Source organism: Salvia splendens, chromosome 13, assembly GCF_004379255.2.
Source record: "Salvia splendens isolate huo1 chromosome 13, SspV2, whole genome shotgun sequence".
In the NCBI taxonomy this organism is placed as follows: Eukaryota; Viridiplantae; Streptophyta; class Magnoliopsida; order Lamiales; family Lamiaceae; genus Salvia; species Salvia splendens.
In genome coordinates, this window is record NC_056044.1 from 28295655 (window position 1) to 28420936 (window position 125282).

Here is a 125282-nt window from a genome sequence, read left to right on the forward strand (position 1 = left end):
CGGGTAGTGTGTGATCTGGTATGCATTTTTTTTGGGGTGGAAAAAGGGTCAAAAATTCGCTTATCACAAATTTGGTTCTCTGCTTCCCACAGACGGCGCCAGTGATGAATCCGCAAATTTCTGATGTTAGTGAATGCAGGAAAATACAGATCACGACACAAAGAATTTACGTGGTTCGATTTACTGAAGTAAATCTACGTCCACGGGAAGAAAAGAGGGCAGAGTTGTATTGCTTGATCTGTTTTCTACAGCTTACAAATACAAACTTGCTATATGGTGTTTTATCTCTAGAGAGCTTAACCCTTTTCTATCTGATCTAAGTTCTATTTATACATTGAACTAAGATCGTGGCTTGCATCACCACTAATGATGGTTGTGGATGTCGTGGAGGTCATGGAGGTCTTGCATGTAGCGTAGGTCATGGCCTACGATCGTGGCCTGAGCTGACACCACGTGGTAGTGGGTGTGTTGGAAGTTGTGGAAATCCTGTATGGGTCCACTAACTCCTTGTTCGGTCGAATACTGAGACCGAACTGCTTTGGTTGCCGATCTGAGAGTAGAGCTTGATGCCGACCTGAGAGCAGAGCTTGATTGGTTGGCTTTTACCGAGCTGTAGGCTGAGGCCGAACTCTTACTGAGACCGAACTGCTTTGGTTGCCGATCTGAGAGTAGAGCTTGATGCCGACCTGAGAGCAGGGCTTGATTGGTTGGCTTTTACCGAGCTGTAGGCTGGGGCCGAACTCTTTGGTAATGCCGAACTCATACTCTTCCTTGGGCTTCGGGCTGATGGGCCGTCATTGCTGTTGGGCTTGTTTAGTACGCACCCCATCACTATCCATGATAGGAATTGAAAAAAATAATGGAAAAGAGAAATATATTGAAAGATACTAATTCTTATATAGTTTCAATGAACAATGAGCAGATTTTTGACAAATTTTGAACTGTTTTTTTCGTACATAATTTAGAAGTGTTTTTACATACCACTAAAAAAAGTTCAGAACCGACTTTGCTTGTAGGAATTTAATTACGTGTCGAATTTCTTAAAATACGACAATATTGTATAGACAACAACTCAACACGTAGATCAATAAAATTATAAAACAATACGAAGTATAGTAATTATGTTATTATGTCAATTAGTTATATAGTATCTGTTATGTTACTTGTATTTCTTTTTGGGATAGAGTTTAAGAATAGTGTGTTAAATGGATGGTAGATAAAGTAAGAAAGTGAGTTAGTTTTTATCAAAAATAGAAATAACTCAATTATTTTAGAACTTTTCAAAATAAAAAAAAATGACTCTATTAATATAGAAAGGATTCTCTTTCACTTTGAGTGGAAAAGATTTAATCTGAACATGATCGAATAAAAGCTGCCAACAACTGTATATATATTTCCTAAATTCATATAGCACCTGCAATTTTGGCACAACTTTTTCCATGTCTCACTTAAATTTTTTTTCTATATTCCTAACAAGCCCAGTAGCCCACAATAGTACTCCAACAAGCCCAAATTCATATTCATATGTAATAAAAAAGAGAGGGTGGTGGAATGTGGGACCCCTCCTCCTCAATACCATTTCTAGAACATACCATTTCTATCTCAATACAGAGCAATCCAGAATCCACTCGAAACCGACGAATTTCTCATATCATTACTATAAATTCTCCTCCTCCTCCTCCTCCTCCTCCTCCTCCTCCTTTATTTCTCCTCATCAAATCTCACAAGCTTTCATCAATTTGATTAGCAAGGTAAAATGTCTCTGATTCCGAGCTTCTTCGGCAGCCGCCGCAGCAACGTCTTCGACCCATTCTCCCTAGACATATGGGACCCCTTCGAGGGCTTCCCTCTCTCCACCAACATATGGAAACCACTGACTGGAAGGCCCATCTCTTCAAAGTCGATGTTCCCGGACTGAAGAAGGAGGAAGTTAAGGTTAAGGTTGAGGATGGCGGCATTCTGCAGATCAGCGGAGAGAGGAGCAAGGAAAAGAATGACAAGTGGCACCGCGTTGAGAGGAGCAGTGGCAAGTTCGTGCGCCGGTTTAGGCTGCCGGAGAATGCGAAGGTGGAGCAGGTGAAGGCGGCGATGGAGAATGGGGTGCTGAAGGAGGAAGTGAAGAAGCCTGAAGTTAAGGCCATTGATATCTCTGGTTAAGTGAATAGTTAATTTGTTCTTGATTTTCGGTTTGTAAAGATTGTTGGTTGTTGTATTTCGTTTTTCATTTCTTAATTTCTGGACAGTCATGTTGTTGTAATGAAATATGTCTAAAGTTTTTATAATGCACATTTAAACTTAATACGTTCACAATTTATTTATTTTTATCATTTTTCAAACTTGTACAATTGTACTAATATAATTTGGAAATTAGTTATATATTATTTGAAACTTTACTTATTCTTTAACATGAATGAAATGTGTTTGCATTTAAGCGATATATCCTAAAAAAAGATTCATTTACCTATGTGGCCTATGGAATTTGTAAGCCCATATTTGTCTTGAAATTTATTTCCAACTTTAAAATACACAATTTAACTGTATTTTATAATACTACATTAGAGGAATATTTAATTTTATTTATATTGATTTTGTTATTAACTATACTGTTTCCATGTTAATTTACTTATATTATATTTTATCATTAAAAATAAATTTAAAATTTGTAATAGAATCATGAATAGTTTTAAATTTGATCTAAAGATAATTATGCCAGATATTCAACAGAAATTATTCTTTTTCTAAATTTGCAAATATAAATTTCAGACAATTAATATCAAATTATTGCATAAAGATAGTGAATAAATTATCCATTGATTTTAAATTAATCAATATTATAAAAAATACCTATAAATGTAATCTATATATTCAATTAACATACATTTATCCATTTACACAAATAAACTAACTTGACAATATGACAAAATAAGTAAATAACAAACAAATTTATACTACTCAGTAGGAGTATCTTTTAGCCGTAAATATATTTATTTAGTATTGTAATTAGTTTATTATACTCCTTAACTTTTAATAATTTCGAATCTAGCCCCTTCAAACCCTAAAACCCTCTCATCAAAAGGCAATTGTAGAACACCTTTTCCCTGTTATTGCGGGTAGCAGCAAAGGGTTTATTTAGGGTTTAAGCAAAGGTACAAAATTGCTGTTGGAAATTCCGAATTATCAACTTTTGATCTTTTTTCTTCTGAATTTCAACAGCAATGGGAGCAGAGAAAGGAAAGAAGCAGAGATCGGAAGAGGTGGAGGAAGAAAGGAATGGAGCGGACGTCGTCGACGTAGAGCTCGTTCAGACTATTGAAAAGCTTCAGTCAATTCAAGACGATCTTGATAAAGTATTTCTTCTTTCTTTGATGTTACTAAGTTGCAAATTTTTATTTTGCTGTTCAAATTTTGTTTGTTCATGTCTAAAAGCTATTTTTATTCTAGGGGTTAAGAACTTACATTCATCTGCCTATAATTGTTTGAGAATACAAATATTTTTGACAGTTGAATGTTATAGGCGAAGCCTTATATAATTGGATGAGTTGATTAGTTATTTTCAAAATATTGGATGATTAAAATTAGCTTTGAACCTGCATTTTCTCTGTATGTGTTTTTTTCACAAATATATGTTGTCGTAAACATTTAGCTAGGTTTACAAAGTAAATTTATGGATGAACCTTTTGTTCTGTATTTAGATAGGATGCAAATTTGTCTAGTGCACTTTATTGTTTACACCGTTGTCGTGATCAAAGTTGAATAGTGGGGTGGGGTCTTTGGTAGGGAAGGTTTTACACTTTCATAATTGATCTTAGACTTGTTACAATTTCGATACAAATAATAATAGTGAATGATATGAGCGGGATGAGAAGTTAGTTAAACAAGGTCTTTTATGTTATTCCACTTTCAGATCAATGAAGAAGCAAGTGAAAAAGTACTGGAGCTGGAGCAGCAGTACAATGTGATCCGGAAGCCTGTCTATGATAAGCGGAATGATGTCATCAAGTCGATTCCTGATTTCTGGCTAACTGCAGTAAGTAATTATAAGTTTTAGACTTTTAGTATTAACGAATTATCTTTTAACTTTTTTGTAGTACTAGCAGTCTACTAAGCATTGCCAATGCTTATAAGTATTACTTTCCTTCTGATTATAGCATTAATATCGTGCAGTTTATGAGTCATCCTGCCCTCTCTGAGCTCTTGACTGAGGAAGACCAAAAGGTTCCATACTACCTCTACCTTTGCTTTGCAGAAGAATAAGATCAGCACTCTGTCTATATATGAATTCTCCTCTTCATGAATAATGTTACATTTTGTAAATTGTGAACTCTCTGAAAGTTCCTCTCAGTTTTAAGCCCTTAATCTGTCAACACAAAATTGTTCTTGCGACTCAAAAGGAACTTATTCTTGCGACTTCTAAAATTTTTCATTCACAACCTTTACTATAAGATATTCCAATGCATAAGTTTCGTTAAGGACATTAGCTATATTTAATACAAATATTTGGTATGATTTTTCTCATTATTATGATCTTCTATCTGACAGATTTTCAAGTATCTGGATAATCTTGAAGTGGAAGATTTCAAAGATGTGAAATCTGGTTACTCCATCACTTTCGTGAGTATTTATTTTATTCCCACCTTATAAGAGAGGTTGATGTCATAAAACGCCGAGTTCTAAAATATATATCTTCTCAGATGTTCAAACCCAATCCACATTTTGAAGATGCTAAGCTCACAAAGACCTTCAGTTTCCTCGAGGAGGGAGTAACAAAGATCACTGCAACTAATATAAAATGGAAAGAAGGCATGGTGAGTTTTACACAATGGTTGTTTGAGGTGAATGTGTTTCTTTATAGTGTGTTTAAATTCACTCTCCATGTCTGAATTTTGAAGGGCATTCCTAATGGTGTTTCTGAGGAGAAGAAAGGGAACAAGCGATCTCTTGCTGATGAAAGGTTTGTTTCCCTCCCTCTCTCTCTCTCATGCAAACAATACACGGTAAACTAGCGTGGTCTCTATTGTCACATATTTGTTTAGTATAATTTGCACTTGACATGTAGGCCAAGGCTTGCAATAATTACCTTACTTCTATCGGAAGGTTCTTAGCTGTCCCAGTTTGGCTCATTGCACGTGTTATCTCAATAATGATACTGATACATACACTCTTCTTTTCAATAAGTTGCACTTCTACTTTAGCCCTTGGTTTAACCACTGTTGGTTATATAAGCAATTGTCTGGCCTTATCTCTAACTGATGTTATTGAGGCAAAGAGTTCTTACTTCACTTCTATGTAATGCAGCTTCTTTTCCTGGTTTACTGAGTCTGAGTTTAAGGGTGACATGTATGAAATTAATGATGAGGTACACTCTGCCCCAGCATGATTTATGTTTAAATCAGTACATCCACTTGAAATTCTTCTTAAAGCTGATACTTTTTTACTTTGTCTTTCTTAATAGGTGGCAGATATAATCAAGGATGAATTGTGGTCCAATCCCCTTACATTTTTTAATAATGTAAGCATTGTGATTTATTATCTGTTTTTTCTTATTTTCTATATGTATTAGTAGTATAATTTCAGTTTACTATGAAGTTGAAATGTGGACTATAATTGTTTGATTTGTATATAAATATCTTGTTACTCAATGTAGCTTATTCTATTTTATGCAGGAGGCTGAAGAGGATATGGACGAAGATGACGAGGTAAATGCATTCACTACTTAACACTTAACTAATGTTGTGACAGAATAGAGCAATTGTGTAATCGAGGTAAACAGAAACGTAAAGAAGACACAGATTTACGTGGTTCACCAATGTTGTTGGCTACGTCCACGGGCAGGAAACGGAGAACAGATTTTATTCAGAGTGTTTTCGGATTATGACTACAGATTTCAGATTACAGAATTATGTGCTCTACACCAATATAAATAGACACACATGAGACAGACTGAGCCTAGGAAACATAATCCTATCCCAATTAGGAAACATAATCCTATACAGATTCAAGGCATACTAACAACTAGCTTAGTTTAAAATGCAATGTGAGGCAGCAGTGCCTCTTGATGATGTTGCTTTAACAAAAAAATTTCCGCTAACTGCCATCTGTTTGGTTACTGCTTTGGTCAGGGATTACCTTTCATTCTAGTTTTTGATCTTCACATGTTCAGTATGAACTCTTGTAGAACTGCTTTGCTAATTTTAAAAGAATATCGAGGCACATGGGTAGAATTTGCTGTCCTCAGACTTGATATTCATTCTTTACTGAGTTGGTAGTTTTTATCTTAAAAGTATATATAATCGTCTAATTATGTAGTAAAAATTAAGAGTGATTTGGTAAAATTCCTCTCCATCAATCTCAGTATTTTATTCCTTTTCTGCCTGGAACTATTATTGAGATAAAGTATAGATATGTTCTGCAGTCTTTACTGCTTACTGCTGCTCTATGATTAAACGAGATTGAACTTGGTTGTGAATTTGGAGTGATAAGGAAGCGATTGCAAGTGATACTTATATAGTGTAGTTGAGAAATCTGAAATACCCATCTCTTTTTCTTTATCCATTTTTCGTCGGCATTAGGGTCATATTCTACATTAAGAATCTTTGATCAAACAAAATGATGTAGTTACTGTACACTCTTGGTGGACGGATGGCGTATGAAAAACACATCATTTACAGATTATCGAGTAGTTTCATATAATCGATCTATTCCTCATTCTAGAACAATCTTTGACATTCTTGCAGGGCAGTGATGATGGTTCTGGAGATGATGATGATGACGACGAGGAAGATGCTGAAGCCTGAGACAGTGGGCGAAGCAACTCAAATTTTTCCAAAAACTTAAGTTCGTGGGTTTTTTACTTGTTTCTATAATAGTTTCGTGAAAAGGCTTATAGTTTCCCAAGTATGTGATAGGTAGCAGAAATTCGACTTTGACACCATACTAACCTTTGGTATCTTGTGAGTCCATCCTCATATAAGGTCGAAGTTATTTATGCTGTTTTAGATCGTTAACTAAGGATGTAACCTTATGAATGGTGGATTTAGTTTCACTCTAATGACATTGTGAAAATATAGCAAGTTTTTTTTAGTGTAATCTTTCTGCTGAGCTGTCTTTGTATGCTGATGAATTTTTACAGCCTTATCTTTTAGCTTAAAAAAATCGATTTCACAAACAGGAGCTGCATTCATTAATTATTTTTATGAAAAATTAAACTTTTTTGTCGTTGCAGTTGTCTTTTCGATGTCGGAAGAGATTCATATTATAATAGTACTCCATAAACCAACATGATTAGAGAGAGGAAATAACTCATGAATTTGTAACTAAAGTGTCTCAACGATAGAGAGAGGAGAGAAAGGGAGAGATGAGTATTGTGGAAGTAGATCTTTCTCCGTTGTTGAATAATGGGGACGAGGAGGGGAAGAAGAAGGCCAAAGAAGTGATCAAGGAGGCCTGCTCCGAGTGCGGCTTCTTCCAGATCAGAAACCACGGCGTGCCCCTTGACCTCATCAACCAGGCCATCCAACTCTCTAGAACCTTCTTCGCCCTCTCTGACCAAGAGAAGCTCCAATACAGCCCCAGATCCGCTGCCCCTCTCCCGGCTGGTTACAGCAAGCAGCCCGCCCATTCGCCTGATAAAAACGAGTACCTCTTAATGTTCCAGCCTCTGTCCGGCGCCAACGTCTTGCCTCCTCATTTCAGGTACCTCCAATCAAACATATTGGAATCTTGTCTGATCCAATCCAATATGAGTGACAAAAGATTTAATTTTGTAAATTTGTATTTTACACCTATAAGATTAATTAGCAGAGTATTATATTCATTTTATTCTTAATGGATTCTCACAAATGAGAAATAGTTAATTCTACTTAGTCACTTAATATTAAGATGAGTAATTAATTGTTAATTAATCCCACATTGAAAAATGAGCTTTCGTTAAACGATAATTATATAAAAAAAGTGTCGGGTTGTGAATCCCACACGCATCACCAGTCTCCTGTCTTATGGTCTTAGCCTTGAATCTTGACAATTGGTCTTTTTAATCGAGCATGTTATTAGGGAAACATTCCCGGACAATGATGTCTAAATACATCACGTTAGTAAGTGAGACTCTTGTAATTGCATTACACCCAGCAAGTTTAAAACAAACCTATCAATCAATTTTCGATTAACGCAGGGACGTTGCAGAGGAGCTCTTCCTGCAGCTCAGGGAGATCGGGCGGCTAATCGAGCAGATCGTGAACGATTGCTTGGGTCTGCCGCCGGATTTCCTCAAGGAATACAATCTCGACCGGAGCTGGGATTTCATGGTGGCACTCCGCTACTTTCCTGCGACGGAGAACGACAACAACGGCCTCCTCCAGCACGAAGACGGAAACGTGGTGACACTGGTGATCCAGGACGAAGTCGGAGGGCTTGAAGTTAAAAAAGAGGGGCAGTGGATCCCGGTTGTTCCTGCTCAAGGCAACATCGTTGTCAACTTAGGCGACGTCGTTCAGGTAACTAATCGGATTTAATTCCATTTTTTATTGATTGATGCAGAAATGCATTTATCTTATTAAATTACCAATTCAGTTGTACGTTTCTGCATCATTGATCCGATCCGATGATAGGTGTTGAGCAACAACAAGTTCAAGAGTGGCACGCACAGAGTTGTGAGATTGGGAGAGAGATGTAGGCACTCTTTTGCGTTTTTCTATACGATAGAGGGGGATAAGTGGGTGGCGCCGCTGCCGGAGCTGACAGAGGAGGCGGCGAAGTATAGGGGGTTTGTGTACAAGGAGTATCAAGCGATGAGGATGAGGAACAAGACTCATCCGCCTGCGAGGCCTGAAGATGCAATCACCATTTCTCACTATGCCATTTCTGATTAAAATTGAGCGACTGAGCTAATAATTCTCAGATGTTGCTTCCCTGTTCATTGTTGTTGTTGTTGTTTTATGTATTGTATTTTTAATCTATTTTAATTTGTGTCTTAAATAAAAAATTATAAAAAAAATAGTGATATAAGTTGGTGGCTAATTTTGAGCCCACGCTCTTTTAAGTTTTAACCTCTCCGCACTAATTAGTTATCTTTAGTTTCAGTTAGTTACTTAACTAGCTAGTATATCCAAAAAATACTATATAGTCAGCTAGACTTATAGGAGTGATAACTAAACTATTCTACTTAGTGATTCAATAACTTAGTGATTCAATAACTAAATTTCATGATTAAAATGACTCATTAACCCCTTTTAAAATATCCTAAAATTTTGAATTTAATTTATTACAGAGTCCTTTCTTATATACTTTTAAATCAATTCAAGGTATTTTATTGAGCTTTCGTTTAAGATGCAAAGATACAATGAATATATTTTAGATTAAAAAGGAACATGAAAAAAGAACCGTTATAAAAATCATCCCCCTGAATCTTTATTTCTAAAAGAATTAATTGTTACTTCCTTTTGGTTTACTTATTAATTAGTCTAATTTTGTACGTAATTGGTTATAATTTTATGCTTTTTTTTCTCAATTCCAGAGGTTCGCTGTAAAATAGTACAACTATGGAGCAGTACTTTATAAATTTTCCAATTAGATCAATTTCTAATCAACTGCTAATTTTAAATTCCCTCTTTAATAAATTACTTGATTTGGGTCTTGTATTTACTATATTATTTCATAAATAAAATCTGGCACACGATATTTATTAATTGCAAAATGAATAAAGATGCGATGTATTTTTTGTAAGATTCTAACAATTAGCTTCGCTTTATTCAAACACCAGGCAATCCAGTTTTGTACATCTGTTCTGTCTTCACACACTTAATAATATTCTGGATTTTATTGACGTGTTTAATTTGACTCAATATATATTGCACCTTTCCTATTGAAATTATTTCTGCTTGTGTCGTCTGAGTTATACTATATCAATGGGTAGCTCTGGAATTACAAGCCTCATAAATCTGCTTATTACTAATATCGACGTGCTTGCTTGGTACCATCATCTCCCTTTCTCCTCCACCAAATTTACGTTTTTCCTTTTTTTCTCCATTTGTTTTTTTGGTGTGATTCAGGTTTTTTTAAGGATAAATTAATTTTCTTTAATATTTTTTTGTTATGGTTATGCAGGCCTGTGGTTTCTCTGGTGTATCCTCTGTAAGCTTTCTTCTTTATTGTAATTAATTAATTTATTTATGTGGTTGAATATGATGCTTCACATGAATTTGTACTCAGTTGTTATAGTTTGAAGATTGTTTGAGTTGTTGATTAATTATGGAGTTTGAGCAGGTATGCGTCGATTAGGGAAATTGAGATGAAGACGGGAGATGATGTTCAGCAATGGCTAACTTATTGGGTTCTTTACTCTATGATCAGTTTTTTGGAGGACACTTTTGTCACACTTGTTGAATGGTAATTTCATACGTTTTATTGTTCCTACAATTTGGTTATTTTGAATAAACTCATGTTGATAGTGTTAATTTGTAATGCATGGTAGGTTGACGTTTTGGCCATATGCAAAGCTAATGTTGAGCTGCTGGTTGGTGTACTGCAATGGAGCTGCCTATGTCTACCAACACTATGTAAGGCCTTGCGTTGTTATAATTCCTCCTCCTCCTCCTCCTCCTCCGGAGCCAGTTCAGGTCTCGAAAATCCCAAGAAGGAAACGCGGTTCCAGCAAGCTCGCCTATTTCACTCAAAATGGATTGGAAAAGATGATGCATAAGGAAAAGGTATGTAGTATATCTCAGTTTTGGTCTTCAAGTTTGGCTTGCCTCCCAATTTGTTTGATGTTTTTGTCCTTTTCCGGCCAGCTGAGGAAAGCACCAAGATGATTACATGCACTGATCTATGGTAGGAGAGGAGGACTCTGATGTAGCTGCTCACTTGTTCATACTAATTCACAAGGCTCCGGTTTATTAATCTTATTGTGTAAAGTCTTTATTCTTATTTGGAAAAGAGTAAAGGCCAAAATTGGTCCTGAACATGTAGCTATTTTACGATTTTGGTCCTAAACATTATCTTTTGGATTTTTTGGTCCTGCACATATGGATATTTGATCATTTTGGTCCTGCACATATGGAAATTTGATCATTTTGGTCCTCCGTCAACATTTTCGTTAAAAACTAACTGTCAACATTATCTTTTGGATTTTTTGGTCCTGCACATATGGATATTTGATCATTTTGGTCCTGCACATATGGAATTTTGATCATTTTGGTCCTCCGTTAACATTTTCGTTAAAAACTAACGGTCAACGGCCGATTTTTGACTAAAACAATGGGTTGGGTCGGGTCGTGTTTGGGTCGGGTTTGGGTTACACGTTAAGAAAAAAAATAATTATTTTTTATTAATTAAAAAATTATTAAACTTTAATTTTTAGTTATTTTTGTTGATTAAAAATATTATAACGACTAAAACATGATGTTATTATACGATTTAAACATGATATTACACGATAAAATAAAAAATTACCAAATTAAAATAATCATTTTTTAATCAAAACAATAAAATTAAAGTATACTAATATTAAATCTATATAATAAAATTAAATAATTAAAAAATTATTTTTAATAAAATCTAAGCATAATATTTTCTTCAAATTCATGAAAAAATTAATTAAAAAATACTATACTTTAATTTTATTAATTAAAAAATATTAATTAATTTTTTAAGAATATTATGCTTAGATTTTAACGAAAATATTATGCTTAGATTTTAAGAAAATATTATTTTTTTCTTAACGTGTAACCCAAACCCGACCCAAACACGACCCGACCCAACCCATTGTTTTAGTCAAAAATCGGCCGTTGACCGTTAGTTTTTAACGAAAATATTGACGGAGGACCAAAATGATCAAAATTCCATATGTGCAGGACCAAAATGATCAAATGTCCATATGTGCAGGACCAAAAAATCCAAAAGATAATGTTGACCGTTAGTTTTTAACGGAAATATTGACAGAGGACCAAAATGATCAAATGTCCATATGTGCAGGACCAAAAAATCCAAAAGATAATGTTTAGGACCAAAATCGTAAAATGGCTATATGTTCAGGACCAATTTTGGCCTTTACTCTTTGGAAAATTATATGATGCATCAAATCTGAAATAGTAGGGAATGTTGCTGAGTGGGTGCTAGTTTTGATGTTGGATTAAAACTGAAATGCCGGATTCAAACTTGATGTTGGATCAAATTTGAGTAAATAGTAAATGTAACATTCATGGATAATACTCCTAACAAATTAATGCTAGATTAAAACTGGTCAAACTTGAAGTTAGATCAAATCTGATACAGTAGTAAATATATCATCAAGATACTAATAGATTTAAAACTGATTAAACTTGATGTTGGATCAAATCTAAAACAATAGTAAATGTGACATCGTGGATAGTAGTAATGTACTATTACATACATTAAAATCGGATTAAATGTAAAATTTGATCATATGTGGATGAGTGTTTAAAGAATTAAGATGCCATGAAAAGTGGTACTCTCTCGGTCCGATTTCTAGTAGTGCAGCCTGGCATGGCCCCTGCCATCGGGGAAAGAGTGCGGTATGGGGCCGTGCCTGGGACAGTGTGGAGGGGTGCGGTCTGGTGCCATACGACGCGAGGCTCCCTAGCTGCTCCACCACATGTTTTTAAATCACACAGTACTTAAATTATATTTTAAATTATTTATTTAATAATTTGTTGATTGATTTTTTTTATTATTATTGAAGTTTAGAAAATAAAATTACGTTTAAGGATTTTAGTTATGTAATTTTAAGTTTTGTTTCATTTGAGTTTTACATATATAGAAAATTTGAAGTATTTTAGTTATGCAATTTTAAGTTTAAGAAAAATATGCATTTTTCTATATTAAAATATCCGCCAATAAAAAGATAGATTTACCTTTTTTATTGGGTAAATAGCTATTTAAATCTCCAAGTTTGGTCAAAATCTGGTCTATTCCACAAAGTTTGAAATCCTCTAACTAAATCACGAAATTTCATTTTTTCTAGTTTAGCCTATGAATCGATCTTTAGGTGGAATCTTTGCATCTCTACATTGAAATCCATTTTAAAATAGAGTGATGCTAAATGGCCATAATGTGGCCGGCCATAAAAAGTTAATTTAGTCCATTTACATGTATAAAAAAATTAGAATTACCGATATAAACTTATATGTGTGTGAATGGACTTGTGAGTTGATACTTATCTTTGAATTCCATTACGTAAAACACATTAATATCACGAATTACTGTATACGTTGAGCAACAATCAAGAAATGACAGTAGTAATAAGTTGAGCAAAAACTACGAAAGAGCAACACTAACATGTTGAGCAACATATAATGAAAATGATATAAAAGTAAAATCAAGTAGTATTAAACTAAAAATTTGAAAAAAAATCAATTTTTTTTTTGTTATTTAATTAATTTATGGCTGGCCATAATGTGGCCGCATAGCATTATTCTTTAAAATATCAATCCAACTTTAAAATCAAGCTTACACTTTGGATTATACTTGCATCTTTTTCGTGATTTAAATCTCAATCCACGTCAACAAAGATTTCACATAAAATTCAACCCATGGGATAAACTAGTTGAAACTTCGTGATTTAATTAGCGGATTTCAAAATTTGTGAGATAAACTAGTTTTTAACTAAACTTGGTGATTTGAATGCCTATTTACCCTTTTTTTTATTCGCAAAAATAGACCTCACAATTTACTAAATTATTACGTTCATATATTCTACTAGTATAATACTATAAAATAGAACTATTTTACCCGTTTTTTAGGTTAAACAAGTATAATATGTGAATCAGGATAGTAGGAATTCATAAATTATTAATGGAAATAAAATAATGAAATAAGGGAAAATTAGGGAGTTGAGCGTCTTCACAACCACGGCCAATCGCCGCCGCATCCTATCGCCGAATTTCAATTTCTGTGCACCAGCAAGATGAGCGCAAATGATCCTCAATCCATGGTAATCCAAGCACAAAATCTCCAGACTTTCCCCCAATTCCCTCGCCCCTTTTCTAAGCTTGATATCTGAATTTATCTCTCGATGAGCAGGAAAAGGTGTACGATCATAGATTCCAGCGAACCGATCAATGGATGCCGGTTTACTCATGGCTGGAATCACTCGACACAGATGAGTTGATTAAGTCCAAAGACGTCGTCGATTGGCTCACGGCCAACCCTGAAATCAGAGACGACTTGTACGCTAGGCATTCGCGCTACCATTTGATGCACTACATTAAAAAGTGTCATGTCAAAATCCTCAAGCGCAAGGAAAAACAGGTTTTTTTTCCTTCATTTGTTCTTAAAATTTACAGTTTGCTGGAAGTATAAATGTATAATGCTGTAAATGATGCGATATGAGTTTCATGGCTGATCAAATAGAGGGGATTGGGGAGATGATATTGCCTAGGATATTTATAATTTGGTTAAGTAAGTAGCTAAATTAGAAGAGAACTTAAGGCAAATAAAATTAATCAGAAGATAGTCATTCCTTTGTGGAGTATTATAGTTCCATTGTGGATTAATAAGTTTTATCATCTTTTAGAGGTTTTATTGTATTGTCCATGATTTGCATGGAAGTTCCTATGTTTCTATATTGAGTTAGTTATTACTTGTGAGAGACTTGTTATTTTGGTTTATCACCTGCGCTTCGATATTGCTCTAGGATATATAGGTAAAAGAAATAAAGGCTCTGAACTGAAGTTCGGTTAATGGAGAAATTTTATGGCATGGCTTAGCTGAATATTATTGAATCTACCAAAACAGTTTGTTTCAAATTTGATGAAAATGTAAAGTTAGGCCTTACTTAATGAACTTTGGTTCTTCTTGGCTGATTTTTTTTAAAGACTATGCTTTGGGCTGTATACTGTATAGTATGTCGCAGTAACGATTTTTGTTAGTGCAGACTAACTTCATAGGGTACCAGTTCCAGCTAAATGTTTGGAAAAGTTCATAACAAAGTGATTCCGCAATGTTAGTGGAGTACTGTTGCAATGTACAGTTCTTATAGAAGAAGTATCTTGTATTTTCACATCAGTTGCTGGTTACGTTACTTCAGATGATTATTGGCCAACTCTTTACATCTCTGCTATCTTAATCCTAATTTATGTTTTCATTTGATTTTGTCATGAGATTTACTCATACAATCGTATGAATCTATAAGCAACAATACATCTGGAAGTACAAAGATAAACCCTTAATTCACCTTTTCTTTTAATATGCAGGGACTTATTATTGCTAAACTACCTCCCTCAAACGTTGATCAGAATTCTGAATTCAAAGCACCTTCTTCACCACATTTTACTGGTAATTTTACTTGCTTTAAGTCCAAAAAACAAAACAGGTCCTGGATTTATGAATTGATTTGTGTAGGTTGCGTTCATTTAGGTAGTTCTCTCATTATCGCTATAGTATCATATTAGTAGAATTTACTTAGTTAAAGCATGACAAAACCATATGAGTACTCTTATGTAATAGTATTAGAACTTTTTGAAACTCCTGGTGCACTACTTCCCATCCATTTCAATTACCGGTGAAATAGTCAGGACCTACATCTTCTGCTGCTTAATGCATTTTTTCTGAGTTGATATGTGATAGTAATACATAACCACCAATTTTGTTGAATTGTTTACTCTTCATCTACTTGGCTTTGTACTATATATGTAGACTTGAATGTCTTAATGCGTTATCTATCATCTTTGTTTTTTGTTGTTCAGGTTCCAACTCCAATTATTGTTATGTTTATCAATAAATCTTCAAACGGGCAAGGGTACAGTTTGTTGTTGTAACTGTTTTGTTTGTTAATTAAAAGAAAGAAATATTTCAACCAGTAACTTACAACTCAGTTGCATTTTATCATTTATAAAATGTGCGCTCAATCATTTTACATATTCATAGTTGAAATAACATAAAGTTTAACAGGCAATAACTTAAGCAATATTCCTAAAGACAGCGAGCTATATAAAGCAAAACGCAGTGAGGCTCTCCGCAAGTATGAGATGTAAGTAAATCACTGAGGTGTTTACTTGGATATGGAGCATAATATCATTTCTGTTACTAACGATGTACATGTCTATCTGATTCAGTTTAGTTGAGCTGGAGAAACAACTGATACCACTCTTTGGTAAACAAGAAAAGCAGTAAGCATCTCACAACCTCGGCTTTCTGATTCTTATCTTGCTAATGACGAACGCCCATCTGTTTACCTGCAAAACCAATGCTGTTTCTGTTAATTTATAGTTTAGATTTTCAACAATTTTGATGCAGTTAGTGTATGATTACAAATTCACTGTGTGTACAGGCTTGTAACTCTAAGTAGAGGCTGCTACAAGATTAAGTATGCTAAACTATTTTCTGAATATACAAAATCCCATAAAATCTGTGTATGTTAATGCCTTGACTTATATCTTCCTTCTTTTTTGGTGATGTTTATTCATTTATAACTTGTAAGGGTGTGGTCTCCACCACCATTCATAAACGTATTAATTGCTTATTATTGCATATTTATTGCTGAAGATTTGAGTGGATTCTATCACTGGGAGGCCCTCTCATCTCCATTTGTCCTACATTCAATCCGCCTGCAACTTAATCAATTAATTGTTTGAAGAAAGTAAAAAGCAAAAAAAAGAGAAATTAAATTGTGAAGACAGAAAAAGCTCGTTGTAACTAAATCTTTTATTCCTGCATAAATGTAACTTTTCCCTTGTTTTCAACGTTTAACCGAAAAGAGAAATAAAATACTACCAGCTTTGATCAAAAGCTTTATATTTAATTAGGTATACATAATTTGCTCAAAGACTCAAATCACCAGGGACATCAATTTGTACAAATTCATATTGTTTCGACTTTAATTCAACTTTGGTTCATGAGATTAAATCTAACAACTTAATCTTAGATGGATAATCATATGACAATGAGTCATACTTTGGTTCATGAGATTAAATCTAGCAATTTAATCTTAGATGAATAATCATATGACAATGAGTCATACCAATCATATGATAATTTGGTTCTCATAATTTATTCTCCAATCCACTGTTTTCTAGTTTCGTTTTTATTCTAGTGGGTAAAATTAAATACTCCTATGGAGTACTATTTTTCAAGAGCTTGGTTCAACTGGATCCTTGGACTAATTTTCTAATATTGTGATAAGAAATATGGGTAGTGATAAATGCACATAAATTACACTATATATAGTAGTACATGATTGGACTTTTCAACTATTTTACATTAAGTACTCGGTCATGAATATTAGTTAATTAAAAATGAATTAATGCGTTACATTTTTACCATCTGCCATTAATTCAGGAAAAAAATTAGTAGTATTTATTAAATTAAAATGTGTAGTTTTAGAAAAAACAATTATTCATTGTATATATGACTAATTATCTCTAAATCAAACTTGTAAATTTATCATAAATTTTTTAAACCTTACAATTTTGAATAACATCTTTCAAAATACTATAATAGGAATAATTTAGAGAGCAAATAGTAGAAATAATAATAAAATTGACCTAATTCAATTAAAATATATGCGTATTATGTACGTTTATCTTTATTCTATATATCAACATGAAATATTACATGAGTACATCCATTAAACCTCAACAACATTAATCTTTGTTCTCGAAAAATATAGCACCACACACTCCAGGATCTTGTATTACAAATTGCTTCTTCAAAAATACTCTAGCATTAAGAATACAAGTCCATATATGAATATGTTTTGTAATATAGAAAATTATTAAAGCCGTAGAAGTCTAGTAATGATGTCTGCATCAGCTGCATTGATATCTCCAGAGGCCAAACATTGAGAAAGTTGATCACTTAGATCATCCACCTCCCTCTGCAGTTTCTTTATGTAATTGCATGTCCTTTTCAAAATCTTCGCTGCCGATCTCTGAAAATTCACCAAATCATAAACCAAATACATGCATGCATATATATTTATAGTTAAAAAAGTTTAATTTGATTAACTTACCTTTTTATTACATGTTGAGTTTGAGTGATGTTGCAAGGATGCATGTAGTCTGAAGATGAGGTGGTTGATCTCGTCTTCGGTGAATCTCGAAGCTCTTGCAGATCGTCGGCTTGACATCACTCTTTCTCACACACAACACTCAGTAAGGGAGTGAGTGTTTATGTTGAAGTTTGAAGGAGAAAAAGAGCTTCTTGAAAAGGAAACGAGTTAAGTGTTGGTTAGTTAGAAAAGAAGGCTATCAGCAGAAAATTTAATACCACTAGGGCCCCATCTATCTAACCCTTTCACAATGATTAATTGCATCTATTTTTAGGCCCTTCGCGACAATGAATTTATTATTTTAAATCGTCCAACCAAAATCCTCAATTATAAAAAGGAAAAATTGCAAAATAAATCACAAAAGATGGTGAAATTCAGATGAGTACCATACTTTTCAAGTTAAGAGTAATTTTCGCAATTATCCCATCCATTTCATTTCAAGCATGATGTGGTGGCTGATTTTATACACGAAATGTTATGACTATGTTAGGAACGATTATTAGGCAGGATGAAGTGTTTAAAATTGGCTGCTAAATCTTTGCGTATTTCACCGGAAATTAGACACATGGGATAGTTGCGAAAATTGCAAACTTCGTGATTTATACATAATTCAGTTTTTAAAAAATGTGAGATAGACCATAATTGACCATCTTTCATGATGTATTTAACAATCTACCCTTCTAAAAAGGCCATATCAATTGTGGGATTGCCTTTTTGTGTAACTTCAAAAACACACTATGATTTGACTAGATGTGTCAAAATTAAATTAAATAAAAACCATAAGATAATCTGGGTTTAGCAGAAGAGATGTCTAATTGCCACCAGAAAGATACCATGTTTCTCATTTTCATAACATGATGTATTAGGCTGTTGCTGGGAATAATTTTGTCTGAGAACTGAATTTCTGGAGATCAGGTTGGCTCTTATTACTAGATTATTAATTCTCTAGAGAGTGATACGTTATTAAAGTTTGAATTTTGTATACCAAATTATAAGAGCTTATTTTAAGTTTGGTTATCTTCCAATCAAGGGCCGACCGATTCCTATGAATAGAATAATTTACTTTGATCATCAATCATTTGGATTTTTGTGATCACTATAGTGAAACACATAAGGACAAAATAGTATATATGATAAATCACTATATATATTTTTTCTTTGTATATATATGCGGTATGTAAGTATAAAGGTAGGGGGAATGCACTCAATTATTTCTTGGACTTTCCTGTTTTCTTGATTTCTAGTTTTCTACAATTTTGGTGACGTTTATAAAAAAAGTTACTGTAAAAATCCAATTTTAAAATATGGTAAGCTTGCAAGCTGCGTAAATGAGAAGGAATGTCAGTGGTGTTGTCAAATGTATGCAAAATGTTGATTGCATTACAAGTGAAAATGGTTTTTATCCAAAATAGAATTTGTATTGTTTGTGATGGAACATTACTATAGAAGTTGACATAGCATAGATATGATAATAGAGCATGGGAACTAGAGTATAATATGCAGATAAAATGATGTAGCTTTGTCTTGTGAAAGAGAGCATCAAGTACAATGACATATCAACAACACAATTTTGTCTGGCAGAATCATATGATTATAAATTAAATATAATACTACTCTAATATGCATTACAAAAATCTAACCCTAAAACATGAAAAATTTCTGTAAATCCAAGGGCGACCATGGCATTTTTGATCGACCCTACCCTCAGAGAGTTTAGGGTTGGCCGGCTCTCCCGCCCCTGATTGTGCCATTACTATTTCCCCATGTTCGGATTTGTTTTAAATTTATTTTTGCGTATGCTAATTTGTTCTCAATTATCCTCATGTCACAGTAATATCTTCATAAGGAGGGATGCAAGAAGTGCTCAAATAAACATTTTGGACAAAATAACATTTATAATTATAGCATCACTAAGATCCATCGATGGGGATTTAAACTTGTAACTAGTTAACTATCCCCAACTGGAAAACTTAAATTCAGTAAAGATATAGTAGCTAAAAAAACTAGAGCATTTGCAAAAGTAGTGGATTTGGACAAACCTTTCAACTGCTGAACACTCTGGTCTTCATAATCTTTTCTACCTCACCAACAGTTAACTGCATAATCCCATTTTCTCTTAACCATCTTTCATCAACCATCAAAGTACTCTTTAACTCTTTCTTTGCTGTTTTTAACAACTTCAAGCCATTACTTGTCTTGGGAAAGAAGCCTTGAGGTCTCAAACACCATGATTCAAAAACGCCAAACAGAACTGTCAAGTCGTTAGATAGCCTCTGAACTCCCCCATCATGAAACTTCACATTGCCCACTAGTATGCTATAGAAAATTGATCTATCTATACCAGCAGCCAAACTTCTCCACAGCCTTGTAAAATCCGTTTTGTTCAACCCTTCTTCCAGGAGAAACAGTTTTCCCTGCAAATAATCCATAGCTTCCATGAAAGATCGTGAGAGCGCCGAGGTTTCTTCACTCTTTTCTTGCCATTGTCTTTTGTTCTTTATATACTCTCGGCAAAGTGCATCAAAACCCCGTAAGACAACAGTGGACAGCTTCTCTATCCATTCCATTTTGAATTCTTCCAGCTTTTTGATTTCTTCACGAAAAATACCTCTCTCAGTAGCATCCAAATCACCTGCTGTTTCACTGCACCCAGATTGTTTTGTTTCCATTTCCAGAAAGAATACATCCTCACAGAAATCTTCTAAAGTGGACTGAAAAAAGCTCCCTGCACTAACAGACTTGGCAACCTTAATTAGAGCAGTGTCATCTGTCAGCGCAGTCAGCCCCTCAGCTTCTTGACACCTTTGCCACAGGCAATCCAAATACTTGTGTATTATAGGTGCACCTGCCAATTTGAGAAATCTTGACCTCAATGAGAAGCTAGGCACTGATCGACAACGGTCAATGACAGAAGATAGGCTTCGGAAAACAGCACTTGCTATCCCAGGAGATTTGCTCTCTTCTTGACCAGGTAGAAGAGTTACATTTTCACCTTCCTTTATCCAATTCCTGTCATCTTCCAATTCAATGTGTAGTTTATCAAGTGTGTCACGAAGCTCAATTTGAGCCCACAACTCAAGCCAGTCAGGTCTATCACAAAATACAACCAATGAAGACATCTTCTGCATATTGTCTTCTTCTTCTAGAGAAAGAAGGATTCCTGAATTTGCTGCCAAAGACTGAACTCGTTTATCAAATGCGATCATCAAGTCTACAAGATGTAGCCATGATACCCTAGCCTGTGTTTGGATAGCAGTTTCACTCTCTTCTTCAAGCTTCTTGATGTACAAGGGAAATATTTCTTTTGCCAGGTGCGTCGATAGGGAAAATACCATTGCTGAGATCCATTCTTCTCTACAACTGTAACCAGAAAGCATAGCTTCATCTACCAGCGGTTGCAATAAATCATCCATAGAATCAACATAGTCGCGAGTGATCTTATATGCAAGCGCAAATATATAATCTGGCTTCTCAATCCACTTTGAGAAGTGGCGTTGAGATGCAATAGATAAAGGATTCACAAGTTCCTCAATAACCCAAAGGGGTTGGTGAAGAGCAACATCCTTATTATGCCCCTCAAGTTGGCGAGATTTTCTTTTTCTCTGCAATTCCTGGAGGCCGCACAATGCGAGAAAACTCTCACAGTACTGGAGTTTCAATTCTCCTTGCATTGTAAAAAGTGGATTTTTCACATTAGATGAGCCTTTAGAATTTGTACTGGATGAACTTAAGGGTGGTGGCCACCCAAGAGAAGCAAGAAGGGCTCGATGATCAGCAATAGCCTGGGGCCTTAGAATGGCCAATGCTCTATCAATTCTATGATCAACTGCTGAAACTAGCCGAATCCATTGAGGATGTGTCTTTATAACTGAGCTGAGAACATCTTCTGTTAATTTAAGAGCCCTTAGAGCACCTGCACGCATATCCTACAAAGCAGAGGTAAACAGCAAAAAAAACAAAACCTTATGTTAGGTAGACTTCTTTTCAGTCTTTACCCACACAATAATCATTACTTATTTGAACATATAGTTTAAATACTTATCCCCAGATTGTACCATCTTTTTGCTAACTAATGCACAAATTGACAAGAATGAAAAAGGCAACACCAATGCACGTTTACAACATTATTCTGTAGCCTAAATATATAAAAAGTTTTGAACATCTCATGCTGTGAAAGTGTTTCCTGAAAGTGAATACCTTGTGATACCATATTCATGAACATCTCAATGAGAAGAAAGAACTGCTAAATGGAAGGACACGGTATGAGCTAAACAATCTAGTTTTTTACCATGGTTTGACAAACGTGGAAATGGTGTAAGTTAAAGATAAATCGTTAAACATTTCCAATAAGTCATATGATACTATGATAGTTGGTTGATACTATGATTAATGCACAAACTCTTCATTTTGATAAATTGATAGTCTACTACACTGCAGGATGATATTCAGTTATTTTACCTCTAACTAAACTGAGAAGATAACTGCACACAAACAAATAGTTGATTTCAAATCTAATGTAAAATATGATAAGATTTTGGTATTTCAAATATTCACAGAAATTTGTAGCATACAGTTCCAGTGAGAGTACTAACTTCTAGATCTTTCATCGATGGATGCCTCCGCAACGTTCTATTCATAGTGGATGATACAGCATCTTCAATATCACCAACCAAAGTATCAAGCTTCAATGCTGTCTCTGAAAGTACGAAAGAGAGTGATTACAAGAGCAACACATAAGAAAAGCAGGACCAAGAAAATAAAACCATAATTTTGTTTATTTTGTCTTCTACTAGATAGTTTGATACTGGAGCTGCCGACATTCTGGCACAATCTCATTCATACTACTGTATGGAATAATGGAATTACATCATAGTATAATATTTCACAGGCACACAACTATCTTTTTTTCGCCAATAACATAAAATCAGTACCTTTCATGTGTTTCAGGAACATCCTTGCTGTGTATTTATAATATGGATTCTAAGAAGAAAAGAAAGTTCTACCAACATGCAGATAACAAAAAGGGGTGTGGCATAACTCTTGCAATAGAATCAATATCATACTCTTCAAGCCATGGCCTAGTACAGAATTATGAACAAGACGAAGTGAGATTAAGCAAACATTCAGCCCGTGATTGATACTCAACTCCACCTTGAAGTGATCTACAAATCTGTATTTATCAGCTAGTCACATTAACAGAAACATAGTGATCAGGATATATGTGCATACATGTGTCAGGGGCTCAAAATGTGATCTTAGCTCTTCTAAGATTCCCAACACTTACTCAAACAAGTAGAAACAAAGATCAAAGGTTGGAGATTGAAACAACTAACAACATAGTAAAAGTACTAAAACTCAAATTAGTAATAGTAATAGCTTTCTCAACATGCTTGGTTATCATTGTATGTTCTTCCAATTGTTTTCTAAATTGCTTAAATCCTTCAAAACATTCTAATCTAAACCAAAACAAAAGTAGCAAATTATCCCCAATACATAACACTTCCTCATAAATTCGTTCTTAATTTCATAAAAAGAGCTCCCTACATACAATGGTAAACTGGAATGGGGGCTAACCTGCATAATTTCTCACAGTTTCAACTCTTGCCACTTCCTTGGCCAATGCTTGTAACTCTTCACCCATCCCTCTCCGCGATTCCCCATCTATAAACACGAGGAAAAAGTAATTAGCTTTCAAACAGCATTCGGAATTCAGAAACCCCAAAAATCCCCAAAGCTACAACCACCTGAGGACGGGTGAGTGGAGAGGCGGCGGAGATCATCCAGCTGAGCATGCACGTTGGAGAAGAGTGATCCGACCCGATTCGAGTAGGAAGAATGGCGGGTCAAGTGAGATTGGAGCTCGGTGTTGAGTTGGGAAAGTGTGCGATCAATTGCATCGGACTGGATTTGGAGCTCGGACAGCAAAGCCGGGGCTCCATCAAGGGCTTCTGTGGAGTTGAGTTTGGAATTGAGGAAGTAGAGAGCGTCGGAGGAGAGTGAGGCGGGCGGCGGTAAGGGTCGGGTCGGTCGATCATCCTTGGATCGGGCCATCCGTTTTGACGATCCGAATTGCAACGACAACTGAATTGGAAGATGGAAAGAATGTCGTCATTATTGCACTTTGGTCCCTGTTTAATTCACTACGATTTTTATCAATTTTCATTAACTTGCACTTGTTTTAATTATCATCCAAAGTAAACGTTTTATTGATTAGTAATTAGACATAAATTTAAAAATCGTATTGTTCGAATTCGATTTGTGACTATTACAACATGAGAAATGTTTAGAGACATAATGGCAATACCATAATGAGGTTAAAATAGTTATTTTAGATTGTTTTATGTTTTTATTTAAATATATGTTTTGTACATATACCATACTAGCCTTATGCATATAAAAACATTTATTTATATTTAAGAATTACTTGCTTAGGAAAGTTGTGTGTATTTATATGGATGGCTTGATTTAAGCAAATATATACTCTAATCATCTCACCACAATCTCCAATCTCTCATACCTAATAGGCTGCATCATTATATTAGCTTTAATTTTATACTCCACTATTTTGTTTAGGAAGTGTACATATATTTCAAAATTTTAAATACTCCAATGATGCTAAATTTTTGAATTATTCTTTCTAACTTCAATCACGATTTTTTTTTAAAAAAATTAATCTAATATGATGAATTTAAACTCTATTTAAATAATACATTATACAATTAAATTTTTTAAATTCTAAACTTATAGGTACTTAATAGATTTAATACTCAATCTTAATTTTATTATTATAAAACATGATTGAATCTAGAATTTATATTTATAAAATTAATAAATCAATTTAATTGCTTGAGTTCTTAGAGCATCAAAATAAAGATTTGAAATTTATACATACTTTATTTTATTAATGGACAAAATGTTAGGGAACAACAATTTAAATTTATATACTAGAATTAAATTGTTACATGGTGTCAAAATAATGTGTTTTAGCTATAGAAATTTAATAGTCATGTTTCACAACTAAGAAATTTCATTTTTTATTCACAACCCCTTCCTTTCATTAGATTATAACAAGTAAAAATTAAGTATATATACATACATATATATACTATTAGTATTTTAAAATTTTAAACATTATTAACAAAAAAAAATAATTGGGTGTGAATGACTATTCTATTTCGTTGGATGATAGAACTAAGAAAGTAAGTATATAGTCATTTTTATGATTCAGAATTTTAATAATTATTTAATACTAATAAAATAATTTGATGAGAATGACTATTACTATTTCGTTGGATAATAACAATTATATATATATATACACTAACAATGACCTAAAAATGGTCTACGTATGATTTTGTTCTGTGTTTCTGTATTTAAATCTAGTTTGCATAAACCAAAACCCTATATATGGAGATAATCCAAACAAGTATGTGTTTAAATCTAGAAATTCAACCTAAATCTTGGCCCTAGGATTAGATTATCTAATGGTCAATACTATTACTATTTCGTTGGATGATAACAATTAGAGATTAAGTGCATATATACATGTAGTCATTTTTATGACTTAGAATTTAATAATTATTTAATACTACTAATGAAATTATTTGATGTGAATACTATTACTATTTCTGTGGATGATAACAATTAGAAATGGAGTGCATATATACATGTAGTCGTTTTTATGACTTAGAATTTTAATAATTATTTAATACTACTAATAAAATTATTTGATGTGAATACTGTTACTATTTCGTTGGATGATAACAATTAGAAATGAAGTGCAAATATACATGTAATCGTTTTTATGACTTCGAATTTTAATAGTAATTATTTAATACTACTAATAAAATTATTTCATGTGAATACCATTACTATTTCGTTGGAAGATAACAATTAGAAATGAAGTGCATATATACATGTAGTTATTTTTATGACTTCGAATTTTAATAATTATTTAATACTACTAATAAAATTATTTGATGTGAATACTATTATTATTTCGTTGGATGATAATAATTAGAAATGAAGTGCATATATACATGTAGTCGTTTTTATGACTTCGAATTTTAATAATTATATTAAAATAATACCTCAATAATTTGAAGCTAATACTATTACTATTTCGTTGGATGATAATATTTAAAAATTAAGTATACCTATACATGTAGCCGTTTTTATGACTAATAATTTTAATAATTTTTTAGTACTACTAATAAATAATTTGATGCTAACTATTACTATTTCGTTGGATGATAACAATTAAAAATTAAATATATATATATATACATATGTAGGGGAGCGTTATTCTCCTATTCATCCCTTAGATCCTTTATTCTTCTTAATATGAGCCGTTAGATCTCATTCATCAACGGTCCAGATGATCTGCATTATTACACTATAATGGTGCATTATTAGTCGGTGTGCATTATTCAACTGAAAATCTGCATTATTACACTATAATGGTGCATTATTAGTTGGTGTGCATTATTCAACTGAAAATCTGTATTATTAAATGACACGTAGCACCAATCTAACCGTCGGATGACAAAATCGTGGGGCTGAGATTAAAAAGAACAAAGAACAAAAGATACAAAAAGGAAATGAATACATCCCTACATATGTATATAGTATTTTTTATAATCTAACTTTAATGATTATTTAATAATAAAATAATTGGATGTGAATAAATATTTTTATTCCATAGGATGATAATATTAAGAAATTAAGTACTCCTACATGACTATTAGATGATTGAATTCAAATGTTTTTATATAATGCAAATTTGTAGAAAGTTAATTTATAATGTGGAGTATCTTACTAAATTATTGGCAAGCGCTTAGAATCAGAAAATATTGGCAATTGCAATCTCTTTATTTTTTGATTGAGTATATTAAGATAAAGGAGTGTAATTTGATATTAGTTGACTTTTGATAGTAATTTGATTGATGTACATTTAGTAATTTGATATGAATGGCCTTTTCTTTTGTGATTAATTGATATATTTAGTTATTATTTAATTTAAAATAAGGGTATATTAGTCAATATTATAAGTTGGCTTATGGCAAAATGGCATAGGGGTATTATGGCTTGGAGAAATTATGTCTTTAAATCATTGCTCTTGGAACATTTACCACTTTACTTGGTAAACGCCATTAATGTCAAGTGGAAGTGATTTGGAATCCTTTCTTATTTTGACTGAACACATTAAATTTTTATTTTCTATTCACTCTGTCCCATAAGATCATACACTCTTAGTTAGACATCGATTTTAATGTACAATTAATAAAGTAAGAAAGATAGAAAAAAAAGAAATTAAAATATTGGTAGTAGAAAATGAGTTTTCACTTCATTAGTGAAGACATTTTTCAAAATTAAAAAGTGCATAATCTGATGGGACAGACTAAAAAGGAAAGAGAGCATACTTTTATAAGACGAATGAAATATTTATTTTTGGGGCATATAAATAAATTTATAGTAATTAGAACATAAGAAGTCACCTGCATAATGTCAAGTAGTTTACAAAACCATCACATAATTATGACATTACAATGCCTTCAAAATATTAAAAGGCTATCATATCAAAATTTTATTTAATAATTTCAATAAAACCAAAATATACAATATTATGATACTTCCTCCGTCCTAAGGAAGATGATCCTTCTTTGAGCAGCACGAGATTTTATGCAATTTTATTTTGTGTGTTAGGTAGAGATAAAGTAAGAGGAAATGAATAAAATAGAGATAAAATAATTTTCTATTATTAGTAATAGATTATTTTGAGTGGAACAAATAAAAAAGGAAAGTGAGTTAATTTATTTATCTAAAACTAATTTGTTATACTTCGTGTTTTTATCTTGCCACGTGAACAAATTGTGTGACCCGGATTACGAACTCAAGAAAGAAATATTATATCGATATCATTATCTCCAAACGAGGTTGAAAAATACATCCATACATGCAGGATTGAATTCAAGCCTTCTAGCTTACAAGAGTGTTGTACTCCTCAACTTATGCTCAAATTGGCTTAGAAGAGTTTTTGTACTCCTCAACTATCCTCAAATTGGAACTTTATACTTCCTCGTCTAAGTGATTGAATTTCTTTTGGGCACAGGATTTAAGAAAATTAGTAATATTTATTGAGTTAAAGTGCAGTGAACAAAAGTATGAGAAAAAAAAGTAAGAAATATAAAGACGAAATAAAGTAAGAGAGATGAAATAAATTAACAGAGAGAAAATATTTTGTTATTTTTGCTAAAAAAGGAAATCAATTACTTGTAGTGAGACAATCCAAAATGGAAAATTGATGGACGGCGGGAGTACTCAAATTGAAGTGAGAAACAAACATTTCGAAGCATGCAAAGGAATATGGTATCATATATATATATATATAATATATAGTCTTGGTCTTCGTTCAAAAGCCACCACAATTATCCAATTTTGACTGGGTCAAGGACCACTCTTACTTACTGCAATAAGTTGAGTCCAAGCTTGCACTTAACACTCGAAGAAATTAATGATGGTTATAAATAGCAAAATAGATAATAAAAGAAAATCTTCCACATTTTCTCTATCAAAAAGAATGTAAATAGCCCACAAAATTCGTTCTTCATCACCATCATCATGCTCCTTCTATCTTGATCTGAAATCTAATCTCTCCTCAATTAAACAGATCAAAGATAAGAAGGTGCGACGAAATGTTAAAAAATACAACGATGAAATCAATGTTATAAATTAAATAATTTTGTTCTCGTCGTATATATATATACATATTTCATGGGGAATTGCTTTCATAGAAGTAGGATGTACGTTTTGACAACTCTTGATTTTAGAAGAGGCTGTCAAGAATGTATACACAGGCCAAAACATGATGGTGTTGAACGTGATCATAATGCTCATATTCATCGACCTCCACCTTCAGGTAATATATATACAAGGATGGTTTTGATTTTATTTCAATAGTTTGCTCTCATGTTTCTCAATTTTATTGCAAGATTTTTGTTTGATTTTACGTTTATCAATTAGTTTCGCTTTATCTGTTTACTTTCCTTGTTTTGTCATGAAAAAGATCAAAACATAGTTATAGAATGCATATCATCTCAAGCAAAATCCGAATCAGGTTGGAGTTTTTCCAGCGATGGATTCATGTATATATATGGACCGTTTGATAAAGAAAATGAGATAAAGCAAAATATGACACGAACACACAAGTAAGATAATTCTGGGTTATCTGCCCTAGCAAACGGATCCATAGAGTAATAACTTACATATATAGTAGAAGATTTCAAAATTCAAAATAACTAAATTATTTTCTTAGATGTAATATTTACTTAAAAATTTAGCTTATTTCCACTTGATAGACTATCTTTTTTGAGACAATGTTATGCCTGTATATGTTTAATTATCAGAAAAAATGAAAATGATGTCAGCTTCTGCAACGAATGAGAGACGAAGCCATCCATTGCCGACCCCAAACCATTCACCACAGATAGGCCTACACGATGAGAGCAAGACAAGTTCGTTGCCACTGCCGAAGCCAGAAAACCCTATACAAGACGAAGAAGCAAGCTGGGCAATTACAGCTTGTATTCTGCCATTGCCAACTTCAGAGTCTGAGATTCTATCAGCCCCGAATCTGAAGTCATTTTCAATGGATCAGCTGAGTCGAGCTACCTCAAATTTTTGTGAGGATAGCTTGCTCGGAGAAGGCGGATTTGGCTGCGTGTTTAAAGGCTGGTTGGATGAGAAAACCCTAAATGCTTCAAACCCTAGTTCAGGCTTACCGGTCGCTATCAAGAGGCTCATCCATTCTGGCTTCCAAGGTCATAGAGAGTGGCTGGTTAGTTTTCCCTTTTATTTATTATCATGCCTCGTTTTTAGCTGGGATTCTGTATTATGATTGAATGTGTATTTTTATGCGGCTTGGGGCAGTCAGAAGTGAACTATCTAGGTCGACTTCACCATCCGAATCTAGTGAAACTCATCGGATATTGCTTAGAAGGCGTAGATCGGATTCTGGTGTATGAGTTCATGCCCGGAGGCTGCTTGGAGGATCTATTGTTCACCAGATCAAGTAAGTCTTCTTAATATAGCATTCATTTAATTAAACAGGTGACCAATTGAAAATGTATCATAATGTTCAATTTCACAATGCAGAAAATTGTCCAACTCTTTCATGGGTAAGAAGGGTTCGTGTGGCTGTAGGAGCAGCACGAGGGCTGTGTTTCCTACACGAGCTGCAATCACCGGTCATATATCGCGATTTTAAGGCTTCCAATGTTTTGCTAGATTCTGTAAGTAGTTAAGATTTAGTTATGGAAATAAATATTGTGCAATGGCTTACACTTTCTTTGTCCGCCATTAGGAGTCTCATTTCTTGGCGGCACGGGTTTTAAGAAATGTTGAGAAAATAATGTGGAAAAAAGTTAGTGGAATATGAGTCCTACTTGTATATACATTAGTTTTAAATGAAATATGAGTAGAATGGGTTAGTGGAATGTTGACCATATTACCATTTATAGTAAAAATGAACTGAGACTCCTATTTGAGGACGAACTAAAATGGAAAAACGGGACTCCTATTCGCGGATAGAGGAAGTATATGAATACAAACTTCTCCTTTCCGTCCACAATCAAACTTAGTAGTGGACGGACATGTATCTAACGTAAATTTGGTAAAGTAAGGTTTAAGTATTATTAGTCGAAGATGAATAAATAAGAGATCTAGAGAAGAAGTGGTGGCTCATGAACCAAAAATAGAAGAAAACTAATTTTTGTCAACGGATTAAAATGGAAAAAAAAACATGATCATTGGTTGTGCACGACAAAAGTATTATGTACTGAGGCAATTCTGATGGTGCAGGAGTTCAACGCAAAACTTTCAGATTTCGGACTGGCAAAAACTGGCCCCACTCAGTCTCAGACTCATGTAACCACCAGAGTAATGGGCACCGAAGGTTATTGTGATCCACACTATATTGCCACAGGTAAACTTGCATGTTTTCTAATCTTCAATAAGCTTATAATGCGTCTCACTTTGATTCGGTACATGTTTGAAGAATTGTAAAGGGAATGAACGGAAAACATTAGTGAAATGTGAGTCTGTTTACCAAAAATAGAAAAATAAAATGTAGTACAAACATTTAACAAAGACACCAAAGTAGACGAGTGTGACACGAGTAACTAAGTAGATCTCAACACCACCAACATTGATCGACATGATTATAGAAAGACACAACATAATATGTTATTTTATTATTTGTAGGAAAATTGACGGTAAAATGCGACGTATATAGCTTCGGAGTGGTGCTACTAGAGCTGCTAACGGGACGTCCGGCCATCGACGAGACAAAGTTTGAGGAGGAGAAGAATTTGGTAGAGTGGGCAAGGCGTCATATTAATGACAAGGGCAAATTGTTCAGAATAATGGACACAAGGTTAGAGGGCCAATATTGTAAGAGAAGTGTTTACATTGTTGCAAATATAGCGTTGCGATGTTTAAATCTCGAGCCCAAATATCGGCCGCCTATGACTTACATATTGGATATTCTTCAAAACCTTCCTTCCTATAAATCACAACATTAATTTTGTCTAATCATTCTTTAACTATCATTATACATTGCTTTTCCAGCCTTTAATTACGTACAACTTTCTTTTGTGTATATTCATTTCCAATTATGTAATAACTTTTATTTATGATTGCTTTTGAAAATCTTTTTTGATTCTCATAAAATCTAGGCTAAAGTCCCAAAATGGTCCTTAACATATTGCATTTTTTTTATTTTGGTCCAAAACATTATCTTTTGAATTATTCGTTCTCTCACATTTGGTCCATTTTGGACGGTTCCGTCAATTTTTTGACGATTTTAATTACTGGGTCACAAGTCCGTCACTAATCCGTCACTAACTGAGAGAAACAGATCCGTCACAAATCCGTCACTAATCCGTCACAAATCACCTAAAAACTTATTACTTGGATTTTATCGTCATATTTTGATTCGTTAAACCTTATAAACGTACGTAACATTTTGTATAATTCTAAGCTAGAAATCATCCAAAAATATTGGTAAATTTGCTAGAAACTCCGTAATATTTTTTTGATTGATCGATCAAAACATAAAACAATCAAAAGATCACGCAAATTCAAGTCAAATTCAAACCAAGAGCCAAATAAAACGAGTTTTGATTTTACAAAAACATCAAATTTAAAAATCACCTAACAATAACTCCAACCGCCATTAGTTTCATCACGCCTTGAAGCACAAAAACTGGTGGTGGTGGTGATGGAGCCGTGGTGCTCTGCCGTCTCCTTGTCGATCAGGCAGGGGATGTTGATCGGACCTTTCTGATAAAAAAACGTACTCCTCCGACGCCTTGAGCAGCTGCGTGAACAGTGGGTGGTTCACGTACATCACCGGCATCACAAACCGCTGCTGCTCGCCGCCCTGCCCCACCATCATCGCCAGATACCCCTTCGGAATGCTCCGCCGCCCGTGGTGGTGGTGGAAGTGAATGTGCGGCATGTTTTCGAGATTCAGTTTAACCAAATCGATGTGAAATTGATTCAATCTAACCAAATCGATGTGAAATTGATGCGCAAAATTAGATGCAGAGACGAATCGAAGGATGTTAGATAGAGAAAGGCCAGGGATCGGAGGCGGAGACGGCGAGTTTGAAGGTGGTTATGGCGGAATCGGTGAGAGATCTAGGGATGTTGCTCATGGTAGATGATTGCGCTTGAACAGAAACGCATGAATTGGATTGAGAATTTTAAGCTTCAATTTTGCTTATATAGATAGAGAGAGAGAGAGATTGAGTGGGGTTTGTTTCTGGTTTTGGATTCTGAGTTTATACGCCAAGAATCATGCTGTTGTTTCTCTCTCATTAGTGACGGATTAGTGACGAAGTAGTGACGGATCAGTTTCTCCCAGTTAGTGACGGATTAGTGACCCGGTAATTAAAACCGTCAAAAATTTGACGGAACCGTCCAAAATGGACTAAATGTGATCCGATTTCAAATGTGAGAGACTGAATAATTCAAAAGATAATGTTTTGGACCAAAATCAAAAAAACACAATAGGTTAAGGACCATTTTGGGACTTTAGTCTAAAATCTAATATAAATAATAAAGTACTCCCTCGGTTAACGGTTTAAAATTTCAATTTGGCACAAGTTATAAGATATACCTAGAAAGAATACAGAAATAGTTAGTAAAATGTCATATGTCCGCGAATAGGAGTCCCGTTTTTTCATTTTAGTCCGTCCGTGAATAGGAGTCTTGGTTCACTTTTACCATAAATGGTAATAGGGTCCCTTATTCCACTAACTCATTCCACTCACATTTCATTTAAAACTAATATACACAAGTGGAACCCCTATTCCACTAACTTTTCTTAACATTTCTTAAAATCTGTGCCGCCTATAAATGAGACTCTTAATGGCGGATGGAGGGAGTATTATTTTTATACCAATAGAAGGTGAATGTAATAAATTTGTGGAGTGTGGAGACCACTTATCTAATTAAAATGGAAAACCATAGTAATGAGATTTTAAATTGTGGACATCCCAAAATTAAAATGACATAATTTCATGGACGGAGGGAGTGTGATTTAGAATCCAAAACTATTCATTATTAATTCATTTTTATTTAAAATATAGTATTAATTTTTTAATTCATATCATCGCAAACAAATACTAAAAATTTTAAAAAAATCAGAAAATTCAATCTATTTAAATTTGATTTTCATAATTTAATTTTTTATAATTTGATTTACTTTTATCCAAAATAGCATACCCCATGAATATATTAATTAAAACATAAAATTTTAAAAATAAAGGTGTTACTATATGATTATATCATAAAACAGACCTTACGTCAAAAAAATATTTTTCTTTTTAATTTTATGAACCTTAACTTTATTTCAATTTTTTTTATCTACGACATTGCATATTTGTGTGACGTTGTCCTACAAAGATTTCGGTGTTGATGCATTCATTCATGGTACGAGTGAAACATGTTTCTCGAGTTGTGACGTAGAAGGAATAATAGATTGAGTTTTGATGCAACAAATGGATTTTACGAGTGAATCCAGTCAGATCAAATTTTGTATGATTACACAAAATTAAGCAAATTTGCAAGTTCAAGATAAATTAAGTTTGAGATGATAAATCAATTAACGTCAAAACTCTATTAATTTTTGTATGATAAACATTAGCATTTTTTTTTGTATCTTAGTACATTTCATTAATTTTTACATTGTTCTTTACCCATAATATTATTTCTTCAAGTCCTATCCAAAGCTTATAGTAGTACAAAAATATTTTTCATATATAGATTGCTACCAAAACACACAAATATTCAACATAACAGCACAATCACATAGTACTACTACTATGTTAACTAGCTGTAAACCTATAAACCATAACATGCAAATAACTCTCCCCCACATTCACAATCTGTGAAGGAAAATTAGGCTGATTAACAGAATCAGGATACCCTTGAGTCTCCAAGCACAATCCACTATACCTTCTATAAACAACCCCATTTTTCCCCACAGTATCACCCAACATATTACTTGTATAAAACTGCACCCCAATCTGATTAGTCCACAGCTCCATCTTCCTCCCCGACCCCTCATCGAGCACGACAGCCGCCTTCGTTAGATGCCTCCCTGCCCCTTCCCTGTCCAAGACATAGTTGATGTCATACCCTCCGGCCAACTCATCCAACCTGCTCCCTATCTCCCGATGCTGGAGGAAGTCGTAGGGCGTCCCCTTGACAGAGGAGATTGCGCCCGTTGGGATGAGTTTGTCATCCACGGGTGTGATCTTGGAAGCGAGGAGCTGGATCTTGTGAGACAGGATGTTGCCATTTGCATGGCCACCGAGATTCCAGTATGTGTGGGAGGCTAGATTGATTGGGGTTGGCTTGTTGAGTGGCTTGGCTTCCATCTTTATCGCGAGCTTGTTTGATCCTACGAAGAGGTATGTCACCATTACAGATACTTCACCAGGAAATCCTGTTTCAACATGTGATCAAATGTTAGCTTGGAAACTACATGTGTATGTTCTTTCCTTATCATCAAGTGTGTATTTAACTATTTATGTATGTATATACCTTGTTCACCGTCGTGGCTGTTGTAAGTTAGAGTTATGTGGCTGTTCTCTATGTGTTCTTGGACTGTCCACACCACATCACTGAATCCTATCTTACCACCTAATTCATGTTTCCAATGACAATTGCTTAAGTACTAATGAAACTGGGAGAGAATTTGAAATGTTTAGGAGGGGTTGGATCATACCATGGAGAGTGTTTCCATTGTCGTTATCTGGCAGTTTGTAGACTACGCCGTTGAGGGTGAATTGCGCGCCTGAGATTCTATTAGCAACGCGGCCGACAAGGGCACCAAAGTAGGTTGTATCATTCTGCACAAATTTGAACTTAACATACATGTAAAGAAATGCTCTGTTTCATCATGTAAATTCCAAAACAAGTTTGTTTTTTCAACTTTCAAGCATACATTCATGTTTTCAGAAGTGCAATTTCTGCAGAAGAACATCTTATCTGGATCTAGCTAATTTGGCCTAACAGTTCTAGATTTGAAGGATGTATGATCCGTCTGATCAGCTAGCACAAAATTGGGAAATAAAATGCAGGAAATTGACCGTTAAGATGTGTGTATTTGGCATCAAATCAGCTACATGATTGATGATTTACATATATATCTACATAAAACTCTGATAAATTCCAAAATTGAAGGGGTCAGACTTGCCTTGTAACCGTCTACGGATCCAAAACCGAGAACTATGTCATCCAACTTGCCTGAAAAACAACGAAAGCGTCACACACACTGACGCACATTTGTATGTGTAGAGAGAAACAGAGGCAGGAATGTTGGAGTTAGTTACCATTCCGATCGGGAACCACGACGGAGATGACGGTGGCGCCATAGTTAGTGATGTTGACAGAGAAATCGCCTCTCCGCAGTTGATACACACCGATTTCTGTAGCAGCTTCACAAACATTGCTTAGCGAGAACGCGATCATCATCACGCAAAAAAACAAAGCTGCTTTAGCCATTTCTGCAGGTTTAGAGGCACAAAAAATGAAATGAGAAAGAAAAATGTGATTTGAGGGGATAAACTGAAGGGGGTTATTATAGTAGTAGTACTCCCACGGTCCCAACTCCGTCTCAACTTTACTTCAATTATTTTTGTCAAAAATAATATTCTCTCCAATTAATTATCTATTTTTGTCATTTTTATCAGTTCCTCATTAATAGTTCATTTTCATTTTTTTTACTATAAATACTAAATATGTCACACATTTCACTCATATTTTATTCTATAAATAGCAAGTATATCCCCTAATAATTGTCCATTAACTTTTTCAATCCACTTATTTTTATATTTCTTAAAAATATGTGTACTGAAATCAAAATGGACAATTATTAAGGGACGAAAGAAGTATTTATTTTATCTCTATGTAATTTAAGAATTTATTGTATTTTAAATGTCGTATAAAAAAAATGCCATAAATAATTTGAGATGGAAGAGTATTATGGATAAGGATTAGTGTGCTTGCTTGTGTGTGTGTGTGTGTGAGGGAGAGAGAGATTTACTAGAATGATGAAAAAAGTCTTGTGTGGATCTTCTCGAAATAAATGGTAGCAATATCATAAGAAGACTCTGTGGGAAATAAATACAACCAATTTTGGAAATTTATGATTTACTTACATGATTTGGTTTTATCCAAAGTCCAAACCATTGCAACAGAAATTAATTCTCGTCAACAAACCACATCAATACAATCTGTCGATTCTCATTTAAATAATTTAGAGGTAAAGTTTTATAATTAACCTTTTTTTAGTACAGTACAAATTAATAACCTTTTTCCAGTATAAATTATTACTCCCTCATCCTACAAAATAACTGCCATAAATAAAATTTATTTTCTACTTTTAATACATTAATCTCATATCTAGTATATTCAATTATTTTATTAATGATATATTTTTTAATTACTAATAAATGTCTAATTTTTGAATAGATTTTAAGAAATTATTTGACTTAAAAGAATATGGTAAAAAAAAGTTAATGAATATGAACAAAATGGGTCAATGGAATGCAAGGTCTATTTGCCAAAAATAATAAAAATCAAATAAGACATTTATTAATAGGTGGACGAAAAAAGAAAAGAAAACATTTAATGACGAATAAGAATTTTTTATATATAAAATAAATATATATAAATAGTACCGATATTTCATTAATTTTTTCACCTAATCTTTTTTACCTTTTTTAAAATTTGCACCAACTATCAACTTTAAATAAGATTTTAAATCATGAACGAAGAAAATACTCTTAAGTATGTTATCATTTCCAACCATTTACATCAAACTCAAATCATTTTTGAGTGTATGTCTATACCAAAAGTAATTTTAATCCAATCATTTACGTCAAACTCAAACATAAATATATCCACCTAATTTTATACTTTATTCAATTATATCACATACTTATTTAGTTTACACATTAATTCCACGATATTTTATCAATAATTTAAATTAATAAATAATTTTTTATTAAATATACTTTATATTTAGAAAAATTACACCACTTGAAATTAAAATACACTTCACATGTTATACTAAAATTAAAACATAAATCATAACATATTTTAAAATATCACAACAACAAAAAACATAGCACAATACGTATATAAATTTGCAAAAATTCAATACTCGAAATTTGTGTATTGTTCCCACCAATGATCAACTAGCGCATTTCAACGTTCCGGATGGACATTTCTATTTCTTATAGCGTCATATCGAGTCAAATACTCTTGAAATCAAGCATATTCATTTATTATTATAATTTGTTGTTCATCTTTTAATTCATATAAATTAAACAATAATTGGCGGTAGGGATGTCAATCGGGCCGGGCCGTCGGGTTTCGGGCCAACCCTACTCGGGTTGCGGGTCAATTGAGTGCGGGCTAATCGGGTTGTGATTTCTTTCGGGTTATAAAAGCTCAGCCCTAACCCTAAAAGCTCGGGTTTCGGGCTAGCCCAGCGGGTTAATCGGGTTGCTACCGATAATATTAACGTGCGATCAATCCAACAAATAATGATTAAAATTACTAATATTCATACAATGTAAAACATTTAATTATGATATATTTGAGATATATGCTTAAACTCAATCATAAACAACATCAAATACTAATATTTGAGATATTTCGTAGAATTTTAATGCATGTTTTAGAAATTTAAATATTTTTTTATGAATTTGATGTTTTTAATTTATTTATCAATTATAATATTAATAAAAATTCAATATATAATTTGTACATTTAATATAAAATTGAAAGTTATTTTTTTAGTTAAAATTAATCAATAAAATGTTGAATTAGGAGTAAAAAAATAGAATAATAGAAATTTTATCGGGTTTTCGAGCCAGCCCGTCGAGTTTTCGGGTCTGGCCCTAATGGGTTGCGGGGTAATCGGGTTTTAATTTTATCGGGCTAGAAATTTCTAACCCTAACCCTATAAATTTGGCGGGCTATTCGGGTCAGCCCACGGGTTACGGGCTACATTGACATCCCTAATTGGCGGGTTTGCAATGTCTTTGGTGTTGTTCCATAGAAAAATCCAAAAATAAATTTGAGCTTGTTATATAATTGGAGATAATTTGTACATAAAAAAAGAATTTTGATATATAATTGAAGATGGTCTGGTACTCGTAAATCCCAACCAAACATTATAATTCAACTTACCATGGGCCATGGAGGGATAAAACGTGACAGGTAGATCATATACAATGTGCCCAACCTTTAACAAATTCAAGAAACAATCCAATTTACACTACCTCACCCTTACAACTTGTTAAATACTCTTTGATTTAGCATCTCATCAAATTATAGACTCAAGATTTAGCCAAAGTTCTTAGTCAAATTAATAGATATTGCATGTATAATATGTATCAAAATAAAAATTGTATAGGATATTTGTACTTGTGTAATGGAAATTATTCTTAATGGTGTACACATTTGGATAACGATTTATACTGCGCCGATCAGGAAAATAAATGATAAAATTTGGAAATTGTATGAAAGTTTCTCATTTATGATAAGAAAGCCTATCCCAATTCCATCTTCATACAATTCAGTATTCACACACTATGTGAAAGTTACAACTTGAATTTTCTTCCATTTGTTTATTAGTCGTTTGTTTGAATAGAAATGCTGCTTCCAGAAACAGCTTCTTTTAATCCAGAAATAATCTTGCTATTTAAAATTTCAGAGCAGAATTTTGATATTTCAACTATCATCCCTAGCTAGTCATAATATTTACGCAATAATATTAGTGTCTTTTTCAATATAGGATGCAAATAATTTTGAATGTTATATACTACGGTCACGTTTGTTTGTCAGAATTTTACATGGAAAAATAATACAATTTCTTAATTTTTTAAATTCCGGTGTTTGTTATTATTTTTTATCAAATTGGAAAAAAAATCAGAATTTTGATAATAAGAAAAGTAGTAGTACAACTTTTCTTGGGAATTATTTTTCCAGTTTTGTTGATTAAGCAGAGTAAGTATCAAACATAATTAACATTACGCTGTCAATAATATTCCAAATCTACCATTCAACATACAAATTACATGGATTTTATTTAGTTTTCTATGCAACTTACAACAAAATCACTTTTTGTGCCTAGACCTGAAGATATACTATTTACATGGCGTCAAATATTAATTAATTACATATGTAAATACACGATACAAGAATCCAACAGAAAGTCGACAGTGTGCCTAAAAAAATCGAAAACAGAATCAACTGTTGAAAGCTTTGAAGCAGCAATAGACAAACATCAGCTATTATGAGAGAGTGTTGAATGTTTGAGCCCCCCTTGCAACCTTTATAAAGACATCCTCTAACGTCGTATCTGCGAGGCCCCATGCTTGAACAGTGAACCTACTCTTCGCCTTCTCCACTGCCTCAAACACATCTGCTATTCTTATCTCTTGCTTTGGCAACTCGAACTTCTGTGTCCCCGAGATCTGGTATATCTTGTTAGCATTGGGGGAGAGGATTCGTACTAGGTTCTCGACTTCTTGCTCATGATCAGGGGATGTTGTCATTGTGAACACGTAAGATCCTCCATATCTAGCTTTGAGCTGCAGTTGGAAGATAAATGGATTTGGATATGTCAAAAGTAGCTTTGGATATGTAAAAACTAGCAATGTAATATTTGGTGGTGGGCAGAAAAGATACCTCTTTAGGGTTTCCTACACACTGCAGGCTTCCGTCCACAAAGATTCCAAGACGATCACATAAGTGCTCAGCCTCTTCCATCGAATGCGCTGAAATATTAGAAGGTTAAAACTGGCGTTTAAAAAGAGTTTAGTGGCTCATGGGGTTGGAGACACAAGAGAGAGCAAAGTAATTACTAGTAAGAATTATAGCTCTGTTTTGTTTGGCTCGTTTGACTACGTTCCACAACATGTTTCGTGAAGCAGGATCAAGTCCCGTACTTGGTTCATCCATGTACACTACCTGTTAAGAGTTTTAGAACAATTAGCAAACAAAGTTCGCGATATCTGAATCACAATGTCATAATAGAAAGGTAGGTGAGGATATGGTCATACTTTTGGATCTCCGATGAGTGAAATGGCAACGCTTAGCCTCCTCTTCATGCCTCCACTATATTTGCGTGCTTGTTTGTCTGCCACCCCACCATAAAATAAGTTTACACTCTTCAGAGATTCTTCCACAGCCTGTGTCGAAATATAGACCCATTAAATAAGCAACGCTATATTAGGTTCATACAAAGGCTCATTTATTTTTCTTATACATCTCTTGTCTGTCTTGAGGAAAATAACAAGTACTAACAGCTAAATGATTCAACACAGCAGCTCCCAGTCAGTGCTCGTCACTAGTCCTCTTACTATCAATGCGAATAACACGAAATGAACTTGGGGTGGTTGGGGGAGAAACATGCATGGGTGCATCCTGATCACTAATTGATGGAATACATGCATGTATGATAACTCGATTACTGAGATATGCTTATTGCAGATGATTAGAGTCGATGTGGTTTCCTGACATTTTTTTGCAGGAAATCATAGACTTACATTTAATAAGGAGTCTCCTTTGAGATTTTTAAGCCTTCCATAGAAAAGTAGATGCTCTCTTCCCGTTAAAGTTCCCCATAGTAAGCTGCAATCAGTTTTTAAAAAAATTGGATTCCGAAATTCAACCAAATATTGAATCCAAATGATAGCGAATCGATGCTTACTCATGCTGGGGACACACACCCATGCTAGTGTATATTCTGTTCATATCAGTCAATATATCTAATCCCTGAACATATGCACTTCCAGAAGTGGGCTTTGTGAGCCCAATCATCTGCAGAAACAACAATGTCAGTAACCAAATATCTTCACAAAATCCCATGTTAAATTGGGGGAAACAAGACTAGAACTCTGATTGACTGCAATATTGTAAACTGACCATATTAATAAATGAAGTTTTGCCTGCACCATTAGGACCGAGCATGCCAAAGCATTCCCCCTGCGACAAAGCAAGAGAAAGGTTTCTCACCGCAAATTTCTCTGGGTTTCCATCCCTGCCTGGGTAGATCTTTTTAAGATTATGGCTGATAATTGCATGAGTTGTACTTGATTCAAGTAGCAATTGTTCAACCTTCTCCCTCTGAAGTAATATCAACAAATTGAAACAGTGAAAATTCGATGAGTGAGACAAATTGCATCTAAAAATCTAATAATTGAATATCAGAATCCTTATAGCAGTGAAGATTTCTACTCTCTACAGGGACTATATATCAGTTTACCTCTTCCTCAACATCCTGTTTCTCAATCTGAACGAAAACTTTAGATCCTTGCCTTTGCAAGCTAGGTTTCCGGAAGGATGACGAGAGGTTCTTTTGGTGCCTCCGAAAGAAAAACAGGGGATCTCTTCCAGATGAAAAAACTTGATCCACATAATATGCAACACCAAGAACAATTAACCATTCCACAGCAATGATAATCATGACCTCACTCATCCCGTTTTTGCTATCATTCAAATCTTTCCATCGCATTCCATCAGTTCCCATGTAATTCCCAGCAAATGAATATTGTGAAAACTCGTATAATCCACGATAAAGGGCAAATCCTGGATATAATTCCATAGCGATTATTCCAGCTCCTGCGATATAAAGGAAGATGGATGCTCGTCTTATAAGATAAACAGATAATACATACGTAATAAACAATAATACTGTGCTGAAATGCAGAAGTTGAAAGATTTATCATTGACTAAATTTATTGTTCAGTTCCAGTTCAGAATTCAAAAGAAAAACTTCTGCCTAGCTTCTAACGATAGATTATAAGTCATTGTAACCTTACCTTTCACAATTTCAATTCAGATATCAGCTATATGGTTCTTAAATCTTACTAATAAAGAGAAGTGCGCCTTAAAGTCTTCATAATAATGAACATATTAAGTTCTATGTAATTTGAATGAAGCAGGGAATGCAAGATACTGGCTTCCTTCAATTTCCAGTAAAAACAGCATATTCTAGGAGAGAAATGAACCTATACTAGGCAGACATAATCTTTCTGAATATGCCACCTGAACAAATATATCTACTAGTGAAAGTTACCAATCAGACAAAAATGCCAAAATATGATCTACGAAAATACCCACACAAGATGCTTAATATGTTTGCTTACTTGGAAATGAAGAATCTTCAAGAAAGAACTGGAAGAGGAAGGCACCCAAGAGCCCAGTTCCAAATACCATCATATACCCCACAACTGGCAATTATAGGTTTAAGAATGTTTGAACCAATACGAATCATATAAAACTAACAAATAAATCAATTTAAATAATGACTAAAAAAAGTGCTCATTTAGTGGCACACCTGTAGCAGTCTTCGTGTTTGAGAATACATCAGCTACAAGAAAAGCTAGAGACACTTGCAAGTTTATGTAGAGGAAATAAAATACAAACTGGATGCTGTAATCATTTAGTGTGAAGAATTTTAAACCTGCAAGTCAAATATTCCAGTAATTAAAGAACTTCTATGGAATTGGTAAAGGACAAAACAATTGCAAGTAGTTCAGCAGTTGAAATAACTACCTACGCCTGATCCAAATACCACAAAGCATATCATGTACATTGTAGATATTGCAAGAAAATATGCATAAGATATCATCCAGTAAGGTCCATCACCAAGCCCATGCATCTTCATCATAATTTTCAATCTGAATTGTTTCTCGTAAATCAATGATGTCAGTATAACCTGAAAATACACACCACATATAAGTGTTATAATTGGCAACATTTGGTGCTGAACAAGTTGCCCATGTGTATAAAAAATCCGAGCCTCAGTAACTTTATTAATCAACATGAGTTCATAAATCATAGGTAATATGCCTACAGAAAAGAGTCAAAAGACATAGGAACTGTAGGAGTTCTAACTTAACTCCTAACATTAAACTGTAAAATCAGATTAGCTGATTGATATGCAGAGGGGCAATATTCTGAAACTTCATAAGAAGATCTTGAGTAAGACTCTTGTGGTATATAAGTTTGATTTCTGATTATCTGTATAATAAATAAGTCACATCCATCCCTATGCTAATATCTGTATCTTAAATTTAGTAATGACAATAATTACCTAAGATTCAAACCAAAAATGATAGTTCGTGATTAATTTAACATGTAGGAAAAAATTATTTTCTAGAATCCTACATTAGAGATATGAGAAGTAGTATCTTAAGCATTTAATTTAGAAGTTAGTGTATGGAAATGAAAACTGCACAAACTTTTTCCCCGAGAGAAGAAAAGAGTATATAACAAGAAGAAAAACTATTGAAACTATGTAGCTACTATTAGCACATGGTTGCAACTTGAAAGGTTCAAACTTAGAATATATTGCTTTGAAAGAGAGATAACTATAATGTAACTTACAGGAAACAATTGAAAAATGACCCAGGTAAAGAAGAGTGGCCCAAGGAGAGAGGAGAAATCCAGCCTGAGTCTTGTTTCAGGTTTTGGCATTTCTTTTACAAACTCAAAAAGCAATTTTGTAGCTGGCCCTAATAGAAATTGAAGATATGAATTTGATGCCTGCATGGAATACACAAATTAGCATGATTAATCTAATATTTCATCAAAAGAAAAACTTGATCCATATTATTTAACATTGTTGACAAACAATAGTGTTCCACAAAAAAGATGATAGGCAGGCACACATATCAACATAAAATTGGCATCTGCAAATATATAAGCTCATTTCATTTAGTTGAGGTAAAAGTAGTTGCTTTTTCATTGGAAATACATAAAATTCAAAATTTAAGCACGATGCAGAGATAATTATGACTGCATAGTAACAAGATTAGAGAACTGAGTGATGATCGTGTCACAGCTGTGGCTAAGATTCAAGAAGGTACACAAATAAGACTTGACTATTGAATCAAATGCAAGTCACAAGCAAGATTCATATGATGGGAAATACATATCAGGATTTAAGAAGGTTTGTTAAAGCAAGAAATGTGTAATAATTATACAATATTTTTACATTCATATAGGTAATAGGACAATAATATCACCATGAGATGTGGTTCCTCAGGTAGCTAAATTGGTTTAGTACAGGCTTTGTAAATCATCAGAGCTAATATAACCAGATTAACAGTGGAAATATCTCAAGCTAAATCTTCTTTTCTTATGGTCATTTGACCTAAATTTAAATGTTAATAGTAGAAAATAATCCACCCCTCCCCTCCCCTCCCCTTCCTCCGCCAAATAGAAAAAACATTTTGAATATAATATGAAGGGAAACAGTGTCAGCATATCAAATTAATCTATTTTGTTCTGAGGTTATTCGGTGAAATCTAAATATTAATAGAAAGTATGTTGCCCCACAGCTCCAAAGAAGGAAAAAATGGATGTAACATGAAGTGTTCATATTTCAGTAAAACATATAAAAGAAATGAAGCACCTTTTTTCATTTTTGTTACGCAACTATCAATAGTAATTTAAAGCATGAGAAAAGGCAGGATTTAGATACCAAATTTACGGAACGAGCCACCCGCGTCAAAGCAAGAGGCTGATTGCCTGTGTTATTCTTATATGTAGAATTGTACCATATTGTAACATTGAATAGATTCTCATTTGAATTAACAAAATCATAGGCTGCAAAACAAAATGACAGTGAACTTGGTAATTCAAATAAAATGGCGAATTTATTGCCAGTGTTGAGATGTTGTGACGAACCTGCTACAATCTCATTAATTTGTCGCTCTGGGTTCCCTTTACGATAACCCTTGTAAAGCTCACCATTTATCTCTGAAGAATTGTTGCGCCATAAACGCAAGGTTTGAATGCAACGTGCATCTGAGTTTAATACAAAATGTTCATAGTTAGATCATAAATAAGTAAGTGAAATTACCATATCCACATAATGCTTATTGCTCTACAAAGTAAATAAACAATATTGATGACGTATTTTGTCCATGAAAGCAACCTTGCTGTATTGTAGCAGAACCTAATTGGAGAGGAACGGAGAAATGTGAGTTTGATGCACATTGAGGTTGAAGAAAATCAAGGGGAGTGTTGGAAAAAAATGCTGCATCAAGAAAATTGGTGTACTCAGTCCTTGATTCCGAACCCTGAAACAGCAAACTTTCATATGTAAGTCATCAATATTACTAAACCATTTGCAGTCTTAGAAATGAAGTTCTACTACCCTCACTACCAGAAAAAGAACTCAAACTTAATGTAGAAATTTGACAAATGGAAAAACAAATAAAACTAACCAAGGCCACATCAGCTATGCTGAACAGTATATCAGAGAAATTTATATTGGATGGTGTTGGGAACATGTTTCCAGCCACACCTATCAAACCACAAGAGAATTCTTCAAAATGCCCACATGATCTTGGCGCACACAACAAATTGGATACTTTTACATATCTTGCAATCAAGTAGATGAATATTGAAGAGCGACTTACTTTGTCCAAATGTTCGGTTATTTCCTGTAATAAGCATAGTTGCAGGACAGGAACCTGTTCTCTTGCACGAATCATCAGGCAAGTCTTGATATGAGGTAGACTCAGTTCTCACTGCACGAAATTGTTCCTTTGGTATCTGTAATAATGGAGGCCATGCTGGTGGATGGGGAATGGGACAGGTGAACCCTTGGTCCAAAGTTGAGTATTCTATCCCACATCTTCTCTCACATTGACCATTCCCATCAGTATCGACACAAGTGCAGCCACACCTGTTTGAGGGCTTGTCTAACTCGTTGTCCACCAAAGATTGGATGAGAACAAGCAACAAACAGAGGAAGAATGGGGATAGAACTAGTCGGATGTTTGTCTTGATACTCCGTTTCTACAAAGGGGAAGTGCAAAGTAGTTTAGAATAATCTACCGAGAAAAAGTATTTTAAAATTGGGATTAAAACATCAAACTCCATTAGAAAAAGTTTAAAATAAATCCAAAACTTTATCCTTGAACTGATAACTATCAAATAAACGTATTACAAATATCAAACACTACGCTACCCCCCATTTGAGTTGCCAAGGCCCTAGGCCCCTACTTATGATCGTGTCTCTGTAATGTTGAAAAACTCCATGTACAAATTGGACAAAAATCGATTGCATCTAACCGGGGCCTTAATTTAAATGAAGTATAATAATCGGCAACATAGATTTTGAAAAGTGGAACCTATGGAACCAGCGAAATTCAATCGAAAAAAGCAGCTCAACCCCCATTATAATGACTGAGATATCTCATGCATTTAAATAATCAACTTAAAAGCAGACAGAAGTATAACATCAACGCTATTTAAAAGAAATCCAAGATTTGATGCAGAAACATTTCATCTGAACAGAGAGAGAACTCGCCTGAAATGTCAAATTCTTCCTCAGCAACGCATTGGCCTGAGTCCAAAAACTCGACGGCGCATTCGGCAAATCCGCCATTTTGTCAAAATTCAGCTCGTGCAATCGAAAATTCTCTCTTTACAGTTATTGAACATCAATTTTTAATTTGCATAATTTGAGTTAGAGTTTTTGGGTTTAAGAGTCCGCCATTGTCACTCCAATTTTCACACCTTTTATAATCTCAGAGCTAACGGAAATGATCAACTCGACCAAAAATGACATAAATACCCTTCCTATCAATTGTATTTCCGCGAAAAGTAGCTCACGCGTTTTTTATCATTGTATTTTTAAATGTCTTTTTCAAAGTATTCCTGCTTGTCCAGTAAGTAAAAATATTTTATAAATGCATCTTTAAATGTTTTTGGCATTGTTTTAATCTAAAATGCTTAGATTTAGGCATTAACTAATAACTACCGTACCACTAGATGAATATATACATTACATTATACTTTCTATAAGTACAATTTGTATAAATATCTATTTACTCCTATATGCTAAAATTATACTCCATATGGAATAAAACTTTAATACGGATTGTATATGATAACTAATTTAGACATTCTAGGTAGATAATCTACTAAGCATGCTATTAATGAGTTGTGAACTTTCCTTGAAATGGAAAGAAGTTGTCGTACGGAATTTAGTTTAATAATTAAATTGTGACGTAGTCACATACGTATAACTAACTAACCAAGTGAGTTGAGAATAAATAATTAGTTCGAAGTTGATGGTCGTTTATTTGTGTGCAACACAATTTGTTTATTGTTGCTTAAGGTGAAAGGATCGATGAAGGATTAGTTAATGGTTAGATTCTAATCATCCTTATTCCTTAATCACCTCGTCTTGCTCCCACTTTGTCAAATTTCGATGTTGATTAAACCAATATTCAACTTTCACAACCTAATCTCAATCTGAAGTAGTATTAAATTTCTTGAAACGTGTATTCGTTGGTCAACTTGTATGTTGAATTTACATATTAGTCTCTTAATATTTGGTTTAATAATCTTTTCCCTTTACTAATAATTATAAACACCCATTAATCCTTGTTTACGCTAGATATTAGTACACTCTTAAGGCTAAACACAGTCATTGTCACTTTATCATTTTAGGCACTATCTCATAATCAACTATCCAATAAACGTAAAAACAGTGACCTAGTTACTGTTGACAAAACTACATTTAGTAGACTAGAATATAAGAGTAGCTATCAAGAAAGTAAACTTTCGAATTTATGACAAATTCATTTTCATTGGCCATCGAAATTTAATTAATTACCGTTCTTCATAAGTTGAATATACAGCTTAAATAACTTGACTTCTCAAATCTCAACCCCTCCCAGAATAATGTAACTTCATTCATTAACTAACTTTTCACATGAACTAAATTATGCATAACGAAATTTCACATGAAATTCATAAACAAATGTCACGTCGTTTCCTATATATATTTTGCTTGCATAGCAAGTAGAAGTGGCATTATTTAGTTTAATTATTTCGTAAGCGTAGATGAAGATTCATTCAAAATATATGCTATTATTGACTAAACTAATAATAATGGTGTGCGATAGTTTGAATGTCCGTTGTACCCTTCACCTAATCTAACCGAACTCACAAAACTACCCTTTGAAAGTAACCTCAAAATATTCTTTGGCCTGCAGCTCACTCATTCTAATTCCTAAGAATATTTTGTATTTTCTCAATAATTTAAAGTATAAAAGAAGGAATTTGATCCATTGTTGATAGTAGCATAAGTATTTTACTTTTTATGCTTATGTAATGCCGAACGAATTTTAATAAAAGTTACTCCACTATAAGTAAAGTGTTTTTTGCATAGGAAAGTCTCATATTGTGATTTTATGTTACAAGAATGATGGATAACATTCATTATTTTTGTAATTAGATAAATTAAGGATAAAACATGAAAAAGTATATCCATAAAAAGTGAAAAGAGATGTCAGATTGTCTAAAATAGCAAAATGTAAGATATTTAGTGGGTCGAAGAGCCAATCACATGGATTGAAAGATATACTTATCAAATACTACTACTAAAGATTAGTCAATTTTGCAATAAAGTCTCCAAAAGTTCATATTTGGCCCACACTCCACAGCCACAAGAAAGAGATTCCAAGTTTCCAACTACGATATTTTGTAGATTATTTCTCATATCGGTATTATACTAGTAACATATACTTTTCCTTGTAGTACTATTCAACTCTATCAAAGAAATAATAATAATAATGTCAAACTAATAGTCTATTTAGGGTGAAAACGCCAATCTCTTCACAATTGTACTCCATGACTATTCGCTCCTCAAGATTTTGTTTTTCATTTTGTTATTTTTTAGTTTTGAACTCAAGTTAACAAGAATTGAATATATAGAATAGATGGTGACATTAAAGAAGTGTAGGACTTATTATTTAATGATGGGGCTTGAATGTAATTTCTGCGCATGTTTCCACGAAACCCTCATCGAAAAACAAAAATGAGACTAGTATATTAATTAGAATATTAAAAATTAAAATCCCACCGAAATTTTATTCAGGGGCAAATCGGTCAACCTAACATGCATATAAATCACACCAAAATCACCGAAATCAACTACCAAAAAATGGAAACGCAGAGAGGATTTCCACTGCTGTGGCAGCAGTACAAAGCTCTGCTCTTCAAAAATCTGTTGCTCTCATGGCGGAACAAGCGCTCTACTTTCCTCCAGCTCTTCTCCTCGCTCTTCTTCATCGCTCTCATTTTCTTCATCCAGGAGGCCACCGAGGCGCGCTACGCCTCCTCCTCTTCCTTCAGAAACAATGACGACCCGAAGCCGCTGGTGGCGCCGCCTATTCCACAGTGTGAGGACAAGTACTACGCTAAGATGCCCTGCTTTGACTTCGTGTGGAGTGGGAATGACAGTTCTAGGATTCAAGAAATTGTGCGGAGGATCAGAGCGAATAACCCTGGCAGGCCCATTCCTGAAGACAAGGTCTGTGTTTAGCCTTTTTACTGCTTTTGGTTTTACTGTTTCTCTGATTTTGCTTAGTTTTATCAATTAATTTTGTTATATGATCAGTTAAGTTGTTTTGAATTAATCTGATAAGTCATTATTTTGATTGGTTTCACTACAAATTGTTTGTGATTTATGCTTAGGGATGATAAAATGTACCAAAATACCGCTAAATCACACTTATCTTACCAAAAATATATCGGAATTTTGGTATACCGGTACGACGGTATGCATATACTGATATACCAAAATTTTTGTATAAATCGTACTTTTCAGTGTATACGGTATATCCCGAATTATTGGTAAACCACGCTAGCGATATGTACGGATAATACACTATATGCCGAATTTTCATACGATATGATATAACGGTATGAAACAAGATTTTGGTATAACGATATTTCGGTATACCATTGTCGACTTTTCAGTAAGGTGTACGATATGACAATCTTGGTAATCTATACCATACTGACCCCCTTATTTAGGTTGTGTTTTTTTATTTTTGTCGATATGTATATAGGGTATTTCGTATGGTGCAGTCTTATGAATTTGTGATCTGACAATGTGTAACTGTGTATTTCACAGAGAAAGGAATCTGTGATCTCACATTGTGTAACTGTAATGTATTCCATAGAGAAGGAATTCTATATAAGTAAAATTGAATTGTTTTTGTTTTTTAATTCATTTTTCCTCTTGTAAGTTATTTCAGTCCAACCTTTATAGATCCATATGGTTAATGATGAGAGACCATGATACAGATTCTGATATTTTAACTATGCTATATGATAATATTAAGCCTGCAATTACTTTAGAGATTTTTTTTGCATTCTGTAACTAGAAGTAAATGACTATGTATCACTCGAGCAGGTTATAAGCTTCAGAACACCAAATGACACAGACGATTGGCTTGCCAGCAATCCCATGCAGTGTGCTGGTGCTCTCCATTTCATGGACAGAAATGCTACTGTAATTAGCTATGGGATACAGACTAATTCTACTCCACTTGCTAAGCGAGGGAATTTTGAAGATCCAACATTTAAATTTCAAATTCCGCTTCAGCTAGCTGCAGAGCGAGAAATTGCAAGATCTCTAGTGGGAGGTATGACTACTGCTACATTCATTCACCTTATTACATCGAATATGTACATTTCTTTCCAATCTTAACCTGAAATATATCCTCATTGTCTGACTACATATTTTTCAGATGCGAGCTTTAGTTGGGTTGTCAGTATAAAGGAATTCGCCCACCCCGCACTTGAAATATTTTCTGCTGTGCAGAATGCAGGACCGACCTTTTTCTTGGCCATTGCCATGTTTTCTTTTGTCTTCCAAATCAGTGCTTTGATAACAGAGAAAGAACTCAAACTTCGTCAGGTATTAGGTTTTGCATTTCCGGCCAATTGTATTATGAGCTTGGCAATGCTCAGTACTAATCCATTTGTGTGTGTGTTCTTTTCATGAACAGACTATGACGATGATGGGTCTTTATGATACTGCATATTGGTTATCATGGCTCACATGGGAGGGAATACTCACTCTTATTTCATCCCTTCTAACAGTACTTTTTGGGATGATGTTCCAATTTGATTTCTTTTTGAAAAACAGTTTTGCAGTTGTCTTCCTCCTATTTTACCTCTTCCAATTGAGTATGGTAGGTTTGCTCATCCTAGGACTGTTCTCATCTGTTTTCAAGTTTTGACTCATGAAAAATGCACAAGGAGATTCTGAGTGCTAGAATTTTCTGTTGTTTTATTTGACAGGTTGGTTTGGCCTTTATGCTGTCTGCCTTTATTAGCAAGTCATCTTCATCCACAACTGTGGGATACTTCATCTTTATCATTGGTTTCTTGACCCAGGTTTGTAACTTGGTCAGAACTTCATTTGAAAGTTACAGAAGAGATTGCGATTATCCATGATAACAGATATTTGAATTATTTTTCAGATTGTCACAACATTTGGATTTCCTTACGGCCAGGACTTCTCAAAGACCTACCAAACAGTGTGGTCATTCTTCCCACCTAATCTCTTTGCAGCAGGTTTAAACTTGCTTTCACAGGCTACGGAAACTCCTCAAGATCCTGGTATCAGCTGGAAAGGGAGGTTGAGATGCGCACCTGGTGATGAAGAATGTGTCATAACAATCGTACGTCGAACCTTCAGCGTCTATCAATTCTATATACCCTGTCAATTATTGTTAGGACTCTGGAAAATTTATTACTCTTAAAATAAGTTATCAGGCACTGGAATTTGAAGCCATTCTTCTGCTACCACTAATTTACTTACTTAAATTTCTGTATATGATCAGAATGATATTTACATATGGCTTGTATCAACTTCCTGTTTGTGGTTCGTTCTGGCCATCTACTTTGACAATATATTCCCGAATGCATCTGGTGTAAGAAAACCAATATTCTACTTTCTAGTTCCTGGGTACTGGACTGGGAAAGGTGGAAACAACACAGCAGGTAATCAGTATATGGTTCTTCTGTTGGTTAACCTGAATTTTTTGTTTGGTTACTAAGATGTCTGACATGCCTTTTCAATCTCAGAGGGAAGCATTTGCAGTTGTATGAGCTCAATTCCATCCTTGGAAAACATTCATCCGGATAATGAGGATGTACAAGAAGAGGAAACCATAGTGAAACAGCAAGCTGCAGGAGCCAATGTCGACTCAAGCATTGCAGTTCAAATACGTGGTCTTGTGAAAACTTATGCTGGGGCAACAAAGATTGGTTGCTTCAGGTGCAAGAGAACCTCTCCTTACCATGCCCTCAAGGTAAAGTTAATCACATGAGATGTGCCTGTTAGAGTAGTTTAATAGAATTGTTAGTGAGGAATGCCTAACCTAAGCAAGCTGTCCGACTGTAAGAGTGATAGGTTGTTCAAAGCTACTGCAATTACTTCATTATTGAACTGTAGCTAAGGCACGGAGCTGCATGCTCATGATTTAATTCATACTGCAGAATGAGTACTGAATACAGCACAACTAGATGAAGCAGAAAACTGTAAATTAAAGCAACTAATTTTCTGTGAAGGAAGGCATTTTTAAGGGCTAACTTATCTGTTGATCGTTGTATAAGTTTTCACTTGCATCCTTTCTAGAGGATGAGGAATTTGATGATATTGACATTTGACAATTCCAAAGGAAGGCATGAAAAACTTAATTGTAGATTTCTCCAAGAGGATGGTTGCAATTATCATTTTAAGTTGATTGGATGAAGTACAAAGCTTATAGATGTAATTTAGCTTCATTGATATACAAAGTTAGCTTAGCTATTCTTAATTTTTGTGCCTGTGGAAAAATGCATGCTGAATCAAATTGTGGATATAATACCTGCAGGGCATATGGATGAACTTCCCCAAGGATCAGCTGTTTTGCCTTCTCGGACCTAATGGAGCTGGGAAAACTACTGCTATCAATTGTTTAACTGGGATTACACCAGTCACTAGTGGAGATGGTGAGAGGTGTTCCTTTGGTATTTCACTTTCGTGGCTTCTCTTTTGAATGATGACTCATATAAATGTTCTTAAATATATGTTGACAGCTTTAATTTATGGGAATTCTATACGGAACTCTACTGGGATGTCGACCATCCGGAGGATGATAGGAGTCTGTCCTCAGGTTCTGCTCCTTGAACTTTCTCATGCCATCGTTGACTTTATAGTTATACCTCTGAATACTTGATAAATGAAAGCTCACATAGTAAATACTGTTATTTTTGCGTCCTTATCAATCTACTTTTAGACACTCATTTTACAAACTGTTTTGTATTTGTTTGAATTTGAATTACAAGTTAAAATGTTTCTAAAAGTATAGATTTTCTACCATAAGCTTCAAAGAAACCGAAGCTTCAGACATCAGAAAGTGTTGTAACTATTCAGTGTGAGCTGAAATAAAGTGAACATTCCAAGATTTCATTTTTAAAAAGACTTTACTGTTTCTAGTCTGACAAGTATACTTTTTACTATGTTAATAATAAGTTGTAAAAGGAAACTAACTCTTGTTATGCTGATACCACAGTTCGATGTCCTGTGGGACGCACTATCTGGTCAAGAGCACCTTTACTTGTTTGCCAGCATCAAAGGTCTGAACCCTGCTTCGATTAAATCGGTAAGGACTCTTCAACCCCATACTCCTCTCCCAGTTTTACCAAATACAGTACTAGTTTTGTCAAATCTTATTTTATCCTGATATTGTCACGTTCTTGTGGTAGGAGTGGACGATAACCAATCACTATCCTGAACTAAAATAAGATGACTTCTACCTGAAAATTAACTCAAACAAATGTGCCTTTTAAACAGGTTGTAGAGAAATTATTAGGAGAAGTCAAACTTACTGAATCAGCTAAAGTCAGAGCCGGTAGCTTTAGTGGGGGAATGAGACGCCGTCTCAGTGTTGCTATTGCCCTAATTGGTGAACCAAAGTTGGTTATTATGGATGAGCCGGTGGGTTGAGAATCTTTTATTCATTCCTCAAATCTGTACTTACCCACATAAATCTCTCAAAATTAATTTGATAAAGTCATTTTGAACCGACAGACGACAGGTATGGATCCAATAACTAGGAGGCATGTCTGGGACGTCATTGAAGGGGCTAAGAGGGGACGTGCAATTATTTTAACAACTCATTCAATGGAAGAGGCGGATATCTTAGGTGATCGAATAGGAATTATGGCGAAAGGTAGACTTCGCTGCATTGGGACTTCGATAAGGTTGAAGTCGCAGTTTGGAACAGGGTTTATTGCCAATATAAGCTTTGTAGGGGATGTTAGTAGTCCTCCAGATCAGGCAGATACTCTGAATAATTCTCAGCATGTAGCTGTGAAAGAGTTCTTCGAATCTGTAAGAGTCTGAACCCACCTAGTTAAAGAGCTCTACTGAGAATAAAATTATAACTCTGTGATTTGTTATTGCAGCATTTGGATGTTACACCTAAAGAGGAGAGTAAATCGTTCTTGACCTTCGTTATCCCCCACGAAAAGGAGAAGCTATTAAAGGTAAACAACACATTTTCCACATTAGTGATCTTCTTAGCAACTGGTGCTTAAAACTGTTTTCCCAATATCCAGAACTTCTTCACTGAGCTCCAGGAGAGAGAGAAAGAGTTCGGCATAGCTGATATCCAACTCGGGCTAACAACTCTCGAAGAAGTATTTCTGAATATAGCAAAACAGGCAGAACTGGAAACTGCTGCGGCTGAGGGCACCTTTGCCACTCTCATGCTAAATACCGGGGTGTCTCTTCAAGTACGTATTAGCACGCTACTCTCCACATCTTACACACAATGTGAACAGTTAATGACACAGTCCTTCGAAACGTGCAGGTTCCAATTGGAGCAAGGTTTATCGGTATTCCAGGAACAGAATCGGCAGAAAGTCCTAGGGGTATAATGGTACAAGTGTACTGGCAGCAAGATGATTCTGGATCACTCTGCATCTCTGGTTACTCTCAGGAGATGCCTATACCGTCTCACGTGCAGCTCCAAACTGGCTCTTCCGCGTCTCACGCGAATACTTCTGGAAGACGAAAGAAAATTCATGGAATCGTGATCGATCCTTCACAGATTACAGAGTCAGATTTGCGCTCTAGACTCATTTAAATGCCAGTGTTTTGTTGGTTACTATGAACTTATGATCTCTTGCAAATTTATGTACATAGACATTGTTTTCTTGCTTGGTTAGTAAAAGAGAGAGAGAGTCAGAGAGAGAACAACATTATTAGTATACATGTATATAATTGTGAGAAATGTATTATACAAGCAGCATTTCTTTAACAACGGTAAATGACTTTGCACTTTTTCTTACTGCTCTTCTAATTACAAAAAAAATCCAAATATAAAGCATTTTACGATAGCTTCTACATTCAAGAAAATGAAATTATTAAGAATTGGTATATTCTGGAAAAAAAAGATGAAAATTCAAAACTCATTTTAATATTGATAGTCTAAGTTTTTAATAATTGAAAATATTCTTAATGTAACGTTATATTTTCAGAAGTACTCTATCAAAGGAATTTTAAATAAAGTCCAATTATACCAAGAAATCAGCTGGCAATTGTCAAAAAAATCTCCTGTTCTTTGAAATAAATATGATAAAAAAATAATTATTCGAAATTTGAAATTCAAAAATGCATGGGCCCTCAAGAAGCCGTTTCTTCTTCTATCATTCGCTTTTTTTATTTTTATTTTTATTTTCCTTTAAAATTAGAGCGAGCCTCTCTTTTTTCCCGCTCATCAACTCTTCCCCCCATTTTATATAAGAAACCTCTCATTTCTTCAACTTCTCCATCTCGATCTTCATCAATTTCACAAAACTTCCGACGATTTCTCTCTCTTCATCTCTTTATTCAGAAGAAATGTCTGCTGTTATGGAGGATCCCGCTGCCAAAGACCAAGGTTTACTTTTCCCCCTTCCCTTAACAATTTGATTTCCAAGAATTTCGTAATTTTCTTAATTTTGCGCTTTATTTCGAGAGCAGGAAAATCGACCTCGAGGCTTCTCCGGTATCCGCTCCGATCTGCTACGAGATCCAAGGAGGAGAAACCGCCGCTCGCCGACTCCACAAACTCCCACTCTGCCACTAAAAGGTGTGCCTCTATGTTATCAGATCATGTCCTCTTCAATTTATCTTCATTATAATTGTTTGCTGTTTTATACTGCCACAATTTACGAGAATTTAACGAATATAAGATGAATTCAATAGTTTACTATGAAAACAGTAGAATATTGATTAGATTATAATTCTGCATTGATTATTGTTAGCAATCGAACGATCCCACTCTTCGTGCTCTGTTCATCATATCTATGAATTCTGGTTCTTAATTTGCGTGTTTCATATATTGTGCCTGTCAATATTCAGGGGAAGGCTTGCCTCAAGTGTGACTAAGAGTGTGAGTGTTCTTGATCTCTCGGGCAAGGAGAAGTCTGCCAAGCCTCCTAGACGCCTCTCCGTTCCCTCCAAGTCCAACGCCACCCCTGCTTCCAAGTCTTTTGGCAGTAGTATCACGCCTATTTCTGAGGCGAGATCAAAGAGGGCTGCTGTTAACCAAGGAAAGAGTGACACGCCTCTATCCCATGCTTCGAAATCATCCAATCGGAAGAAATTCAACGTGCTAGCATCAGCATCTTACTGGCTGACTCATATTAAGCACTCTGAAACTGCTGGCAAGCACTCCATCTCTCTTGGCTTCTTCAAGCTTGCTTTGGATGCCGGATGTGAGGTATAAATCCTTGTCAATCAGTATGGTTTACTTATTTGGAATGCCCTAATTTTGGAGGCAGTTTAGGTCATTAATGTTGCTTATCAGATATGTTTAATGACTAGATGTGTGTCTGTGTGCAGCCTATGCAGAAGATGAGTGATGAGCTGAAGTCATATGTGCGCAAGCACGAACTTTCTGGACTTGAAGAATCTGTCAAAGAACTGATTGAAGGCTACAAGATTTCTGAGAACTATGAGCCCTCAGATGCATCTATAGCTGGCTCTCAAGCACCTGCAGATCCTAACCAGTCATCTGAAGATGATGCTCGTAGCTTCACATCTTCTATTACTGATGTTGAGAAGGTGAAGCCAAAGTCACTGCCCACAGCTTCTGATGAGATTGAACAAGCCAAGCAATCTAAAGATGAGTCTGTGAAGAAGACCAGACGGTCAGTGTCCAAGATTCCTGCAGTCTCGAAGCCTGCTTCTGAAGCCAGGGGATGTAGCATTCAAAGGAAACCTTCAAAACCGGGGAAGCAAAATTCTGCCAAAGGCGATGACAAGGTGAAGAAGCAGGGGAAGAAGCCCGCAAAAGGTAGTGATGGTGATTGTGATATTTCTATATAATGATTGTTTTATTTATAATGTTAATATCCTCATGGTTTCGCTATTTCACGGCAGCTGTGGAGCCAGTAAAGTCTCAGCCAGATGAAGCTCTTCAAGAAGATAAAGAAAACATGGTGAGTTATTCCTTTTCTTGCTAAAGTTTGTTTATGTATAAAAGCAAATTTTGAACCCTAAAACACAAAGTTGCAATGTTTCTTCTTTATAGGCTGTATCACAGACACAGGAAGAGGCTTCAGCAGTTTAGAAAATATACCTATTACTGAATGTGTTTGGTTTGGCTTTCAAATTTAGAAGTTCTTCTTCTGCTTGTATAGTGCTACAGAATTGTTATGGTGGGAATTTATGAAAATCTGGTGTGGTGTGAAGTTTGTAATTGTTGAACCCTTGCTGCTCTGGATTGATTGTGATTTTTGCCTTTCTTTCTATTTCATATACACTCTTGTAATGCCATTTACATAAATAGTAGTAGTAGTAATAATTTTTTTACAGTCGGATATCTTCTATTTGGAAGTCTGAAACATGCTGTTGTTATGTTTCATTTTACTTCATGGAGTTATCTTATAAATATTGTTTACAATTGTTAAAAAATACATTTAACATTGAATTTGTATATAGCATGGAGTATGAATATACATTATTTAAAATTGTGAGTAATAAAAACGTCTAAAAAAAGAAAACATAATGGTATGATATGTAACAGGTTCATAGATGAGGAGTGAAGCACAAATGACAGAATCCTACATGAGCAGCATGGCAATTCGTTGCTAGATCGAAGCAGATTCGAGCAGGACAGGATTTAACTGCATGTATCAGTCAGCATTGCTCCACAATTTCCCTGACCTTGCGATTATATTCCCGCTTATTCTCACTGAACATCCGAGCAGCTTCAGAGTTCGCAGGAGAATTTGGATTTGGGTCAGACAGCAATGACTGTAACAGAAACGCTTCTTCATAAAAACTTCATAGCTTATCGACAGAGGTGACAATCAAAGATTTCATGATCAATGCAACAACAAAATTCCCAAATGTAATGCTCTTACAACCGGACACAATGTACGCACCCAAATATAACTGCATTCCAGAGCATAAAGAATAAACAGAGTAGTATTTTTCAAATTAACAGTGAGAGAAGTTGTCCTCTTGCAGAAGAAGGGGTGGAAACTGGAAACTGGAAAGAAAGTGTGTAGTGAGGAGAAGAGACAAAATTCCATAAAATGTATGCATGTGTACGCGTGCTCTTGGAATATATACTAAATATCCAAATATGAAAATCTAATTAGAATTGTTCAACACAAAAGTTTTATATTTGTTAGATTTATAAATACATTTTGGATTACTTTAAATTTTAAAATATTCGATCTGATTCGAACATCCAAAATTCTTAAAAACTCCAAATCGAAGTTTTGGATTTCAGTAGTATTTTGTTTACCCATAATACTTCTTTTTTATTTACTTGAAAGTGATCGGCCCAAACTCATTACTGAAGCATATTGCCGTAATAAGTTTTTATACGTAAATTTAGACTGGATCCAGCCTAAATTAAATTGTTAAGTGGGCTTAACATGGAAAAATACTGCTCACTCCATCTCCTATGCATCTTACTTGACTCGGCATGACTTTAAAATATGTAAAGATAAATAAATCGAAAAACTTATTAAATGTGGATCATATTTTTATAATTAAGTTATTTTAATAATAATGTATGAGTGGAATGATTTAATAAAATATAAAGTTTATTTAGCAAAAAATATTGACATCTATTAGAGGACATCCCAAGATAAAAAAAAAAGTGAAAGGAAAAGTGAGACATATAATCGATTGACGAATAAAGTATTTTATCGACACTTCATAATGAATTAGGGTTGAAATGAAAGAAAAACGAGTGTCCAGGGATCACTCAGAGGTTCTATGATATGAACTCAGCGGTCCATTGAGAATATGCGGTGATCTCCAAAAACCTAATTCAAGCCATTTCCTACTTTCTTTGAACTCCAATTATTACCAAATCAGAGAATGATAAATTTATAAAGTGAGCATGCTATTTAGACCTAAATATACTACCGTCCGCCATTAGATGTCACACTTTGAGTCGGCACAAATTTTAAGAAATGTAATGGAAAGTGGTTTAAAAAGTTAGTGGAATGTGAATCCTACTTTTATATATTAGTTTTATAATAAAATGTGAGTGAGAATGAGTTAGTGAAATATGGAGTCCATCACCAAAAGTAGTAAAATATAAGTATGACAAATATTGGCAGACGGACTAGTGACATTTAATAACGAACAGAGGGAATATTTTTTTTTTCCTATTTCTAATAATTCCTATTGATAAACACCTAAAATAAATATTTTCATGATAATTTATATATAAAAATTGCACCAATTTTTTGATTTTCTTTTATACGTGCGAGTGCTAGTTTTGATTGAAAAATGAACTAGTGGTAATATTGATTGCGAGTGATACAAACCAAACATGAGAACTCAACCCAAAAAAACTAACCTGTTGGGAGAGAGAGCTCATTTAGTTTATATATCCCGCATTAGTTGTTCTCACAACCGATGTGAGAATTGAGTCCATAACAGCGAGCCCTAGGGATAATACATTTTACCGACTTCTCATCTATGTGGTGTCCTTGTTGACGGTATATATATTATTCAACTAACGATATATGAAGACATAGGAGAGTGATCAATTGCTAACTCATCATTTAATTGCTAACTACAACTAATTTAAGACCATAGGATTTTAGAAATCTTGTGGTCTTCAATATATCATGTGTAATTTAGTTTTTCATTTTTTAATATTAAAAAGATAATAGCAACTATTAAATTTAGGGTTTAGAAACACAATGTCAATACAGTGTATGAAATACATCAACACAAAGACATGACAATGTCAATACAATTACATATTGATATTGTACAAGCATTTTACTAACATATTATGTGTCATGTATTGATATAAAGCTGTAAACAAAATTTATAAAAATTTATGAATTTTTTTTCAAATTTTGACATCGGAACATATGCAAGTGAGATCTCGTTAGAATCCTTATGAAATTATCTTTAATTTGATATATGTTGTGCAGAAAAATAATTTAAATCGGGAAAGTTATATGCGTTTTAAAGTTATGAGATATTTTTCAAAATTAGTTACAACTAATTTGTTGTAAATTGACCTTAATACCCTTATTGACGTTTTTTGTTGATTGTATTGACATTCCGAGGCTGATGATCTAGGCCCTTGATTTGAATATCTAATGACTATTATTTAATTGTAATTAGCAATTAAGTATTGAGTTAGCAATATAACACTCACCTGAAGACATATAGATATAAAATCTTCCAACTTGTAGATAGGGGGAGTGTTATATTGTTAACTCAATACTTAATTGTTAACTACAACTAAATAATAGTCATTAGATATTTAAATTAAGGGTCTAGATCATTAGCCCCGGAATGTCAATACGATCAACAAAAAAGTCAATAAGGGTATTAAGATTAATTTACCACAAATTAGTTGTAACTAACTTTTGAAAAATATTCCATAACTTTAAAACGCATATAATTTTCTCGATTTAAATTATTTTTCGCACAACATATATCAAATTAAAAATAATTTCATAAGGATTCTAACGAGATCTCACTTGCATATGTTCCGATGTCAAAATTTGAATTTTTTTTTGAAAATTTTTTAATTTTTCGTACAACAACAAATGTCAACATGATATATAAAATATGTCAATATAATACATGTAGAATGTCAATATAAGCAATGTGTTGACATTCTCAAAGCATTTTGTTGACATTCTCAAAGCAGTGTGTTGATATTTTCGAAACACTATATTGACATTTTCACCCGAAACCCTAATTTGGTAGTTTTTTTTATCTTTTTCGATTTAATTAATAAAAACGAAAACTACACGTCACAAATTGTAGAGCACAAGTTTTCTAAAATCATATGATCTTAAATTAATTGTAGTTAGCAATTAAATGATGAGTTAGCAATTCTCTTGTAAATATTTATAACACGACTTACATAATTATAAATTATCAAAGGCTCACATCAACACTTGTTTTTGTTTACTTCAATGGTATACGCATTGATTTCAATTCACACGGAAAAGTAGAGGGGAGAAAAAAGAGAAGTCAAAAAACGAACATATATCAAATTTCATAAAAAAATTTTCTAATAAAAAAAGAAAGTCAGTGAAGAAAAAATGAAGCTGGTAATAGTTATTCAACTGTATATCTTCACCAGCAGTCACCATCTATATCCACAATTTTCTTCACCTTACATCATTCATTCACAAAAAGAATGAGAAAAAAAGACTAAATCCATGCACAATTTGCATCATGATCAAACTTCCCCCGTCCAAAATGAACAAAAATATCATCTAAAATTCGAAAATTGACATCAAACTATACGTGATCCCGGTTGTCAGCCGGTGAGTTAGACTTGCTTTTATTCGAGCTCGAAAATGGAAAAGGAGGCGAAAGAAGCGACAAACCAGGCTGTTGAGAGCTCGTTGAGGACGAAGACTTGTTCATGAAACTCGGTGCACATTTGTTCGCATTTGAAGCTGGCGGAAAGCTAGATAGAATGGGGAAAGCACTTGATTTTTCGACTGCGTTATGGTTGGCGGTGGCGCCACCACCTGAGCCGCCGATAATGGAGGTTAGAGCGGCAGCTAGGACATTTTGGAAACTAGGGTCTGATGTGATTGCTTTTGTTGCAGCTGCAATGGTGTCTGGCCCTAAATGCAGTTGATTAGGGTTAGGGTTTGATTGAGTTTTTTGCAAGTAGGATTGGTATAGGGTTTCATAGGGTTGTGATCCGAAGCTTAGAGAAGGTACATTTTGGTTTCTGTTGAAGGATTGTTGGCCATGTGTTAGCATAGAGTTGTTGTAAGAAATTGGGAGAGGGTTGGATTCTAGAGATCTGAAGTTTAGGTTTGTGGTCGAGTATCTTGGAACGAAGCTTCCGCTGCCTAGGCGGTTTAGATGGGATGAGGACGAGGAGGAGGAGGAGGTGAGATCGAGAGTGATGGTAGGATATGAAGGTGAGGATGAGATTGATGGATTTGGGAGATAGAAGGCCGGTTTCGCTCTTGAATTATCGGAGAGGTAGAAGTTTAGGCCGTGGAGGTTAGCGGTGGTGGTGGAGGAGGAGCTCGGCTCGGTTCCTGAGGTTGAGGAACCAGACATGAGCATTGAGGCTGCGGCGGAAGTAGTGGAGGCCATGGCGGTAGCCGAGGCCGGGAGTGGATGGTTGTGCGTGCCTTCGTACGTTGTGGTCAGGATCGACATATCCTCGACGCATCTTTGTACCTTGATGTGGAAAACAATAGATTTTTAACCCTCGTAATAACGGTATATGTTGAGTTTAAATGTCATTAAATAGTATTATTAAAATTGATGTATACCTGTTTTCTAACAGGGCAGGATGGTGCGACAGTGCAACGATAGTATGCACGAGGGCATGGATTCCCCTTGGAAATCTTTTGTCCGTACTTCCTCCATTGACAACCATCATTCATCTAAAAAACCAAAATCATTCAAATATCCATATTCACAAATCTTATTCCACTAACAAAAAATCAAATAGTCTTACCGTTGGTGTGTCACATCTAACTCGGACAGAAACCCTAGCTCGTTTAGTAGGGTTTTGTAGTGAAATCTCATCTTCTCCTCCGCCATCTCTCCCATTCTTGACGCCTTTATTCGGCCACGTCTCTCCGGCTTCCTCCTTCACTTCTTCTACGCTATTTTCGGGTGTCAGATTAATCGTCACCGGAGACTTCTCAGGCAAGTCGAATTTGCAATCAAGCCCTAGCGGCAGTCCTTGTTTATCATCTCGGATTTTAGTGGATTCGCCTTTTTTGTCGGTGGAGCACATTGCTAGGCTGAGATCAATGAGTTCATGATCTGCTGCTGCTGCTGCTGTGAGATCATGATAGCTTTGATGAGGAGATTTTGCTGCTTCCACATCTCTGTATTGCATTTGTAAGGTTCGGTAATCCTTGAGAATTCGATCTAAATGCGTCTTAAGCCGTTGATTTTCTTCCATCACTTCATCCATTTCTGCTTTGGCTGATCCAAGTTGATCATGCAACTGCAATTAATTAATTCAATGATTAATAAGTAAGCTCAATATATATGTTTTTCAATACTCTACACAATTCTTCACTAAAATTGTTTTCAAATGAAATAAAAACATAATTAATTGAATTAATTATTACTATGTTCATACATACCTGTTCCTTTTTGGCTGATGAAGATGATCTGGACTCAGACTCAGGTGATGGTCTTTCCATGTTTGTTACCACCAAACCCTGTCAAAATATACCAAATTTTCACCAAAATTTTCACAAAATAGAGATAAAAATTCATAAATAACTTCACTCAATTCCTATAATCTAATTACTATGGTCTAAAAAAGTGAGCCAACATGTTGTTCCAGCTCTAAACAATTAACAACTTGCATCTGTCTTATCTTATTACATGGTCAATGCTTTTGAAGAGCTGCTGAAATTGATATAATTACATAACTTCGCCGACGACTTTGATACGCCTCCGATCATCCACATATTTCACATTTTTGTCTTATACCCATTTTATACATATGAATTTGAGATTGAAAATATTGAAACTTTTTTCTGATGTTTGAAGGTTGCATGAAAGATCACAAGAAAGTAGCATGATATTCATCTTGAAATAAAATAAAAATACTTATGTATATAAGGTAAAAGACAACAATACTAGTAAATTAAATCTCAATTATCCAGATTTGACAAAAATTATTACCTGATGAAGATCGAACACCTTGACACAACTTTCTTCATCAGAAGGTTTGCTCTTCTCTTCGAGACTAGATTTGCGCAAGGAAATATCCATAATAACTCTCTCTCTCTAATAATTTTTTTTTCTTCTCTTCTCTTTGTGTGATCTGAAAGAGCAAGGTCTTCCTGTTATAAAGTAATGCAGCAGTATTTGACTTTCATAAACTAATTCAAAATAAATGGCTTAATCCAATTCCAGCACACTCAAACAAAATGTCAATGGCCCAATTGCACTCTACATTTTAGTTATACCTATAAAATAATGAGTTTATATCCATACGTTCACTGTCATACTCATAAATACAAACGAAAACAGAACTTGAAGAATTCAACTTCAACGTTTAAGTCTTTAAGGCAACATGTATGTACATACATCTATAGATATAGAGAGGGCTCCTAATTAATTAGCCGTATAATTAATAAGTCTCGCGTCAACGTTCAATTAGGCTTTATATGTATAATTACCTCATCTCTCGTCCAAATCTTATGGCTATTAATTATTTAATTGAGTTATAAAGTACTCCCTCCGTCCATGATTAAATGTCTTATATTTGACAGGCACGAGTTTTAAGGAATTGTTTGACTTTATGTAGGAAAGTGGGTAGAAAAGTTAGTGGAATGCGAGATCTACTTTTATATATTTGTTTTATAATAAAATGTGAGTTGAATAAGTTAGTGGAATATAAAGTTCACTTACAAAATATAGCAAAAGGGAAATGTGACATTTATTGGTGGACGGACGAAAAAGGATAAATGAGATATTTAATGGCGGACGGAGTGAGTTGTGAAATGATATGCAACGTAACTTATCTGAGCATCGTGATCGTTTATAGACTATAGTTGATGGAGTGATTTCAAAATATTTTCACACAATATTCAAGTATAGTCTGTTCATCAAATTTTATTACAGTATAAACCTTTTCAGGTAAATGTAGTACCTCATCAGTCCCATTATAGGTGAAGTATTTTTCCTATTTGAAATGAGATTATATATAATGTTATTTTATGAGTTAAGTGAAGAGAATAAGGTAGAGAGAATTATACTTTGTATTTATTTTAGTATCATTTAGTGTGGAACATAAAAAACATCGTAAAAGAAAAATGTGTTCCTTAACATGGGAGGAAACGTTCATTTTTGATTGGCTGAAATTATGGTAAATTGCAAAATTCACACGTTCAAACGGCAACCGGTCAAAGTTGTCCCACCTCAGTTGATTTGACAATGGAGAAAAATTTGATTAGGGCTATTTGTTTGTCTTGTATCAAGTCAAAGTTTGGCCAGTAGATTACCGGCTACGGTTGTTTCCGGTTAGCATATCCTAACTTATGCAGCATCGACCGCAATTTATGTAAAATTTCAGAATAAATCTTAAACCTCGTAAATTTGCTAGGGCCAAAATTTTTTTGATGGTTCTTAAAAAAAGGATAAAATGCCTAAAAAGTAACAAACTTTTGGGAAAGTTTGGTTTTTCCCACAAACTATAAAAGTTACGCCTTAAGTCACGAACTTTATCGGATCGTGCAAATTTCCTAAACTACCTGACCTGACGACATATTTCCGTTAAAAACTTATCCCACATGGCATGCCGGAGGCGTGACTTGGCAAAATTTCTGAACTCAGGTAATAAAACCTCTTTTTGGCTGATTTCGAAAGCGCAACCCCGATTCAATCGACGAAAAACGTAATCGACAAGAGTGAAATCGTCGACAAATGATTTAGGGATGAAATCGGCGACGTGTAAAGAAGATTCAATTAAAAAAAACATAAAACGACGTCGTTTTGTGCCAATTAGAAATTTTGCCAAGTCACGCCTCCGACATGCCACATGGGATAAGTTTTTAACAGAAATATGTTGTCAGGTCGGGTAGGTTGGAAAATTTGCACGATCTGATAAAGTTCGTGACTTTAGGCGCAACTTTTATAGTTTGTGAGAAAAACAAACTTTCCCCAAAATTTGTGACTTTTTAGGCAATTTGCCCTAAACAATGAAAACTCAAGAATTTTCCTTGACGGCTAGTTAGTTCTAGAATTTATAAATAACCTAGAACATTGTATTGATATCTATGGATATGCGTAGGGGTGACAAATTGCACGGGTTGGATTGTTATCGAGTCAACCTGATAATAATCCAACTCAATAGCGGATTAAACCAAATTAGACTTGTTAAGGAAACTCTCAACCTGAACATGAATCTGGCTTACTCCCTTCAAACTCAAATTTGACTGTATATGACACAATAAAATATGGGTTGACAAGACATAATAACAATCTGAACCTGATTTACGTGATAAAAATATGATATTACATGATAAAACCTAAGTTAAATGATTAAAACTTGATGTTACACAATTAAAACTGATTTACACAATAAAAACCTAATTTACATAAACCTATAGAATAAACTAATACTATATTCTATATTTTTAAAAAGAATAAAATTAAGGTTTGATTCAAACCCATCAATTTTATGTATGTTCGTATCGGATTTTCATTTCATTTTGAAAATTGTCAACCCTAGATACGGATAGCCTTTAGTAACTGCCAGACTTTGAATTTTGAGCCTCTTCTACAAAATAAAATGCTACGACTATGATTTCTTGATTTTAAATTATTAATAAATTAGTAAAATAAAACAATTATATAATATTTAACTATCAATTAAAATTACTAATTTATGCATATCTACTAATGTGTCTCGTGTGAGCAATCATAAAGTGGGTGCACAGTAATTTACTATTTATAAAAATGGATTTCATTATAAAAGAAGTGCATTAAATAAAAATATTCTAAATTTCAAACCTTACTCTCATAGCATTTGACATGATCACCAATAATTGACTTTTTAAACCAAATAAACTTCGATTGGTGCTTTTACTTTTTATATTTTTGAAAATATCATTACTATTGGAATTGGATAAATATGTTGATTGATATGTGCAAGAACCACAGTCTATATAGCATATAATACATTTATAATCGTTGTAGTGTACGTTAGACTCGTACAAGTCGATAGAAATTATCATAAAAGAACAATTATGTGATGCATAATAACTGATGCATTTCTTATTATCTCAATAATTTATTTGTAATTTCTTATTTTCAGTCTTGATCATGAAGATTTGCGGTGGATTTATCATTCTATTTGATGAATTTGTGGTTATAGGTGCGAATTTTATATAGAACGAAAATTTCACTTTTCAAATTAATTCATTTTCATGACGAATTTATATATATTTAAAATAAACTTCATATTCGTAATGTTTATTTTCTTTTTAAAAAAATAAAGAAATTTTAGCATAACCCTTCTCATTGCTATATGTCACTATTTAGTTCATTTTAGTATGATGATTATTTAGCAATTACGAAAAATTTAATTTTTGCGCGGAGTATTATTTATTGAATTACTAATATTATAGTTTGTATTGATTGTCTTTGTGCTGGCTTGCGTGTATACTTTTGAAAACATCCATTTTAATTTTAATTTTACTTTTCTTGAATTAGTAAAATTAGTTTATCCATTTATAATTAAGAAAAATTATTGAATTGACTTTTTGATTGATGACTAAATTCATATGAACAACATGTGCAAAATGAACCTCACCACAGTCAACAATAAAAGCTTGGAGTTGAAAAATATTAATTAAATAGCTCTCTATATATATTGACAGTGTGCAGTATTTCTCATTCTTCAATAGTCTTTTTTTTTCCTTCCCTTTATTGAACACATTTTCAAGCTGAGTATTATGAGAATAAATTGAATTATTATCAATGATCGCACAATAGTATTGAATATTCGTGGTCCAATTTAACAAAGATAGTTTTTTTTATCATTAACGAGTACATGAATGGGGTGAAAATTAATATTTTCCTTCCTTTTTTCAAATCCATATACATGGACAACTAAAAAAACACATGCATAATATATCGTCTCAAAGAATTACTCCTATTCTCCTAACATTTACTTATATTCCACGAACCAATTAATTCTAGTTCTAACAAATTTAAATATCATGTTTGAATTCGTGATTATATAATATGTTAATTAACTGCAAAGTACTCTCTAGCTCATAGAAACCAATTGAAAATTAAACCAAATACTCCATATGTCAAAAAAATTTAATGGAATACTCCGTGGCCAGATGCACGGAACAAGAGTTATTTTGTTAATTTCAAAGTCCATTTCATGATCTAATTTTATTGGGATAAAGTTGCATTATTTTTTTTCTTCTTCTAAAATTTAGAGAGTAGCTAGAATAACAATTTGCAGCATCACGTCGGCGGCGAATGGAGAAGATGAAGAGCTGAAAATGAACATAAAAACGAAGGTAATTAAGATTGAGCAGGTCTTCATACTAAAATAAAATTGGGCAACATGTTAGTATTAATTAATTGTACCATGTGAATGATAGATTAAGCTACGAATTTCAACTTTCTTGTCAATTTATTATAATACAAGTTGAAGATGAGGGTTGCAGGTGCATCATCCATTGACACTCCATTTTTTTAAAAAGGAAAATGCATACATAAATAAATTTTATTGGCCTCCCACTTGAAAGAAGACTTTGGTATGAAATATTGAAATCAATAACCAATCCGTACAAAGTTTATATAGTGCATTTAAGTAGCATTTTTAACCTTGTATTCATTTAATTAAAGCCATTATAAATTTATAAAAAGTGTAAACTAATTCGCATCCTTTACTATATCAACGGCAAATTATATCATCAGCAACATTTATGTACCCAACATGGAAGCACATTTATATAGCTCAATCTAGTATAATGGCTTTTTTTATAGTTATCTATGTCAACAACACCCCAGATATTTTGACTAAGTTTGTAAAATAATACTACTAATTATATCACTTGAAAATATTTAAATCATCATACCGTATACCTTACCGAAAATTCGATATGAGAAAAAATCATACCTTTACCTTACCAAAATTTTCGGTATACCGAACTTCGGTATACCTTATTTTCGGTATGACAAATTTCAATATCGATGTCATACCTTATTTTCAGTATGTCATATCTAAATTCGGTATACCGTACTTTTGCGGTATACCAGAGTTTTACGGTATATCGGACTACAATACGGCATACCAAAATATCATTATTTTGTAAATAATTCTAAATACAAACACAAATGAAAATAAAATTTCTAAAATACTTAGAAAACATGAAATTTAATCAAACTCAAACATATTCAATAAAAAAACTCCAACAATTAAACTCCACGCAATCACATAACGTTCGATACGGTAAGGGCGGTATTTCGGTATTTTTACCCGGCCCTACTTGTGGATGTCCACTTCATCTATTTAATTTATCCTATAGTGAATGACTTGCTCTCCAATTACTTGTAGTTATTTTCTTGATATAATATGCGAACACCTAACCATTTTAATAAATTATACTACTACGTATATATGATTAAGTCCTTAAAATATATGGAGAGTCGTGAACATAAGACTCAAGCTAGATTCTTGGCAATTTAATCCCACTAGTGCAATTATATTATATTCAACAAGGTAAACGGCTTTCATGGGCTTAGATGATACATTTATGTATAATTTGATTTTTATAATGTTTAAATTCGATTATCCTGATAATCATTTAATATAAACTATCTAGATTAGTTCATTTCCATGTTTATTGTGATTAAAAGTTATGTTTAATCTTAGTATTTTTCATTTAGATTTTTTTTTCAAAAGTTCAATAAGTAATTATGTATCCGCCAAAATTATATTGACGGATTTATTATGCCAAAAACATTAATGCTAAATAGATATTATGAGATACGGGATGTAATCAAATGCAAACTCTAAATATTGTACAAACTTCAAACTATGATCTGAACCGTTAAAAAATGTTAACAGATGACAAAATAATAGTAACAAAAATGTCTACACAATGTCAACGGTTGATGCTATGTTGACATTGTGTTGACATCAAAATCTTGAAATTTTACACTATGTTGATACTGTGTACAATATATAAAATTTACATTTTATTAGCTAGGGATTGAGATATGCTTCGATGTGGGAAATGTAGCTAGAGTTGCAGCTCCGCCTTGTGAAATCGGATTATAAAAATTATATTACGATTTGCTTAATAGTGATAAAACTCATCTGTTCCATTTAAAAGAATACTCCTATAAACAAAACAATACTAGTAATGAAACTCATTTTTTTCCATTTAAAGAACTAAGTATGTTTTTCTTTTTTTGTTATCTCATTCAAGGTGAACTTTTTCTAAAAATAAAAGTATAATTCTCTATTTTATTTTCTTGTACTTTATTTGTTCTCTTACTATATTCTCTCCCTTAACATACGTAACAATACTACCTCACAAGAATTGGTAAAGTAAGAGAGAATGAGAAAAATAAGTAAAATAAGAGAGAGAAAGAGAAAAAGTAGTTGAAACGAAGTTAGTGGATTGTGAGGTCCACTTCCTAAAATAAAAAGTTTAGAAAGGTTTTATTTCTAAGAAACGGCCCAAAATAAAAATAGTTTCTATTTTTAAGAGACGGAAATAGTATTATTATATAATCTCGTGGCGAAAAATTAATGTTCCACTTCGAATGATACGTAGAGAGTAATTATTATTATTTGTATATAAATATTATAATAAAAAGAAATGTTAGAATTCTCAAATTAGGAAACAAAATAACTAAAAGAGTGAACTAGATTTTGTGCATTAATAGATAAATCTTTTGCATCATCTAATTTAATTTATATGCCTTTATTTCATTATTGCAATTTAGGAGTAATTAAGAAAGCCTAACAACAGCCGCCCACGGCTCAAAACGATAAACCTTAGAGCATCCACATCCGTGCTCTTGCCAACGAGCACGGATATAGGCCTGGTCCCACTTTTACTCCCTGCTCTTAGGCAAAAGCACAATACCCGCATCCGTACTCTTCCGCAAGGACAAGCTCAAGGGTCCCACCATTCTATTATTCAATTTAAATAAAAACATTTCCACAAAATTAAAATGCATTAAAAATACCCGGAATACTATTACAAATTACAAAAAAATTAAAAAATTACATAATTAAAATACTAAAAATTAAAAATTACATAATTAAAAAACCCAAAAATTAAAAATTACATAATTAAAATCCTAAAAATTAAAAATTACATAATTAAACACCTAAAAAATAAAAATTACCCCCGTGGATGACTATTAATCCGGCTCTGCCCCCAATGTTCTTTGAAGACCCCGTATCATCGCCACATGCGATCGAAGTTGCTCGGGGGTCATAGTTGACCTATCGGCCAAATTGAGTTGGCTCAAAATCCCCACAACGAGTTGGTGGGGGGTTGAGGTGGCACATATGGAGCTGGAGCGGAGGCGGATGGAGTCGCGGCGTGACGGCGGTTGGCCGCCGCCTTCTTCCTTCCTTGCGGCCAGCGTTGGGAACTGCTCGGGCAGGCGTCGGGACTACCCAAGTTAGCTCCGGCAAGTTGGCTAGCCACATCCTCGGAGATGGCATTGGATAGGGATACCGACCTCGACCGTTTGGAGGAGGAGCTAGAGGAGGATGATACGCCTCCCCTATACTTCGGATGCGCCCGCGTCTCCTGCCAAATGTTGAGGTACTTGAACGGCTTGTAGTTCATGGATTGGTGGGTCGCCAAGGCGGAACTGATGATGTCAAGCTCGCTCCGACCGCTCTTCCTGGAGGTAATACCCCTGGAACTTTTGGATTTCTTCGTTGGCTTTGTTTATGGCATTGCGCACCATACTCTCGTTGCGCTCGATTGTTCCAGCCGATCGGTTTTGATTGTACCGGCGACAGATGCGCCACTAATAATGGTCACCGGATTGGTTCGTGCCAACCTCCGGATCTTCGGAGATTGACAAGTACACTTTGAATAATTGCTCCATCTCCCCCGGAGTGTACGGGGTGCGGATACCACGAGTAGGAAGAGGAGGAGTTTGAGAGGGGCCGCTCCTTCCCACTCTAGGTACGGGTGGTTCTGGTGTCCACCCGTATTACCCTTCGCAGGCATCTTGGTCGTCGATCGGGTAAGGCCGGTAGCCACCCGGAACTTGCGAACCTTGGGTTTGAGGAGGGGCTGAATATTCCGTGTCCGGACTAGGAAATGGTTGTGAACCGAACCAATCGGGGTTCCAACCGTGGGAGCCGGAGGGGTGATCGTCAGAGCCGGACATTTTTTTGTTGTGAGTGAGAAAGATTGAGAATTGTAAGAATAGAAATGAGAAAATTTAGATGAGAATTGTGTACTGTGGTGTGAATTTTTGGTATGGAAGTTGAGGTATTTATAGATGAAAATGTGTATTTTTGGGAAAAAAATTGAAAAATAAATTAAAAATGGGTAGAAAACTGATATAATTTTTTGGGAACTGAGAAAATATATATTTTTATTTTTAATAGGATTTTTTATTTAAAATTTGATTTAAAAAAAATCAAATTGCCAACGCACGGAGTACTCGATGCATCGAGCAGCGCCGTACCCGCGACAAGAGTACAACGGCGAGCAGCGGGTGCCGCGCAGCTGGCACGGACGAACGGCTGCACTCAACCGCTGTGGATGCTCTTATAGTCCTGCTCAAAGTTAAAACCACCCCCATCGCAGCCTCCTTGCAGTCGCCGCCGCCGCCGCCGCTGCTGCCTCTCTCGCCCCAACCACTGGCAGGCGATCTTCCACCATGAACAATAAGCTATATCTATAACGAACTTTATATTTCTCACTTGACTGAAGTTCCTATTTCTTTCTCTAAAATGTCTTTGCTGGAAGTGATAACAAAAGCTTCGTCTTTAATCGCTACTGGACCCGACGATGAAACCAATTACCCGATTGTTCTCAACCCGGAGCCTATTCTCCTCAACCTGAAGCCCGAGTACGATTGCTCGCAAGCTCTGAACTCTGTGAAAAAGGTTACCGGCTGGGAAATATCGCAAACAGATAATGAGCTTATTGAATTAGGGCACAAATTTTTTGAGGAGCTGAAGAGGAAACTGAAAAATACCAATTCCTTCGGCTTCGGTAAAGTCATGTTCGTGGAAACGGTAACTTCGCATTTGGACAGTATCGCAAATAAAATTGGGGTTTCAACTGCTGCTGAAAAAACAGAAGGTGCGTATGTATGTAAATTGGTAGAGAAATTGGAGGTTTTGATGTGTAGCGATGTTAAGGGCTTGATTTTGGAGGGCTGCATTAGTTTGGAGGTTTGGGATGTGTTGGAGAGTTTAATAGTTAATGGGGTTGTTGAACATGCTTCTATATCGAGCTTGGTTCAAAAGTTGATCGAGAAAAGGAGATCGAATTTGGTTGTTTTGTGCTTGAAACACTTGTTTGACCTGCAGGCTTATGATTTGATGTGCATTTTGAAGTATTTCTTGATGCTTCCAAGTGATGGGTATAGAAGCTTGTTGAGTGTGAGGGAGGTTTGGGAGAGGCAAGCATCGTTGGTGATTGAGAAAGTTAGCGCTAAGGGCGTTGGCGGGAAAGAGAAGAGCTTGGCGGTCTTGATCATGTTGGGACATGATGGATTCTTGGTGTCTGAGTTGTGCTTGCATTATTTTATGGCATCTGCAAATCTTGACGAGGTTATATTCTCAGCTTGTGTGAGCAAGTTGAATGGTAAGGAGTTGAAGGTTTTGATACAGTACTTTGGGAAGTGGCTGAGGACGTATGAGAGGTTTCCTCAAGCTTGTCCTTGTCCTAAGGGATCATCTGCATTGGGTTTGGAGATTTGTGGCTGGATTCCAAGTCTTGAAAACATTGTCAAATATTTTGGTGTTGTTGTGGACCTGCATTTTTCGTCTTTGGTTTTGCATTCTGAATTCCATGAGCTGAGATCCTTAGAAGAAGTTGTTAATTCCTTAGCTGTTGAGGCAAGGCTCAGTGGTGGTTTGGCAAATTTGAGTGAGAGGTTGAGAATCGAGTGCCAAGGTATGAGTTTGAGTCTGTCTTGCATTTATGTGCTTTGATTTCTGCTTATGTTTGAACCTTGCTAATATAGTTCACCATTTATATTCATCCGAAAATTTTACCACAATCTTATTAGTAGTGTAGAGGTATAGTTATAATTGCTATCAATTGATATTCCCATTTCAATTAAAATTGTTGCATCTTCATGTTGTTTAAGGATTCACGCATTATACAACATTTTTGGTATGATCACTATATAAACTAAGTGAGAACCCACATGTGCACATTAGTAAGGGAAGAGGTGACAGGGGAATACTTGGATTCCTTTTTAAACATAAGTAAAAAGGCCTTGGTAAACCATTGGATCATGGATGTCTTTGTCTGTGTGTATGTTATCAATGCTGATGAGGTAGAATAATCGTTATGTTGCTAGATGAGTTGTGGATAGATTGGTTATTGCGATTGAACATGAAATTGATATGTGGATGTTCTCTGCTTAAGGTTCTTTTAATTATGGAGAAAACCACGATCTTGACAATTGAGAATATTGTTTTATATCCCATGCTTCGTTCTTTTTTCTGCAAGGATAAACATAAGTAAAAAGGCCTTGGTAAACCATTGGATCATGGATGTCTTTGTCTGTGTGTATGTTATCAATGCTGATGAGGTAGAATAATCGTTATGTTGCTAGATGAGTTGTGGATAGATTGGTTATTGCGATTGAACATGAAATTGATATGTGGATGTTCTCTGCTTAAGGTTCTTTTAATTATGAAGAAAACCACGATCTTGACAATTGAGAATATTGTTTTATATCCCATGCTTCGTTCTTTTTTCTGCAAGGATAAGCAAGTGTTTAGTGTAGGGAATCACCCCTACACTACTATTGCTCTAACTCCCATTCTTCTAGTGTAACTGATTATAGTCTAACCTTACAGTATCTCCACTGATTTTTACACTTTCTGAGTGACATCTCAGACGTGTATTCATTCGTCTATTGGTGGTATTGCAAGACTTGGAATGGTGATCATCATACGGTAGTTTGGTCTTGATCTTAGTCATGTGCGCCAGTGTTTCTTGATCCTTTTTAGTGGGCCGCTTTTATGTCGACAGTCGCCTATGTTTATTTTGTGTCTGGTTATCTGCAGCAATACCATACTTTCATATATCAAAGCAACTTGCTTGCTAAAAGACATCTCTTTTGCAGCATACCACAAGGATTCTTTGGGGAATTTTGCATTTTAAAGACATTTCAGACATTGATTCTTTGGGGAATTTTGCATTTGGAAGTCATTGCAGGCAATGATTCATGGGGAATACACATTTTGAAAACATTTGTGAGAGATTTTGATTTTCCCATAGCATGGAGTTGGAGCAATCCTTTGCCTCTCCCTTTTGGAAGAAGATTTTAATTCCTTGAATCATAAGAATCTCCTTTTGTTTGGTTTTTTTCTTTTTTTATAGTATTAAATTCAAATTAGTTAGAAAAAACTTATTAGCAATTTAGCATGAGATAAACATATGTAATAGGAGTATTATATCAGGAGAAGTTTTGGATGCATGCCTCATTTGTTAGTTTGACTTGATTTTTGTTTGAAATATGAAGTTCAATATGGTCCTCTCTTTTCATTTGTACTACTAAAAGTCTAAAACTCTACATGTGCTTTGTGTGTTGATATATGGATTTAATTTCATTTTATTTAATTCTCATTGTCATGTACTTCAGGGGAATGGGTTTGCTGAAGTCCCTCTTATGAATGAGGGATAACCCCTACCCAATATATTACTCCCTCTATCCTACAAAAGATCACATCTGTGAAATGACATGAGATTTTAGGTGGTTTTGTTTGGTGTGTTAAATACAGGGAGAAAATATAACTTTTATATTTATGTAAGAGAGAATTTTTTCCAAAAATAGAAAAGTGACATCTTTTGTGGGACAAAAAAAGAAGTGTGACATCTATTATAGGACGGATGGAGTAAAAAATTAATGGATACTAAGCATAGTGAAACAGGTGTTGTGTAATGTCCACTTATTGATGAGCATAAAAATCAACATGTAAATTTTTTTAATAAAATGTAATTCACATATTAACATCTCGACTTATTGATTAACATCTCGACATATTAATAAAATGTAATTCACCTACTAAGCATAGTGAAACAGGTGCTGTGTAATGTCCACTTATTGATGAGCATAAAAATCAACATGTAAATTTTTTTAAATAAAATGTAATTCACATATTAACATCCCGACAGTAAAATAATCGGTTATGATAACATTTCACAAAAAATGGTAATTTATATATATAAAATTGAAGGCAAAATTATTTGGTTTAGTCAATTAAAAATTAAATAAAAAAAATATTGCTTGAATTATTATATTTAATTAATTTAGTTATTATGTCAATAAATTAATTGAATTTAATTGATTAAAGTAAGTTTCCCAACAACTTACTTGATATTTCCAAACACAAAATAAGCACTACTACTATAAGGCCATCTGCATCTCTGTCTCTTGTCCGGCTCTCAACCGTCTCATCTCTTCACTATTCATGGGCCCCACTATACTTTTCACCTCATCTCTTAACTAAGAGACAACACATGTATCCCTCCATCTCTTAACCTTCTCTTAACCATCTCATCCCTTAACTATTCTGTAATACCCCGTAAAAAAAAGAGAAAAAAAAATAATTATTTATTCTAAATTTGTAGTCATCTACTTGGTCAAATATATTTCTCCAAACCCTATCATCAAACGGTTACCCCATATCTCCACTCCCTAAAATCTCTCCAACAAACCAAACCTCTACAGAATTTATTATATATATATATATCAACCACCCCAAATCAGTTTCATATCTACAAATTATATGTATAAATGTATGTAAAATCCTCCACGATTTTCACCCTCCTTCCAAATTCTAGAAAAAATAAAGGAGATAGCTAAAGGAGTGGAGCAGGCCGTGAGTTTCCAGTTTTTACTTCAAAAAAAATTGATCCATCAAACTAGAGGAGAGAGAGAGAGGAGATGACGGAGGCGGAGTCTCACGACGGCTGGTATGTTGGGCGCACGCAGCGGCAACTGTTGCACTAGGCGATGAGGCGGGACGGAGTGACGATGGCTGGAGATAACGGTGTGAAAGCAACGAGGCTGCGTTCTGACCGACGGAGGAGCTGCCAGCTAACGAAGGGAGACGGCGAGAAAGAGAGAGTTCCGACAAGGACGACGGTGGCGGCAGCCCGTTTGATGGAGCTGCTCGACGGCGAGCTCACCGTCGCTGGACTGTAGTGACAGCGGAGTTCGCGACATCAACAACAATGATTTTTGTTTGTGATCTGAAGTTGTATGAAATCAATCAGAAGCACGGAAGTTAATCTAATTTTGTGGAGTTGTGGTTTAAAGATGACCATATACTTAGTATAACTTAAATGTGAAACGTGTAATGCTGGTTGAAAATGGATGAACTACTATGAATGAGATCATATGGTCGAGTTATTGTTTTTGGGTTAGTAAATCCAATGGGAAATTGCTTATCTTGGCAGAGGGTTTTGATAAAGCATTTGGGATGGAGTAGTTAATGGTTGGGCTTTTGAGAATAAAAAAGGAGAAAATAGTTTTGGGAGTGTTGGGTCGATGGAGTTGGGAACGCGATGGTCGGCCTCGAAAATAAATGAAATAGAAGAGCAGCATTGAGTCGAGGAGGGATTTCTATGCGGACAAAATTGGAGTCGGAGTAAGAAGCTCAAATTCAGAAAATTAAACGAACGAGGTGGGCTTTCTTTTTAAATAAGGACTATGTCCTAAGTATATTTATTTTTGCGAAATATGTTGTCATGCCATATTTTTGTGTTGCTATGGGACCTATCTGAAGTGGCTTTTGCCATGTATGGTTAATCGAATTCGGGTCTGACTAGGGAGTGAGTCCCTACTCAGGCTAGTGTACACCCCGTAGATCGTGCGCTATCTCTTTGAGTTGGCCGGTCTAGTGGCTTGGAATGTGGCCACATTCCTTGTCGTGTATGTTCAGATATGGTATGGTGATATTGAGGTCGATGGCGATGATGATGTTAGTGAAATGTTTTAGTGACTCGGGCTCTTTCAAAGTTAAAACCCCGAGGTCACTCGATAATGGTATGATAAATATTTTTATTTAAAATGTTTTCGGCATGAGTCCACTGAGTGCATCAAGTACTCAGCCCTGCATTTCTTTTTAAAAATGTGCAGGTTGAGCGATGACGAGCGCGGTGGGTGTTGAGCATAAAAGTGAAGAATGTCTATCAAATGTCTAGAATATGTTGTGCCTTCATACATAGCATTATTCTACTCTCGAAATGCTTCCGCTAAATATTTTGTCTTTTGAGTTCGTGTATTGTTGAGATATTTTCATTTGGAGTTGTTGATTGTTGAAATGATACTCTGATTTTATTCGAGCTATTCCCGTTTGTTTCGAGCTATGGTCGAGTTGCGTTGTTTTACCCCTTTCTTCCCCGCTTCTTTAAGCCTCCCCTAGTCGCGATCAACCGTGTTTTTCTATCCTTAGAAAATGCGGGCGTGACATATTCATTCAATTTCATTTTTTATTTTTATTTCAAACAAATTCAATTAATAAAAACACACTTCATTAAATAAAATAAAATTACAACTTAAAATTCTAAAAAATAAAAAACCACAATAATAAAATCCTAAAAAAACAAAAAATACATAATTTAAAACTCAAAGAAGCGGAAGAAAGAGTTGTCTAATGACGATCATGTGCGTATACTGGTTGCCAAATTTTGCCCAAATGTGCTCCATTAGATCCTCCTGGAGTTGGGCGTGGGAGGTAGAATCACGTGTCCTTGCCCGAACAGACAGCCGCTCTTGCAAAGACGGGTGCACTCCACTGCGAGGCGGACTACTTGCGGTAGGGCTTCCCGAGGTTTCAGGATCGAACCAATTTCCCGCCTCAGGTCCTTCGTCGACGACAATCATGTTGTGCAAGATTATGCACGCATACATGATGTCGACCATATTCTCCATAAACCACGTACGAGCCAGGGCTTTGATAATGTTGAATCGAGCTTGGAGAACCCTGAACGCTCTCTCCACATCCTTGCGAGCAGCCTCTTGCTTCTGCGCAAAAAGAGCCTGTTTTTCGTTCATCGGTCTGTTGAACATCTTCACGAAGGTTGGCCACTTCAGATAGATGTCGTCGGCAAGATAGTACCCCATTTTATACTGGCGGTTGTTAGCGATGAAGTTGATGGCCGACGCTTTACCATTCAAATCTTCGTTGAAGAGGTCGGATTGGTTGAGCACGTTGACGTCGTTGTTCGATCCGGGGACCCCGAAATACGCATGTCAAATCCATAGCTGGTAGTCGGCAACGGCCTCGAGTATAACGGTGGGGTGGGTGCCTTTGTGGCCGGTCATGTATGACCCCCTCCACGCCACAGGGCAATTCTTCCATTGCCAATGCATGCAATCGACGCTGCCAAACATCCCGGGGAATCCGTGCACTTCTTCGTGAAGTCGGAGCAGAAACTGACAATCTGCTGTGCTTGGCTTCCAGAGAAATTCGTCGGTGAAGGCTGCCCGGACGCCTTTGCAGAAGTTCATCAAACACAGTCTTCCAGTGCTTTCCCCCAATGTGCAGGTATTCGTCGAACAAATCCGCCGTTTGTCCAGTAGCAAGCTGACGGATTGCTGCAGTACATTTCTGGAGCATCGTGTGACTGGGACAACCAACGGGGTTGAACCCTTCTTGGAAGTACTCTTCCCGGGCTGCAATGTATTTGCGATATGCATAAATAGCGGTTTCCGCATGCGGAAACAACCACAGAAGTAGGTCTCTCCCCATACCGGGTTCTTACAGAAGTAATCGCGTACCAACCTCGCGGCGGCTTCCTCCCGATTACGATGGATGTAAATCCGGGATAAATTTGAGGCGCCGCGGCTTCCTCCTACTCCCTACGTCGATCTTCTTCTAGCGATTCTTCCATTATTCGACGCATTTGCTCAAACGGATCAATGAATGGATTAAATTTGGGAGAAGAATAATGTTTTGAGATGAAGAATGTAGAGTGTTTGAGTGAGAATAGAGAGTTTTTTTTATGGTGGATTAATTTGTGGAATGATTTGATATTTATAGAAGTGATTGGAGGCTTTAAAAAATACAAAAAAATAATAATTTGTAAAAAAACGGCTATACACGGCTAGTATATTTTTTGGATTTTTTTTTTCAAAATTTTTCTGAATTTTTTTAAAAAAAACAAAAAAAAATTTAAACGGAAATTAAAGACGCCCACTCGCGGGCCGGCGAGTGGGCGTCACGGACTAACGGGAGCTCGCCACGTGGACAAGGCGCGTGGCGAGCTGGCTCGCCAGCTTCCTCTTCCGGGCGAGCTACGGGACGAGACGGGATCATGCATCGCTGGCGATGCGGATGCTCTAATCCCCAATCACATTATCTTCCTAGAAAAATAATTGGAACCCTTAAGTTTTTTGTTATTTCTTGAAAAATTAATTAAGTTAAAACACGTTATTTTGATGACATGTAGATTAATTCTACACTATTTCTCCACAATTTTTTACAGGATTAAAATAAAATCAAAATTCATGCATTTTGAATAAAAAAAGTTTGAAAAAATAAAATAAAACCAAAACATTAAATAACCCTTAAACCCCAAATGTTCTGTCAGAATTTGAAACACAGTCGATTCTGTTTGCAAATTTCAATTTCAATGGCGTCCAGCGGCGAAACTGCGCGGGAGTCAATCGATGCGAGATCGGATAATCAGAAACAGCAGCAGAAGAAGAAGAACAGAGCTGGCGCGGAAGACCTCCAAATCGAGGGCTATCCAATCGGGGGATTGTCGATCGCGGGGCACGAGACTTGCGTGATTATGCCGTCTCTCAACTTGGCGTTTGATATTGGCAAGTGCCCCCAGCGCGCCATTTCGCAGCAGTTCCTCTTCATCTCCCACGGCCATATGGACCACATTGTAACTTCTTCTCTCACCTCTTGCTGCTCTTGAGCGAGTGTAGTCGTCAATTTGATGAATTAGTACTCGATAATCGATCCTTTCTTTTATGTTTGATAATTTGTCCTGCTGTTTTGCTCACTGACTCAGTTTTCAGTCTAATTTTGACTAGTTGGGAAATTGTATAAGCGAGACATAATAGAATGCAGATCTTACACTAAATTGAAACTAGGTTTGTATGGGTTTAGTTTTGGATGCTTATTTATGAAGATTGCTTTTTTGTTTATTGTTTGTTATTGTGCTTCACTGATGCTTGCAACTATGCTTATTAAACACCAAAACATATTGTTCTAGGGAGGACTACCAATGTACGTTGCTACACGTGGCTTATACAGAATGGCTCCACCAACGATCATCGTGCCAAAAGTTATCAAGGAAAGTGTGGAAAAGCTTTTTGAAGCGCACATGGCCATGGATCATTCCGAACTTGAGCATACTCTGGTTGGTCTAGATGTGGGTAGGAAGGAATGCTAACCGTGTCATCTTCGTATATGCTATACTTATCCACATGCCACTAACTCGACAGACATTTGTAGGCGAAGAGTTTTGTGTAAGAAAGGACTTGAAAGTGAGAGCTTTTAAAACTTACCATGTTATTCCAAGCCAGGTTCTCGTCAAGATTCTCTGGTTGCTCTTAATTTTGGTTGACAATCTTGATTAAATTGGTAATCAGAGGATTGGTTTCGGTTATCTTTTTCATAGGGATACATAGTTTATTCTGTGAAACAAAAACTCAAGCAGGAATATTCTGGGCGACCTGGAGCTGAGTTAAAAAGTCTGAGGCTGTTAGGTGTCGAGGTGCATTACATAACCCTTGTAGTTTAATGAACAGAATTCGTGTAAAACTGTTGTTTTATGCTGTAAATTTGTGCAAGTAAATTTATACTCTGTTTCATGAGTTATTATTTATCCTACCATATCAAATTTTTTATATGTAAATTTAAGATGATTTGATTTAATTTACATCTCATTTACTTCCTTGGTGATTGGTTTGGTTGCATTCTGTTTATGAAAGAGGTGTAACTGCACTTACTCAACTCATTGAGCTGTCAGTTCCTTTTGATGAAGATTTTGAGTATTTATATTTCTGCTGTGAGCTTACTATATTGGCAGATTACAAACACATACACAACACCTGAAATTGCATTTACGGGGGACACTATGTCAGATTTCATTACTGATGTAGACAATGCCGATGCTTTGAGGGCAAAGATTCTCATTATGGAGGTATATTGTTGTCCACAAGACTACAATCTTTGTTTTTCAACTTTTACACACAAGTCTTAGAGCCAGAAAAATAATGGTATATACAGTCTCACTTCAATGCTCATGAAGTCATGATGATACCTTGTTTTGTCGAACTGCCTATGTGATGGGTATTTAATATCTAGACAGACTTTGGTGTTAAATACCAGGAAACAGCATAAAATTTAAATGACAGTACGGAGAAAGAAATTTGGTGTTAGACATATCTAGCGATAGCAACAGTGACAAGTAAACTTTTAAGTATCTTTTTTATAAAAAACATGTTGATGCATGGATGATTATATAATGGCAAGGGGATACTAGTTTTACTAGTTACTGGAGAGGTTTCTGTTTCCTTAGAATATATAGCAAGAGCAAAGACATTCGTAGTTGAGTTCATATTCCTTTCAACATATTCAATTTCATTTTTCAAAAGTTTAGATGTTGCAAAAATTCTGCAACAGGTTACTGATGGCGACTGCTCTGGCATTATGTTAAAATTAAAATTTTGGATGTCAGAAGCAGGGTTGGTGATAATCACCATAATTGGAACATTTAGAAGGTGTTATTTTATGTAGAGCTATCTAATTACAGGATTGTCATATAGGGCACCCATCATATTTAAGTTGAATTGTTCACAGGTTGAAACTTTAAATATGAATAAGACTCTGATTCTATTTCTCCTTGTTTCTAATCCCCTCATTAGAGCACATACGTGGATAATTTATGCACTGTGGAGAATGCAAAAGATTATGGACATACTCATTTGTCCGAGGTTGATGCACTAATGCCCTTTTATTTTCTTTTTTTCCTATTTGACTATTTCTGATATTCTGATTCTTAGTACTGATACTTTAAATATTATACCACCAGATAATTAGTCATGCAGATAGGTTTGAGAACAAAGCAATTCTTCTTATTCACTTTTCTGCTCGGTATCAATTGGATGTAAGTCACATTTGCTTTTTTCACTGTATCATCATATCTCCTTTTCTTTTTTCCTTCATATTCTGTCCGCTTACGACAGTCTTAACTGTAAGACTGTCGTAAGCGGACAATTAGATTGTGAAGATAAGATGTATGCAATCTTGCCTGTTCATTCTTAAGGCAGTTGATCCTGGTCTCTAACTATAGCTTGTAAATGATCAGGTCATTGAAAACGCCCTTTCTGCACTCCCACCTCCTTTGTCTGGGCGAGTTTTTGCCCTCACAAATGGTTTCTGATGAAGGTCACGAGCTATAAACTCATGTGTGCATGAATCATATCTGAGATCTAACATTATAGTTTTGGATTACAAGCACCTCGGCTTCAGAGAACACACAGGTTCCACTTTGTCGTTCTTTAAAGATCCCAGTTAAGAAGACGAAAATCTGTGACCAAAGTTGTTCCAGCTATGTATGAGTTTCTCTGCGGGTCACTATGAATCAAGTTTGTTCGAAAAATGTTGTTTTTATACGTCAAATGTTTGTTGTATCGAGTCTTCAGAGGCATAGTTGCAATGTTCTGATAAATTTTGTAGGATATTTTGTTTGAGATTTTATCAAATATATAGCCTGTGATCCGCAGAACAAAGCATTAACTGCCTCTGCGGTATTCCACCCGAAAATTTAATCGACAAGAAAAATCTGTCGCCAAATTTGAAAATGTTTTACTGACGCTGCTGCATATTCATATTTGTACATGATTTTGGATGTTTACCAACATACATATCTACACAGAAGATGAGAAACTCAACCAAAGATACACCGGAGAACCAGGCAGGCGGAATGCCTTCCAGGATCAGTTGTGCACTGAAAGCAAGCCGTTTTGACAAGAGGAAACATCGAATTGGCGGGCTTGCTGCAGATGAAGAATAATACTAGCATTTGATTTTGTTTTATATACTTGAGTAGCTCACCTTATAGTAACATATTGTTGAGGGATCTCATTGTTGTGCGTGATTAACTTGTATTTTAAAGGTTGTGGTTGTACAAAATTTATTTTGGCCGTTAAAATATGGCTGATCTTCATGATCATTATAAATTCCAACTTGGCTTATATTTCTCATACTTATTTAATCCAGTAGAATTCAACTTTCCTATAGATAATTGTTTTTGTTGTGTGCATGAATCATTCATTGTGGTTGTTGACGGTTGTAGAAAAAAAAACTGTTCGTCATGGAATCTGTTGTTTTTGAGTAATTCATAATCAAATAAAGATTCAGTGAAGTTTCGGCTCTAACACTGAGGCATGATCTTGTAGTATTCATGCTAATATTTAATCTATTTATTTATTTATGTTATTATGGTCTAGATTTTTTGGCGTGTTCAAAGTTTACTTTGTAATGGTAAGGTATAACCATAAGTCACCAAAAATCCAAGTCACCATTTCCCTTAAATATAGTAATTCGCGTTAGGCATTATTAATTTCCATTCTCTCCTCTCTATTTTTATGGGCCAATTTTTTAATTTATCTTCTTTTTCTCTACAATAACCTAAATATTGTGTAACAATTACAGTAGGCAATTTTACCGCCTCTGTTTGCATCAAGAACTTTTCTCTCTTATAAATTAATTAAAGGTTATTTGGTCATCTTTCTCGATCTCTCTATTTTTACGTCTGAACCTGTTCGTTTCTTCTGGCCAAAAACAGCTAATGCTTATTTCACTCTTCACATTGCCATAGATTTGTTCTCGATAACAAAATTTGTGATTTTGATAATTAATTAGAATGTTGGTAAATGAAAATATTTATTGTTGATAACATAAACTCAATAAATATAGTGATAGTGATTGCTACAATTTTTTTTTTCTGAGTACACGACATTATATGTAGTCATTATTGGAGTTTCTAGTTTTTCTTTATAGTCGTTTGGTTTACTACACTACATTATTGTAGTTTTTAGTTTTGTTGTCGTTTGGTTGAATCAGGTTGTATTGCATTTGCTCTAATAGTTGAAATGAGTAATTTTGATTTCATTTTCTCGTTACCGAGATGAAATTTAAAATCTTGATTCAATAATCAAAACATTTTAGCAATCAAAACATTATATTGCTTTAATTTGACTTGGAGTTCTTCCTACTGCAAAATTAAATGTGCCACACAAAGTCAATCAGTACTATACTATGTCCCTCAAAATGGATTTCAGATGCAATATTGATGAATGTAACTCAGAATATATTCTTATTTGATAAAGCATACTTTTTCATCACCGTGTAAAATAAAATTATCAACCATGACTTTTACCGAGAAGAATTCTTGAAGACTATAACTTTTATCTATCCAGGAAAGAAAAATTGTAGTTAAAGAAGATTAATAAACAAGGCAAGGGTATGCCAGAATTGAGAAGCATGACACAGAGAAATTAATGTTGGAAAAGAATTGCAAGGAGAATCGATTTGGGAAGAATTTTAGGCATGACGTTGGGGATCTGCAGAGAAATAACCAAGAACATATTGGGAATTAATGGAAAAATTGGGCGGTGGAAATTTGTAGAAAGAGAAAGTAAAATGGAATAAAATCAATAAATAATAAGAGTGCTGACATATAATAAATTAATAGAAGATAAATTAAGAGAAATTAGTAAATGCTAACGTGAATGAGTATAATTAAGGGAAATGGTGACTTGGATGGTAGGCGCTCACATAACGCCTAAATAAGTAAGGCAACAGATCTTCTCTCTAGCTGACTTGTTATACATTAGCAAACATATAGCTGAACTTCAAATTACAAATAGTTATATATACTGTATAGATCAACTTGAACACAAATTAGGATTTATGTGATTTGAATTTTTTTGATTTTGATTATGTAGATTTTTTTAATAGTAACAATTATTTCACTTAAGTTTTATTTTATTTATTTATTTCACCTTTTGTGATTTGTGTTTGCATTGTGGAGTAGGTGTTTGTGCTAAGGTTTGGGGAAAAAAGCAACTCGTGACTCGCGAATATTATAAGTCAGATGTATTTGTGATGTGAGATTTGGATGACCTCAGTACTTAATTTCATTCTAATTAGAGCATTAGCAAAGTAGGGCCGATGGACGGCCTTCCCCATCGGCCTGCATCGCCCCACCACTGCGGCGGAAAGGCTGTCGATCGGCCCCCTCCCCTCTCCCCCAACAGGCCGATGTATCGGCCTTGGCCGATCCTATAGAGTCGTTGATCGGCCCTCTCCATTGTGGTGAGATGGCCCTATGATCTCTTTTATTTTTTTTTGCTGAAACAGAGAGAGAGGAAGAAGAAAACCTGGAACCCTTTGAGGAATAAGAAAATGAAACCCTAATTTATATTTAAACTATAAATTATTGGGCCAATAATTTTATTAAATAAATGGACTATAAATTAGAGATGTCCTAATTTAGGTTTTCATTTAATTAATTAATAAGTTGTCACATATTAGAGATAAATTAAAATTTATTTCATGTACTATAATATTTTTGCATCTCGTTGTATTCTATTTTCTAATATTGTAATACAACGAAGATTTGTGTATTACTCCTAATATTTTGTGCATTTAAATCTATTTAATTTGATAACATATTAGATATAGAAGTGCTAAAAAATTAAAACAAAATAATGATGATGTTAAAATGAAATGGAATGATAGGCTCCTTCTATTGTAAGGAGATAGACCTTTTGGTCAAATGTTGATGTGGAATGAGATGGCCTCTGAGAGGGCTCTTCCATTATGAATGCTCTTATACATTCAGAGGAATCTAGTTTTAAACATTTAATTATTGAGCGTCAATTATATATAACAATCATGTTTGACTTCTTAAAAAGGTGAATTTGTACCTATCTTGTGTATATCTATTATCAATCATGTTTGACTTCTTAAAAAGGTGAATTTGTACCTATCTTGTGTATATCTATTATCAATCATGTTTGACTTCTTAAAAAGGTGAATTTGTACCTATCTTGTGTATATCTATTATCTCAGGCGGCATGCTGCATTTCCCAAATAAATCAAACTCTGTTTTGTAATACTCGAAATACACGCCACGCAAGGAGAAACGACCAATAGATTTTACTCTTTTTGCATTAAATTACCAGGTTTTAATTTCTTAATGTACATTTTAAAGGAGAAACCACCAATAGATTTTACTCTACTTATCTAATATTTTGGTGAGAACGTAATTGAGATTATTAATGTTTTAAAAGTCTTCCATCTCTTCCAATAACGTTATTAATGCGTGCTACTATGGGATAGGGGTGTCAATGTTATCGGGTCAACCTATTAACAACTTGACCCAATAAGGATAAACACTAACACGACCTATTAAGAAAATCTCAATACCGAACACGAATTCGACCTGCTACCCTTAAACCCGAACACGACACGAACCCAGTAACGACATGATAAGTAATTTAAGTAGTATTAAGTAACAAATTCATAATTCAGAAATCAAAATTCAGATTTTACTCACGCTACGCACCCTAACTCAAATTTTAAAATAATAAAAATTAATAATATTATATATTATTTCTTAACAAGTAACCAAAACCCGACACGAACATGACACGAATGAAAATTTTGTGTTCTTAACGGGTCGGCCTAATAAGGACACAATCTCAATAAGCTCTGACCCAAACCCGTTAATTTTTCTTGCGAATTCATCTCGGATTATTGTTTCGTGCCAAAAATTGTCAGCCATACTATGGGATATGGCCTGATTGTATATGTGGAATACTAACATTTAGTGAAAAGTAGTCTAGTTTCCTAGTTATATATGTCCTTTTGATTTTGTTCTTGAAAACTTTCAAGTAATAATTGTGACAATTCCGGAAAAAAAATTAGTCTTGATTGTGAACGTTATGATTTTTAATGCAAAATTAGTAAAGTAAGAAATAAAAAGAGAGAAGAAATTATTAAAATATCGCTATAGAAAAATGAGATTCATATCAAGGGAGTATTTTTTTTGGCGAAAGTATATCAAAGTATGAAGGTTTAGAGTCTAAAATGTCTAATAATTTGCTAGTTGTGTAGTACTATAAATTTGTAACCTAAAAATGATATATATGTATAAGGCGCGAAACGCCGCTTGAAATTGAATTGATATATGCAACTAGAGCTTGATATAAAACTGTTGAGAAAAGGGTTGTCGTTTGTGAGTATTAATATTTATTTTGTTTTATTCAATTAGTTTAATATTACTAATATTTTCAAATTTATAATTCATATTATTAATTTTATAAATTACATACAAATCAATATTTAATTTGCTTTTTAAAGAGCAGCAAGATAAATTATATCAAAATTAAAATTAGTTTAGTGACAAAATATTTCAAGAAAGTATAATTATAAAGAAGCTTCCTTTTGAGAGCATTTATTTGTTTTTTATGCAATCTTCACTTTATTATGTTTATTACTCCCTCAGTCTCATAGTAGATGTCACACTTTCCTTTTTAGTTTATCCCATAAAAGGTGTCACATTTCTTTTTTTGGAAAAAGTTCTCCCTCACATTAATATAAATATATTATTTTCTCTTTCCACTTAACACACAAAACAACACCTCCTAAAATCTCGTGTCAATCTCCAAGTGTGATATCTACTATGGGACGGAGGGAGTACTATTTTGCAATTACAATGCTACTATATCAATTAAAAGTTGAAACAACAACAATTTCCCAGTTACAAGATAATTGGTCGTACGAATGCTCGTATATCATACTCCCTCCGTCCCACAATAAGAGTCACACTTTGTCATTTTGGTCCGTCCCACAATAAGAGTCACACTTCATTTTTACCATAAATGGTAAGTAGGTCTCACGTTCTACTAACTCATTTAACTCATATTTTATTATAAAACCAATATAAAAAAACGGGTCTCATATTCCACTAACTTTTCCAACCCCCTATTATTTACATTTCTTAAAACATGTGCCACAATAAAAGTGACTCCTATTGTGGGACTGAGGGAGTATCTTCAACTCCCTCCGTCCCAATTAAATTAAGTAGTACTCCCTCTATTCCATAGTAGTGTAGTCATTTCTTTTCGACATGAAGATTAAGAAAAATGTGTGTAATATATTAAATTGAGTGAACTACAAAAATGGTCCCTGGACTATGGGTTTATCTCGCCCATAGTCCCTGGACTAAGGGTTTATCTCGAAAATGATCATTTTCACTGTTTTCGGTCGAAAATACCCTTTTTTGGGGGTGGGGGGGGGGGGGGTTTGGACAATTTGCTCTTTTTACACTTTTAACATTTTAAATCTGATATTATTTCATTTATGTACTAAATCTGATATTATTTCAAAATTATCATTCTTCTTCCCTTTTGTCATCCTTCACTTTGTTTCTTTATTTCAATATTAGATTTAATTTTATAAAATTAAATTTTAAATTTCAATTTTTATATATCAATAAATTTTTTAATTAAAACTATTAATTCATGGACACTATAAATATTGATTAAAACTATTAATTTTTGTTATTTAATATAATATTGAACTGAATTGAAGAAGTACAAAAAATAACATTAATCATGATGGAAAAATAAGAGCTATTCTATTTAGCCTCCGTTCGGTTGTTATAATTGCTTGTGATTGAATATTATGAAGTTGACTAAAAATTTGATCCTACTAAAAATCTTATATAGGAGTATTTTTGTTGAAATTTTCTAGTAAATTTTGATTGTTTTCTAATTAATAAACGAAAATTATATTAGTCTTACATTAGATGGATATTTATTTCAGAATAAATCGTATTATGTGATCTATTTATGATTAAAGTTATTAAATATTGATTAATACTAAGGCGTTCTCATACCTTATTGATTAAATATTAGACACTATCAAATATTGATTATGACTATTAATTTTTGTTATTTAATAATTTTTATAATTAAAAAAATTTATTGATATTTAAAAATTAAAATTAAAAATTTTATTTTGTAAAATTAAATCTAATATTGAAATAAAGAAACAAAATGAAGGATGACAAAAGGGAAGAAGAATGCTAATTTTGAAATAATATCAGATTTAGTACATAACTGAAATAATATTAGATTTAAAATGTTAAAAGTGTAAAAAGACCAAATTGCCCAAACCCCCAAAACCCCCCCAAAAGGGTATTTTCAACCGAAAACAGTGAAAAATGACCATTTTCGAGATAAACACTTAGTCCAGGGATGTCTGGCGATATTTTTAAAGTCCAGGGACTATGGGCGAGATAAACCCATAGTCCAGGGACCATTTTTGTAGTTCACTCTAAATAAAAAAGATAATAAAGTATGAAATATGATAAAGTAGAGAGAAGAAAGTAAGAGAGGGGGAAAAGTAAGTGAGAAGAAATGTATTGACTTTTACTAAAAAGAGAAATGACTCCACAACTATGGAACGTACCAAAATGGCAAAATGACTCTACTACTATGGAACAGAGGGAGTATTTCTTTTTAAGAAGTTTCAATTAAATTGAGTCATTTCCTTTTTTAACAAAAAATAAAATATTCAATCACTCTTATTTTATTTCATCACCTATTTTACTCTCTATTTATCTTTCTTACTTTATTCCTCTCTCCTACTTTTGAACAAAATTTCTTAATCTCCGAAGCCAAAAGTTTTTACTCAACTTAGTTGAGACGGTGGGAGTACATAACAATCTCCGTCCCACAATAAGAGTCACATTTTACTATTTCGGTCTATTTCATAATAAAAGTCATAGTTCACTTTTACCATAATTGATAAAAAGGTCATATTTTATACTAACTCACTTTACTCATATTTTATTATAAAATCAATATAAAAAAATTGACATCATATTACATTAACTTTTCTAACTCATTATTATTTACATTTATTTATAACTTTTCTGACTCACTATTATTTACATTTATTTATAAATTTATAACTATAATTTCCCTCAAATTAGGTCTTGTGGTCCAATGAGAAAAAGCGTTGAATCGCATGGTTTGTCACGTTAGATTTTAAAAGTCATGAGGTCTCATAATTTGACCATAACACTAAAAATTTTCGATTTTTCTTTCTATTTTATTTTTACTAAAGTAATGGAGAACTTGGATTGAGAAAGTTCCCCAATGGAGAGATTAAAACTGCCAAACTAATTAAATCTCTATGACACCTCATTTTGTATTAAGACCTAATTAATTTAGTTAAACCAATTGTGGCATGTCAAGTCACACTTTTGTGTGTATAAATACTATGCAACTTCACATGCCTATTGCCTCCATAACATTTTCAAAGCCCCATAAATATCACACACACACATACTAAAACTAAAAAACATGGCAGCAGGTACAACTAGACAATGCATTGGCCGTTTCATGGACATTGAGCCCATGAAATTTTCTTTCTCATCCCCAACTGCAATTGCAAGACAATCAGTCCATCTCCCTAATCATGTAAGAACGTGACTTTTGTTCCTCCAATTTTGTCCTTTTTCAACTTTCCAAATACAAAGGTACAACCCATTAAAGCGCCCATCTAGTGCTGACCACATAATATTGCTACACATCTTTTTTTTTTGATAGAGATATAGCTCCTTGTCCATGAATGGCTGCGGCGGCGATCCTCGAGCCCCTCTCGGCCTTATTGAAACCCGGACGCTTGGCGCTGCCCCCACTCCAGCTGTGGCGGCCGACCGCCTCAACTCCGCTCTCTACGACCTCAAGACCGCCTCTCCGACGTCGGATTCCGGCATTATTAGGATTGAGGTAACTCATATAGTCAAAAAATTCCATCTTTTCTCTTTCTTTTTTTCAAATTTGTGGAATTAGAGTTTGTTGCCACCATGGTGACATGCAAAAATGAGTCTAAGAATTAAAAATTTTTGTGGGTATTTGCCACGTGGTTGGATGTGAGAGGATGGTTGATTCTACCAATCTTGATCCTTATCCTATAGTTGCAATCATATTTGGAATTTAGAAAAATTTGCATGTTCTACAAAGATGTGAAGAAAAGAGCCAATCAATTTTTTTTAAAAAGTGCAGTGTGATATTTTGGTCAAATGTATTTTTTCTTAATTGAAGCAAGATTTGAGTGGCAATTCAAGGGAAGATGATCGTAAAATCGGCAAAAGAAAAAAGTAAGCTTTGAGCCATGCAAAGGTTCCTATAAGAAAGAAGAATACATATTATTTTGAGTTTTTTTGGTCAGAGGAAATAATTTGAAGTATCTATTATTCATATAACGACAGCTAGAATAACTAGATAGCCATCTTTAGTTTCTTTATTGGAATTATAAAGATAAGACAAAGGGCTAGCTAGGAACTTTTAGAATTTTAATAAATGTTGACATTTCGGTCTAGTTCTTTTAATATCAGTTTAATTTCTTTTTTTGAATAGATATCCAGTTGAAACCTTTTTGTTTGCATATATAAATAGTAGTAGTTGATGACATCCTATAGCCTAAATGCAATTTACATGCTAGAATTCCTCTAAAAACATGCTAGAATTCAAAATAAAAATAGGCTTGCGTGCTTGAATTGCAATAATTGCTACTAGCAATTATCTATGGATTTTACCATCGGCAAATCACTGAAATCCGTCGGTAATAGCTTATACCGATGAATGTTCAAAACATTGTTGGTGAAAAATTTGCTGTTACGAATGACAATTAAAACCATTGACGGATTGTTGACAACAAACACCGTCAGCGAGTTATCTGTGCACTTCCACAGTCGGACATAGCGTTGCACAAACGTGCAACGTGTATTCTTGTTATCTACCGATAATTGTTCGTCGTTAAATATGAATGTTTCGACTGTTCAGTTTTAGTGTGATTTTATTTATTGTTTCCCATATTATTCATTTATTAATCCTAGAGTAAAAGTGATCTCTTACATTAATGATTAGTAGATTATTCGCTTTTTTGCCAAATAGTCTAAGAGGTCCTATAAATTCTTATGTTAATGTCAAAAAGGAAAGTAGAATCTTATAGCTATCATAAATTGTGTATAAACTTGACTTTTTCTTAATAAAAAAATTGAATTGTTTTATCTTATGTAGTGCAATGAGTAGGGATGTCAATCGGGCCAACCCGTTCGGGTTCGGGCCAACCCGTTCGGGTTGTCGGGCCATTCGGGTACGGGCTATTCGGGTTGTGATTTTTTCGGGTTATAAAAGTTCGACCCTAACCCTAACCCTTCGGGTTTCGGGCTAACCCACCGGGTTATTCGGGCCAATGCGTATTTTTAATCCTTTTAATATTTTCAAAAAATAATACATATTTTAAATTTTCTTTAATTATATACATATTTTTAATTAATCATTCAACAATGAAATACATATTTTTAATTTTCTTTAATATTTTTAAAAAGATTAAGTTATTTAAATTTAAATAACTTATTCATTACATAATTATTTACAAAATATCTATCAATAGTATGTTTATGTTTATGCATTTAAAACATAAATCAACACTTTGTTTCAAAATTCAAACATAAATCAATTCGTAGAAAATTAAATAAAATTTTCATAACGTGAGAGGTGCATCGTAGATGTAACAAAAATATTTTAAATTGTTAAAGAGTGAATTATCAAGATGCTAGCTAATTGTAGTAACTCTAAGTTTTCTTGAATTATGATTGGTCAAATTTAATTTACTTCAGCTGTAAATAAGTCAAATAATAATTTATCTTTGTTTTAAGAATCATCAAAGCACGCATAATTCAATGACGAAGCAACGTCAAAACACTTTGCACTATTATATTTGAAATATACTAAAAGAAAGCTTTTATATACGAGTATTTATGAATCCATGAACAACATAGTGATTTTTTTTGTGATCTTATATAGTCGGTTGACGTATTTGGATTTTGCATGGTTTTAGAGCGTTGTCTTGGATGATTTTGATTATATTTCTATATTTTGGTATGTTTACATGTTTGTTGAGAGATGATAGAAAATGGATTAGAAAATGTACACAAAATATGTGGATGTGCAACAGCTTTGTTTGAGTCAATGTTTCTCGCGATTTTGAAGTCTGATAAACCTCTAATACATATCATTCTCTTCGTCTTCGAAAGAGCTTCGCGTGGATATATAGCACGCCTCAATCGGAGCTTTGTAGAGAAAGTTATGACCGTTACAAAAACTGCTCGTTGTGCAGGTGCCTTCAACCCGACGGGCCGACCCGTAACCCGAACGGGTCAGCCCGCCTAACCCGACAACCCGAATGGGTCAGCCCGAATGGCCCGATTTTAAATTCGGGCTGCGAAATTACAACCCTAACCCTGTATTTTTATCGGGTTATTCGGGCCAACCCGCGGGTTCGGGTTACATTGACATCCCTAGCAATGAGATTTAGATGGCCATCACGGAACCACTAGATTTACATTTATTGAAAGCAGTTATGTTTTGACAGTTGAATAAACAAGTACTTATGATTTTGCTCTAGCAGCATGTCCTAAACACTGGGCTAGAGATAGATTGCAAGCCAAATTAATTTGACTTTTTTGTTGAACTGAATTTGTAAATTTATGTAAGAGATTTTTTTTTATTTTGTTAGGGTAATATAGTAGTACTACGACTAGAATTTAATTTTAATCTAAAAAGAATTAATGAAAGGATGATTATGGTATGCAAAGGTTCCGATCGTGCAGCAGATAGAAGCTCTTGAGTGGCTGTCATGCCAGAACCACACTCTCCTTCCTCGCTGTTACTTTTCCGGCAGAGATTCCAACGATATCGACCATAACGATACTTCTCAGAAGCAGAAGCTGGTCAGTGTTGCCGGCCTTGGCTCTGCTGTCTCCTTCCGCCATCTCCGCCCCTTCTCCTTGGACGATTGGCATTCCATCAAAAGGTATTTTGTACGAAAACGATGAAGGCGATAAAGGGGCTTGTATTGCATTACAATGCTGCCATACAAGTTCCATATGATATCCTGATCTTGTTTTTATCTCAACGTAGGTTCTTGTCCAAAAATAGTCCATTGATTCGTGCTTATGGCGCAATGCGATTTGATGCAAGGTCTGATATAGCTCCCGAGTGGGAGGGTTTCGGTTCTTTCTACTTCATGGTCCCTCAAGTAAATAACTTTCTTTATCTTTTCTTGAATCCAAAACTGGCCTTTTGTTTTTTGACATGGTGTTGAACACTAATTGCAGGTTGAGTTCAATGAGTTCGAAGGAAGTTCAATGATCGCAGCTACTATCGCATGGGACAATCGCCTATCAAGGACCTACGAAGAAGCCATTGCTGCACTTGAGGCTACCATGTGGCAGGTCTGGCTTAAATTCCATCCTTTCGTTAGCTTGAACATCAGTCGCTTATTGTTAATTTGTGTTACAGGTTTCGTCGCTTGTCCAGCGAATAAACGGAACAAGCCATCGTGCTGTTGTGCTCCACCAGGCTCATGTTCCCAGTAAAGCTTCATGGGATTCAGCTGTTAAGCAAGCTCTGGACATCATAACTACGAAAAACTCATCGCTCGTTAAGGTTACACATTAGTGACATGCTAGCTTTGCTTCACATTCCATATATGAAGAGTTCTTGCCCCTTTCTGTCTCTAAAATACAGGTTGTTCTTGCACGTAGCAGCAGAGTACTGACCACGGTTGAGATTGATCCGTTGGAGTGGCTCACAAGCTTACAGGTTTCATTTTTCGCTTCTTTTCTCTTGACACGTATAAGGCCCGATGCTATTTAATGTGATACTTGATTCCTTATAGGTAGAAGGGGTCAATGCGTATCAGTTCTGTCTTCAACCTCCCGAATCGCCAGCATTCATTGGCAACACTGTGAGTTATTCTTGCTTTATTTATCAAGAAAGCAATGTAAAATGAAATTCTAGCTTACCATGGTTTCTGTTAATAGCCAGAGCGACTATTCTATCGAAACCGGCTTAGTGTCTGCAGTGAGGCTTTGGCTGGAACACGAGCTAGAGGTGGAACTGAGTCTCTAGATTTACAGATAGGACAAGATTTACTTTCCAGGTCATTCTCCATTCTAGCCTCAGACTAATCAGAACGTCTCATGTTACGTTGAAGCTTTGAGTTTCGTAACCTTACACTTGCACCAGAATTTATAGTTTATCTCTTTATTGCAGTGCCAAAGACCACCATGAGTTCTCTGTAGTAAGAGAAAGTATACGAAGAAAGCTCGAGGCAAGTAAAGCAATTTCATTAAGCATTTTGGATCATCTTTACAGAGTAAAACCATAGTTTGCCTTTCTCAATTTTCTATTTCAGGATGTTTGTTCCAGCACAGTTGTTAAGCCTAGCAAGGTTCTACGTAAACTTCCACGCGTTCAACATCTTTATGCGAAACTGACTGGCACACTGCAGAAAGAAGATGATGAGGTACAATAAACCGAATCCCACTGCCTCCTGTTTCAATTCCTACACCATTGTCAAGAAATTCGAACGATAATGAATCTCGCTCCATGAAAAAACGTTTAACAAAATCTAACAGACTTTTCTCCATATTTCATAGCATGCACTTTAGTTGATGAGATAGTTTGCCTGCTTTACAGTTTAAGATTTTGTCTTCCCTGCATCCAACTCCTGCTGTGTGTGGCCTTCCAGCAGAGGAGGCGCGGGTGTTGATATCAAAAACTGGTAAGCGTATTCCATTATAATTCCGCAACAGAAGAAATTTTTTACTGCATTGCCTTTGCTGTCTTCCTTTCCATTTCCTTCAGATGTTTGAACGTCATTTGCCACCAGTGTCCTTGTAAAGAAATAAGTCGATATTAATTGCTACATTGTGCAGAAATGTTTGATCGTGGAATGTATGCCGGCCCTGTTGGATGGTTTAGTGGTGCAGAGAGTGAGTTTGCTGTGGGAATAAGGTCAGCACTGGTTGGAAAGGTTAGGCAACTGATATCTCTTTTTGATTACGAGGTGCATTCAATAATCTTTAACTAAACGACGAGTTTGGCTAAAATTTATAAGGATTCTGGCGCGATACTCTATGCTGGAACCGGGATCGTAGAAGGAAGCGATTCTTCCCTAGAATGGAAAGAACTCGAGCTGAAGACTTCACAGGTATGCCCTTCGACTGCATGTGCATGCACATTAGCAATTATTTCGTTAACCTTACCCGTTGTTTCCTATGCTGTAGTTCACCAAACTGATGAAACACGAGGCACCTCTTGTACCAATGAGGGAGATAGTCGAACTCTAACTTGAAAAAGGTCAGCAGTTCTGCACAACTTATCCACACTCACTAAAGCCTAGTTATATATCAATTGATTATCGTTCAGTCTCCTGAGTTATATATCTTTCCGGGTCATCAGTTTCATCTGTTCGACTAATGAATGCTTTTCGTTTGCCACGACGTTTTTGGTGAAAGAAAGCAAAAGAAAAAAAAATATATGATGGAGGACCATATTGGTCCCTTCAATGGTAATTAGGTTGTCAAATATGTTCTCCATTTTTTTCTGTACATAACCGGCTGGCGATCAGCCATTATTCGAACTGTATATACACGTGTGTATATATAGAGACAGACATACATGATTTCTTGAGATTGAATGTATTGTAAATATATATCATTCAATTCATGTAAATGATGTAGCAATAACAGAATACAATGTAAATTACAGTAAGCTACCTTTTCTAATGCTGACAAATCTTTTTTGTTGGTTTGATTGCAATGTAAAGGGCCAATCTTGAATTTGGTCTGATAATATATCAGGGAACTTCTGCAAATCTGTGGTTAGGATTGTTTGATAAATGCCATAACTACGTCTTCACCTCTCTTCGTCTACGCCATCTTCGTGCCTGGTTCAGTTTGTCAACGCCTTCTCCGACTGCATACAACATAATCACTTATAAGCATATACACAATGTACCCTTTTTCTTTTTACTTTATATATAAGATCATGTAAAATCAAGCATAAAAGAGAAGTTCCCCAGTATCAATAAAATAGTGGTTTTGTTTTAGATCTTTTATCATTTTAATAATTATCAACTTATTGATTTACAAAGCCAAGCAAAGAATAAGTAAAAGGCTCTGTGTCTTGGCCAAAACCAAACAAGGAAAGTTAGGATCAGATACAAGTTGTAAAAATTAGGATCAGATACAAGTTGTATTGGTCAAGTAAAGTTAAATTTTTTATTCTGCTTTATAAGCTTCAGCTAGCCATCAAACATCATTTTCAATTTGCATTGCAAAATTTTGCCAAAAAATATCATAAATGGAAAGGAGAAAGCCCAGAAATATGAAATATGAGTATGTTTTGCCTTCCTCTTGGTGGACAGAGACAGTTGATTCCCATTGTTTGCTCATTCATGTTCCAGGTATTATTGAATATATATACTACACTTTTTTTTTTGCAATGGAACATAAAAGGTTAATTAAACAACATTTGATCTGCACAATACAAACAACTGTGTGTCTAAAGTTTTGATGTGCAAGGATTCAAGAAGGATGAAGTGAGGATCCGAACAGATAGCCAAGGCCACATCATCGTGAGTGGAGAAAGGGAGGCCAACGACAACACCATCTTACATTTCGAGCAGGCATATAAAGTACCAGAAGGTTGTAACATCGAAGAAACCAATGCCATCTTAGAGGACGAGACCTACTACGTTACTATAGCCAAGAAAAACGACTCCAAAGTCGAGAACTCAATCCCAGACTCAGCTCAGGGAGACCTTAAAGCTCAAGACAGCCCTTCCGACAGCGCAGAAGAGAACACCAACGAGAATGATAGCAGTTTCTTGCAGAAAATGTCGAATATGATGAAGACGGGGAGATGCCTTGTTTTGACATCTTTACTAGCATTTTCATTGGGAGTTCTTTTTTCTCACCATTACCAGTCGACTCCACAGGTTGAGCTTGAAACATCTCGATCGATGAAGGCTGTTTTTTTACAGATTTCCATTATGTAGTTATGTTCATGAACAATTTCATTTGATCACTTTAGCAAAAATAAGGCTAGAGGTGGTTTTGTGTGTGGATGAGTGTACATTGTTTGATAAGGGCCTAATTTTTTAACAGAAAGACAACAAGAAAAGAGCAGCAGATGACCCGAAGAAAGATGGAGTGTTTCCGAACTTTCTCAAGAGATAACGAGCTAAGAATATCCCAGGAAAACAGCAGAAGCAGCATCAGATATAGGACCTTTATCTAACAAGGATCAGATTCCAAAATTAGTCCACAAATTCGAAAAAGTCGAAATATTACGATGACTAAGCTTCTTAAAAGTGTATGATATATACTATGAAACTGGACATGCCGAAAACAAAATGCAGTCTGTGTATTCTTGAAGCCACAAAAAGTCAAAGAATATTAGCCATATCTCAGTTTAAGTCCAAAGCCACTATCACATTTCAACTCTTATCTGCTTAACTAACACTCACCATTATCTTGACTAATTTTTGTATTAACTCATGATGAATGTATATCAAATAAACTAAAGCAATCACGAACACAAAGTGCACACACTAATCACTAATAACTAAATTCTAGACATCTCAAAGTGCATCAAATGAAAACAGGAATCCCAGTTTAGCTCATAACCCGGTCCAAGTAATACCACTGACAAAAACTAGCTCGAAAGCTGCAATCTTGACAACGGGCACAGAAGAAACTGCACAGTAACAAAAATCAATCATTCTACAAGTCTCTGTTTCAACCAAGCATCTAAAAACAGAGCATTCTTGAGAAATCGAAACAGAGCACACAGCAGAGTACAGAGCAAAGCTTTGGAATTGGATAGAGGAAAAAGAGAACTAGTTTGCAGTTATTTTAATCAAAGAATAATCTTTATCCATTAGGAAAAGGTGAAATCAAATGGAGTAGAGAGGGTGGGATTTTACTAGTCTAAAAAGGTTTAAAAAGTGGGAAAACTTCATACGAGAGCAAGGCAAAATTGGTTTTGCATTGTGGGTGTGTTGGCTAAACGGTTGGACCGATCCGGGTATGGAGATACCCGGTTACGACGGTACTAGTGCATACACTTTACTTGGTTTTCGTATGGTTTCCGGATATGGTAGTCCCGACTGGGTTCCTCTACATGTTTCTAACTAATAGGCGCTTGGCACCACTGGTTCAAGCCCAAGATCCCAGCAGGTATGGACATCGAATGTCGCAAGAGGAAACTGTCGACCCGGACGAGGAATTCGACACGCTGCCAAGCTCCGTACCCCCGAGTTAGTCCGGGTGAGGATATAGCTCTAATTTTATTTTAATTAAAAAAAGTGGTGGGATTATATCTATATGCCAAAATTTCGGTTAGTAGGATATTGTCATTTGTAATAGGCCATTGCTTTCTGGTGTGATTTGGTCCACTGTTTTAGTTGGTACAAGTATAAATAATCTGTTGAGATATTTGGCTACAATCATTAAAAAAAACATTTAAAAACTAAGTGTATCCAGGTCTGTTCAATCTGTCTTATTGTTATAGAATAGTTATATTTTCTGTTAATCATCTTACATTTACATTTTACAGTGCATGCCTACATGAATGTGGCTTGCGCTGATGATTCAAATAAAGCAAAAAACAAGATGTAAAATAAAGATAAACGTGGCGCTGCAGCCGAAGAGCTGAAAATGTCGGAAAAAGAAGAGAAGGATGAGCTCAAGGGAGAGGACGAGGAGGCGACAAACAAAACGAAAACCACGGATACGCTCAGACACGAAGAAGACTCATTGGATATCTTGCAAAAATGGTAGCCAAAAGAGGAAAGATTGAAATCTGAAGCATATAATGCAACAGCTGTAAATGCCAAATTATGATAGAAACATAATTAAGATCATTAAGCAAACTTACTGTACAATACACATCTTTACCAAACTCATCAAACAGAGAATAAAAACACTAAATCAGTAAGGGCTGAATGCAGAGAAGTATCCACAAATTGAGAAAGACGATGAAATAACGCTTTAACAAGACAAACTTTTGATGAGGTGCTGACGTTAAGACGGATGCTGGGAAGCCTGAAGAAGGCCGTCGCGAATCTGGGAGGCCACATCACGAACAGCGCCAGGTCCGTGTGGGATGAAGACTGCGGAAGACTTGGAGGTGGCGCCTATCTCCTTCATCGTGTCAAAGTATTGGGTGACGAGAACCATGTCCATGACATCCTTGGCAGTGGTCCCAGGCACGTTCACAGAGAATCCCAGCACGCTGTCCCTCAAGCCATCCACAATTGCCTGGCGCTGACGAGCAATACCCAGACCCGAGAGGTACTTGGCCTCTGCTTCACCTTCGGCTCTCTTGATCTGCAAAATCTTTTCAGCTTCCGCTTTCTCGTTAGCAGCCACCCTCAACCTAGCAGCTGTTATGTTTACGAATCAGAACCAAATTTCGAGTTTTCTCTAAGCTTAGCACTAAAAAGTAGTGACATAAACATCTCTACCTGCATTGATCTCATTCATGGCTCTCTTAACATGCACATCCGGCTCTATATCGACAATCAGCGTCTGCACAATCTCAAAACCATAGGCCGACATAGCCTACAAGCAAGAACAACACAATAAGATGCTACACACTTGAATTCACACAATTTTAATGAGAGATGGCTTTACCTTCTCAAGTTCATCTTCGACAGCCTTAGCAATTTCGTTCTTCTGCTCAAAAGCATCATCAAGGTTGAGTTTCGGAACACTGGCTCTGATCACTGCACAATTGGAAAAGACAAAAAACAACAGAATCAAATATCTATGCTATGAACCATAAACTTGTCAAAACTTTACCATCAAAGACATAGGCCTGAATCTGACTCCTCGTGTTGGTGAGCTTGTAAAACGCGTCGTTGGCCTTTTCAGCAATGGCGCGGTACTGCACTGAGGCCACCACATTCACAAACACATTGTCCTGATACACACAACCATCACATATTCTTCACTAAACTACAATCTTGATATAAGCATCTCCATATAGTACATAAAAACATCTTAACAATCCACCAAAAAATAGACAAACCTTGGTCTTGGTCTCACACTTGACATCTAACTGCTGCAGACGGAGAGAGAGATGGCCAGCCATCTGGCTTCCAAGAAACCAAGGCAAACAGTGGCAACCTGGCTCAAGAACTTCTTCAAATTTCCCAAATCGCTCCTTAATTGCAACGGTGGACTGGTCAACTTGAATACAGCAGCACAAATGATTCCCCATTCTCCTACACAAAAGACACCAGCTTTTCACTACTTACACAACATTTACCAGAACCAGGCGCGACCCCACACACAATTTCAAGAAATATATGTCCAGTGAATGAACACGATCAAGAAAACACAATTACCGAATTACAGTTGAAGAAAATAACTTTTTTTTTCAAGAATTCGACCTTTTAATCATCTACAGAAACATAAATTCAGCAAAAGATCAAATTTTAAAAAGGACGACTCACAATTCTTGGCCTACGCAGTAAAAAAATGGTTTTTTTCCTATGGAGAGGAGTGGGAATTTGGTGGGGGTTTATAATGGAAGGGGTGTGCTACTTGCTGGCGCGTTGCCTGCTTGGTTCCTAAGAAACATCATCATAAATTACACGAGCAATAATTGGTTAATTTACATTAAATTCATAAAATTTCGAATTCTTGATTTGTCCGTAGTTTAGTATATATAGGTCAATAATTTACCTATATTATGCGAGGATTGAGATATTTTTTTCGTCAATGATCTGAATTGGATTTTTTTTGTTCGTTTCGGAGTTAGTGATTTGTCCTACTCCACATCATGTCCCTGTCCAAATACTCCATTACATAGCTAGTCGCAATCAAGGAGCTGTCATTTATTAAATTTTTTTTCTTTTTTAATATGGTTTGTTTTAGTTTGATTTGATGCCAACTAAGACAAAACAAAGTAAGAAAACTAAAACTAGCAATTTCTAATTTTTGGCTTGATATTTTGTTAGGAGAAATGAAAAAACAATAAATACAAAGCTATTGCTGATAATTCATTCATTCTCAGTTAGTATTTTTTTTCTTCCTTTTATTATATAAGTATACCCAATATCCTTGTCTAACTAGTTCGAAAGATTGTGACATCTAACGCAATTATAACAAGACAAATAATTATTCGAAATTTCAGTATTGAGAACTACTACATAAACTAAGCTGGCAATATATCATGTGAAATTGTGAAGGGTTCCAAAAATTAAATTAGAGGTGGGGACTGGGATTGGTATTTTGAGTCGACTTAGCAAAGTCAATCAGAAATAGAAATGAGAAATTTACTTTAAATTGCCTTAATATTATCATAAATAATTGATAATGAAATGTGGGTCAGTGGGCCTGCTTCGTAGATAGTGAAATTTTCACAATATTCTTTTTCTTTTAATTATTATCCCGAGTGGAGAATATTACTACCATATTGCTCAGGAAATTCAAGGAAATTATATCAGTTGTGTTTGGATACAATTACTATCTATTTGTGAAATAAAATTCTCATTTTTTAATTTCTGTATTTTTTCTTTGCGCCATATTCTGAAGTTTCCGAGTAGAGAATGGGGTATCTCTGAAACATATATCAATGATCACTTAATATATGATTGAAGATTTATAGTACAATTGACAATTTCAAAGAATTGATTTTATATTAACTTTATAAGATTTAATGGTGAAGACATTATTGTATACGACATCAACTTGATGTTTATCTTGTAGCTACAAGTTCTATCTAATTGACTAATTTGTTGAGATGAGTACATTTTTGTTTCGTTTTCCTTTTTCATTTTGTTACTATATTTGTTTACTCTTTCCTTTTTCCAATTTTATTATATACATGTTTACTATATTAGTAAAAACTTAGAATTCCCCAACTTGGATACTTTCAACGTTTGTATAAAACTATGGTCTAATCTAATAGGTTTACGCAAAGGAATTGGATAGTTTTGTGCATTAGTCAACAAAAAAAATCGTGGAATTAATTGAGTGTATAATACAACTTCTCTTATTTCATAATGTAAATACTAGTACATATCTTATTACAAACAGATACTAGCAATTTATTAATTGTTGCGTTCGGTATGAATCATATCTATCTAAATAAGATCAAATATGTAAATTACCACGAATTATGCTACTCCTGCATATTTTGTGAGAAATGGAGACAATCTTAATATCGCATTCCTAACTTAAATATATAATATTGGTAATACACGAAATAGATATTAATATTAAAATTGATGATATATAAGAGAAAATTATTGATGCAGTCTGGAGTTAAAAGTGAATGGATAGAAGAGAGACCAAAAAATTGTAGATAAAAACGTTAATAAAGATTTTCCAGAAATCTATGAATTTAAAAAGTACAAACCTCTAATTTGAAGTTAGCTAAAAAAACAAAGAGGGTAATGTTACAATTTTAAAAATTCGAAATTGTATATCCAATAAAATACTAGTAATAAAATCGAAGCCCAGCTAACGATTACAATAAACATGAAAGTTTAGGAACGAGATGACCTAGAGCTCTTCCGAAGACGTTCTCGCAGCTGTAGGCAGCCGGCTTGGCCCCGTCCGTGACAACGTGCAAGTTCTGGACCACGACATCCCTGCAAGGCACAGCCTTGCTGCAATTCAACACCACCGCATCAGCTCCGCTTGAAATTCCCACTATCACATTGAAGCTCACGTTGCTAATCTCCACCGCATTATTCTGCACCAAATTCATATATAAACCATGATTACTAATCTCTTAATTACCACGGATCGGAGCAATTAACAATTTACTACAATTAATTCATTACACTAGTTATGTATTGGTTGCCGCCGTAGAATTGGTCTATGATGATCGGATACACCGTGTCGTGGAACCATAATTTCTCGTAATGTATGTTTCTAACATACCCTCTTCCGCCCTGCCATGTCTTGATCCTTGCACCGTTGCTTGTTGATGGGGTACGTACTAAACAAGCCCAATAGCAGTGACGGCCCATCAGCCCAAAGCACAAGGAAGAGTATCAGTTCGGCATTACCAAAGAGTTCGGCCCCAGCCGCATTACCAAAGAGTTCGGCCCCAGCCTACAGCTCGGCATTACCAAAGAGTTCGGCCCCAGCCTACAGCTCGGTAAAAGCCGACCAATCAAGCTCTACTCTCAGATCGGCAAAAGCTGCTCGGCAATAGTTCAGAAGTTCGGTCTCAGTATTCGACCGAACTGGGAGATAGTGGACTCATGCAGAACCTCCACGACCTCCACTACACGATCTATTTAGTGGTGTCAACTCATGCAGGATAGCGGACCAAACAAAGAGATAGTGGACCCATGCAGGATCTCATGACCTCCACGACATCCACTACCTAGTTAGTGGTGATGCAAGCCACGATCTTAGTTCAATGTATAAATAGAACTTAGATCAGATAGAAGAGGCGCTCTAGACATCAAATAACATATAGCAAGTCTGTATTTGTAAGCTGCAAACCAGATCAAGCAATACAATCTTGCCCTCCTTTCTTCCCGTGGACGTAGATTTACTTCAGTAAATCGAACCACGTAATTCTTTGTGTCGTGATCTATATTCATTACCTGCATTTACTACCATCAAAAATTCGCCCAACCATCACTTGTGTTTCTGAAAAGGACGTTGCTCACTGTAATATCTTCGACTATGGCTTCTGCTCCATGGTTGCCTAAGCTTCCGATGCTGAAATCAAACAGGGTTCTATTGATTATAGCGGGTTGACATTTGACAAAGGAAAAATAAATAAATATAACAGTATCTCACATTAGTGTAAAAAATGAATTAAAAATAAATAAATATAACCTTATCCCATGTCCTGGACCACAAACGATGTTGTCAATCCTTGCATTCAAGGTCCCATTAATTATTGCAATGCAATCATCTCCTGCATTTCATTCGACTCTTTAACTTCAAAATACTAATTAAATACTACTAAAAATGTAATTTGAAAAAGAAATGGACCTGTCCCAATTCTGCTACTTGTTATATGAACATTTGTACAGTATTGAAGAAGCATTCCATCAGTGTTGGGACTGTCTCCGGGAGCTTCTATGGTGAGGCCAGAGATAGAAAGCGACTGTATTCCATTGAGGACGATATGCTTCGAAGGGCTGTCCTTAAACGTCAGACCACCATCTATGCTAACATTATTTGAGTTCGAGATCTCCATAATCTATCAAAATTCAGATTTCACTTACGCATCAATTAATATTTATAAAGAAAGGAGTACTCACAGTTGGTCTGTACAGGTTCTGAAAAAAAGAAAAAAATATATGTTAGAAAGTCATTAAATTCGAAGATAATGATATATGTAATGTAATGTAATAGCATAAAACGAGTATTATTGAGATATATACGGTATTCGTCCACCATTGTTGGCCTTGGCCATCAATGATGCCTTGGCCTTTCAGTGTTAGGCCATCGACTTGGTGAAAGTAGAGCAACTGGTGACAGACATTGCCATCACATCTCCACGAGTAAGGATTATTAGGCGCCACGAGATTCCCATCTATCTGCAACAACACATTCACATTCACATAAATGGAATTGATGACTTAATTACTTCCATATATACTAAGACATCACCTTAACGGTGGTAGAGTTCGATTTACAAGGGCCTATGAAGCGCAACGGTTGGATCAAGAATGTCTTCCCTGAAGGAACCTTCATGGTCGTAGGAGACAATGATGCGCATGTTGCTTCCCATGCTTTCGCAAACGCCTGCAGCCAACAAACACCCAACATTGTCACTAATTGCCATTCCAAATCTACTCAATAAACTTGCATCATCACAATGGCATGTCCAGAACATAATAAAGGATAAATTCATAATTTCATAGATTAAAAAAATACTCCATATTTAGCGCTTATTTTTTTTCCTTTTTTTCATAAGAATCAACTGAATTTTTCAATGTAATTTAATAGTCTCTTGTCCAAACTAGTACTAGTAAAAATCAGGCACGTGCTTTAATTAGGTTCTCATGAAAATCAAAGAAAAAAACACTAGTAACATTATTAAAATTATGCATCTAGTTGATGCCACACAACAGTTAAACGTCAAAAATAAATAAAATTATGATGCAATTTCACTGGCAAGATATTTAAGCTTTGAAGATGTTACCTGTGTATCATCAGCTTGCCCATTGCCGATTGCTCCATAATCAACAACGTTACAGAATGGTGTCGACGCTGTTAAGATTGGATAACAAACAAGAAAAAAAGTTAAAAAGTTGAAAGAGTTTCTCATTTTTCAAGTTCTTTTCTTAAGGAATCGGGAAGAAGAAGATGATTTGATGAAGGCTTCGCACACATACATATATATATTGTTATACCATGTGATAACGATCATATATGATATATATATTGCTTGATAATATGTTCTTTAGATAATATTTTACGTATCGAATTGTAATCATAATCTCAGATGATAATCAATAATTGATTTGGGCTACACAATATACAAAAATAACATAATACAAATAATATTACATGTCAATCGTATTCAAATAATTTTAAATTAAAATATTTTAGCAATGAAAACCACTTTCTTTGTTTTAAAATAATTCAAAACTAACGTGGTAAAACTGTACAACTAATGTGATTGCATATTAAAATGCAAAAACAAATACTCCATTATAGCAGAATTAAAATTAGCTTAAACTTATTATATAATTAATCGGTACAATTATATTGGTATTATATGATAGATATGTAATTTAAATAATATTTCGCATGCATTAATATATTATTAAATATGATACGATTAGGTAGATTTATTGCATGATACGTCATTTTTATAATTTGAACTGCATAATCATTCAGATATTCTGCACGGAATGAATTCATACAAGCCCAAAAGAAGGCCCAAATATACAACAAAAACCAAAATGGATAAATTATGTAAGAAAGCCCAAATAATACATTAAAAATCAAAATGGCAAAAATTAAATAAGAAATGGAGATGCGGGGTATCGATCCCCGTACCTCTCGCATGCTAAGCGAGCGCTCTACCATCTGAGCTACATCCCCTTTGTTTTCACACTATAGATTCCAGTTTTTATATCATTAGTTTGGTAGGATAGGTGACTTGTCAACATTGTTTTGTAGTTATATGGCCAATAAAAAAAAGTGTATTCTTGTAGTAATATTAACATTTTTTTGTAGTTATATGGCCAATAAAAAAAAGTGTCTTGTAGTAATATTTTTTTTATTTATCTTCTCTACCGAATTGTTTCTAATAGTACAAATTATCTTTCTAATGATAAAACACAGAGGTAGGTTACGACAACCCACTTCTACTAAGGAATTTAAAACACACTTGACAACTTTTGGTTTCTCATTTTTCTATCCATGCCTTATTCATTCTTGAAAACTATTCACTGTTATTAATTTCCCGGTTTATATTTTTAAAGGAATAGTTATTAACTGTCTGTTAATTAGTGTCTGTTAATTAGTACGCATGTTAGTTTTGGTGAATAATCAGTGCTATATTATAACCCGGAAAAATCTGTTTTAGAGTACAATTTCACCTTAGAGCATCCACAATGGTCGGATGATTGTCCGCTTTAGTGATCGCCATATCAGCATTTTTTAGGCTTCTGTAGTGATTCAGTCATAGTGTCCGCCCTATCACCTATTTTTCATTTAATTTTTAATATTATCGTCCACCATTGTGGATGCTCTTTGAAAATTAACCCAACGTTTTAGTAGGTTACACTAATAGCTTTGAAAGTTGGAGTTAGATGGTGGGATGAAATTACTAAGCTATTCATCTTTCCCATTCTCTATTTGAGTTAACATATTGTACGTAGATAGTATTTTCGTCCAAATAAAAGTTTAACATGATATTTTATCTTATGTACTCCCCAGTAAGTCTGTTTTATCACTTCACGAAGAAGTTTGCTTGAACTAGGAATTGCTACAGTGTGCTTATGTCTTTCCTAAGACCGAAGATGGGTATTGTCACCCTCATGCGACTTCCTGTGGCTATGGATTTTCTGTCGAAGATCACGCCTTCAATTTCTGGTCGTATTAAGTTCTTGTCTACGAACTTTTTGACTGTTTATGTATAAGTTTTTTGAGTATTTGGTAAGTTACAAGTGAGTGTTGTAAAAAATCCCAGCTCCCTCAGTCAATTAGTCAGGCCCATGTCTAAATGGCTTTCTGTGAAGATATAGGTTTGTTTCAAGCTTTTGTTGTTCTATTTAGTATCATGTTTTAGTGACTACTTCAGCGAAGAAGATGTGAATGACGTTGATTACTTGTTTAAGCCAGAAGAGCACTTGACATTCATATCGAATAATGCTATCGAAAAGGACAATGCTATGCAGCTACATTATGGCTAGTCATAAAATGGTTTAATAGCATAAAAAACCGGTTCGCTTAAAATTTCCTGCTTAGCATGAATTGGTTTTACTGTTATATCCTTTTCAGAGTTGGGCTTGGGCGGAGGAATTGAGCGCTGTATACTCTTTTTCTACCATTAATCATATTCTCCCGCCAGCATTTTCAGTTTCTCTCACGGTCTCACCCATTTCATTTTTACAAAATGAGGCCATTTTTAGTTTCTCCCACAGTCTCACCCATTTCCTTTGATGGGGTACGAACTAAACAACTAAACCCTAGTTGCGAGCCCAATAACAGTGACGGCCCATCAGCCCAAAACCCAAGAAAGAGTATCAGTTCGGCATGACCAAAGAGTTCGGTTCGGCACAACCAAAGAGTTCGGTCGCAGCCTACAGCTCGGTAAAAGCCAACCAATCAAGCTCTACTCTCAAAACCCAAGAAAGAGTATCAGTTCGGCATGACCAAAGAGTTCGGTTCGGCACAACCAAAGAGTTCGGTCGCAGCCTACAGCTCGGTAAAAGCCAACCAATCAAGCTCTACTCTCAGATCGGCAAAAGCTAATCGGCAAAGTTCAGCAGTTCGGTCTCAGTGTTCGACCGAACAAGGAGATAGTGGACCCATGCCGGATCTCCACGACCTCCATTACACCCACGATCTATTTAGTGGTGTTAAGCAGTTATCAACCATCCACGATCTAGTGAGTGGTGCTGCAAACCACGATCTTAGTTCAATGTATAAATAGAACCTAGATCAGATAGACAGGGGTTAAGCTCTCTAGATCCTGAATCCTATAGCAAATCAGTATTGTAATCTGTAAGCGAGACCAAGCAATACAAATTTGCCCTCTCTTCTTCCCGTGGACGTAGATTTACCTCAGTAAATCGAACCACGTAATTTCCCGTGTTGTGATCATTTATTACTTGCCTTTATTCCCATCAAAAATTCGCCACATCATCACTGGCGCCGTCTGTGGGAAACGACAGAAAACCAAAACTGTGATAAAAGCGAGTTTTTGACCCTCTTCCACCAAAAAAATGCATACCAGATCACATAATACCCATACTTCCGTCCGTAATGAACGTGAGGAAGCTAGTCCAGCCCGTAGGCCCGGAAAACAGCCTCGGGAGAAATCTGCCTCCAGTTCTCACGGTGAAAGAACAAACCACTCCAAAAGTCATCGCACCGAGCCTCCCCAGCAGCCCGCTTTGAATGAGGCTGTCAAGTCGTTCTTGGCTGAGAAGCAGGATGAGTTCTTAACATTCCTGCAAAAGAGCCAGAAGCCGGAGAAGCAAACGGCGGATTCTCCCTCCCCCTCCAGACATGAAAGTCACTACCGCAGTAGTGTCGTATCTTCCAGGAGAAAGAATCCTCACCACCGACATGTTCCTTCTCCTCCTCGGTACCGAAATCACAGGAGAACTCCATCTCCACCATACCGAAGAGATGTCGGATTCGCCATGTATGGAGCGCTGAAGACTCCATTTTCGGATGATATCACCCGAACTCCATTGCCACAGAATTACCGAACTCCGTCAATGACTTATGACGGGTTAGTGGATCCTCATGATTTCCTGGGACGCTATCAGTATAATATGGCGAACCAAGGTCTCAATGAGGTTCACATGTGTAAGCTGTTTCCCGAGCTGCTTATCGGGAACGCAAGAAGGTGGTTTGACAGCCTCCCTCAAGGGAGCATTAGATCTTACAGAGATCTAATGGATGCTTTTCACAGGAGATTCTTCCAGAAAGCGGAAGCCCGAATCACTTCGGCTCAGCTGCTTTCTATACGTCAAGGTCGCGATGAAAAAATTAGCGACTTCATGACGAGATTCCACAAGGAATGCCTACAAGTAGATGATCTCAATGATCTACTTGTCATTTCGGCATTCCAAAATGGAATTCTGCCCGGAGCTCTCTACAGAAAGCTCGTTGAGTGCAGTCCGCAAACAGCTCAAGAGATGTGGGACATTGCGGACCAGTTTTCTCGTGCCGATGAGGCAGACCGTCGAAAACGGTCTTTAGACAGCTCATCCAGAGGAGACAAAAAGAAGCCCGATCATAGCGATCAGGGGCTTCCTCGCCGAACTCCTTTTGAAAGAATTCAAAGGGCACCGGTACAAGGCAGATTGGGACCACGTCTCGATCTTGAGAAACCGCCCGCTCAGTTCGTACCATTGAACAAGTCGAGAGCGGAAATTTTCGAACTACATTCTGATATGTTCGAAAAACCAAAGCGGATGACGAAATCAGCCACGCGCCGAAGTCAGGATACGTACTGCTCCTACCATCAAGACCACGGTCACGATACCGAGGAGTGCCGAAATTTGGCAGCAGGTATTGATGTTCTTGTGAAAGCAGGGACGTTAAAAAAATACCAAAGCAAGCTGCCGAAGAAGAATAAGAAACAGAGAGGCGCGAACTGCGCTCCTCAGGATCCTAAAAGGCAACAGGATCCCGAAGACGATGACGAGCCGCAATATGACGGAGTAATCCAGACTATTGACGCGCTCCCAGCCGGGAAGACTAAGTCGTCTCTAAAAGCAGAACGCAGAGGCGTCAATCGAGAGGAGCCTATGCATAAAAGGCTGAAGAAGGAGGAAGTAATCACGTTTTCAGATGCAGATCCCGTCCCGGCCATTTCTCCTCATCAAGACGCGATTGTCATTCAAGCCGGAGTGGCAAACAAACTGATCCACAGAGTGTTTGTGGATACAGGAGCGTCGGTTAGCATTCTTTTTAAAGAATGTTTTGATAAACTGGAAGTGGATCCAGCTAGGCTCAGTCCGGCCCCACTTCCTCTGAAAAGTTTCGCCCAGGAAGACACCCGCCCTGAAGGTACTATCAGCCTTCCGATTACGGTGGGAAGAGCGCCTACTAGCTCCAGTACGATGATCGAGTTTTTTGTGGTAAAAGCTCGGTCCCCGTATAACATCATCCTGGGAAGAGACTGGCTCAACACAGTTCGGGCCATTTGCTCTACTTATCACCTCACAATCAAGATCCCCACTAAAGGAGGGATTGCAGTCATCCGAGGTGATCAAAAGAGAGCAAAAGAATGTTTGCAGATTGCGCTTAAAAGTGCCGAGCAATCAGATCGGCACCATCAAGCATAGCAATCACAGCAGCCGGAGTCAGAGGCAGGCGAAATGACCGAAGTCACACCGGAGCCGAACTCGATGACAGTTCAGTTATACGAAGATGATCCATCCAGAACGGTCAAGATCGGTTTCGCGGGAACACCTCTGCTCCGGGAAAAGACCATCCAGCTCCTCAAAGAGTACAAAGATGTCTTTACGTGGTCTCCGTTGGACATGACCGGAGTGTCTTCCGAGGTAATTGCACATCGGTTAAATATTGATCCTTCAGTCCGGCCTATAAAACAGAAGCAAAGACTCTTTGCGGCAGAAAGAAATCAAGTCATCCATGACGAAGTCCGCCAATTACTGAAAGCGGATGTATTATTCGAAGTAAAATATCCTTCTTGGGTGGCCAATCCTGTGATGATCAAGAAAAAAGAAGGAGGATGGCGGATGTGCATAGATTTTACCGATCTAAATAAGCACTGTCCTAAAGATTGCTACCCCCTTCCGAACATAGATAAAAAAGTAGAAGCTTTGATAGGCTTCGAAATTTTCTGTTTTCTTGATTTGTATAAAGGATACCACCAAGTTTTAATGGATGAGAATGATGCTTCAAAAACGGCTTTCATTACTGACTTCGGCATTTTTGCTTATAAAAAGATGCCATTCGGTTTAAAGAATGCCGGAGCCACATATCAAAGGATGGTAGACAAGCTATTTCGGCACCTGATCGGAAAAGAGGTTGAAGTCTATGTTGACGACATAGTTGTTAAAAGTAGAAGCACTTCGGATTACGAAGACAATCTCAAATCAACTCTCGACGTGCTCAAAAAAGCCAACCTCAAACTCAATCCCCAAAAATGTACCTTTTTGGTAGATTCGGGAAAGTTTCTGGGTTGTTGGGTTTCAAAGGACGGACTCAAGGCAAATCCCCTAAAGGTTCAAGTTGTTCAGAACATGGCAATGCCGAAGTCCATACATGATGTGCAAAGGCTAACTGGATGTCTAGCAGCACTGAATAGATTCCTTTCCCAAGCAGCCGAAAAGCAACTGCCGTTCTTCAATGTTTTGAAGAAGGCACCAAAGTTTGAGTGGGGAGCCGAACAGAAAAAGGCTTTTGACGAACTCAAAAGTTATTTAGCCGAACTCCCTATTCTCTCTGCTCCAACAGATGCCGAAGTGATATTCTTATATTTAGCGGCATCAGATCAAACCATTAGCGCGGTACTTGTACGAGAAGAAGGCCTAAAGCAGCGTCCTATCTACTTTACAAGCCGAGCATTAAGAGGTCCCGAAACAAGGTATCAACCTCTGGAAAAAATTGCTCTGGCACTAGTAAATGCAGCAAGGAGACTGCGGCCATATTTCTATGCTCACAAGGTATGCGTCTTAACCGATCTTCCACTTCGGCAAGTTTTGACTAAGCCTGAAGCATCAGGCAGAATTGCCAAGTGGGCCATAGAGTTGGGAGAACATTCAATAGAATATCTACCTCGGAAAGCCATCAAGGGACAAGCCTTGGCAGATTTTCTGGTAGAGGCAAAGTTCGATCAAGCAATCCCTATTATTGCCGAACCGAAAAGCCCTACCAATGATGAACCAACACAGCCCCAGGAACCCAAAGTAGAGCCGCCGGACTGTTGGGTTGGATTCGTAGATGGAGCTTCGAATAAGACTGGAAGTGGAGCTGGTATTCTACTTATCGCTCCCGACGGACACGAGGTAACTTATTCACTTCGGTTCTTATTCCCAACCACTAATAACGAAGCCGAATACGAAGCCCTTCTTGCCGGACTTCGGTTAGCGCAAAGTCTATTTATCAAATCTCTCAAAATCCATTGTGATTCACAAGTCATAGTGAATCACATGTTGGGTACAAGTGAAGCCCGAGATGAAAGGATGAAAAAATACTTGGACAAAGCGCAAAGCATTAGCCGAAGTTTCTCTTATTTTCGGATAATCCGCATTCCCAGAGCGGAAAATGGCCGAGCAGATACTTTAAGCAAGTTGGCCTCATATCCGAGCTCAAAAGTGGAGGAATTACCGCACAGAAGCATTGATGATGCTGAGGTACTTTCAGTAACCAGCTCGCCGAACTGGATGACGCCAATATCCAAGTATCTAGATCAAGGACAACTGCCCGAGGATAAGAGAGAAGCTCGGAAAGTCACATGCCGAGCACTTCGGTATGAACTTCATGAAGGAGTCCTATATAGAAAGTCCTACCTTCAACCGTTATTGCGATGTGTAGGACCAGAAGAGACGGACTACATCCTTAGAGAAGTTCATGAAGGATCGTGCGGCAGCCACATCGGAGCTAGAGCTTTAGCTAAAAAAGTTCTGAGATGGGGATATTATTGGCCAACTATGGTACAAGAAGCAGTACAGCTCGTTAAGAAATGTACGAAGTGCCAAATCCATGCAAATATCCCAAGGATGCCGCAGACCGATCTATGTGCTATGCAAAGCCCTTGGCCTTTTATGCAATGGGGCATAGACATAGTAGGACCACTACCACAAGCTCCTCGGCAAATGAAATTCTTGATCGTTGCCGTGGACTACTTCACAAAGTGGGTGGAAGCTGAACCATTAGCTACGATAACGAGCTCGAAGGCATTGGATTTTGTTTAGAAGAACATAGTTTGCCGATTTGGCATACCCCATATCCTCATTTCGGATAATGGGACTCAGTTCACCGACAAGACATTCAAGAATTGGTGCCAAGAGTTGAATATTCAACAGCGGTTCACTTCGGTCTCTCACCCACAAGCAAACGGACAAACGGAAGTAACAAACCGTATTTTGGTGAAAGGATTAAAAGCTCGGTTAGAACAAGCCAAAGGACAATGGGTAGAAAATCTTCCTCAAGTCCTATGGTCTTACCGAACTACACCAAAAACCTCCAACGGTGAAACTCCGTACAGTCTAGTGTACGGCACTGAAGCCGTAATTCCGGTTGAGATCGGCATACCCAGCCCCCGAACACTCAATTTCTCAACAGAACTGAATGATGACGGACCGAGAGCCGAACTAGATCTTGCCGAAGAAAGAAGAGAACTGGCCTGCATAAAAGCAGCCAAGTACAAGGAGCAAGTAACCCGGTATTATAACCAAAGGGTGAAAAAGCTGCAGTTTCAAGTGGGAGATCTCGTATTGAGAAACAATGAAGTAAGCCGAGCAGAAAAGCTGGGCAAACTTGAACCCACATGGAAGGTCCGTATCGGGTGTCAGAAGTCCTGGGAAAAGGGTCTTATAAATTGACTCACATGTCAGGAGAACAAGTACCCCGAACATGGCATATTTCCAACCTCAAGAAGTTCCATTTGTAAGAGACAAGGTCCGGTCAGTCTTGTATCTAGTTCGGTCCTAGGGATATGTGCTTTCATGTTTCTATTTGTCCTTTATGCTGGTCGTTTTATAAAAGTTTAAAATCTTTTTCGTCTTTTTTATTTGTCTTTATGTGCGTTTAGTCTCTATGTGCGTTTTGTCTCTTATAAATAGTACTGAGGTATATTGATCTTTAAAGGCTGATCCCCTTTTTAGATCATGTATTAAAGACAATTGTGAGTCCAAGCTTCTAAGGAAGATACAAGACCACAATTCAGCTTAAGAAACAAGCAGTTCGTCTGAAACGGACTGCAATGAGCCGAAAACCACTTCGGTCAACCAGGGAAAGTCCAATCCAAGCGATAAAACTCGCCAAATTAGGACACAAAGGGAAAGTCCAATCCAAGCGATAAAACTCGCCAAATTAGGACACAAAAGGAAAGTCCAATCCAAGCGATAAAACTCGCCAAATTAGGACACAAAGGGAAAGTCCAATCCAAGCGATAAAACTCGCCAAATTAGGACACAAAAGGAAAGTCCAATCCAAGCGATAAAACTCGCCAAATTAGGACACAAAGGGAAAGTCCAATCCAAGCGATAAAACTCGCCAAATAAGGACACAAACTAAGTCCGGTCAAAGAAGAGTTTTCTTCATAAGACCGAAGACGAGTCCGGTCAAAGAAGAGTTTTCTTCATAAGACTGAGGACGAGTCCGGTCAAAGAAGAGTTTTCTTCATAAGACCGAGGACGAGTCCGGTCAAAGAAGAGTTTACTTCGTAAGACCAAGGACGAGTCCGGTCAAAGAAGAGTTTACTTCATAAGACCAAGGACGAGTCCGGTCAAAGAAGAATTTACTTCATAAGACCGAAGACGAGTCCGGTCAAAGAAGAGTTTTCTTCATAAGACCGCGGACGAGTACAATAAATGAAATAAAAAATCGCTGAACTGTAAATACGCAGTGATAGAAGCGAAATGAAAAAATTTCATTTATTAAGTCTTGTTCGGCATACAATTTCGCTGCCCTACGAGAAGGCGTTACACCATTACAAAGGACTATTCTACTGTCCACGGTTGCTAAAGTTGAGCCACCTATCCAAAAAATCCTCATGATGCTGAGTTCGGGTGTTCCGAACAGTTGAAGAATAAGTAGGTCGACGAGATGCTCTGATCGACCTACCGCCCCTTCCCTGAGTCCGGGAAGTTCTAGCACCTCGGCGGCGAAGAGTCTCTTCACGAAGCATCCGCTGATCTTGCTCACTCATAATCACAACTCCTCTACGAACTTCAGGGCGTTCTCGTCTTGACATTTCCGGTTGCTCCGGAGTCCATTGCTGACTTGGAGTACGTTCTCGTCTTGACGTTTCCGGTTCATCCTGAGTCCGTTGTTGGTTTGGAGCAGAGTCTTGAGCAAGTGGATTAGAGGTTTGAGTTGGAGTGTGAGCATCTGTTGGCGGGAAACGCCTAAGGAATCTCTCGATTGAGGGACGCCGGGAAAGAATGATGTCGTACCGAGAAGCCAAGCGCCGCAATGACTTCACAACTTGTTGGCAAGCCGAGCTCTCCAGCGCATTGTTCTTCCGGAGTACATGAAGCTCCTCCCACAGTTCATCAACTTGATTCTGAACTTCAGATATGGTCATTCCCCCGCGCCCGCAGATGAAATCCTCATATGCAGTCCTCTCAGCGATGACAGTGTTCAGCTCGGCATCCAGATCTTTCTTTATGGACTTTAAGTCCTTATTGTTGGACTCCAGCTCCACTAACCGAGCCAAGAGTTCGTCATACTTCACCTGGTCATCTATGGCTTTTTTCTCAGCTTCGTTTAAAGCCGAAGAGTATAGCCGCTTCCAGTGAAGTACCTCCAGCTCCTTAGAGTTAAGAATACAAAGCAGCTATGTCAGTTCGGCATTTCAGTTTACCGAGCAGGTAGTAAACCACAACAGGAGTAAAAGAGATTACGAAAAGCTATAAAGAAGACACGAGTGTAGAAAGAAGAATTTTTTCATTCACAAGAAAAATTTTTTACACAAGGAGGGCTTCAAGGCCATTTTACAAGGAGAGAGAGAAACTAAACTAAGAGAAGGGAGACGAAATCATACTCCGCCAGTTTCGTCTCCGGCTCCTCTGTGGGTTTCAGCCTCCTTCTCCTTGTCAACTTCGGCTTCAGCCTCGGCCTCCCTACTCCCTCCAGCCTGCTCGGTGCCCTCATCGCCGATCTGCTGCACCTCCTGCTCGGCATGCCCGTCGCCGGCCTGCTGATCCGTCTGCTCGGTCTCCTTGCCGGCCTCGTTTTCCTGCCCACCCTCTTCGTTAAAGATTGAAGCGGGTGAAACAGGTCCCAAGGAGGCAAAGATGGCCTCCATGTTCTCGTCCCGGTCAGCGCGGCAGTTACGGACTCTTTCAGCAGAGAGCAGGACCGAGGAAGAAGCAAGCTCCTCAAGGAGCGGCAGACTCTGGAGACGAGCTGCAATCTCTCGGCCATACAGCGGCAGGACGACTTCGGGTCCCTGCTCAGCGTTATCGGTCATCAATTTCAGCAGATCACCGATAAAGGCCGAAAATTGATTGCTCAAAAAGAGTTTCTCCGCGAAAACACGGAGAGCCTCCCCCTGAGCAACCACGGCGGCAGCCTCCCTCTGTTTAGATTGCTCTCTCTGGATGATGAGCTGGTTTTTGGCACGCTGAGCTTCATCCTGAGCCGAGATCCTAGCGGCCCTTGCCTTCTCAAAGTCTGCCCGAGCCTGTTCGGCCTGGTGACGAGCAGCATTCAACTTCCTCTGCATCTCAGCATAATCGTTGGACGCTTTGGAGAGTTCAACGGCGACGAGCTTGGAGAGCATATCGTTCCTCTGAAAATGGAAAAAGGAAAAAGTCAACAGAGGGGCCACAAAAAATATAGGAAAAAAGCAAGGCCAGAAAATCAAGAAGAGAATTCACCTCTACAAAGTCCGTTGGCCATGCAAAAGGCTCACAGACATGTTCCGAAGGGGCCGCCAAGACAATGTCTTTCTCCGGCGCTCTTGGGGGTTTCTGAATCTTCCCCTTCCCCTTTGCCGAAGTCGACTCCGGCTTTTTTGGATCCGAAGAAGAGGTCTTCTGCCTTTTCGGATTCTTCTCGGCATCAGACGCCGAGCCGGTGGCTTTCTGTCTCTCCGGCTCATTAGATTCGGAGGATTTGCGACCGAGCTTGTTTAGCATGTTCACTGCCAAAAAGCAAGAAAACAAGGTTAGTCTTCGTCGTTAAAGCAGTAAAGCATAAAAAAGAAATCCTCACCCTCAGTCTCTTCGTCCGAAGACGAGATATCGAACACGAGGTCACCCTTGACGAGCTCAGATTCCGAGTACTGTTTCCTAATCATAGGAATCTTATTGAGCTCGCCCTCGAGCTCGTTCAACGGTTCTAACCGAGGATGAGGAATTACGGACTTCGGCCCTCTCCACGGAAAGCCCGGAGCCGCTGTCCTATTGTAAAAAAAAGAAACGATTTTGCCATTTCGGCCATTTGGTTTTACAAAAGGCTCTAAAGGGCTGTAAAGGGATCAAGTAAAACCAGGATCCCTTCCTCTTAAACTGAAAGAAATTAAGGATTGCCCTCAGAGACAGATCCTTTCTTAATCTACGCAGTTCGGCAGCAAAGGTCGATAAGTGCCTCCAAGAATTCGGAGTCACTTGACCTAAAGGGAGTTGAAAAAAATCAAGAAGCTCTACAAAGGCAGGGGGAAGAGGGAAACGAAGCCCGCATTCCAAGCAGGCTTCGTAAACGGTGGCGTAACCCTCCGGCGGCGAATCAGCCCTATGAAGGTCGTAGGGAACTACCACTAAACCCCCAGGTAGAAAATATTTTCCGTGTAAGGATATCACAGTATCCTTACTCAAAATGCTCGGAAAATATTCTACCGTCTTCTCCCCGGACTTCTTCCGGCCAGAAGACCCCTTACCCCCCTTCCTACCGCTACCTGATTCAGAAACAGATTCAGAAGAAGAAGACATGATTCTTACTCTCTGATGGTCGAAAGTCTGAAGAAAGTCTTGAAGAAGCGGAAGAAAATTTTTCGAAAAAGGGAGAGAATACAGAAGAAATAATCGCAAAAGTGTTTCCAATGATGAAGAAAGGAAATATTTATCGGATTCGCAAAGGCATTTCAAATCCGTCGCGCCGTTTCAAATCCCACTTTTTCTGGATTCAACGGCCGGATTTACTGTCACATTTAATGCAGACACGCGCATGGCACGTCCCCTGACGTCAGCCTCCCCCTTACATTTATCCAAAATGCCGAAGTGATTCACTTCGCTTTTCGGGGGGGTGGTGATGGGGTACGAACTAAACAACTAAACCCTAGTTGCGAGCCCAATAACAGTGACGGCCCATCAGCCCAAAACCCAAGAAAGAGTATCAGTTCGGCATGACCAAAGAGTTCGGTTCGGCACAACCAAAGAGTTCGGTCGCAGCCTACAGCTCGGTAAAAGCCAACCAATCAAGCTCTACTCTCAAAACCCAAGAAAGAGTATCAGTTCGGCATGACCAAAGAGTTCGGTTCGGCACAATCAAAGAGTTCGGTCGCAGCCTACAGCTCGGTAAAAGCCAACCAATCAAGCTCTACTCTCAGATCGGCAAAAGCTAATCGGCAAAGTTCAGCAGTTCGGTCTCAGTGTTCGACCGAACAAGGAGATAGTGGACCCATGCCGGATCTCCACGACCTCCATTACACCCACGATCTATTTAGTGGTGTTAAGCAGTTATCAACCATCCACGATCTAGTGAGTGGTGCTGCAAACCACGATCTTAGTTCAATGTATAAATAGAACCTAGATCAGATAGACAGGGGTTAAGCTCTCTAGATCCTGAATCCTATAGCAAATCAGTATTGTAATCTGTAAGCGAGACCAAGCAATACAAATTTGCCCTCTCTTCTTCCCGTGGACGTAGATTTACCTCAGTAAATCGAACCACGTAATTTCCCGTGTTGTGATCATTTATTACTTGCCTTTATTCCCATCAAAAATTCGCCACATCATCATCCTTTTCACAAAATGGAGCCATTTTTAATTTCTCTCTCACAGTTTCATCCATCTTCACAAAAATATGTGCAAAATCCCCAATTTGATAGGGGTTCAATAAAGGGATATAATCATATAACCCGATTTACATTTTTTTAGACAAAAATTTGAATAGGTTGTTGGAGAAGTTGTCGAGCAGGAAGATGAGGATGAGATGCCGACCGTCGTTGAGTATCCAAGCGTGGGGCACCTTACATAATTCTAAAGTAATGGTTGAAATTCACAAGACGTGAAAGTCTCCGGTTTTGATATTTTGGTTCTTTAAATTTGCATTTTAAAATAATTATAAAAATAAACAAAAAATAATCCTTAGATAAATTAAGTCCAATCTAATAAATTAAGAAAATTATTACGATTCTAAACTTATCTATTGATTAATTAATTTCAATCAGTTAATTGATATAATAACAAAATTAACTAATTGTCGTAATAATAATTAAATTTTATTAATAAAATAAAAATAAATATAAGCAAACAACACAAGATGCACTTAAATATTAAGTAAGATGCAATTAAATAATTCTTTGAAGTTGTATTCCACTGAACAATTCAATAGTATTTAGATTCACTTGAATATAAGAAGCAACCAAATAATTCGATTAAATATATAATCAATTAAACAATTCAAATAATAGTGGTTAGATTCACTTGAATATAAGAAGCAACCAAATAATTCGAAAAATATATAATCAATTAAACAATTCAAATAATAGTGGTTAGATTCACTAACTTAATAATTCAATTGAAATTAGAGTCACTTCAATATAGAATTAATCGAGTACTTTAATAGTGCTTAGATTCACTCGATTATAAGATTTGTAACCAAATAATTCGATTGAACTTAGAGTTGATTGAACATAAATCAATTGAGCAATTCAATAGTGCATAGATTCACTTGATTGTAAGATGTAACTAAACAATTCAGTTGCACTTAGAATTAATTCAATAATGCTTAGTTTAAATTATAAGATGTAACCGAACAATTCATTTGAATTTAGAGTTAATTGAACATAAAATCAATTGAGTAATTCAATAGTGCTTAGATTCACTCGATTATAAGATGTAATTAAACAATTTAGTTGAACTTAGAGCTAGTTGCACATATAATCAACTGAAATATTCAGTAGTGTTTAGATTGAATTCAATATTAAATGTGAATTTAGATTAAACTAAACAACTATTTTTTTTAATTTGAATTAAAATTATACATTAATCATTATTGATTGTTTATCTGAATCTAAAATTCACCTTAATTGTTCAATTACATTTAAAAAAATCGAATACAAATGTAGTAGATTAATTTGTTCAGTTATCATTTCCATTAGGATTGATTTTTTTTACTTGAGTTTATTATTAACTTTTTTTTTTCTTTTTAAAATTTGTAACTAAGATTCACTATTATATATTTCAAATTTATAAATATATTTTTTGTTAATCTATAATTTAATTATAGTGTTGCAAACTGGTTAGTGTTAGCATCACTCTATTGAAAATTAGCTCAGTATGATTTAATGCACAATTAATTAAAACGACAGATTCGAAAGAATTAAATACGTTCATTAAATAAATGTGAAAAAAAAATCTTTTTAAAAAGAAAGAATATGTGGACAAAATAGAAAGAAAGTGAGGTCTATTCTCGCATACGAAATTTTAAAGCAATTAATTGCGTGGAGATAAGACTATATAAATATTTATACATTTTTTTATGAAAGTATTTTCAGACAAAATAAAGAATATACATTTAATAGGAAATTGTTTAAATAAATATTAACTACACATCATTATAAATATAAATCCCACATTCCACTAACATTACTAATACTACCTATTTTTTAATTTATCAATTGCAATTTAAAATCCATTTACAATTTTATAGTATGTGGAGGTAGTACAATTTTATGAAATGCATTTAAAACCGAAAAGTAGGTACAACTAGAAATGTAGGCAATAATTACTTTTTTTGGCAGGCTGTTAAGGACCTAAATCTTTAACGTCGATTTCCACACAAAATCAAGAAACGAGATGTCGTCGTTGTCGAGCGCCCAACGTTGGGTCGTGACTTGGACGGCAAAAAAGGGGCGGTTGAGCGCGAGATCAGCCTCGTCGGCAACCTTAGGAGATGTTTCTTGTTTGTTACTCAATTGAGCCAAAAGAACGATAATTTCATATATTGATTGAATGAATAAAGTGATAATGCTATTGACTTAATGAACAAGAAAACAAAGATATAGAAAAAGATATGCAAATCCCTAATATATCTAAACTAAATAATGATAGTATAAGACTCGTATCAACTCCCCCACGGTTAAAATCCACCTTGTCCTCAAGGTGGGAACCACGAAGCAAAAAGGAGAGTTGAAAGCAGAAGCTTCGGCGAGGCAACTCCTCCTGGATCAAACACACACCGAACAGATGAACGTCTCCCTTCTTCACTTCCATAAAAAATCAACAAAGGAGACCCAACTTTGTCGGAAAAATTCCTTGCCAAATCGAAAAGCTTGTCCATGCCTCCCAGAATGCCCAAGCATGGCATGTCATTACTCGGAGGGATCAACCTTGCATCTTTGTCGAGCGATGTTGATCGATGATTCATACTTGGAACATCACCGACATTCAAATCCACATAAACACAAACAATTACGGGCAAATCGGTGTAAGCACCATCTCCTTTCTTGCCCCAACAATTTCCAACAACATTTTTGGATGACACTTGAACAACATTGAGTGAGGCGATTATCTTCTTCACTTCACCAATAGAACCATCCTCCTCTTTATCTTCTAGCAATGTCTCCTCCTTTTCACCAATCTTCTCATCATATACCCCAACGAGCACTTGCGGTGACTCATTGTCATTCTTGACAATCCCTTTGTTCTTGACGAACTCTCCAGGGGACTCGTTGTTTGGAACATCAAGAGGAGCGCCATCATTGTGAACATCGGTAACGTCATTGGGAACATCATCACCGAATACTATCGTGGGAGTATTATCAGTTTTCTCTTCAGCTAAATTCTCATCTTGAATGTTCTCCTCAAACTCCTCCCCATCATCCGCATAACATAGAATGCGTTGTTTGCACACATGTCCCCTTATCCATTTATCGGGACAGTGCCAGCAGAGACCCAACCTGTACCTTTCTGACTTCTCCGCCTGGGAGGCCCGTATTAGCGACAGGCGTGGCTGCTCTGGAGTTTGACTGGTCACACGCGTGGGCTGACTGTACAGGTCCCGCGTTGGCTTTTCGGTGGAGTAGCGGGGCTGGTGGGAGGCGGGCTGGACTCGCGCTCTCACCTCCTCCCGAGGGCGAGGTCGGTCCCAGCACGTCTCCGAGCGTCGGGGCCGGTCAATGGTCGGGTAGCCGCGGTCCTGCTGTTGTACCGGTGAGTCCCAACACGTTGGGCGGTGCCGCTGCGTTGCGATTGTCGGGTAGCGATCAAACCCTAATTGGGTCTGATGATCTCCGCGATCAGATAGGTGGCCACCCCTCTCGACGTAGCCGCCGCGGTGTCGGGGCCAAGCGTCTTGCGCGCGATCGCGGTATCCGATGGGCTGGTATCTCGGCCGTGAGCGACGATCAGGTGGATCCAAGTGGTGTGAGACGTAAGGTGATTCTGGATCAGGCCACGACGGCGGACGGAGTACTTCCACCCGGCTGCTCGGAGGGTCCCAACTGGTTACACGGCGAGGTTGGGAGGGCTGGTAGGGACGGAATGGCTGTGTGGCCTAAGGGAAGCCGTATTGACGACGGCGATAGCCGGCGTAGTCGTATGACATGTTGAGGCGTGGCTGTGGTGGATGATGATCGTCTGACTTCGAGGCGGCACGCGGGAATCCTTCCCGTTGGGCGTTGCAGAAGTAGTGTGGTCCTGCG

The 125282-nt window shown here is 35.9% G+C and overlaps 18 protein-coding genes, 1 non-coding gene and 1 pseudogene across 29 annotated transcripts; 11 read left to right on the forward strand and 9 right to left on the reverse strand.

Moving 5' to 3' along the window:
* The first annotated feature begins 1575 nt into the window (after positions 1–1575).
* Positions 1576–2307, forward strand: LOC121762904 (annotated as a pseudogene).
* Positions 2308–3027: 720 nt separating this feature from the next.
* On the forward strand, positions 3028–7086 carry LOC121762528 (NAP1-related protein 1-like). The gene is made up of 11 exons (XM_042158435.1): positions 3028–3146; positions 3214–3347; positions 3905–4027; positions 4165–4215; positions 4540–4611; positions 4692–4805; positions 4890–4951; positions 5296–5356; positions 5453–5509; positions 5664–5696; positions 6735–7086. Exons 2-11 carry the CDS (start codon positions 3216–3218, stop codon positions 6792–6794), a joined length of 765 nt encoding a protein of 254 aa, XP_042014369.1. The 5' UTR covers positions 3028–3146; positions 3214–3215; the 3' UTR covers positions 6795–7086.
* Positions 7087–7213: 127 nt separating this feature from the next.
* On the forward strand, positions 7214–9034 carry LOC121762527 (protein DMR6-LIKE OXYGENASE 2-like). Its single transcript, XM_042158433.1, has 3 exons — positions 7214–7692; positions 8168–8489; positions 8604–9034. Exons 1-3 carry the CDS (start codon positions 7355–7357, stop codon positions 8862–8864), a joined length of 921 nt encoding a protein of 306 aa, XP_042014367.1. The 5' UTR covers positions 7214–7354; the 3' UTR covers positions 8865–9034.
* Positions 9035–9897: 863 nt separating this feature from the next.
* Positions 9898–10869, forward strand: LOC121761799 (HVA22-like protein a). Its single transcript, XM_042157469.1, has 5 exons — positions 9898–9964; positions 10099–10125; positions 10258–10380; positions 10466–10700; positions 10782–10869. Exons 1-5 carry the CDS (start codon positions 9900–9902, stop codon positions 10800–10802), a joined length of 471 nt encoding a protein of 156 aa, XP_042013403.1. The 5' UTR covers positions 9898–9899; the 3' UTR covers positions 10803–10869.
* A 2923-nt stretch (positions 10870–13792) lies between these two features.
* LOC121762820 lies at positions 13793–16370 on the forward strand. The gene is made up of 5 exons (XM_042158824.1): positions 13793–13942; positions 14032–14259; positions 15204–15285; positions 15901–15979; positions 16065–16370. The coding sequence occupies exons 1-5, from the start codon at positions 13916–13918 to the stop codon at positions 16120–16122; spliced, it is 474 nt and encodes a 157-aa protein (XP_042014758.1). The 5' UTR covers positions 13793–13915; the 3' UTR covers positions 16123–16370.
* A 1157-nt stretch (positions 16371–17527) lies between these two features.
* On the reverse strand, positions 17528–18157 carry LOC121761619 (transcription factor ILI5-like). Its single transcript, XM_042157245.1, has 2 exons — positions 17960–18157; positions 17528–17878 (listed from the first exon to the last, which is right to left on the reverse strand). The coding sequence occupies exons 1-2, from the start codon at positions 18074–18076 to the stop codon at positions 17723–17725; spliced, it is 273 nt and encodes a 90-aa protein (XP_042013179.1). The 5' UTR covers positions 18077–18157; the 3' UTR covers positions 17528–17722.
* A 1666-nt stretch (positions 18158–19823) lies between these two features.
* Positions 19824–24123, reverse strand: LOC121762071 (RINT1-like protein MAG2). 4 transcript variants are annotated; one of them, XM_042157832.1, is made up of 5 exons: positions 23743–23770; positions 23573–23659; positions 22930–23168; positions 22591–22694; positions 19824–21924 (listed from the first exon to the last, which is right to left on the reverse strand). In XM_042157832.1, the coding sequence occupies exons 3-5, from the start codon at positions 22949–22951 to the stop codon at positions 20041–20043; spliced, it is 2010 nt and encodes a 669-aa protein (XP_042013766.1). In that variant the 5' UTR covers positions 22952–23168; positions 23573–23659; positions 23743–23770; the 3' UTR covers positions 19824–20040. The 4 variants fall into 4 exon arrangements, with proteins under 4 accessions (XP_042013766.1, XP_042013764.1, XP_042013763.1 ...); XM_042157830.1 differs by lacking the exon at positions 22930–23168 and having other exon boundaries at positions 23743–24123; XM_042157829.1 differs by lacking the exon at positions 22930–23168 and having other exon boundaries at positions 23740–24123.
* A 4475-nt stretch (positions 24124–28598) lies between these two features.
* On the forward strand, positions 28599–31578 carry LOC121760827 (probable serine/threonine-protein kinase PBL11). Its single transcript, XM_042156431.1, has 6 exons — positions 28599–28916; positions 29425–29834; positions 29927–30068; positions 30152–30288; positions 30857–30980; positions 31259–31578. Exons 1-6 carry the CDS (start codon positions 28772–28774, stop codon positions 31576–31578), a joined length of 1278 nt encoding a protein of 425 aa, XP_042012365.1. The 5' UTR covers positions 28599–28771.
* A 662-nt stretch (positions 31579–32240) lies between these two features.
* Positions 32241–32516, reverse strand: LOC121760828 (auxin-responsive protein SAUR32-like). The gene has a single exon (XM_042156433.1). It carries the CDS (start codon positions 32514–32516, stop codon positions 32241–32243), a length of 276 nt encoding a protein of 91 aa, XP_042012367.1.
* Positions 32517–34300: 1784 nt separating this feature from the next.
* LOC121761033 (galactose mutarotase-like) lies at positions 34301–36124 on the reverse strand. The gene is made up of 5 exons (XM_042156613.1): positions 35902–36124; positions 35766–35815; positions 35295–35418; positions 35111–35209; positions 34301–35012 (listed from the first exon to the last, which is right to left on the reverse strand). Exons 1-5 carry the CDS (start codon positions 36071–36073, stop codon positions 34390–34392), a joined length of 1068 nt encoding a protein of 355 aa, XP_042012547.1. The 5' UTR covers positions 36074–36124; the 3' UTR covers positions 34301–34389.
* Positions 36125–39618: 3494 nt separating this feature from the next.
* LOC121762800 (ABC transporter A family member 7-like) lies at positions 39619–47104 on the reverse strand. Of its 2 annotated transcripts, XM_042158806.1 has the most exons (18): positions 46917–47104; positions 46021–46402; positions 45826–45905; positions 45534–45678; positions 45284–45403; positions 45078–45202; positions 43979–44137; positions 43145–43307; positions 42927–43052; positions 42736–42819; positions 41853–42208; positions 41513–41713; positions 41298–41407; positions 41134–41218; positions 40648–40776; positions 40450–40555; positions 40274–40362; positions 39619–40176 (listed from the first exon to the last, which is right to left on the reverse strand). In XM_042158806.1, exons 1-18 carry the CDS (start codon positions 46992–46994, stop codon positions 39877–39879), a joined length of 2838 nt encoding a protein of 945 aa, XP_042014740.1. In that variant the 5' UTR covers positions 46995–47104; the 3' UTR covers positions 39619–39876. The 2 variants fall into 2 exon arrangements, with proteins under 2 accessions (XP_042014740.1, XP_042014739.1); XM_042158805.1 differs by having other exon boundaries at positions 45078–45403.
* A 2442-nt stretch (positions 47105–49546) lies between these two features.
* LOC121759928 (ABC transporter A family member 2-like) lies at positions 49547–55735 on the forward strand. The gene is made up of 16 exons (XM_042155506.1): positions 49547–49931; positions 50820–51051; positions 51157–51326; positions 51418–51603; positions 51713–51808; positions 51895–52095; positions 52258–52417; positions 52502–52728; positions 53293–53410; positions 53498–53574; positions 53974–54063; positions 54255–54398; positions 54492–54794; positions 54869–54949; positions 55022–55198; positions 55276–55735. The coding sequence occupies exons 1-16, from the start codon at positions 49563–49565 to the stop codon at positions 55549–55551; spliced, it is 2907 nt and encodes a 968-aa protein (XP_042011440.1). The 5' UTR covers positions 49547–49562; the 3' UTR covers positions 55552–55735.
* A 450-nt stretch (positions 55736–56185) lies between these two features.
* On the forward strand, positions 56186–58911 carry LOC121760117. Of its 2 annotated transcripts, none has more exons than XM_042155731.1 (6): positions 56186–56346; positions 56430–56538; positions 56811–57171; positions 57294–57747; positions 57834–57892; positions 58480–58911. In XM_042155731.1, the coding sequence occupies exons 1-6, from the start codon at positions 56307–56309 to the stop codon at positions 58489–58491; spliced, it is 1035 nt and encodes a 344-aa protein (XP_042011665.1). In that variant the 5' UTR covers positions 56186–56306; the 3' UTR covers positions 58492–58911. The 2 variants fall into 2 exon arrangements, with proteins under 2 accessions (XP_042011665.1, XP_042011664.1); XM_042155730.1 differs by lacking the exon at positions 58480–58911 and adding an exon at positions 57985–58209.
* A 3084-nt stretch (positions 58912–61995) lies between these two features.
* Positions 61996–64704, reverse strand: LOC121761304 (WRKY transcription factor 72A-like). Its single transcript, XM_042156956.1, has 5 exons — positions 64587–64704; positions 64037–64114; positions 63394–63894; positions 63206–63319; positions 61996–63110 (listed from the first exon to the last, which is right to left on the reverse strand). The coding sequence occupies exons 1-5, from the start codon at positions 64674–64676 to the stop codon at positions 62202–62204; spliced, it is 1692 nt and encodes a 563-aa protein (XP_042012890.1). The 5' UTR covers positions 64677–64704; the 3' UTR covers positions 61996–62201.
* An 8487-nt stretch (positions 64705–73191) lies between these two features.
* On the forward strand, positions 73192–76168 carry LOC121762685. 2 transcript variants are annotated; one of them, XM_042158644.1, is made up of 2 exons: positions 73192–74551; positions 75469–75727. In XM_042158644.1, the coding sequence occupies exons 1-2, from the start codon at positions 73378–73380 to the stop codon at positions 75498–75500; spliced, it is 1206 nt and encodes a 401-aa protein (XP_042014578.1). In that variant the 5' UTR covers positions 73192–73377; the 3' UTR covers positions 75501–75727. The 2 variants fall into 2 exon arrangements, with proteins under 2 accessions (XP_042014578.1, XP_042014577.1); XM_042158643.1 differs by lacking the exon at positions 75469–75727 and adding an exon at positions 75738–76168 and having other exon boundaries at positions 73194–74551.
* A 5049-nt stretch (positions 76169–81217) lies between these two features.
* On the forward strand, positions 81218–84446 carry LOC121760246 (tRNase Z TRZ1-like). Of its 2 annotated transcripts, XM_042155893.1 has the most exons (8): positions 81218–81517; positions 81851–82013; positions 82093–82163; positions 82259–82354; positions 82670–82783; positions 83508–83576; positions 83675–83749; positions 83951–84446. In XM_042155893.1, the coding sequence occupies exons 1-8, from the start codon at positions 81257–81259 to the stop codon at positions 84023–84025; spliced, it is 924 nt and encodes a 307-aa protein (XP_042011827.1). In that variant the 5' UTR covers positions 81218–81256; the 3' UTR covers positions 84026–84446. The 2 variants fall into 2 exon arrangements, with proteins under 2 accessions (XP_042011827.1, XP_042011828.1); XM_042155894.1 differs by lacking the exon at positions 83508–83576.
* Positions 84447–92029: 7583 nt separating this feature from the next.
* LOC121760216 (isochorismate synthase, chloroplastic-like) lies at positions 92030–98332 on the forward strand. 3 transcript variants are annotated; one of them, XM_042155863.1, is made up of 16 exons: positions 92030–92147; positions 92277–92459; positions 95333–95550; positions 95658–95775; positions 95855–95971; positions 96039–96185; positions 96267–96341; positions 96418–96486; positions 96563–96681; positions 96795–96852; positions 96937–97047; positions 97221–97305; positions 97460–97557; positions 97642–97734; positions 97811–97883; positions 97986–98332. In XM_042155863.1, exons 1-15 carry the CDS (start codon positions 92031–92033, stop codon positions 97871–97873), a joined length of 1671 nt encoding a protein of 556 aa, XP_042011797.1. In that variant the 5' UTR covers position 92030; the 3' UTR covers positions 97874–97883; positions 97986–98332. The 3 variants fall into 3 exon arrangements, with proteins under 3 accessions (XP_042011797.1, XP_042011796.1, XP_042011798.1); XM_042155862.1 differs by having other exon boundaries at positions 97811–98332; XM_042155864.1 differs by lacking the exons at positions 97460–97557; positions 97642–97734; positions 97811–97883; positions 97986–98332 and having other exon boundaries at positions 97205–97237.
* A 3099-nt stretch (positions 98333–101431) lies between these two features.
* Positions 101432–103211, reverse strand: LOC121762587 (hypersensitive-induced reaction 1 protein-like). 2 transcript variants are annotated; one of them, XM_042158514.1, is made up of 6 exons: positions 103051–103211; positions 102624–102819; positions 102395–102515; positions 102227–102318; positions 102058–102154; positions 101432–101976 (listed from the first exon to the last, which is right to left on the reverse strand). In XM_042158514.1, the coding sequence occupies exons 2-6, from the start codon at positions 102813–102815 to the stop codon at positions 101615–101617; spliced, it is 864 nt and encodes a 287-aa protein (XP_042014448.1). In that variant the 5' UTR covers positions 102816–102819; positions 103051–103211; the 3' UTR covers positions 101432–101614. The 2 variants fall into 2 exon arrangements, with proteins under 2 accessions (XP_042014448.1, XP_042014450.1); XM_042158516.1 differs by lacking the exon at positions 103051–103211 and adding an exon at positions 102943–102961.
* A 1787-nt stretch (positions 103212–104998) lies between these two features.
* On the reverse strand, positions 104999–107849 carry LOC121760829 (probable polygalacturonase At3g15720). The gene is made up of 9 exons (XM_042156434.1): positions 107724–107849; positions 107189–107323; positions 106960–107115; positions 106837–106854; positions 106565–106775; positions 106406–106487; positions 106200–106285; positions 105391–105548; positions 104999–105299 (listed from the first exon to the last, which is right to left on the reverse strand). Exons 1-9 carry the CDS (start codon positions 107847–107849, stop codon positions 105072–105074), a joined length of 1200 nt encoding a protein of 399 aa, XP_042012368.1. The 3' UTR covers positions 104999–105071.
* Positions 107850–108558: 709 nt separating this feature from the next.
* Positions 108559–108631, reverse strand: TRNAA-AGC. The gene has a single exon. It is a non-coding gene; the product is annotated as a tRNA-Ala (tRNA).
* Positions 108632–125282: the final 16651 nt, after the last annotated feature.

Coding starts and splice junctions, on each gene's coding strand:
- LOC121762528 (XM_042158435.1), top strand. CDS start 3,216: ATGGGAGCAGAGAAAGGAAAGAAGCAGAGATCGGAAGAGGTGGAGGAA. Junction 3,348..3,904: donor TTCAAGACGATCTTGATAAA/GTATTTCTTCTT, acceptor TTCCACTTTCAG/ATCAATGAAGAAGCAAGTGA. Junction 4,806..4,889: donor TAAAATGGAAAGAAGGCATG/GTGAGTTTTACA, acceptor TGAATTTTGAAG/GGCATTCCTAATGGTGTTTC.
- LOC121762527 (XM_042158433.1), top strand. CDS start 7,355: ATGAGTATTGTGGAAGTAGATCTTTCTCCGTTGTTGAATAATGGGGAC. Junction 7,693..8,167: donor GTCTTGCCTCCTCATTTCAG/GTACCTCCAATC, acceptor CGATTAACGCAG/GGACGTTGCAGAGGAGCTCT. Junction 8,490..8,603: donor ACTTAGGCGACGTCGTTCAG/GTAACTAATCGG, acceptor ATCCGATGATAG/GTGTTGAGCAACAACAAGTT.
- LOC121761799 (XM_042157469.1), top strand. CDS start 9,900: ATGGGTAGCTCTGGAATTACAAGCCTCATAAATCTGCTTATTACTAAT. Junction 10,126..10,257: donor GTTTCTCTGGTGTATCCTCT/GTAAGCTTTCTT, acceptor GAGTTTGAGCAG/GTATGCGTCGATTAGGGAAA. Junction 10,381..10,465: donor TTTGTCACACTTGTTGAATG/GTAATTTCATAC, acceptor AATGCATGGTAG/GTTGACGTTTTGGCCATATG.
- LOC121762820 (XM_042158824.1), top strand. CDS start 13,916: ATGAGCGCAAATGATCCTCAATCCATG. Junction 13,943..14,031: donor CAAATGATCCTCAATCCATG/GTAATCCAAGCA, acceptor CTCGATGAGCAG/GAAAAGGTGTACGATCATAG. Junction 14,260..15,203: donor TCAAGCGCAAGGAAAAACAG/GTTTTTTTTCCT, acceptor TTTAATATGCAG/GGACTTATTATTGCTAAACT.
- LOC121761619 (XM_042157245.1), bottom strand. CDS start 18,076: ATGTCAAGCCGACGATCTGCAAGAGCTTCGAGATTCACCGAAGACGAG. Junction 17,879..17,959: donor ACTCAACATGTAATAAAAAG/GTAAGTTAATCA, acceptor GTGAATTTTCAG/AGATCGGCAGCGAAGATTTT.
- LOC121762071 (XM_042157829.1), bottom strand. CDS start 24,049: ATGGCCCGATCCAAGGATGATCGACCGACCCGACCCTTACCGCCGCCC. Junction 23,660..23,739: donor CACTCACCCGTCCTCAGGTG/GTTGTAGCTTTG, acceptor TCGTGTTTATAG/ATGGGGAATCGCGGAGAGGG. Junction 22,695..23,572: donor AACTGTGAGAAATTATGCAG/GTTAGCCCCCAT, acceptor TCGTACTTTCAG/AGACAGCATTGAAGCTTGAT.
- LOC121760827 (XM_042156431.1), top strand. CDS start 28,772: ATGGGGAATTGCTTTCATAGAAGTAGGATGTACGTTTTGACAACTCTT. Junction 28,917..29,424: donor TCATCGACCTCCACCTTCAG/GTAATATATATA, acceptor AAATGATGTCAG/CTTCTGCAACGAATGAGAGA. Junction 30,981..31,258: donor TCCACACTATATTGCCACAG/GTAAACTTGCAT, acceptor TATTATTTGTAG/GAAAATTGACGGTAAAATGC.
- LOC121760828 (XM_042156433.1), bottom strand. CDS start 32,516: ATGCCGCACATTCACTTCCACCACCACCACGGGCGGCGGAGCATTCCG.
- LOC121761033 (XM_042156613.1), bottom strand. CDS start 36,073: ATGGCTAAAGCAGCTTTGTTTTTTTGCGTGATGATGATCGCGTTCTCG. Junction 35,210..35,294: donor CAATGGAAACACTCTCCATG/GTATGATCCAAC, acceptor AACATGAATTAG/GTGGTAAGATAGGATTCAGT. Junction 35,013..35,110: donor CAGCCACGACGGTGAACAAG/GTATATACATAC, acceptor ATGTTGAAACAG/GATTTCCTGGTGAAGTATCT.
- LOC121762800 (XM_042158805.1), bottom strand. CDS start 46,994: ATGGCGGATTTGCCGAATGCGCCGTCGAGTTTTTGGACTCAGGCCAAT. Junction 44,138..45,077: donor TGGCTCGTTCCGTAAATTTG/GTATCTAAATCC, acceptor TATTCCATGCAG/GCATCAAATTCATATCTTCA. Junction 40,177..40,273: donor GTGTAGGAAACCCTAAAGAG/GTATCTTTTCTG, acceptor TTCCAACTGCAG/CTCAAAGCTAGATATGGAGG.
- LOC121759928 (XM_042155506.1), top strand. CDS start 49,563: ATGGAAACGCAGAGAGGATTTCCACTGCTGTGGCAGCAGTACAAAGCT. Junction 51,052..51,156: donor TGCAAGATCTCTAGTGGGAG/GTATGACTACTG, acceptor CATATTTTTCAG/ATGCGAGCTTTAGTTGGGTT. Junction 51,604..51,712: donor ACCTCTTCCAATTGAGTATG/GTAGGTTTGCTC, acceptor TTTATTTGACAG/GTTGGTTTGGCCTTTATGCT.
- LOC121760117 (XM_042155730.1), top strand. CDS start 56,307: ATGTCTGCTGTTATGGAGGATCCCGCTGCCAAAGACCAAG. Junction 57,172..57,293: donor CTTTGGATGCCGGATGTGAG/GTATAAATCCTT, acceptor GTCTGTGTGCAG/CCTATGCAGAAGATGAGTGA. Junction 57,748..57,833: donor GGGGAAGAAGCCCGCAAAAG/GTAGTGATGGTG, acceptor ATTTCACGGCAG/CTGTGGAGCCAGTAAAGTCT.
- LOC121761304 (XM_042156956.1), bottom strand. CDS start 64,676: ATGGATATTTCCTTGCGCAAATCTAGTCTCGAAGAGAAGAGCAAACCT. Junction 63,895..64,036: donor CATCAGCCAAAAAGGAACAG/GTATGTATGAAC, acceptor AATTAATTGCAG/TTGCATGATCAACTTGGATC. Junction 63,111..63,205: donor CCTGCCCTGTTAGAAAACAG/GTATACATCAAT, acceptor TTCCACATCAAG/GTACAAAGATGCGTCGAGGA.
- LOC121762685 (XM_042158643.1), top strand. CDS start 73,378: ATGTCTTTGCTGGAAGTGATAACAAAAGCTTCGTCTTTAATCGCTACT. Junction 74,552..75,737: donor GTTGAGAATCGAGTGCCAAG/GTATGAGTTTGA, acceptor TCTCTTTTGCAG/CATACCACAAGGATTCTTTG.
- LOC121760246 (XM_042155893.1), top strand. CDS start 81,257: ATGGCGTCCAGCGGCGAAACTGCGCGGGAGTCAATCGATGCGAGATCG. Junction 82,164..82,258: donor ACCATGTTATTCCAAGCCAG/GTTCTCGTCAAG, acceptor TCTTTTTCATAG/GGATACATAGTTTATTCTGT. Junction 82,355..82,669: donor TGAGGCTGTTAGGTGTCGAG/GTGCATTACATA, acceptor CTATATTGGCAG/ATTACAAACACATACACAAC.
- LOC121760216 (XM_042155862.1), top strand. CDS start 92,031: ATGGCAGCAGGTACAACTAGACAATGCATTGGCCGTTTCATGGACATT. Junction 95,776..95,854: donor TCTACTTCATGGTCCCTCAA/GTAAATAACTTT, acceptor CACTAATTGCAG/GTTGAGTTCAATGAGTTCGA. Junction 96,487..96,562: donor CAGCATTCATTGGCAACACT/GTGAGTTATTCT, acceptor TTCTGTTAATAG/CCAGAGCGACTATTCTATCG.
- LOC121762587 (XM_042158514.1), bottom strand. CDS start 102,815: ATGGGGAATCATTTGTGCTGCTGTATTCAAGTTGACCAGTCCACCGTT. Junction 102,516..102,623: donor AGTGTGAGACCAAGACCAAG/GTTTGTCTATTT, acceptor TGTGTGTATCAG/GACAATGTGTTTGTGAATGT. Junction 102,155..102,226: donor TCGAAGATGAACTTGAGAAG/GTAAAGCCATCT, acceptor TCTTGCTTGTAG/GCTATGTCGGCCTATGGTTT.
- LOC121760829 (XM_042156434.1), bottom strand. CDS start 107,849: ATGAGAAACTCTTTCAACTTTTTAACTTTTTTTCTTGTTTGTTATCCA. Junction 107,324..107,723: donor GGCAAGCTGATGATACACAG/GTAACATCTTCA, acceptor TGTTGGCTGCAG/GCGTTTGCGAAAGCATGGGA. Junction 105,549..106,199: donor TTTCAGAAACACAAGTGATG/GTTGGGCGAATT, acceptor GGGCTTGTTTAG/TACGTACCCCATCAACAAGC.